Source organism: Erpetoichthys calabaricus, chromosome 3, assembly GCF_900747795.2.
Source record: "Erpetoichthys calabaricus chromosome 3, fErpCal1.3, whole genome shotgun sequence".
NCBI classification, from domain to species: domain Eukaryota; kingdom Metazoa; phylum Chordata; class Cladistia; order Polypteriformes; family Polypteridae; genus Erpetoichthys; species Erpetoichthys calabaricus.
In genome coordinates, this window is record NC_041396.2 from 223905163 (window position 1) to 224049341 (window position 144179).

At 37.2% G+C, this 144179-nt stretch overlaps 1 protein-coding gene across 2 annotated transcripts; it reads right to left on the minus strand.

The window, feature by feature from the left end:
* Positions 1-21834: 21834 nt before the first annotated feature.
* On the minus strand, positions 21835-117813 carry fbxl4 (F-box and leucine-rich repeat protein 4). 2 transcript variants are annotated; one of them, XM_028797843.2, is made up of 8 exons: positions 117632-117813; positions 82178-82771; positions 77323-77665; positions 69160-69404; positions 60211-60424; positions 36789-36860; positions 27255-27567; positions 21835-23309 (listed from the first exon to the last, which is right to left on the minus strand). In XM_028797843.2, exons 2-8 carry the CDS (start codon positions 82678-82680, stop codon positions 23146-23148), a joined length of 1854 nt encoding a protein of 617 aa, XP_028653676.1. In that variant the 5' UTR covers positions 82681-82771; positions 117632-117813; the 3' UTR covers positions 21835-23145. The 2 variants fall into 2 exon arrangements, with proteins under 2 accessions (XP_028653676.1, XP_028653679.1); XM_028797846.2 differs by lacking the exon at positions 117632-117813 and adding an exon at positions 93269-93500.
* Positions 117814-144179: the final 26366 nt, after the last annotated feature.

The following is a 144179-nucleotide window of genomic DNA, read 5'->3' on the forward strand; positions in this document are numbered from 1 at the left end:
AGTACCTAGAGGAAATCCATGCAGACATGGGGAGAACATGCAAACTCCACACAGGGAGAACCCGGGAAGCGAACTTGGGTCTTCTAACTGCGAGGCAGCAGCGCTACCCACCGTGCCACCCAAGTTTGCAAATGTATTTGAAAATTTATAATGCATTTTATTTATAGGGCACTTTACATTAGCAGTAAATGTCAAAGTACTACATAAAAAGTTTAAACAAAGGCAAAGCAAGATAAAAACAGAGATAAAACAACAATAATTATAGTATTCTTGTTAATAAGCTTTCCTAAATAGAAAAGTATTTAACTGTTTTTTAAAACAGCCCACAATCTGCTGTGTTCTTAGGCTCTCTGGTAGGGCATCCCAGAGCCGTGGAACAGCGGCTGCAAAAGCTCGGTCTCCCATTGTATGAAGTTTGGTCACAGGGGGGCGAAGGCGGTAGGTATTTGTAAAATGGAGGTTTCTTGTAGTGGATTGTAGTATAAGGAGTTCCTTGAGATATTCTGGAGCATTTCCATGGATACACTGGTGAGTAAACCAACAGAGTTTGTATTCGATACGGAGATGGATAGGGAGCCAATGAAGTGACCAAAGGATTAGTGAAATGTGTTCATATTTCCGCACCCTCATCAGGGTCCTTGCAGCACTATTTTGAATTTGTTGGAGCTTTTGAAGGCTCTTGTTGGGTTTTTCGATGAGGAGTGAATTACAATAATCCAGCCTGGGTGAGACAAAGGCATGAACCAGCTTTTTAGCATCACAGAGGGAGAGGTAGGGATGGAGTTTGGCTGTGTTTCGGAGATGAAGGAATGCAATTTTACAAAGGTGATGGACATGTGTATCAAATGACAGATGGGAGTCTAACTTGACACCCAGATTTGTAACAGAAGGGGAGAGGCTAATGGTACGGTCAGAAAAGGAAATACAATTTACAGAGGAACGAAGTTGATGGGGGGTGCCAATTAAAAGAGCTTCAGTTTTGGTGCTGTTCAGCTTGAGGAAGTTCTTGGACATTCAGGCCTCAATCTCATCCAAGCAAGAGGAAAGAGTTGATGGAGGTGTAAGAGAAGTCGAATCCAGTCTCACATAGAGCTGCGTATCATCGGCATAGCAATGGAATGAAACTCCATGCTTGCGGATGATGTGACCCAGGGGTAGCATATAGATATTAAAGAGGGTCAGCCCAAGGACTGATCCTTTTGGGACCCCACAGGTGACAGTGTGGGTATGAGATTTAGCATCCCCCAAGGCCACATACTCAGCTCTATCTGTAAGATAGGATTCGAACCACTCCAAAGCATTGCCAGAAAGCACAATTGTATAGTGAAGATGATGAAGGAGAATATTATGATCTACTGTATCAAATGCAGCTGTGAGGTCCAGGAGGATAAGGAGTGATGGAGAGCCCTGGTCAGCAGCCATCAGGAGGTCATTGGTGACTCTGACCAGGGCTGTCTCTGTGCTGTGAGAAGTTCAGAAACCAGATTGAAATTTTTCAGACAGATTGAATTTTTTGAGGTGATCCTGAAGCTGAACCAAAACAACCTTTTCCAAAATCTTAGACAAAAATGGAAGGTTGGAGATCGGATGATAGTTTGTTATCACTTCAGGATCCAAAGAGGATTTTTTTAAATGAGGTCTAATTTTTTGTGGTTTTCAAGGCCAGTGGGACTAAGCCGCTCTGCAGAGAGTGATTAATGATATCAGCAATAAGAGGGCTTTTACCAGACGAGTAGGAAAGGGTCCAATGAACACGTTGAAGGCAAACATACCAGGCACAGCCAGACCAAAATATTAAAGGAGAGGGGGGTGTATGAAATACTAAAGGGTGGCATGAAAAAGTCTTAAAAATCTAACAAATAACATTATACCTTATAGCATGGATGGCAAGGCTTACCCTGGCTAAATGAGCCCCACAGAGCCTAGGTCTTGGTACAGCAACTATCTTTCTTTGTATAGGATGTTGTTCTGTTTATCACTTTCTTAATTAATTCTGGATATGTGCATACATAAATATATCAAAAAAGTCTTGCCTCGGTATAATGTGTTTAGAGGTTCCAGGAGATTGCACCTTTCATGTAGTATGAGGCCTAATTAATGACTTGTTTATTATTGGTCTTTGTGTGTGTGCCTTCCATTTTAGGTATTATCAGTATAATCAATTAATCAATCATATCTATATAGTGTTTTTCTAATCTACTCAAAGGGCTTTACATAGACACGGGGGAACCATTTCAACCACCAACAATGTGTAGCATCAACATAGGTGATGTGATGGCTGCCATTGTTGCACCAGTGCACTCACAACATATAGTATTAGATATAAGGTGGTGAGGAAATGAGAGATAAAGTTTGTCCATAAGAGGCAGGGGATGATTAGGGGGCCCAGAATGACCAGGCTATAGTGGACAGTTTAGCTAGGACATTATGAAACACCCTATTCTTTTCGAAAAATGCCCATGATTCTTTTATAACACAGAGAGTGAGGACATCTCATCCAAAGGATGGCACTAATTTTTACAGCACTGCACTGGGGTATTGGGATCCACAGGAATACAGGTGGTATGGCTGCTGTAAAAACATATATGAGAGAGATAAAAGAATATAGCAACTTTATGGCTTTGTCTGTTATAACCATCTTCCAAAGGAAAATAATAGACTAGAATTTTTGTGTCCTAACTTTAACAGAAACATCTCATTTATAATTTAAATGAATTGTGTCCTGTCATGCATGATGTACATATGTGCCTAAGTTAATCACTGAAACTAGTCTGTTTTCTGTGTGCTTAATTTGTTTAGGTACAGAATGTTGTGTGGTTTGTAGTTTACTGTTAATATTGTAACCCTAAATATATTCAAGGAACTGTGCATTTACTCAGTGAAAGGCATTTTACAAAAATATACTGAACTGAAGTTAATTGGATCTGAGATCACAACTAGGCTTATTGTGTCCAAGTTAATCTTGAAGCAGCACATCAAAAAACCTTAAAGGGAATGCTTTCCATTTGTATGTAACATTCATAAAAAAGGTGCTAAGGAAAGCCATTTTTTAGTGCCTGCCAGTCCAAAAAATATGCTTTGTCATCCAGATACAATTAACGTTTGTGTAATAATCAACACCACTGTTTTAAATGAATGCTCCTCAGTACATTAAAGCATTCTGAAGATTTGTTCTACCAACATTTTACATGCTCACTTTAGTGTGAAATTATAACAGTGCTTTTTTCCCATTTTTTTTTCAGCAGAGAATGATATGGCTTAAAATGACACTTAAACTAATTCTTCTTTTACAGATTAGGTTACCATTTTCCTGGCAAAAGTGGTTTCTAATTAATTTACATAATAAAATTATACATAAAACACTTAATTAAAATACAATAAAATTCACATTGGAAAGCAATCATCCTTTCAAATATTAATAGACTATAAAATGGGCAGTTAAACCTATTAAGGGATTCTGCTTCACTGACTGACAGACCTAATGAGTTCTAAAGCTACGAGACAATAATATCTCCTACCATAGCAGTATGTAGTAGAAAATGTACAGTCCATAATGCCACAGCAATAACTGGTGGAAAGATGGCGTTCAAGCTAAACGCTTGCTGTTTCTTGGGATACCCCTAGCAAGAAAACATTCATATCATGGTTGTGTTACAGGTATTCAAGCATTTCTTAGAGAAATCAGTATATGGGAAGTACAAATTGCTGCCATGCAATCACATTCATATACTCGTAAAACATGCCTAATTCTCTGGAAAATGAAATGGTAACGGAGAAATAGGACTTTTGCTCTGAACCACTAGGAGGTATGCAGTCTGGGCCTTGTTAATGTATGAGCACTGGCCTGGGGCCCACAATGTTTCTGAAACCTATGTATATTTCTGTTTTTGCGACCAAAACAGGGACCACAGAGAGAGTCCATACTGTATTTCTCCTACCTGCTGTTGCACATTACCAAATTTAAGTTAAGAAGTTAAGAAGCATTAAACTTGAAGCAGCGGTATTTATAAGGTTGTAAGGAAGTGTGCTTACCATTTGTGTGTTGAGGGCGCTGCCACGGGAATGTAGGGCCATCTGGCGGGTAAGCGCTGTGAGGCTTGTTGTGTCTGAACACACATGGAGCTGGTATAATGACCAGTACACCCACTGCACGCCCAACCTACCTGGAAAGGGGTCTCTCTTTGAACTGCCTTTCCCAAGGTTTCTCCCATTTTCCCTACGTTTTTTTGGGAGTTTTTCCCTGTCTTCTTAGAGAGTCAAGGCTGAGGGGCTGTCAAGAGTCAGGGCCCATTAAAACCCATTGCAGCACTTCTTGTGTGATTTTGGGCTATACAAAAATATATTGTATTGTATTGTATTGTACAGGCTCCACTGCACGTGTTCATTTTTACACGCCGGTGTCCTTGCAGCCTGTCCAGTGCAGGCGGTTTAAGGTGCAGTGCGCCTAAAAGATAAAGCCGGCATTTGTTTGAGTAAACAGGGTTGAGTCAGAGATGGGGATCCTATATTGTAAATAAACAATTTTACTTATTGGTGAGTCGGCAGCTGTAGTGCTTGAGCTCATCATAACCGTTGGCTGTCCGGGGTGGGGTGGGGTTTGGGTTATGGGGGATGTGGCTTCACTCGCATGACCCGCAGGGTTCAATCTTAAATACATAGTTATTCGGGGCGTGTCGCATCGAATGAGATAGCGTCTACCTGGATAGGTGCGTGAGGTAGATGGGGTGGCAGATTGGCTGGACAATCTTTCCGGTTATATTTAAGGAGTTACTAGCCAATAGGGGTCGTCTTCTTCTTCTTCTTTCGGCTGCTCCCGTTAGGGGTTGCCACAGCAGATCATCTTTTTCCATATTTTTCTGTCCTCTGCATCTTGTTCTGTTACACCCATCACCTGCATGCCCTCTCTCCACATCCATAAACCTTCATTTAGGCCTTCCTCCTTTCCTCTTCCCTGGCAGCTCTATCCTTAGCATCCTTCTCCCAATATACTCAGCATCTCTCCTCTGCATATGTCCAAAAATAACGCAATCTTGCCTCTCTGACTTTGTGTCCCAACCATCCAACTTCAGCTGACCCTCTAATGTACTCATTTCTAATCCTATCCATCCTCGTCACACCCAGTGCAAATCTTAGCACCTTTAACTCTGCTACCTCCAGCTCTGTCTCCTGCTTTCTGGTCAGTGCCACCGTCTCCAACCCATATAACATAGCTGGTCTCACTACCATCCTGTAGACCTTCCCTTTCACTCTTGCTGATGCCCATCTGTCACAAATTACTCCTGACACTCTTCTCCACCCATTCCACCCTGCCTGCACTCTCTTTTTCACCTCTCTTCCACAATCCCCATTACTCTGTACTGTTGATCCCAAGTATTTAAACTCATCCACCTTTGCCAAATCTACTCCCTGCATCCTCACCATTCCAGTGACCTCCCTCTCATTTACACACATGTATTCTGTCTTATTCCTACTGACCTTCATTCCTCTCCTCTCTAGGGCATATCTCCACCTCTCCAGGGTCTCCTCAACCTGCTCCCTACTATCGCTACAGATCACAATGTCATCAGCAAACATCATAGTCCACGGTGATTCTTGTCTAATCTCGTCTGTCAACCTGTCCATCACCATTGCAAATAAGAAAGGGCTCAGAGTTGATCCCTGATGTAATCCTACCTCCACCTTGAATGCATCCATCACTCCTACCGCAGACCTCACCACTGTCACACTTCCCTCGTACATATCCTGTACAACTCTTACGTACTTCTCTGTCACTCCCGACTTCCTCATACAATACCACAGCTCCTCTCGAGGCACCCTGTCATATGCTTTCTCCAGTCCACAAAGACACAATGCAACTCCTTCTCGCCTTCTCTAAACTTCTCCATCAACATCCTCAGATCAAACATTGCATCTGTGGTGCTCTTTCTTGGCATGAAACCATACTGCTGCTCATTAATCATCACCTCACTTGTTAACCTAGCTTCCACTACTCTTTCCCATAACTTCATGCTGTTGCTCATCAATTTTATTCTCCTGTAGTTACTGCAGTCCTGCACATCCCCCTTATTCTTAAATATCGGCACCAGTACACTTCTTCTCCACTCCTCAGGCATTCTCTCACTTTCCATTAAACAATCTGGTTAAAAACTCCACTGCCATCTCTCCTAAACACCTCCATGCTTCCATAGGTATGTCATCTGGACCAACGACCTTTCCATTTTTCATCCTCTTTATAGCTGTCCTTACTTCCTCCTTGCTAATCCGTTGCATTTCCTGATTCACTATCTCCACATCATCCAACCTCTTCTCTCTCTCGTTCTCTTCATTCATCAGCCTCTCAAAGGACTCTTTCCTTCTGCTCAACACACTCTCCTCGTCAGTGGACCTAAAGGCGAGGTAGGAGTAAGCACTGCTGAGCTATTATTGTAGAAATAATTGTTATTGCAGTTATAAATGGTTTAATGGCTGGTCAATGGGGATTTTATTTCTAATGTGTGTGTGTGCCGTCAGTAACACTGATCATACTCAGAAAGGCACAGATTGCACTAAAGCTTTCATTAACTGTCAGCAGGCCTTGTTATATACAGTAGTATACATCAGTAACTACGTTTACCAAGAAGATATTCATTCTTTGTGTATCCCAAGGCATTCTAAAAAAGTAAAAACTTGTAAGGCATCGTTTAGAGTAACCAGAACTTTATCTGTCATCTTGCTTGCCTCTTTTAAACAGTATTTTGATCTCATAAATTCTATCAGTATATATTTTTAAAATATTTATTCAGCACTAATTCTTTTCTGTGGTAAATTGTTTCATCTGTTGAAGAATATTTGGGTGCCTTATAAAGTGTGTAGTAAATGACCATCTGTCAAGATGATGAGACCCATGTACATACAGTATAAGCTTCTCACCACCAAGACACACGGATTCTTACACACAACTGTGTGCTTCACTCTTTTATAGAAAGCCAGTGAGAGCCTCTCAAGCTCTCTCTTCTCATCACTGCATGTCCTTTCTCACTTCTGAAAGACTTTTGAGAAACCGGCCTTGTGACTTTTCTGTCAAAATCACAGCTGTGTATGCTATGATTGGTTTGTTTTAAAATTCTTCATGTTACTTTGGGTCCATAGTAGAATGGAGAGGAATTGCTAGATGCTCAGTAACGGGAAGAAGAAAATAGATAGAGTTTACACAGCTCAGGAAGCTGAATTAGAATCAACATACAGACGTCTATCAGTATGGGGCAGAATTAACTTTAAGAATATTCTTTTACAATATATTGCATAGTAAGTAAGTTTGATTCCTTGTTATCCCTTTGTCCATTCATTATCTCGTCACACTTTATCCCATTTTCTGGTCCTGAAGAAGCACCAGGTAGAAGACACCATGGATATCTCATGGCATGTTTAAAAAATTCATACATTCAAACCCTAAGTAACCCTAAGGGTTATTTTAAGGGTTGATTAGGCCCCCAATTTTTTTAAATTTAATTTGTACATCTTTGATTTGTGCAAATTGTTCATGCATCATATTAAACACTGTATATTGATATTTTGTGCTAAACTGCTACACAGAGACTTTACATTTATGATTTGCTTGTGACTTCCTACTAGATAGCACTTCCAGTCAGCTTTGTTGTGTCCGGCACCCGCTTCTGTTATTTAAGTGAGAATCCCACCCACACATGTTGTCATGAACAAAGAAAAAAACTAGAACCCTTAACTATGAGAAGATGCCAAAAACTCTAATAAAATTAAATATTTTCAGTTTCATGTTGTTGTTGTAATTAACATGCCTTTGAAATGCAGAAGAATATTTTTTGAAACTGGGAGCCTTTCCAGTTTGAATTGCACACACTGCATCCAGGGCTTTTTAAGGCTATTGCTTCAAGTCAGGACTCTTGCCCTATTGGCAAGACATCTATAAAACTACTAAACACAGTTTAGTATGTGCTTGAGCAGAAATCAATTGAGATAAAGCAACTTTACAAACACTAAGCTTATCTTTTAAGACTCAAATCTCCTTTGTCTGTGCTTACTGCAGAAAAGTTTCATTGTAAAGCACTTTTATTGCTTACCATATTTACATACATAATCACTTAATGTTTTTGTTTTACCGATACATTACTGTTTTCATTAATACAAAGAAAAAATAATGTAGTATTCACATAAATATTTAGCTGTTACCACTATTTACCTGGTGCTGATTGATCTCCAAAGCGTGAAGTCGACAAACCAAAATGGTAATTTTCATATTGCTTTTTTTCTATGAAATTTTTCACTTATTCAGGAATGCCTATTAAATGAATGTACAACTGTGAAAATGGTATGGTTAATGTTCATTTTTGGAGATTGAGCACACAGTAATGCTGAGAGCAGCACTGTCACCTCAGAGTGCTTATTTGTTACATTCATAGGGTGGCTCAACTACCCTTTGCATTTTCTTATTTGTTGTGGATTTTTGTCTGAGACCCCTCACAGAAATAAAACAGAAGTATGCCAAACAGAGGTGGAATGGAGTTACAAATGTATGTTTGTGGGTGGAGGAAATTGACATCAGCGAAAGGGTTGAGAATATATCAAGGAAGGAATAAATGCTTGGGCAAACAAGTACAGGGGTCTCTCATGAGTCACTATGTTTTATGGTCAAGTCAGTCAGTTGAAGTCCAGTGGCTGGTTGCACACCAAAGTCCACAGGACATTAGTAGCCCCCTCTCAGAGGAGGTATGACCAAGCATAGTTACAAGGAGCAATGATGATCATGGAGAGAATGCAGTGGAGTTAATACCTAGGCAGGTAAGAAAGAAAAGAGGCAGAGAGAAGAAATGCAACATAAGATGGTCAGATGATATGAATGCAAGGAATGGACCTCTATTAATAATTATTTTAAAAGGATTTTGGGTGGTTTAAAGAGGACAGCTGGAAGTAAGATCAATTGGTTAAGTGATTTATTTCAAAGTTATGGAATGGAGAGATTTGGGGTGTTTCAGGGGTGGAGTAAAGAAGTGCAGGAAACGACTAAATAAAGGCGACAGTAAGATATTGAGACTGGTTTGAGAAAGAAGACAGTTACAAAAACTCTGGAAACGTGCAGATGAGGTGAGGGAAGGCATTAATATACTGCCTGGTGAAGTGAAGTGAAATGAAGGTTATTGGTATTGGGTATTTGAATTTTGGAAGGCAGGAGTTGGATGACTACCAGCAGAAAATGCACACAGATGGAGAGAGAGAGAGAGAGAGAGAAACATTTTGAAGTGCCTACAGATATTGCTCCATTAGGGGAGATGGAATTTCAAATGGACACCACTTGATCTGTTAGTTTTTACAGAAGTAAATGGTGATAATATGGAAGAAGGGTATTATTCCAAAAGAGAGGCAGTGGATATGTGGATTTTTTATACCCAACAAGGAAAATGCTATATATATATATATATATATATATATATATAAATATATATATATATATGACAACTCAGAACCTATTTGTCTTTTAAACATGGAGGGGAAGATATTTTTAAGTGTGGTGGCACATAGATTGCATGTTTGTTAACAAAAAGATTACTTTTGCAGAAAAGAAGAATCTCAGAGTTCTCGGGATACAGCATTGTAGTACGATTTGCCATCAAATTAAAACAGCTAAGAAGGGGGGGGGGGGGGGGGGGGGGGGGGGGGGGGGGGTAAGGACCTGCATGCTGTGTTTTTGGATCTGGCAAATGCCTTTGGTTCAGTGCTGCGTTATCTTTTGTGGAGGGTATTCGGTTTCATTAAAATTCCCGAGAGTGTTACAAGATTGGTTAGAGCATATTAGTGATATTCAGTTTTATTTTTGCACAAAGGAACACACTACATCCTGGCAGCAAATAAGGATTGGAATAAGGGCTGGGTGTACAATCCTACCATTAGCTTTCACCATGGAGATGGAGGTGATAATAAAACAGCATCAAAATGGGTTCTGGAAAGCACAACACAGGAGGGTTGGCACCCACCTCCTGCCAATCAGAGGGTATATGAATGAAATGACAACGTTCACTACTACTACTGCTCTACGTACCCATTATCTGTTGGCCGAATTGAGTGATAATTGTAAATTGGTTAGGTTGAAAGTGAAGCCTAGCAAATGTCGGAGTCTGTCAATTGCAGGACCGCCATTAGCATGTGCAGGGCCCGGTGCAAGACCTAATATGGGGCCCCTAATTTAATTTAAAAAGAATTGACATCTGACATGAGGGAGATATTACAAAAAATATTAAAAATAAATATTTATTTTATATGCTATATTAACTAAGAATTAAGAAAATGATACTCTTAAAATATCATTAAAAACTTTATTTTAATTTATTATTACGAAAAAATGACAATAAGAGAAATACAATGCAAGAGATACTACAAAACTACAATAAAACAAATTGAGTTTTTAAACATTAATAGAATTTATTTTTCAAGCTCTCTTTTTTGATAAATCATTTATTATATCTTAATATCCAATGGATTCACATAATTCATTTTCTGTTCAGAGTAGTGCCAAATCTCTCTTGTCCCATGGTGGCTCGTAGATAATTCTTAATTATTATCAGCTTTGAAAAACTTCTCTCAGCTGTAGCTGTCGTTACAGGAATAGTTAATAATATTTGCAAGCAAGTAACTAAACTGGCATGACTCTCTTACATTTTGTAATATTTTTAGGCAATTTAGGGGTTTACAATTCATTGGTGTACAATTCATTGGTGTATTCATAATATGATAGAATAAGTTCATTTCTTCAAATAATTCTAATCCATTGATATCATGTCTATCTCCATCCGTTAATTGACTTTTCCTTTTCATTTGTATCAATTTTTAAATATTTTAATAAACCACCTTTCCGCACTTCAACCATATGTTTCCTTTTTTTTGTCTTTTTTTTCTGTGCTCCACTTTCATATTTCCTATTTCTGTCTCTATCTTGACTGGGACCGACATTCATTTTTTAACGTGTTTCTATGCGTATTTGTTAACCTGTGGATTCAAAAACCAAGAAAAAATTTGAGACCAGTGCTCCCAAAATTTATCATAATAAAAGACTTACCATTCATTTACTGCAGCTTTTTACCAGATTTAAGAATTTATGAAAATTCATTTGAGCGTTGGAAGAACATACATTAAAAATTCGATGTGACTTCTTGGTTACATTCTAAGGAAAGAGATCACTCACAACACTAGAAACTTTATCACTATTTATAAATGTTTAAAGATTTATCATGATAACTGATAAACTTATACTTACTATTCTATGGCTTTAAAAACATTTTAACACGAATATTCGTATTATCTGTACATCTCAGAGAACAAAATTTTTAAAACTATTAGATGTAAGTTCAAAAAAATGGCCAAAAACAAAACAGATTGCTTACATGACCGCAGCAAGAGACTTTACTTACTCGGAATCAACATGTGTATCAAATGTTAGGTAAAATTGTTGAAATTTTTATTAGGCCGCACATATAAAAATAAAAATAGTGATCCTATGCATCTCCCATGTAGTTCGCCAGCACACTAATGCACTTATGACAGTGACGACTAATAAGTTGGAGCAACTGCATTAAGGTATTTGTTTTAATTCACTAGTTTTACTTGTTTCTGTCCGGAGGAGGCAGCGGATTTAAATGAATAAATGTGATAAATAATAAAAAAAAAAGTTTCAATAATTCAATTTTAGTAATGATTTTAAAACACTATAGTACTATGAAGTACAAAGATTGATCATAAAATCAAATATAAATTTTGCAATTATTCAAAAAGAAAATATATGGTGCCGTCTATGGAAATAGGCAGTGTCGTTGTTGCTGACTCACACCACAATTTAGGTGAAATGTAAAAGATCTTATAAATAAGAACCTACTGGGCAATATAATGATAATTTAACCATCCTTATTTATGATCATTTTTATAAAGTTTTAAAAATGTATTTAGATAAAATATTTTTCCAATTACTACTTTCATCCAATAAGAAGAAATTTTTACCAATCAATGTTAGTAGACAGAGGTGGGGCCCTTTCATGCACAGGACCCTGTGCCTACACACAACTTGCCTGGAGCTTACAACGGCCCTGGTCAGTTGTCAGGGCAAATTTGGCACAGGAGAACTTTAGGGTGGATGGGAAGAGAATAACATTTGTGGTGGAAAAACTGCTTAAGAGCTTAGGTAGATGGTGCAATTCATCTTTAAATGATGGAAAGCAGAATAAAGAGCAAGGGAGGAAGTTGTGCAGGTGATTAAAACAACTGATAAGCCTTTTTTACCTGGAAAATTGAAGGTATGGCATTTACAGCTTGGCATCTTGTCTCATATTAAATGACCATTAACTGTGTATTGGGGTCTCAAAATAAGAAGTAGAAAGATTAGATAAAATTAATGATATGAAGCTATTAGGAAGTGATTGGGTGTTCCTTGTTAAAGTGGTGTGGCATTGCATGGGAAAGGGGCTTTCAGTTAGCAGTGACTAGTCTAGTACCTCTTGCTGGTACTTAGTGTTGTTGCTATCAATATTGCGACTTGAGCCTCTGAGGTGGTGCTGTGAGGATGGAGGGGAGTGGGTCTGGGACACTAGATCTCACTGTTAAGCCTTTTGGAGGGATTGATGGCTTAATTTAATGAAACAGCAACAAAGGGAGGTGCCCACTTGTCAATTGTTGGGTTTGCAGTAAAATCGGAGAAATTGTGCAGTGCTACTGTAAGACAGAGGTGTGGGTAGGGAGGGTGACTAGATAAGAGAGTTAGATTTAACATCTTACCCTGTGAATTGAATATCAGTTAATTTGATTGGTAAATCCAAACTGCTTTCTGTATATATGCACACACAAGTGCTACCCTTTATTTGCTTCTTAAGAAACTGGCTTCTCTGCATTAGTGAGAAATGAACAGTTTTGCCTAATTGCCACTGAACAGCTTCAATTTTATTGAGTCAGGTTAAATAACTAAAGCATCCTGTATTAAGATAAAAAGAACTTTCCAAATTAAAAGGTAAGAAGAGAGACTGAAATATGGGTCATATAATATAACAAGAGACTATCAAATGAAAGTAGGTGTGGTAATCGGCAAGATATGTCTAGAACTTATGCTTTAAAGAAGCTGTCATAAAGCTGGTTTTCCTTCAGATCATTATAAATGCTATTTTATACCTTTCCATTCAGCACTTGTGTATCTTCCACAGACGAGTGGAAGTAGTATAATGCTGTAATGGGATTCGTAAAAAACTTATTAAAAACACTGAGGAGAAATGAGATAAGAGCTGCACAAAATACTTGTTTTGTTTCTTATTATTCTTTTCCTGTTGTGTATTTGTAATATTCAGCATTTTTATACTTGTATGTATTATGTCTTTTAACAATAAGCTAAATTTGATCTGGACATTTTTAAAGAAGCAAACACATATTCTAAAAGAAAAGAATATCCATCCATTTTCCAATCCGCTGAATCCGAACACAGGGTCACGGGAGTCTGCTGGAGCCAATCCCAGCCAACACAGGGCACAAGGCAGGAACCAATCCTGGGCAGGGTGCCAACCCACCACAGAGAAAAGAATATAAAACAGCTATTTGTTTTCAGGGTTTACTAATAAGAACAGCTATGTTTTGGTGTACCCCTCAGCGACTTTAGTGGTCTTGTTAAGTGCTGACTCAGGATTTGAAATTTGTGGTCAAAGTGAGAAGGAACTTCTGACATAATTTTGAAGCACCGTTCAGGAACACAGAGTATGCTTCAATATCCTATAATGACATCAGAAGCTTGGTTTTAGCTGTATGAGATCCTTTTATGAAGACAGAGATTTTACGAACCCCTGGAAGCTGGGCAGGATTAGTTTAGCAGAATGGCTACAAGCTTCCCCCTTCGGGAAGAAACCTTGACTGATGAAAGGCATGTTTATGAACAGTCCCTGCGATAAGGGGACAATAAAAAAGTCAGCCAATTAGTTAGCTAGAGAGGCACACAGAGAGAAGATAGAGACACATACCAGCTTTACATGCACTTCAAAACCCGATTATTCACAGAAACCTGACTTCTAAAATGCCATGTAAACCCTTATTTCAATCCGAGAAATTGGGTTATTTGCCTTTGTGAAACCTGATTAACAGAGGCAGATTTCTCTGTGAAAAGCCAGTTTACTGGGTTACTGTCCATTGCACTCTGTTAGCCTACGTACATGTTTGATTATCACACACTTTCAGCAGCCACGGGTAGTTGCATCCATAAAATATAATACCTTTCCAGAGGCAAATGTTCAAGTAATCATATTATTTTTTCTCCTGGATGAAAAAAAATCTGTCTCAATATTTCAGAAGTGGCTAAATTTGTGTCGATAAGTTGAACATACAGTGCTAACTAACTCAGCAACATAATCTCAAGAGCAGCAGGGTGATACAATAATAGTAGCGTGTTATGTAGTTCGATTACTTTTTAAAGTAAAAAGTAACCTAATGAAATAATTATCTTACTGAAGTAAAAATATACCTACATTATCATTATTTCAGCAGCAATGCATGTAAAGCAAGAAACACATATACTGGGTCCTTTAAAGGGCTCAATCGCACAGCCAAGCAGAAAACAGTTTTCTGTGTGCAATCCGCTAACAAAACCTTATAAATAAAGTGTTAGTTTAACTAAACATAGTTTAAAACACAAGAAAATTATCATAGGCGTTATGCTTATTTTCTGATTAACAATGGGCAATGATGATGTTTAACTCTCCTTTTTTGTGCAGTTTAATGACGTTGAAGCATTCTGGCAAAGAAGAACTCCTTAAGATTACTTACGTTATGTAAACATGGATTATTAAGAAACCAGCTTTCTGTCCTAACCGGGTTATTCACCTTAAGCTAATTAAGTGTGTGCATGTAAATACACTAACACAGAAAGCTGACTAGAGACTGGCTACAGAGAGTAGTGACCAGAAAGAGATGACAATGGTTGATTACCTGATCAGAGATGGCATGATGAATATTTGTAACCTCCACATTTCAGTGGCATTCTCTGAGGTATGCAGAGCTGGGACTAGCCAGATCTCTGTAGGTGGGTACACCTTCAATTGGTGTGGTCACTCTGATGGCTGTCATATTCAAGGAGTAGCTGTTGTTGTGGCAGATCAACTTCTTTCAATGAGTGTATTATGAGACTCCAACCATGGTGAGTGATGTCTCGGATCAGATAGGTCTGGTGATCATGATGAAAGTGGTTCCATTTTCCTTTACTTTGCAAAAGGTCAGGGGCTGTGGATCACCGGATCTTGTTTCCAGCACCCTGAGCCGCATCATTGGACTTGGTATTCCAATACTGGTGGTGCAGTGAAGGAAATCAATCACATCCTCATGGGCAGATGCTGCAGGCTCCTACAGAACTGCAGTGTCTACAGGTGCTGGTCATAAAATTAGAATATCATGACAAAGTTGATTTATTTCAGTAATTCCATTCAAAAAGTGAAACTTGTATATTAGATTCATTCATTACACACAGACTGATGTATTTCAAATGTTTATTTCTTTTAATGTTGATGATTATAACTGACAACTAATGAAAGTCCCAAACTCAGTATCTCGGAAAATTAGAGTATCAATTAAGACCAATGCAAAAAAAGGATTTTTAGAAATGTTGGCCAACTGAAAGGTATGAACATGAAAAGTATGAGCATGTATAGCACTCAATATTTAGTTGGGGCTCCTTTGGCCTGGATTACTGCAACAATGCGGCGTGGCATGGAGTCGATCAGTCTGTGGCACTGCTCAGGTGTTATGAGAGCCCATGTTGCTCTGATAGTAGCCTTCAGCTCTTCTGAATTGTTGGGTCTGGCGTATTGCATCTTCCTCTTCACAATACCCCATAGATTTTCTATGGGGTTAAGGTCAGGCGAGTTTGCTGGCCAATCAAGAACAGGGATACCATGGTCCTTAAACCAGGTACTGGTAGCTTTGGCACTGTGTGCAGGTATCAGGTCCTGTTGGAAAATGAAATCTGCATCTCCATAAAGTTCGTCAGCAGCAGGAAGCATGAAGTGCTCTAAAACTTCCTGGTAGACGGCTGCGTTGACCTTGGACCTCAGAAAACACAATGGACCAACACCAGCAGATGACATGGCACCCCAAACCATCACTGACTGTGGAAACTTTACACTGGACCTCACGCAACGTGGATTCTGTGCCTCTCCTCTCTTCCTCCAGACTCTGGGACCTTGATTTCCAAAGGAAATGCAAAATTTACTTTCATCAGAGAACATAACTTTGGACCACTCAGCAGCAGTCCAGTCCTGTTTGTCTTTAGCCCAAGCGAGACGCTTCTGACGATGTCTCTTGTTCAAGAGTGGCTTGACACAAGGAATGCAACAGCTGAAACCCATGTCTTGCATACGTCTGTGCGTGGTGGTTCTTGAAACACCGACTCCAGCTGCTGTCCACTCTTTGTGAATCTCCCCCACATTTTTGAATGGGGTTTGTTTCACAATCCTCTCCAGGGTGCAGTTACCCCTATTGCTTGTACACTTTTTTCTACCACATCTTGTCCTTCCCTTCGCCTCTCTATTAATGTGCTTGGACACAGAGCTCTGTGAACAGCCAGCCTCTTTAGCAATGACCTTTTGTGTCTTGCTCTCCTTGTGCAAGGTGTCAATGGTCGTGTTTTGGACAACTGTCAAGTCAGCAGTCTTCCCCATGATTGTGTAGCCTACAGAACTAGACTGAGAGACCATTTAAAGGGTCTGTTTTGAGTTAATTAGCTGATTAGAGTGTGGCACCAGGTGTCTTCAATATTGAACCTTTTCACAATATTCTAATTTTACGAGATACTGAATTTGGGACTTTCATTAGTTGTCAGTTATAATCGTCAACATTAAAAGAAATAAACATTTGAAATACATCAGTCTGTGTGTAATGAATGAATCTAATATACAAGTTTCACTTTTTGAATGGAATTACTGAAATAAATCAACTTTGTCATGATATTCTAATTTTATGACCAGCACCTGTACAGAAGTGTCTGGTTTGTGAATTCTAACCATGTACTTGTTGTTCCTACTCTGAAGATCCATCTTAGGTCCAGTAGACTACCACCTACTAGGGAAATGAGGCTGGACCTGGTCAGACTCCAAGATCAGGCTGTTTCTAATGAGTCTGCACGCAGATTGTTTGAGGAACTTGCAGACTTAGTTGCGACTGCCAATCCTAATGTGATGTGGGAGAGCTTCCGTGACAAGACTGCTGAAGTACAGCGGAGTGAGTGACGCCCACTGATGGATCCTTAGCAACAGGCACAAGGTTAGCTCTGATATCAGTAGTTTTACTGATAAAGTATTGCAAAAAGTCATCACAAGAGAGTGATGACCCAGCATTTGCAGAACCCCCAGATGGATTAAGCACAGCATCAACAATACTAAATAACTCACAATAACATTTGAAAAAAACATTCTTGCAGCCTTCACATGTTCTTGATAATTAACAAGGGAGTCTTTAAAGATGTCATAGGAGACCTGGAGGCGATCCTTCTTCCACTTACTCTCAGCCTTCCTACATGTCCTTCTTAGAGAGTGTGTAGCATCATCTTTTGGGCTTACGATTCCTTTCTTTAAGTGGAGCTATAACATTCGAAATGTCCATACAAGTAGCTGTGAATTGATTCACAAGCTCATCAGTGCTAGAGAGGATGCTTCACCACTAGCTGATAAAGAATTTGTTTCATAAGAATTATAGAAAAGGCTAGCGGATGTGGAATTAAAGCTGCGCGACCAATAATTAGGAGGATCAGTCTCTGAAGGCAGATACTGCAAATTGGCATCAAAATTAATAAAGCTGTTGTCTGAAAGATATCCATCATCCATTAAGGTCCAAGTTATGACCATGTTTATGTGTGGGACCTGTGACAAACTGAACAAAATAAAAGACTCCATAAGATGTAAAAAATCCTTGGCCAGAGGTTTGGAAGGACAATAAATATGAATATTAGTCTCCAAGCACTAAAACACAATCATATTGTCATGATCGATGCCAAAAAATCAGAAAATTATTGGATGAAATCCTTAGAGATCTATAGACCAAGACACAGAGAGCTGAATGAGGCAGATACACCTTAATCAATTGAACCTCAAAGCTAAAAATAAAAAAAAGGTCTCAGTAGGTATTAACCAACATTTAAAGTGATTCTTAAAAGCTACAGCCAGACCTTCACCACGGCCTGTAGACCTGGGAGTGCAAAAAAAAACTACAATCTGGAGGAGAAAGTTTAGAAAAAAGGCATAGGTCACCCTCGGTCAATCAAGTCTCTGTCAGAAATAAAAAGTCCAAATCACAAGAGACACAAATTTCATTTAAAATAAAAGATTTTTTCAATAAAGATCTAGCATTGACCAATGTGATTTTAATACCGGAGCAATTGCTCACTAAGTGTTGTGGAGATCCCAGTAGGCAAACGTTATCATAGTTAACTCCACCACCAGGAAGCTACAGGAATCCAGGGAGACATCTGAGAGATCCAACTGGCTGACCTGTGGCCACAGGTTGAAGACCAGTTTATCTAAGCTCAAGGGACCGGTGGATAACAAAATGATTCCTCTTGTCACAGTCTTCCCAGATCTGTGGCATCGACTGATCAATTAAACAAAGCCAGTTTCAGCTTAATCCTTACCAAAACACCACTCAGTTTACCTCAACACTTCTTACGGCGCCCTCCTCCGGTGCTGCTGGATGCAAGACGAGTAGCATACACCTGATGACAAGATCGTGAGTAAAATGGGGCAACACAGAAAAAGACAATGAGAGTAATCACTGCCCTTAAATCCAGCACACCATCCAATGACAACGGAACATATACCCATAAGGGACTGATGGTCATAACATATTACAGACATAGAGAAACAAGTAGAGGTTATCGTAGATAGAACGAGTACAGCAAAATGAAACAACAGCAGATGGCAAGCCGACAGGTACACTGGCGCCACCTTGCTTTGGGTAGTTTGAGCAACTGCTTAAAGCTGATCCTTCGGCTAGGATGTTGGACATCTTTGGGTCCACTGTTCTTGAGGCTGATCCTCCAATTAGCTGTGAACAACCCAATCTCACCAAGATTGCACAGGTGGAGAACCAGGTAAGGGTAGGAAGAAGGCTGCAAAGATCTGTGTTACCTGTGGTGAATTTCTCCTGGCTGATAGTAAATTGTCCTGCTGGTATTGCAAGCCATCGTTGCTTCCATATGAGAGATAGGTGTCATCCCTACCTGGAAAGGGAAGGGTGATCCCCTGATTTGCGGCAACTACAGGGGGATAATTCTGCTCTCAGTGTCCTCTTCAAGCACAAAGATGAATAGTTTGTGAGTTTCTTTGCATCCTTTATCGATTTTCATGAGTTTGACTTGGTTGATCGAGCTGCCCTATGGGACATCTTGAGACTTTGCAGGATCCCCCCTGAACTTGCTGGATATCATGGCCGACGTGTACACTGGTACTGGGAGTGCTGTGCACAGAGGAGGCAGAACCTCTGTGTTTTCCCAGTTGATTCTGGGGTTCGTCAGGGGTGTGTTCTTGCTCCTACTCTGTTCAATGTTTGCATGGACTGGGTGTTGGGCAGGGTCGTGGAATCCAGTGGCCGTGGGGCATCTGTTCGTAAAGATTCACCAATCTTGACTTTGCCGACAATGCTGTGATCTTTGTGGAGTTAATCAAGGCTCTGATCAGGGCTCTCAAGAGACTGACTGAGGAGTCTCAGCATCTGGGCTTGCAAGTGTCCTGAATAATAACCAAGATCCATGCCATTAATGACCTCTTGGGCACAGCCATCAGCAGTGTGTCTGACTGTGGGAGAGTTTCGACTTTGTCAAGGTGTTTACGTTCATGTCTCTGGTGATTCTTCCTATGAAGTCAGCAGACAGATTGGGAGAGCGTGGGGGATCAATAAGGCCTCTGGAAAGGGTGTGTGTGGTGCTCTCTGCAAAAGGATGAAGGTCCAGGTCTTTAGAGTCCTGATGCTTCTTGTTTTTGCTATATAGTTGTGAGATGAAATACGGACTCCTTCGGTACTGTGCCTCTTTGAAAAATCCTTGGGTACCGCTGATTTGACTTGGTGTCAGACGACCGGTTGCTTGAGGAGTCCCAAATGAGGCACATTACCTGCATTGTGAGGGAGCATCAGTTACGGCCATGTGGCGTGATTCTCTGAGGGTGATCTGGCTTGCAGGATCCTAAGTGTTGAGGACCCAAGTGGCTGGACCAGGCCAAGGGGACATCCACGTAACACCAGGCTGTGGTAGATAGGTGGTCATTTTGGTCATTTCCGGGGGGTGACACTGGACCGCGTGTCTGCCTGGAGGTTGCGAACCATGACCCCAAGCTGTTTCATTTTGGGGTGGGTGTGGCAATGTGTTGTACCAGTGCATGCTCCCCAACCTGACTTGTCCTGAGTGTTTCTCGTTATTGTATTTCTGCTGTAAATATTATAAATTCTTCTTTTTATTAATTCACTCTTTCTCAACTTTTTACCAGATTGTTCTTTGTTTCCGTGTAGGCTGGTAATAATAAATCATAGGCCTATCCTGTGTGATTACAGGCAGATCCCTTTCAGTACTGCTAAACTGTGAAGCAGTTAACATACTAAAAAACTGTTTTTAAACAATTAACAATCCCTGTCATTAGGGATCATCCCTGCAGAATCAAACTTTAGTCAGGAACAAGCCCTGGGCTGGGTGCTGTAAGCTACAGTATTTATTTTGTAAAATTTAATTTGAGCATATAGTTGCACTAGTGTTATTAGTCTATTCACCGCTTTAGTATCAATTAGTGATTGTACACCTAAAAAGAAGTGGTTTTTAAGTACAGTACATTGTAATTTACTTCCATGATTAGTTTCCTGAAGCTGATAGGTTTAAGTGAATAAAACAACAAATCGGTTGTTTACAGCAGTGGATTCCATTCAATATTGGCTTAATTTTGAGAATATACTAGCCTTACCCAAAAGCTCTGCTGATTTAGTTCAAACATATATATTGCTTACTGTGCCTTTTGTTGTTTTCAAATTAAGTGTACATGTGCTTTGTGATGAACTATTGTTCTGCCCTGGTTTATATTTTAAATGGTACAACACACTTTCAGATTATCTGAAATGGATATAGCTTGTTTAGAAGTTAGAAAGACATGCATTGAGTATATTACAGAAGAGGTGATACATGTATTTGGGTTACTCGTATCACATCATGATGTATGCTAATACTTATGCTCTTTTTTCTGATGGGATTATGTTTGGATCAATATAGTACATGTGTAAGGCATTTGGTTGTTTATTATACTCTAAAAAATATTTGTTTTTATGCATCTCAAGCAAATCAACAGCAATCTCACTTTTCTCCCAAAAAGAAAAAATATTTAAATTCACTTCTACTAAACAATGTGAGAAAGTGAAAAGTGGTGTTAATTTTCCTTGCCAAACCTACAGACAAACTGCAGTACAGCCAGTTCTACCTGACTGCCACCATATGCTGAGAGAAATTTGTTTGGCAATTAAAAATCCAAGGAGGAGGCAAGCTTTTAGCAGCCAACTGCAATACTGTCTTGGGTGCTGCATGACACTTATACGGGCTGAACTGTAGATAACAAAGACTGCTTTTACTGTTTTATAATGTTACAATCTTATAATATCTATATAGTATAGTAAATGCTAAAATAATTCAAAGAGTTCAAATAAGCAACACACACACACACACAAATGGAATTATACAGCATTGCAGGCTGAATATAAATCATTTTTAACAATTGTCACTTTTCTGTGCTTTTGTTTGTGAGTAATAGCTGAAGACAAATATGAAATGGATGTAAATATTAAATAATTGAATTCCTATTGACTTAATATTTTGTTTATTCATTACAGACTGTATAACTAATAAGGCACATTATACTAAATACCAATCATTATATTTTACTGTCCAAAATTAATACTGCATTTACAATTCACAAACAAATGCATTGTTTACAATATGTTTCCATATCATTTATTTTGAAACAAAAGTGAATAGCCTGAATAAACTTAAAGAAACATTTTGGCATATTATCTGCAGCGTAATATAGAAAGATAAAACTTAACAGTGAAATATTTCCTTTCCATGTCAGTCTACCATTATTAACGCTGTCCACGATAAAAAGCATTGAATGACCGACTAAGGAGTCAACTAGATAAAAAGAGTCTATTAATCATTTAGAACAAAGAAGTCAAATGTTCCAAAAGGATCTTATTTTATATACAAGTTCTTTACATTTTTACTTTTTTAGCAAATTTCACTGAGGATAAATAGATAAAAAAACTGCATATAAATGCTTGGAGTAAAGGAGGTTAAATAAGTTTATACAGTTGAAATCATAAAATACATTCAATTTGTCTGCTCAACACAATAACCTTAAAAAATACCTTAATAAGGTCAAGAAACTAAAAAAAAAAATGTAACCAATACCCTTTTCATGATTGCCCAGTGGTTGTGCGTAATTGCTTGACAACAACAGTATTTTATGTTAGTTTAATACTTATGTCAGAGTCCAAAGTGAATAAATGCTCTATTTGAACATGGATAACAAACACTAAAAACAAAATTAATAATAAAAACTGTATGGCATTTTATAAAGCCATTATAAAAAATAATTCCATGTCTGGAAAATGTGTCGATACTTCAAACAAAACCAATAAAGTTAAAGTAATTAGCATAGTTATTTTATTCATAAGTTATCATCAATAAAAATAATTTATAAACTATTGTCTTTAATTAGTTCCCATTTATGCTGTTGTGATTTTGAGCATCCAGAAAAAAAAAAAATAAAAGCCCTGAGTTTTAACTCAAAAACATTTACATTGTAAGGCAGATACTTTTAAGCTTTCCTTACTGTCCACAAGTCAAGCTTTCAATTGTTCACCAATAAAGAAAATCTTTAATTATTACACTTGTAATATTTAACAGTATACTGTATGCAGCAACTTTAAATATAGTGTTAAAAACATTTAACCTTGTCTTCTTATTCTCATTGTTTGGTTCGATGAAATTGTTCATCCTATGTGCAAGCATTTACGCAAACACATTTCAGAAAATGCGAAAATTATGTGTATATTACAAGAAAATGAATGCCAACTTGAAATAAAAAGTAGTGTAATTTGGGATTAACGCAATCACTGGGTAAAACTCTTTTTGATGGAGACTCTTGGAAAGTGAGCTACCAATTCTTGAACCACTCTAGTATCAATCTGAGAGCAAAAAGATACATCAAGTAAAAGCAGCTCCTTGCATGAATCCAACAGCTTCCGCAAAGATGATGGGCTCACCATTCTAGTGCCTGTTAACATAAAAATAAACATGTTTTTGAAAAATGTTAGAAAGAGCAGAACTCAACACTAAGCACTTTTAAAAGCAGAATTTATCAATGTGAGAAAAATGGCTTATCAACACAGCAGTACAAATCACAAGGTTAAAGCTCAAAATTTCAAACTATAAATAAAAATATTTCTATTTCAATTTATTCATATCATACCATCAGTATTGTTAAGCACTGTTCAGCCTTTCTTTACTCTTTGGCTACTGCAAATTTACAATACTGAATGTTTGTAGGTGTTCAATCAAAATCTAGTCTTAGATCCAATATACTCTTTTCCAAATGAGAACCATGACCTTAGATGTGGAGGTGCTGATCTCATCCTAACCACGTCACACTCCGGTCACCTTTCTTAAATATGGGGACCACTACACTGTTAACTGTTGAAGTTTATAAATGTTTTATTCAAGAAATTGTATTTGTATAGTGGTCTGCACAGTGTCAGGTTAATGGTGGGTTAAAATTGTGTTGTCTTGAGTTGGTAATATCTTGTATCCCATGTTTTGTTGCACTTAACCAAAGTCAATTCTCGTATGTTTCACATGCTAGCCATAAAGTGATTCTGAACATATGCATTAAAAATGCTATCTCAGCAAAGTCAATCACTTTCAGTCTCTAACTGGATTACATCCATCCTAGCAGCTTTACAACAGTCCTTGAATCACCACAGGACTTCGGCAACAGTGTGATGGGACCAGACATGTCCAATGCTACTTTCTGGTAGTAGCGCATTTCCACCAGGTTAAGGAGTTCCTCAAAGTGTTCCTTCCACCACTCAACATTTTCTCCAGAAAAGGTCAGCACCTTATCATCGCTGCTTAACACAGTCTAGGCCAGGTCACACCTTTCCCTACTGAGGTGTTGAACAGTTTGCCAAAACAACTTTGAGGCCATCCAATAGTCTTTGTCTACAGCCTTCCAAACTCCTTCCACATCTGAGCTTTTGCTTCCATCACTTTTGCAGCAGTCTTATTAGCCTGTCAGTACCTCTCAACCTCTCAGAAGATCCCAAAGACAGCATTTCCCTGAAGTTAACCTTCTTTAATTTGATAGCTTCCCTTACCGCTGCTGTTCAGTATCGGGTCCTAGTGCTGCTGCCATGAGATGCCCTAACTGCCTTAAGGCCACAACTTTTGGCAGTTGCTTTAAAAAAGCCACAACTGCTGGCATTTTTTCTGTTTATTTGTAGTTAGCTGGGTATTTTTAGTCTAGGAAACTGCATTTGGACTGTACTGTACCTAACAGTTTTTTTTAATGTCTTTTTTCCTGCTGCTTATTTATTTAATAATTCTGCACAAAAATGTACAATGAACATGGAACAATTTTTTACATTATTAAGGCAGCAGGTCCCCAATTTCAGCACAGCCAGTATAACTTCTGTATCAGTTTCATCAATGTTTATTTTTATATCTAACTTTTTGCCTAATTTGGGTAGTTTCATTATCACCTGGACTTTACTTTTCAGCATGATGCCACTTGCCATTATTTGCCTCTGTAGGACAAACTACATGCTCATTTAAAAAGTGGCAATTATTTTACTGATCCTTTCTCTCAGTTAAAAGTGAAAGAAACTAAATGTATTTTTCAAGGAATTATCACTGCTGCAGTGCTTTCTCACCCACATCTTTTGACTGGTGAATTGTGGAATATTCCTGCCACTGAACTAATTTTTTGGAAGACTATAAAAATACAACATTAAATATTAAAATACACATATATTAAAGTCTATCTTTTGTTCAGACATATATTATATTGTAATAATTGCAATATACATAATCCCTAGGGCGGCACGGTGGCACAGTGGGTAGCGCTGCTGCCTCGCAGTTGGGAGATCTGGGGACCTGGGTTCAATTCCCGGGTCCTCCCTGCGTGGAGTTTGCATGTTCTCCCCGTGTCTGCGTGGGTTTCCTCCGGGGGCTCCGGTTTCCTCCCACAGTCCAAAGACATGCAGGTTAGGTGGATTGGCGATTCTAAATTGGCCCTAGTGTGTGCTTGGTGTGTGGGTGTGTTTGTGTGTGTCCTGCGGTGGGTTGGCACCCTGTCCGGGATTGGTTCCTGCCTTGTGCCCTGTGTTGGCTGGGATTGGCTCCAGCAGACCCCCGTGACCCTGTGTTCGGATTCAGCGGGTTGGAAAATGGATGGATGGATGGATGGATAATCCCTAAAAATTACAATGAAGAGTTAATTTCCTTAAATAAACCTAACTCAAATTAACAGAAGATTGCCTAAAGTAGTTTTAATTTTCCATATCTTGCTAGTTGTATTTTTTGTTGTACAGTGGAAACTCGGTTCACGACTATAATTCATTCCAAAACTCTGGTCGTAACCCGATTTGGTCGTGAACCGAAGTAATTTCCCCCATAGGATTGTATGTAAATACAATTAATCCGTTCCAGACCATACAAACTGTATGTAAATATATATTTTTTTTAAGTTTTTAAGCACAAATATAGTTAATTAAACCATAGAATGCACAGTGTAATAGTAAACTAAATGTAAAAACATTGAATAACACTGAGAAAACCTTGAACAACAGAGAAAACTAACACTGCAATAGTTCGCGCTATAGCGCTACCAACTGTTTTTTTGTGTGTCGTGCTCTCTCGCTCTCTCTCTCTCTTTCTCGCTACACAGGAAATACACAGGGAGAGACTGAACACATACAAACCGAATGGGAAACTGGCTTGTTCGTATACCGAGTGTGTGGTCGTGAACCGAGGCAAAAGTTTGGCGAACTTTTTGGTCGTAAACCGATTTGTACGTGTACCGAGACGTTCGTGAACCGAGGTTCCACTGTAATACAGTTATAAAGTAAAAGTTATATGGGAAACTGGTGTCTTTAGTGAAAACGTAATATTTTAAAAGCTACAAAGTTTCTGGAAAGTTATATGCAACATACTAGTATAAATAAAGTGAAAAATTCCAGTGACTGGCTCAGCTGTGATCATGAGAAGCAGCAACTTCTTTTAAATTCAGACTTGACCATGATCTACTTGCATGTCTTACATTACCTCTACATAGAATTAGGGTTCTGATATAGACCGAATATAATAATAATAATAATAATTCATTACATTTATATAGCGCTTTTCTCAGTACTCAAAGCGCTATCCACACAGGGAGGAACCGGGAAGCGAACCCACAATCTTCCACAGTCTCCTTACTGCAAAGCAGCAGCACTACCACTGCGCCACCTGTGAGGACATATAAATGCACTCCTCAACCAGCTCACCTAAACTGTTGTCTTATGCTATCATATTAGTTTCAATGTCAGTTTCAACTCCCTGCATTACCTTTAACATCCTGCCAGAGCTAGATATCCTCTAATGTAAATTGTTCCATAGGCTCATTATGTAATGATTGGGTTGGAAATTCTGTTTTCTCTTCATAGGGTTTTCTGTAAAGTTTCAACAGTTGTCATATTCCAGCCCACTGAACCTTCCATTCATTCATTTTAACTGGCTGCAACTATATAATCTAAATGAATTTCCTGGAACAACTGTGCTAGTTTTGACTGTACTGTTTTGTCAGCTTATACTGTCAACCTACCTCCCAGGATTTATCAGTTCTACCAGTTAAACTGAATTAAATCAGTCCCCTAATTTACTTTGTTACTTTAAACAGTGCTTTATAGCTGTATGTACTCTGTGAAGACAGATTAACTGGATATCCCATTTAGAAAGAAAGAAAAAAACTAAATGTTCAAAGCTGAAACATATCTGTGCTTAATTTCATACTACAGGTCTCTCATAAAAGCTAATTAGGGAAGTACTTCAACGAAAATGAATTCATGCATTTGGTGGAGCACTGCATGATTGATTAGAGTTGTTGTTCATGGTTAAAACAGGTCACTCTACATTCCATAAAACATTAACTGCATATTCATAATGGAAAAAATATACTGCTTACCAAGAATATCCAGATGCTGTAGTCTTGGACAATTAGCAGCTAGTTCCTCTATATCTGTATCACAGATAGTCCTATTTGCTGTTATAAACAGCTTTCTTAGTTTTGGAAGATGGCGAGCTAAATATACAAAGCAGCCAGTGCTACTCTGTAATGTGGAACACCAACCAAGGTCAAGTTCTTCAAGAAACTGACATCCTGACACTAATTCCATAATTCCATTCTCTGTGATGTTTTTACACCTCCAAAGATCCAGAGATTTTAGTTTTCGGCATTTTGCACTTATCATACTGGCAATCATATCATAGTCTTCAATCTGTAAAAAATAAGAGGCATCATACTTAGGTCTCTTAAAAATTATACCACTATTCTAAAAGCATCATACTTTGGACTCTTAAAAAAATTATACAACTATTCTAAAATTACTCAAATTTGTAAGTTTAACAATGTGAGAACAAGAAACTGAACTGAACTGAATTCTCCTGAAATACATGTATTCAGAGTACATAAACATTTTAAAGTCAACTGTATACAGTTTCCATTCCCTTATGGTAACCACAATCTCTAGGTCATTGACTTCTGGAAGGCAGAAGGCAGACCACACTCCTATTCATACTGGATGGGATGCTGTGAAGAGGGTCAGCAGCTTCATCATTGTTGGTGACACTAACAAATTTAATCTAAAGTGGGCAAAACACATTCTGGCAATCATCAAGGTGTCTTGCCAATACCTTTACATACAACTAAGGAAAACCCAGAAATCTCCATCTGTGCTCATCAATGTTTATAGGTTCATAGTGGACTCAACCTTACTGGCATAATATCCTAACAGCCTTATTAAAGACCTCATCCATCCTACATCACTTTTCTCCCTTCTCCATACTGATTGTACTCCATTCGCACCACAAGATTCGGGGACAGTATTTATATTTAGGCCAAACAGTTATTCAATAGCCACTCATACTGACAAGTGCATGAAAGTTTCTAATATATTTCATTTGATGTTGAACTAAATGTGTGATGTTATATTAATTGTCTGTTTTTGAAGTATAATACTGCCTCTAGTCTGAGACACATGGGAATTAAAAATTTCATTGCACTATGTACAGATGAAAGTAAATTTAAACTTGAATGTGAAACAAATATTAGTTTTTATTGGTTTATATAGAGAACATCCAATTTAACAATTTTGATTGAAATAAAAAAGTAATAGTGATCCCTATATCTACAGAACATTTAATAATATGTACTTAAACATTAATAACATCTAACTGCAAATTATGGAATAAGCAGGAAATAGCTTAAACAATGATAAAAAGACTTAACAGTATCTGTGAAAATGGAGACCCTAGCAAATTAATGCTGCAGAATCCTCCCTTGTGTTATACAAACTCTAATCAGAAAAATGCCTCAAATTTGTTAAATAGGTACCTATTGGAAAAGTATGATGTGGCACTGTTTCGGATATAAAATGTCTCATACAGGTGTTGCTGTGTTCTAATGCTGTTGCACAAAAGGCAGAATTTGATACCTTACTGTACGAATTACAAGGAGAAAACCAAATCATTGTTTGGTGGTCACAGTGGATACAGTTAAATGTACCAATCACAATTCATAAAAGGAACAATAACTTAAGTACTTGTAAACTGGCATAGGCTAACACTGTCTGAAGAGTTATAATTTCTGAAACACAGAAAGGAAGCTTGTAAGCTTACTCATAAAAACACTATGGAGTATGCTGAACATCAGTGTGAATGAAGTTTTTTTTATTTATGAAGAAGTAAACCCAGGGCACTACTGATTTTGATGTCCTAAAATAATAGTACTAATTATTATTATAATATTACATAGTAATACCTAGCTATCAATGTAAACAGACAGAATAAAAAATATCCTTGAATTTCTTAGTGTGTAGATCACAATGCAGTAGCTAGCTATAGATGTTTAATCATGCCACTAGAAGAAAAAAAAATTACTGCCTTATTTTTTCATGATATTGGTTCCTTAGTGGCGGTATCAGTAGGCATGTAGCATTCAATCATTATTATCAATCAAATCGATGTTACATGTACACATTTTGTTTTAATAAGATTATTAGTACTAATATTTTAACATGGGCGGTGCTGTGTTGCAGAGCAAGTTACTGTGACACAACACCATGAGTTAAGATTTAATTGCAAGTGTGGTCATTGTCAATATAGAGTTTGTATGTTCTTCCCATGTGTACATAGAATGCATGTGCATAACTGTAGATATTGTTTTATAGTTGAATAATAGAAGTGTATCATTATGGATTCTCATTGCCGAAGTTATTCTTACATACACCCAGTTTAGGCTTACAAGCAGTCATACATGTCTTGCATGTTGTTTATTAAGTGAATGATCTGAGATCTTGCTATAACAGATGATATGCAAGATGTTATGTATTTAAGTATTTTATTTCTAAACCCAACTCAATCAGCAGATGGCTTAATTTTTACTTCAAGCAAAACATGTGAAGCTTTTGCAGCATTCTTTAACACTATAATTAGCAAAGCCCACGAAAAATTGTTCCAGCCCACCTTAAATCCCTTCGCACCTCTCTGTCAGCGTTTCTTGTCTTGTCGATCAACACAAGCAGCCTACTATCCCAACCCCCCCCCCATACCCCCCCCCCCCCCCCGCACCACCGCAGAAAGGGCAAAAAGTTCTCCCAGCTCAAGCCTTGATTATCTGGGAGAGAGATACCTAGAGTTGAATAGGGAAATAATATATCATTATTTGTAACACATGCATTTCATGTGTGTTCGGTTTCTATAAAAATCTATGTAAACACATTGTTAAAACAGAAACATTTTTCATGTTTTAGTAAGAAAAGACAAAATGTAGACACGAACTCTGTAATGTGTGAAGCCTGAAGTCCAAATATCAAATAAACACTTTCACAAAAGGTGCAAGGACAGCTTCCATGGTGCAGTGGTAAGGACTTTTGATTTGTAATCATGAGGCCGCCGGTTCGATACTGGTAGCCTCGTAAATTTACTGTTTTGAGTAGTGAGCTGCTCTTATTGTTAATATTATACAATAAGAACATACTTTTGATTTGCATCTGTAACAGCCGGTGAAAATTTTTAGTAATTGTAAAAGTTAGTGTTTTTGTTTTTCACTTTTATTCTCTCAGTCACAATCACAATACAACCCCCACCACCACCCCAAATCTGACGCTGTTAAGTTTTTATTTGAAACTGGAAATAACTGTAGATGTGAGTTATGTTTTGAGACAATGGAACTGGAAATTCTCTGATCTGGGGGGATAAAAGCTGACACACACAAATGTTGATGACTCATGCCTTCTTGGTATCTTATTGTCAATTGATTTTTTTAGTCAGTTTTATTGAGTGTTCCTACTAACGCTGAATTAGTATGCACCGTATGGTCCATGATGTCAAAGCCGCACTGACAAAAAAACAGACATAGGTATATATGATATTTAGAATTATTCATTTTATGACCTGTATAATACATTTCTGAAAACACTGTGGCACTGATGCAACATTATTCATATTCATTTGCGTACCCCTTCTTGCACCTTTTGTGAAACTGTTTATTTGATATTTGGACTTCAGGCTTCATTATAGAGTTATGACTATATTTTGTCATTTATTACTAAAACATGAAAAAAGTTTCTGTTTTAACGATGTATTTACAGAGATTGTTGCAGAAACGGAACACACATGAAATGCATGTGTTACAAATAATGATATATTATTTCCCTATACAACTCTATGTACCTCTCTCCCAGATAATCAAGGCTTTAGCTGGGTGGACTTTTTGCCCTTTCTGCGGTGGTGGTGGTGGTGGGGTGGGATAGTAGGCTGCTTGCTGCTTGTATTGATCGACACATTTTCAAGACAAAAGATGCTGACAGAGAGGTGCGATGGGATTTAAGGTGGGCTGGAATTATGAGTTTTTTTGTAGGCTTTGGTAATTCTAGTGTTAATCACAAAGCAAACAATGTTAGATGTAATATAATACATCCTTCAAAGGCATATACCATTCACCCTTATCGAGCTCACTGTAGTGAACTAAATTCCCTCACTAAAACAGGTTTACCTGAACTTCATAGAATAATTACTCAATTAAAACCTTCCACTTTTACTCTTGACCCAGCCCCAAGATGCTTTTTTGAATAAATTTGTGATGTGCTCATTAGTACTCATTGATATTGTTCTTGATATAGTAAACTCCTCATTAGATGCTGGATCTTCCCAGATTCTCTAAAGACAGCAGTAGTTAAACCTATGCTCAATAAAAATAATCTTTAACAATTTTAGAACTATTTCTAACCTGCCTTTTTAAAGTAAAGTTCTAGAAAAAGCTGTTTTTATCCAGTTAAATAATTACTTGAATAAATACTCCATTCTTGATAAGTGTCAGTCAGATTTTAGACCAAATCACAGCACAGAAACAGTATTAAAGTAGTTAATTCTGAAGCAGGCAATATATTTCTTCTCATTCTTTTAGACTTGAGCCCAGCATTCAACAACATAAACCACAGCATTCTTATTAATCATTTTAGCCAATGGGTGGGTCTCCCCAGTAATGTCCTAAATTGGTTTCAGTCTTATTTAACACACAGAAAATTGTTTGTTAGTTATGGTGGTTGTAGCTCAAGGATATTTTATAGGGGGTACAACAAGGATCTATTCTGGGTCCAATATTATTTTTAATTTATACGCTCCTGTTATGCCAATTTATCTCAAAACACAAGGTGAGCTACCACAGTTATGCAGACGACACACTGATTTACTTATCTATAACACCTAATGACCCTGACTCTCTGTGCTCTTTGATCCAATGTCTGTCTTGTATTACTGAGTGGATGAATAGTAAGTAATTTTCTCGAGCTAAATAAGAAAAAAAAAATAGAAATTTTAGTTGTTGGAAAAAAGGAAAAAGTGAAAATCTTATAAATAAACTTTACCCCTTTGCACTCAAATTCAAGGCGGAGGTTAAGAACTTATGTGTGATCATGAACTCTGAACTATACTTTAAATCAGGGGTTCTCAAAGTCAGTCCTGGGGGCCCACTGTGGCTTCAGGTTTTTGCTTCAACCAGATTCACAATCAGTGACAACTGATAACACTGATCTCACTTAATTAGCTGGTATTATTTTCTCTTCTCTTGTTCTACATTAAGAAAGCACGATTTTTACATTTATAATACATTTAAAAATATTTCTGCTTTTGCTATAGATTTAAATGTTTAACTCACTTTTGTTGCTTTCATTATATTTTACCCTTTCTCTGTGCAGTTTGCTCCCTTCATTGTATCATAATAATGACAATTAAAAATGAGCAGAGCAGACACCCAGGCAAACAACACTGAATCATGAAAGACTGCAACTACTTTAGCGTTAGGCCCACTAATTAGAAAACAATGGATTAATTAAACAATTAGAACACCCGGAAAAACAGAATAAACATCAAGATGAAAATATTGTTAAAAAGAAAAAAAAATACATTATTTCCATATAACTGCCTAGTACGTTTTAATTTTTTTTTTTACCAAACCTAGTTTTCTAATTTCTATATTGTTCCCAAAACAAAGAATCTGGGAAATGACAGTTCACTTAATTAGCCCAGGATTCCAATTAAAAACAGAAGCTGGTTGGAACAAAAACCCACAGCCACAGGGGGTACCCAGGACCAACGTTGAGAACCCCAGCTTTAAAATCACATATTAACTCTACAACCCCAATTCCAAAAACATTGGGATGCTGCTAAAATGTAAATAAAAACAGAATGCAATGATTCGTAAATCTCATAAATCCATATTTTATTCACAATAGAACATAGAAAACACAGCAAATGTGTTTTCAAATTAGGCTGAGAAAATGTACCATTATAAGAAAAGAAGGTCATTTTGAATTTGATAGCAGCAACATGTCTGAAAAAATTTGGGATAGGGCCATGTTTACCACTGCGTAGCATCCCCTCTTTATTTACCAACAGTCCGTAAATATCTGGGAACTGATATTCTTGTTTGATATAGGGTTCTAGCTAATCAACAGTTCTGGGTCTTCTTTGCATTTTTTTATTTCATGATGTGGCAAATGTTTTTGATTTCAACTACAGGCAGGGCAGTTCAGTGGCCAGACTCTTCTACTATGAAGCCATGATGTTGTAATAGATGCAGAATGCGGTTTAGCATTGTCTTGCTGAAATATGCAAGGTCTTCTCTGAAAAAGATGTCATCTGGATGGGAGCATATATTGCTCTAAAACCTTTATATACATTTCAGCATTGATGGTGTCTTTCCAAATGTGCAAGCTGCCAATTCCATAGCCACTAGTGCACCCCATACCATCAGAGATACAGGCTTTTGAACTGAGTGCTAACAGCAAGCCAGAAGGTCTTTCTCCTCTTTAGTCATCCATGGTTTCCAAAAAAGAATTTCAAATTTCTATTTGTCTGACCACAGAACAGTTTTACACTTTGTCTCGGTCCATTTTAAATGAGCTTTGGCCTAGAGAACATGGTGGCATTTCTGGATCATGTTCACATATGGCTTCTTCTTTGCATGATAGAGCTTTAACCTGCATTTGTGGATGCCACAGCAAACTGTGTTCACAAAAAATGATTTCAACAAGTGTCCCTGAGCACAGGCAGTGATTTCCATGACAGAATCAGCCCTGTTTTTTAATGCAGTGCCACCTTTACATCACAGGCATCCAATATTGATTTTAGGTTTTGTCCCTTACATACAGAGATTTCTCCAGATTCTCTGAATCTTTTGATGATATTACTTTTTTTATTACTAAATTTCTATTTTTATTATTACTAAAAAATAATCTGAAAATAAAAAAGAGCAGAATGTATAATTGAGCCCAGCCAGGATGAAACAGACTGAATTGCCACAACCCAATCATTAAATTTTTTAAACACATGATGAGTCACTCTTACTGAAGATATGGTAATAAAAGAATGAGAACAACATTTTTTAAACTCACTGATATCAATCAATCCTTAAACACACAGGAAGAATGTGCAAACTTCATACAGACCTTGGCACTGTGAGGTAGAAATGATAGCTCTGTGCTACTACTTGGCCAATGCTAAAATATCTGTATTAAATTTACTAAACTTCAAACTGATTAAAACTAAATGTATGCCTTTAATGTCTGTTCAGTTCTTGTCACCTGATTGCAATATTCTTCCTTGGTAGACCACTGAAGCACATGTGTGCATAATCATACAGGCATCAGCAGGCAATATCTTTGTTAAATAACAAAGTAAGCTTCCATATAGTGAAACAATATGAGTAATTGTAAGCGTGACTTTTTCAGTTATTATTATCTAGTTGTCTAGAAAACAGAGACAGAAAAATCACATGTGGGTATCAACATTGAATAATGTCAACAATGGTGCTTGGCAATGAATTTCTGAGGTGATTCCATGTCTCTGGAGCTGAAAGGGTGCCACAGAGAAAGACAATCTGTGAAATGAGGCACATAGCCAATCTCCTGTTAAAATGACTAAATCTCACAAACACGTTTTGCTTTTTTCCCTTCTTAAATTAATATTGACTCCCTGTTTTGCAATATGCATGTAATCTCAATGTGTGGATCAATACTGAATAAAATTGGTTTGGAAAATGGATGTATTCAGTAAGTTTTAATGCTTTTTTATTCACATTGGGACCTTAGTACCCATCAGCTCCATTATCAAATGCAAAAAATGCCAGTTATTTTATATAATTTTTAAAATATACTTTGCTTTAGAACACAGTTTCATATGGAAAACTAATACATATTTGATGACTTTGAAGAAATACCTTTGACATGAAAATACAAAACTTATCCTTTAAGCATCTATAAGGCCATGTATAGTTATAAAATTAACCTGTCCAAATATAAAATTGAGCTCTTAAAAAGCGTGTGTCAGCAGTCCCCTCTTCTACCATTCATTTACAATTCCTTGGCATAGACATTTCTAAATTAGTGCTTGATATTGTTCTCTAAAACTACCACCGTGTTTCAAAGAATGTAAAAAAAACCCTTCCCTTTGTCTCGTCCCCCTCTACCTTTACATTATCATTTGGCTATGACACTTTTACCTGGTTTCATTTTTTCATTACCATGCCTTCCCTTCCCCTTTGATCCCTCCTCTACTGTTTTCTGTGAATTTCCAAAAGCCCATCCATTAAACACTCCACTCTGAGGCCAAGGCTATTTCAAATTACACCAGCCAAACAGACCATCCCTCCACACAATCCTTCTTCACACATGTAGAAAAATTCATATATATATGTTTTAAAATGTATTTTTATTTAGAATTAAATGTACCATATAGACATAGTGGGACAGCATTATTAAAAACTATAGGTATGACAACCTGCAGATACTACATTAGAAGAAAGAAGATGCAAATATTGTGAGTGAAAAAGAAAATCACAAATTTATGTACTGGCATTCTAATACTCCAGTCTTCTACAACAAAGCCTTTTAAACTGGTGGATGCTCTACCTCCTTTCTACCTTGGACACTCATATGGGTATTCCCACCATTACACAGACATTTTAAAGCTACCCACTCTGAACATTCCAGTCTCATTGCAATAAAGTTACCACTAGCTTCTAACCAGAGGGTTCCTAAGTTTCTTTCAGCTAATTTCTAGAAGTCATATATAATATATACTATGATAGAGAAGAAATAACTTCAACTTGAAAAATAATTAACTATTCCTTTAAGTTGAATGGTATGGCATGATTGATGGACAGTTTGACAACTACAAAAAAAACTGTTTTTAGACAAAATTAATAAAATGTGATAAAAACTGAAAGTTAATTGTTGAAAAACTGAAACAAAAAATGACAAATAATGAATAAAAACTGAAACTAGAAATTGGTGAAAAAATAAAAATAAAAGTAAAAACTAAAAAATATCTTTGAACTAAAAAAAAACTTTTCAGAATACCTATTGAATCACATATCTCAAAGCTGTGTACACTTTTCAATGTTCAAATTTGATGTTTCACTCTAGTATATGTCAACATTTACTTAACAGTGCTTATTGTATTTTAGAACATTTAAAATTTCAACAGCTTAATTATACAGTTTGCATGATTTTATATACAGTATATTTGTCTCATTTGTATAGATGTATTATCCATCCATCCATTTTCCAACCCGCTGAATCCGAACACAGGGTCACGGGGGTCTGCTGGAGCCAATCCCAGCCAACACAGGGCACAAGGCAGGAAACAATCCTGGGCAGGGTGCCAACCCACCGCAGGACACACACAAACACACCCACACACCAAGCACACACTAGGGCCAATTTAGAATCGCCAATCCACCTAACCTGCATGTCTTTGGAATGTGGGAGGAAACATAGATGTATTATAAAATATAAAAATACAAAATATCTACCAAATTTTAAAAATTATAATAATTAAATAACAGCTTCAAAATATTAAACTTAAACAAATCTTTAAACAAAAAAACAAACCCATACATAGCTAAAATATAATCAAAAATAAATTTGATGCAGCATACCATGACACAACTTCCAAGGTTAAGGTGGCGTATTTCTGTGCAAAATGTGATAATGCTGAGTAGAGCTGTTTGCTGACATCAGGGACCACAACAGAAGAAGGCATGTAAAGTGAAACAAAGAGAAAAGAGGTCAATTAGGCATTAAAGGCTGTCAGTATGTTCTATGAAATGCAGCTTGAAGCTTAGGTTACAGAAACCACAAATGCTGTTTAATGAGTCCCTTGGCACTAACCCCATTGATTGCCTTGCAGTCAAGGAAATCATTGCCAGCCCCAGAGTAGCTGCTCTAGATATGAAAATGCATGAACTGCAACCATCAGTGTCCCTTGGCTGCTAAGGACTCTTCCCATTTGGATGTCTCATGGAAAATAAGGATCCTTAACTAACAGTCAACATTTATGCAATATACCTCAAAAAGGACCCACAGTATCCCAGAAGAGTGGTAGAAAGCTTGACACACAATGATCAACAAATATGACAAGGCTGTCAATAACTCAGCTACAAAGAGGTCAGATAGAAAAATGGTTGACCTTAGCTTTCCAAATCACATTGTTGGCTACTCAAAAAAAAAACAACAAAAAAAAAAACATCAGTGTGTGGTAGCACATTTAAATGGAAAACAGTGAAAACTACAAATGTTCTGAAGTGGGCAATATAAATTATTATTACTTGGGATATATTTAAAAATTATGCACTAAATGGAAAAAGCACAAGATACATTTAATATGGGTGATGTTTGACTTGCTTACACGAAGAATCTCTACCAATTGTCATCAAGGAAATTTTACAAACAGATGGTTTGTAAAGAAAAGGGTGCCAGATAATTTAGTGGTAGGTGTATTATTTGAGTGTGATTTTAAAATCTTATTATTAACAAGCATCGTATACTGAAATTTGTCATTCCTGTCTATACCCTCAAACATTATATTCTATTTAATAATCACCTTCAACTTTATTATCATATGTCACAAGTCAAAAAATGAAGGTGTATTTATATATATATATATATATATATATATATATATATATATATACACACAATTTTTTTATTTATATTAATTTATCAATTAATAAAGTAATGAACAAAAAAAATCCAAAATGAACAGAATAGCATAAAATGCACAAACAAACACATAGACACTGCTTTTGAAAAAAATGTAACTATAAACACAGTATCAAACTTTAGTTACTTGTTCACTCATTTGGAATTTTATTGATAGAGTTTAACTACTATGGTGCACCAACACTTCAAAGCCCAGCTCTATAGTAACTCTTTCCAATGTTTAAGCTACAAGTAATATCTGTTTTACTGTAACCGTGAATTTGATGCCTCCACCTGATTATCTTATTGAGGGTTATGTGTGCCCACAGCAATTTCTGATTCCTCCCCTAATGGGACCCTAGTCTATTGTAAAGTACAAAAACACAATCACACATAAATTCACACCCGGTAATTACACATCTTCAACCAAGCTGAAAGAATATCTTTACACTATGACAGGAAATTGAAGTTACATTAGAATAAACTGCATACAGAAGGCACCCAAATCTGGAAAACAAATCAGTATTCAAGTGCTGTGTATAGGCATTGGTGCCTGTTGCAAAACCCTTCTGCAAAAACAAATGTGTTACTGTATTCCTTTTCTTCTCTATCTGTACTCTCAGATATTACAGAGACAAAAAGAACTATGGACAACTTCCATCCATTTTCCAACCCGCTGAATCCGAACACAGGGTCACGGGGGTCTGCTGGAGCCAATCCCAGCCAACACAGGGCACAAGAATCCCAGGCAGGGTGCCAACCCACCGCAGACTATGGACAACTTATACAGTATAAATTCAAGTTCTTTACACTCATTTCAATAAAATGTAAATGTTTCCACTTCAACTACATGATCTGGTAATTTCGCACAAATCAGTGTAAAGAAGTGCTTCATGACATCTGTCTTAAAGCACTTCACTTTAACTTACACTTGTTTCCTCAGATACAGTATGTGATTAATATTTAATCAAACGTATTCCGTTATATTAACTTTATTGATTATTGATTTAGCTGTGAGGCAGTAGATATTGATTCTCTGTATTTTTGCAATTTGATTAAATATTATAATGGGTCGTGGCAAAATACAGAAAAGAGTCTGAGTGAAAAAAGACAACAGGGTTTGTGCTTCTTTCATTGTTTGGCATTCAACAGAGTGAAAATGCAAAATTGACATGTACCAGAGAAGTAAGTGACTATGTCAGAATACACCTTTTTTTTTTAGTCATAATCTTCATGATCAAAACAAATTCCTGATGGGGAAGTTATTGATGTTGGAACAAAAACCTGTATCCACAGGGGTCCACCCATTACTGAAATTAAAACCACTGAGTGAAAACATACTATTAATTTTAATTCAGTGTATGGGGTTAAATGCTAAAGAGACAGAAAACATATGCAACCATCAATACACTTGACCTTATTTTGAATTCCTATCATAATCTATGATTTTTATTTTATATATTTTCTTAGATCCCACCTTCAACAATCTACTTCTTCTCTCATGCTCAAAACAACAGATAAAACAATGTTTTCATGTTCAACTCAATTTCTTAGCATGAATGAAGCTGTCCAAACTTCTAAACCAAATTAAATCAGCAAAGTTAACTTTATAAATTCTCGTGCTACGTGGAGCTATGTTGTCTAAAGGGCTATAGGCCTGTAAATGACTAAAGTTTAAGGAGGGTGGCACATTTTGCATGGTTGTATTGGTTAAGTATAGTTCTATTTCTTGGTTCACTATGAGAAAAAAATAAGATAATAAAATAACTAAGGAACAAACAGAGCATATTACAGATATTACCAGCTTGAACATTATGTGTAAAAAATTATAATGTACTCAGAGAAGCCTTTATGTGTGAAATATAGCACATTGCAGTTCTCCTTCTCACAATACTCATTTGTTGCATGCCTAGTAAATAAAATACTCTATTGTTCATTGTTTTTCAAATGTAAGTCAGCCAAATATTTCATAAATATATCCTACAGAAAATATTTTAATAATTACTGTAGCGAGACAAGAAAAATTGCACCTCAAAATCAGATATTTTACTTCAGTGGTGGTCTTAAAATATAAATACTGTTAATTTAGTTAGAGTAAGTTTATTTTCTGTATAAAACCTAATCATTAATTTCACTTATAGAATAAAAGACTTTCACTTGTAAATCTAACAGTTTAAACACTGTACTGGAGGAGACAAAAACTTTTGTCTTTGGTAAGTTCCAAAATATGTATCGTCTGTGAATTCAGTGCACTATGGAAAAAATTAAAACAATTTAAAGCTGCAAATAATCCAATCCTATACCTTCTTTAAAAACAGAAAGGAAACTGGGGTACCCAGAGAAAAACCCATGAGAACAAGGTGAGAGCATACAAACTCCCAAGCAGCGTTTTGCCTTAGACCTTTACCCAGGTTTCTGAAGCTGTGTGGGAGCAGCAGTAACCACTATGCCACAGTTGTACCGAATTCAGGTGTGTATTTTTTAAAATTTGGATGGGACAAATCTTTGAACTATTTCTACCAAACATTAATTTAGACTCAATCTGGACTTAAGATCCAGATATATATTATATAATAGTGGTTCCAGATCTGCGGTGGGTTGGCGCCCTTCCCAGCGCCCTATGTTGGCTGGGATTGGCTCCAGCAGACCCCCGTGACCCTGTGTTCGGATTCAGTGGGTTGGAAAATGCATGGATGGTTCCAGATGATTAATAATGGATTAAGTGACAGGTAAAAAGTGTGAATTATTAAACCTAACATTAAATCAACTAATAAAATGCCACTGAAACATTACGTTCACTCATGTTCCTTTGTACTACCTGGTGCTAGACAGAATTGAAATATGGCTTCTCTTTATAAAAGAATTTCCGATGAAAGCTGAAGTTGGCCAGTGGGGTGTTATGAACAACAAGAAATGACTAGATCACATTTGAGCAACTTAAAGGAAAATTTTGATCTGTGCAACTTAATTTCACCAGACTTCTTGTTTTGAGGTAAATGTTTAAAACTGACATCCCATGTAACAATGCAATTTGCTTGACGTGAAAGACACACTGTATATAAAAGAATTATCTACAAACACTAGATTTTTCTTAATTATTCTAAATTTTATGTAGCACCTTTCACATACAGTCTGTATCTGATACTCTAATCAGTATGAAAACAGGACTAATTGATATTTTTCCAATCCTCCAGTAATTTGCTTAGTATACTACTATTGTACTTTCTTACTTTTAGATAACTGGAGTGGAATTCTGTTGGGCTGTTAGCTATCATTCATTACAAGGTATATATACTGTATATATATGATTTGTGTATTTTTCTCATGTGCCGGTTTTGGCATCAACAATATAGTTGCCTGTTCACTGACTGACTGTAGACCATATGCTAGTCTACACAAAACATACTGCATAGGCTTCCCCCAACCTCTTTCACTAATGGTCTGTTTTTTTCCCCATTACCATAGCCACAGAGTAGTATGTAATACCCTCTACAGAACCACAGTTTTTAAACACATATTCTGTTGCATCTCCCACATATCTGAACACTAAACTGAAAGCCACTTAAATCCTCACAGTTGCCCTTTCTCCTAGCAGAAATTAACACACAAATATATTGGTTTCTAAAAGCATTTTCAGCACAAATGACTGCCTCATCGAATGAACAGACAGCCATATTAGAAAGAAAAAGTATGCTTAATAAATACTGTAAGCGTAGGTTGTTAACCTAGTGAAGAAACAGAAAAAACACAGAGACACAATATTTTGATTATATCAGGTATTATCCCAGTAAAATACGACAAAGGGATTTAAAGAGCAATGCCAAGGATGGGTCAGAGGTTTGTTGTCAAAGATGATAAGACATTATGTTTGAATCGGTCTGAAGGAGAGTAGGAGAAGAAACTGTTAGAATCAGTTACAAAACTGAATAGAGTATAATACTTGTTGTTTTAGAGGTGTTTGTGATGACCTTACTAGTGAAAAGGTTCATATAGGAGTTCAATGGCTGGTTAGAACTTTGATTTTAGTTTTTAAAAATATAAATAAATAAAATTCCAAAGTAGAGCTCAACTCTCAATTCTGTATGATGTCCCTTCATTTTACAATATATATAACATTAATAACTCATACTATTACTTGGAAGTCCATATCAATGACAGTTTGGACTGGTCTTGGAATACAGAGGATCTATATAACAAAAGGCAGAGCAGGCTCTTTTTCCTTAGGAGACTGCATTCCTTCAATGTGGGTAATGACACCGTTCACATCTTACAACTCTGATGGCCAGTGCAATTTTCTACACTGGGGTGTGCTGGGCTGGTAACATCACTTCAAGAGATGCACACTGTATCAAAAAGATATTTAAAATGGCAAGCTCAATTATGGGACACTCTCTGGAACCCCTAGAGGAAGTAGCAGAGGAGAAAATTAAAACTAAAGTAAGTGCCATTATGAGCCATGCTGCACATCCTTCTCCATGACAAACTGTGTACTTTCAGCCAATAAATTAATTCAATAGAAGGGCTCCTTTATACCAAAACCAATACATCTATATAATGCATCACTGCATCTGTGACTGCCAAGCCAGAAATTTTCTTTCTTTTTAAATTTTCTTCTTTTTTAGTCATTATAGTGTGTGTTCATACCAGAGTGTGTGTTTATAAATATACCTATTTATGTATGTATTTATTTAAAAAAACAAATTTTCCCTGGGGACAAATAAAGTTCTATATAATACTATACACCAAAATAAGGTAAGAAGAAATTGTGAAGCCACTGAAAGTGTGACAAATAAGATGGTTTAATGATATGAGGCTCACTCTGTAACACAAAATGGTAAGCAAGGCTGGTGCTGCAGTTACCTGTAAGGTCAATTACTATAAGTCTCTTGCCTGCCACAAAAATGTACTGAGGCACTAGTAAGCACAATTTTTGTGTTTTCCACTCCTTTTGTATTCTTTCTCATTTTCTCATTCTAAAATTTTGGCCAATTTGTTATAGTTTAGTTTAGTGTATTTCAGAGGAGTCTTAATGCAGTCTCACCTTTCACTGGTTGTCTGTCTTTCTGACTTACAGTCATATGAAAAAGTAGCAACTCCCTTTTAATATATGACATGCCTTATGGAAACAATAGTATTTCAGCAGTGACATTAAGTTTAGTTTATTGGATTAACAGAAAATATGCAATATGCATCATAACAAAATTAGACAGGTGCATAAATTTGGGCACCCCAACAGAGATATTACATCAGTACTTAGTTGAGCCTCCTTTTGCAAATATAACAGCCTCTAGACGCCTCCTGTTGCCTTTGATGGGTGTCTGGATTCTGGATGGAGGTATTTTTGACCCTTCTTCCATACAAAATCTCTCCAGTTCAGTTAGATTTGATGGCTGCCGAGCATGGACAGCCTGCTTCAAATCATCCCATAGATTTTCAATGATATTCAAGTCAGGGGACTGTGACAGCCATTCCAGAACATTGTACTTCTCCCTCTGCATGAATGCCTTTGTAGATTTTGAACTGTGTTTTGGGTCATTGTCTTGTTGGAATATCCAATCCCTGCGTAACTTCAACTTTGTGACTCAAGCTTGAACATTATCCTGAAGAATTTGTTGATATTGGGTTGAATTCATCCGACCCTCGACTTTAGCATGATGGAACCTCCACCAAATTTGACAGTAGGTAGCAGGTGTTTTTCTTGGAATACGGAGTTTTTTTCTGCCAAGCAAAGTGCTTTTTGTTATGACCAAATAACTCAATTTTTGTCTCATCAGTCCAAAGCACTTTGTTCCAAAATGAATCTAGCTTGTCTAAATGAGCATTTGCATGCAACAAGTGACTCTGTTTGTGGCGTGAGTGCAGAAAGGGCTTCTTTCTCATCACCCTGCCATACAGATATTCTTTGTGCAAATTGCGCTGAATTTTAGAACGATGTACAGATACATCATCTGCAGCAAGACGTTCTTGCAGATTTTTGGAGGTGATCTGTGGGTTGTTTGTAACCATTCTCACAATCCTGCGCATATGCCGCTCCTCTATTTTTCTTGGTCTGCCAGACCTAGGTTTAACAGCAACTGTGCCTGTGGGCTTCCATTTCCTGATTACATTCCTTACAGTTGAAACTGACAGTTTAAACCTCTGTGATAGCTTTTTGTAGCCTTCCCCTAAACCATGATACTGAACAATCTTTGTTTTCAGATCTTTTGAGAGTTGCTTTGAGGATCCCATGCTGTCACTCTTCAGAGGAGAGTCAAAGGGAAGCACAACTTGCAATTGACCACCTTAAATACCTTTTCTCATGACTGGACACACCTGTCTATGAAGTTCAAGACTTAACCAACTAATCCAACCAATTTGGTGTTGCAAGTAATCAGTATTGAGCTGTTACATGCATTCAAATCAGCAAAATTACAAGGGGACCCAAATTTTTGCACAGCCAGTTTTTCACATTTGATTTAATTTCATACAACTAAATACTGCTTCACTAAAAATCTTTGTTTGGAAAACACCCCAGTACTCAGATGTTCCTTGGAAATGAAAGACATACCACTGTTATCTTTTTTTGTTGAAAGTAGAGTAAATTATTATGCAGGCTGAGAGATGTTCCCAAACTTTTTCATATGACTGTATATCTTTTAGACTGCTTTGCTGGTTTTGGTAACAGCTCTTTTATTTGTACTTGCTCCAATTTATTCCTTAGTGAATTAATTATTCTTATTTTTTTTTTTTTTTTTTATATTTTTATTTTATTAATTTTCATTGTAATCATTCCATACAAACAGATCAATTTATAACCCAACAAATTTAAAAACAAATCAAACCCCATCCCTGAGAAGGAGAGCTTAGCTAAAGGAAAATTTCTTTAAGCTTTTTAATAAGGCAACATTAGACAAAAGAAGGGGAGAAGTAAATATCTATATAAATAAGAGATGGAGAAGGGAGTTAAATGCAATAATAGTTAATTCTCTTATTCTAAAATAATATTGATTAAATCCTGCCAAGTTTTGAAAAAATTTTGTACAGATCCTCTAACTGAAAATTAGATTTTTTCCAATTTCAAATAATATAAAACATCAGTTTCCCACTGACTTATAAGAGGAGAATTAGGATTCTTCCAATTTAACAAAATAAGTCTGCGTGCCAAGAGTGTAGTGAATGCAATCACCGTTTGTTTGTCCTTCTCCAATTCAAGTCCATCTGGAAGGACACCAAACACAGCTGTTAGTGGGTTAGGAGGGATTGTGATACTAAGGCTGTCTGAGAGGCACTTAAAAATTTTTGTCCAAAATGATGTTAGTTTGGTGCAGGCCCAGAACATGTGACCCTGTGAGGCAGGAGCTTGGTTGCAGCGCTCGCAGGTTGGATCCTGGCCTGGAAACATTTTGGACAGTTTTAAGCGAGACAGATGAGCTCGATATATAATTTTTAGTTGAATAATTCTATGCTTTGCGCATATAGAACTCGAGTGAATTCTCTGCTTTGCTACCTTCCACTCCTTTTCTGATATATTGATTAAGAGATCTTCTTCCCAATGTCCTCTTGGATCTTTGAAAGGTAGGGACTCTAATAAGATTTTATATATTGCGGAAATAGTGTTTGTTTCCTCGGAATTGAGCAGTATTTTTTCCAGCATTGTGGAGGGTGCAAGGTGGGGGAAATCGGGCAATTTCTATTTAACAAAATTTCTAATTTGAAGATAGTAAAAGAAATGTGTAGCTGGGAGGTTAAATTTTGAACGTAATTGTTCAAAAGATGTAAATATGTTGTCTATATAAAGATCTCTGAGCATTTTAATCCCAAAACTTTTCCAGGTATTAAAAACTGGATATACTTGCGAAGGTTGAAAGAGGTGGTTCCCTTGCAGAGGTGCCACTGATAAAAGATTTTCCATCTTAAAATGCTTCCTAATTTGGTTCCATATTCTGAGTGAGTAAAGCACAATTGGGTTATAAATATATTTGCGATAACTTTCATTTATTGGAGAGCAGAGCAGGGAATATAAAGAAGTACTACAGGATTTTACTTCTATTGCAGACCAAGCCTGTGTATGTGCATTTATTTGTGTCCAGGTTTTTATGGCTTGTATGTTTGCTGCCCAGTAATAAAACTGAAAATTAGGTAAAGCCATGCCACCGTCTGCCTGAGGTCTTTGTAGGGTCGCTCTTCGGATACGTGGGTGTTTTGAGTTCCAAATGAATGAGGTTATTATTGAATCTAACTGTTTAAAAAACGATTTATTGATATATATTGAAATGTTTTGAAATAAAAAGAGAAGTTTAGGAAGGATATTCATCTTAACAATGTTAATTCTTCCGGCTAGAGTGAGATGAAGGGTTGACCATCTATGCAAGTCTTGCTTAATTTTTTCCATACAGACGCCAAAATTTTGTTGATAAAGAGCTTTATGTTTACTTGTGATATTTACCCCTAGGTATTTAAACTGATCTGCTATGGTAAAAGGTAGGGTGTCTAATTTAATATTATATGCTTGTGAGTTCACTGGAAAGAGTATACTTTTATTCAGATTAATTCTAAGACCAGATATCTTTTGAAATTCTGTTAGTGCTGTTAAAACAGCAGGGACAGTGTTTTCTGGGTCCGATATATATAAGACCATATCATCTGCATATAGAGAAATTTTCTGTTCCAGTCCTTCTCTGACAATCCCCTTTATCTGATGAGAATTTCGGCAGTGAACCGCCAGTGGTTCAATAGCGATTGCAAACAACAGTGGCGACAAGGGACATCCTTGTCTGGTACCACGTTCTAGTTTAAAGTAGTCTGAGCAAATTTTATTAATACAAACTGAAGCTTCTGGACTGGTATACAGTAGTTTAATCCAAGCACAAATATTCGGGCCAAACCCAAATTTCTCCAATGCAGTGAAAAGGTAATTCCATTCGATCATGTCAAATGCCTTTTCTGCGTCTAATGATAGTAATATCTCTGGGGTGTTTGATTTTGCTGGTGAATATATAACATTAAACAAGCGTCGGAGATTTGAAGATAGATGTCGGCCTTTAATAAATCCAGTTTGATCTTGTGATATTACCGAGGGCAGCACTTTCTCCATCCTTCTAGCTAGGATTTTTGAGAGTATCTTAACATCATTATTCAGGAGTGAAATTGGTCTATATGATGCACATTGTAACAAGTCCTTATTTTGTTTAGGAAAGACGGTGATTAATGCTTGTCGAAATGTTTGAGGTAGTATTTGGTGGTCTTTAGCTTCTGTAAATGTTACCAATAAGAGTGGAGCTAGCTGAGTGGAGAATTTCTTATAAAACTCTACGGGGTAACCATCAGGGCCTGATGATTTCCCGCTTTGTAGTGACTTTATAGCGTCTAGTAATTCTGTTAGCGTTAGAGGTTTATCTAGTTCCTCAGCACTTAAAGCATCTATTTGTGGTATTTGTGAATTATCCAGAAATGCATTAGATTGCGTGTTGTCTTCTTTGGGCTCAGTGGAATATAAAGACTTATAGTAATCTCTAAATGTGTGCATTATTTTATTATGGTCGATGATTTCTTCTCCATTCTTGTTGGTGATTACTGGTATTGCATTGTGAACTTCTTGTTTATGAATTTGTTGAGCTAAAAGCTTATTAGCTTTTTCTCCGTGTTCATAGTAATGCTGTCTAGACTTATAAATAAGTTGTTCAGTTTCTTTAGTTGTTAAGATGTTAAGTTCTGTATGCAGGGCCTGCCTTTTCCTGTGAAGAGCTTCACTTGGACGCCTGGCTTGTTCTTCATCTATTCTAGTAATTTCATTTCTTAGCTCTGACACTTTCTTGGTTTCTAATTTATTTCTATGGGAAAGATATGAAATAATCTGGCCTCTTAGGAAGGCCTTTAGAGTTTCCCAGAGTGTTCCTGCAGAAACCTCTGTAGACGTGTTTGTCTCTAGGAAGAAGCTGATTTGTTTGGATATAAATTCTGTGCAGTTCTCGTCTGCCAATAAAAGAGGGTTAAGACGCCATCTGCGAGGTGAGTACGAGGGGCTTATTGATTTTAGCTCCAAGACTAGAGGGGCATGGTCAGAGATAACAATTGTGTCATATTTGCATGATTTAATTGTAGGCAGGAAATTATTATCTATAAAAAAATAATCAATTCTTGAGTAGCTATAATGCACTGGTGAGTAGAACGAATATGTTCTTGAGTTTGGGTTAAGAAACCTCCAGGGGTCTGATAAGTTGTGATCATTTAAAAACTGTGTAATTATCTTTGCAGTATTAGATGTCGTCCCCCCTGTCACGGGAGTCCTATCTAAGAGTGGATTTAAAACACAATTAAAGTCCCCAGCCATTATAATTTTATGAGTGTTCACATTGGGAATGGATGCAAATAGATTTTGCATGAATTCCTTATCATCAACATTGGGTGCATAAACATTTATCAAAATCATTTTACTGTTATATAAGTTGCCCATGACCATCACATATCTCCCTTCAGGGTCCGACACTACCTCTGATGCTACAAATGGAACTGTTCTATGTATGAGAATTCCCACCCCTCTAGTTTTCTTTATAAAGCTAGAATGGAACATTTGGCCAGTCCAGTCTTTTTGTAATCTGAACTGATCCTTGGTTAGTAAGTGGGTCTCCTGTAAAAATACTATTTTAGCGTTTAAGCCTGTTAGGTGAGAGCTTACTTTCTTTCTCTTTAATTCGTGATTCAGGCCTTTAACATTCCAGCTCACAAAGTTAACTGTCCCATCATGGAGACATTGATTCTGAGTTTTTAATGTCATTTTATAGTTTTAATTGGTAATATGGCAGTTTTAATCTTAGTTTCAAGATTCCCCAGGAGTTGTTGCATGTTAGCCTGTTGCTGCATTGATATTTATAATTATAAGGATTATAAGAATAGATTAAATATAACCTGCTCTCCTTCTCTCCCCCCTTTATCCCCCCATCCCCCCATTTTGCCTCCCCATATGAGGCTAGACCCCACTTCGCGATGTTCCAGTCCTCTGACATACGAAGAGACAGAGCACGTCCAAAACAAAAACAAACCCTACCCTGCAGCGGCGTTACAGAATTAAAACAGAGATATCTTTTACAGTTAAATCCTTAATACTATCTGCCGAAAATGTTCTCATTAACAATATTTAAGCTTGAAATAATCTTCAGCGCTTTTAAGTTAAGATATTAAGATTAAAAAAAAAAAAAAAAAAAAAAAAAAAACAACCCTGTAAGTGATTTTAAAAACTAGTCTAGGATAAACCTGGTAATTCATACTGTAATAGTATAATGGTAATTGTATAAATAGTAGAACAAGCATTAAACCAAGGGTATGAAGTTAAACAGTCTACTTTAAGGTATAGTAAAATAAAAGAAAATAAATAAATAAATAAATAAATAAATAAAAAAAGGAATAAAAAAATAAATAAATAAAACGAATCCTACTTTAATCACTTCCACATTTTCACACTCACGTCTATAACTCTATAACTCTGATTAAAACATAAACATATAACATATAAAGTCCAGATAAAAACAAAAAAGAAAAAAGAAAAAAAAAAAAAAAAAAAAGAAAATAAGATGTATAATTATAATACCAGTCTCTTTAAACATGGATCCAGCGATCAGATCATAGGTCTTTCCCGTGCCTTGATAGAATACGGCTCTTTAATTTTAATTAACTTTCAAAAAAGTAATTATTCTTATTTTTTACTGTAAGATTGTTATTACTTACTTTTTCTTTTCTTGTGAATTGAAAAAGTTCTTTTTGGTTTCTTTATTTGATCTTTAAATAAAAACACTGGCCAATTAAAAGTCTGGTGACTATTATGATGTGGGAAGTTTTTTTTTCCTTTAATTTTAGCCTCTCTTTTTTGGGGAGTCAATACCACATTTTTTAAATGCTTCAATCATGCCTCCCCTTAAACTTTGATAGAATAATTTCCCTTGATTTGTACCTAACACAGTGTGTCATGCAATCTAACATTCTACAGGTCAAATCCTGTAACAAAATTTTAAGAATAACGAATACTTTTTGTTAGCTCACACAAATGTTCATACAACATCTTGTTTAATGGGTTTCATTTTAACAAAATGTAGATTTCAGAATAACAAACGTTTTTTCAACCAAAAATGGCCAACGAAGATAATAATGTGATGCAAAAAAAACTTAATGCTGCTTCTTTTACTTTTGCCAAGTCTCGGGAACCCAGTAACAGGCTCTTTCTTGTTAGACCAAAATAAAGTGACAGCCTGTTGCAAAATTTCTGATCTCGGGCAGTCTCAGCGAGAGTGTAGACGTGACATTATATAGGCATAGCTGAATTCTGAGTCAGTGCTCCCTCAAGTGTCCACGTGGGTAGCTGTATCATGTGCAGATACTGTACTGTTCCGAGTTTCATAGCACTTCTCAAAATTTTCTTTGCAATGAACAAAAAAGTGAGAAACGTTAGTTTACGCTGTAAAAAAATTACATCTAATGTCTCATTTTCAAATAAAATTTTTTTGCAGTTTTTATACAGGTATTATCAAGTTTGGGTCACAGATTGTATGAGAGACAGGAAGGTAAGTCCAAGTTTCAAAGGAAAATACAGGTACTTTTTAGTACTGTAAAGAAATGGCAAGTACAGACTTCATTCAAAATAGGAGCTGTTAATTCAGTACTCAAGCACATGAGATAGGAGCCACAACACAGGAGCAATCATCCTGCTTTATCTCCCGTCTTCAGATTAGAAGAACACCAGAAGTTTGGAATCATCACTGTGGCAGACATGGTCTGGAGAAGAGAGATCAGGAGAGTGCGAGGAAGAGCAGGTCAAAGCCCAGTGTTAAATGTTCTAAACATTGTGTGACAATCACATTACACAGTAAGCCTGATCCTGCAGAGAACAACCAATTGAACCAATTGCTTTGCCCTTGGTTAAATGTTTATAGAAATGCAGTAAAGCAGCCTCAGAGTTGCCTTTGTGCTGCTGCCTTTAGAGATGGCAAATTGCCATTGAGCCCGGTCACAACAGTGAATGTATTTTCTTCATATTCATTATAATGAAATTTCCATAACGACAAAATATTTTTATGGTCTTTTGAGTTTCATTACAATGAGATTCCACCTGGATTAGACTTCTTAAATCATTTCTATACAGCAGCCACATGACTCCTCAATCATTTTCATAAGGTGGACCTCAGCATTAACATTTGCAGTGCACCACCTATTGGAATGTATGTTGTTATGCAGGTATTCATAAAATAAACTGCATCTGTCATTCCAAGAGATGGCACATCATAACTATTTGTAGTAATAAAATGCATTACAGCAAACGGTTGTGATGAGACATCTGTTGCAATGACAAATGCAATACATATGTCTTTGTTACATGCTATTTGGTATGGGATTTGTACAAGCAGTGTTAATGTTTGTGATGCACCATATGTTGGAATGACAACCCCAATGCATTTTATTACCACAAATGTTTGTGACACACCATCAGTTGGATACACAGAGACATAGCAACTGGACAAACACACAGATACACAGACATTTATCCTTTCATTAAGGTGGTTTACTGAAACAACTCCCCAGTCTAAACCTAAGCAGCAATTAACAAAGAAGTCATTTACTCATGATGTACAATACATTTAATGGCCTACAGTTACCAGGATCACCCCAAATACGTTCTAACATAGTTGCTTTGCTTTGTTGTTGCTTTGAGTTCATGTGGATGATTCTTCTTGCATTGGAGTGCACTCATTCTCTTTGATTGTGATGTGCAGTGCATTGTTTCTTTTAGCTTTTTGCTGTGTTATCTGCAACTTCAAAAAGAGAAAAGAATTACTCTTTCTGACACGAGAGCTTAAATGCAGAAGTTCTCTTCTTGAACTAATGGCTGCATCTGAGCCATCAGACTGGCTCAGTGTTTAGCTTGACAAACTGGATCTCAGCTCTCAAGTTCACAAACAGAAGAGTTTGTCGGCTTCAGCTCCCCAAGGAAAAGAAGCTTAAAACTTTTGTTTTCTCTCGGAGTATCCTTGACAGACCCAGAGAGTGTCTGTAAAGAAACTTCAGGATGATGCAGAACATTTTAAGGGAATGTTTAACTTCTGTTTGACTAAAGTCACTTTTGTCCATCAGAGTAGTCATTCTTTGAATTACAGGTCTTGATTCTTGCTAGAGACCATTTCCCATCGTCTGGTTCAAGAAGCCTGCTGAGGGGCCCCTTAGAAAGATACAAGTTAAAATCTGATTTACACTTTGTTATCAGATGAAGTACAGGCAGATCCTGGTGAAAGCTGGAGTTCATTCACTTAGTTTGGAATGTAAGTGGGGATTTTCACAGATGGACGTATGACAAATCTGCCTGGTGTGCCACTAAAGAGTAGCAGAATGGGCAATACCTACTTTGTCCTACAGCTTCAAGGTTCTGGACATGTTGCAAAGGGGAAAAAAATCAACTGCTCCCAACTACATACAGTATTCAATGTGGAAGAAAATCCTGCAAATCCAATTAAATCTGCACACCAACGAAAACAAGCTTAAGTTGCCTTCAATCGTCAAAAAAAGACAATTTCAGCCAATCCAATAGTCTTACAGAATATTTCCTTACCAATAAAACACAAGCAACCCTTTTTTTTTGTATGCAGCATTCAATTGTGTGTCTTCTGTATGCAGCTTGAAGGTTCAGTACACACCCACTGGTCTGTTCCTAATCAATTTATCCCACTTGAATCAATGTATTATGGAGTTTTATTTTCTGTTCTCCATTACCATGTTCCTTTTGCTTAAAATATCCATACTTTACCAAATGCTTAAAAAGACACATTAAGAACTTCAATTTATTTTTCTACACCCCTCTTCAATGACAACAACCTCAGAGTGTGTACACAAGTTTACAGATACAATGCAATTGAGAATTGTTAAACTATACATTATTTACATGCATAAACACACACATTAAGTTACACATACAGTAAAACAGAGCAATTTCAGTTTAATCAAAACAAACAAATTATGAAAATATAAGTCCATTAATATGTCCAACTGAAAACAGAACAAACAACAAAACTCAAAAATTAACCATCATGACATCATGATTGTGAATTTATCAGTTTTAACCAATTAGGCACATGATCTAGACTAACTGGCCACCCACGGCTAAGCATTCTACATTATTCATACAGTATGTGCTGAAAAACCTAATAAGAAGATTAAATCATTTAATTCTTGAATTCAGAAGATCCCAGCCTCTCTGGTGCCACTTCCCATACGCAGAAGTAGCATTTTGGCAGCCACAGAAGAATACCCAAAAAAAACTGAATAGAAGACTTTTGGCAACAGCTGATTATGTGTGTCATGCTTGGATTTTTTAGAAAATGATTAACAAACTGAGTTTCACTATGAACAGCTTATCAATGTACACTAGACAAAAGTAAAGTTTCTTTAGTATGGATTTAAACATTGAGACTGATGGAGCATCTCCTATAAAAGCAGGGAGAAGCACTACACTTTTATTTACCCTCTTACTTTTCTGATATTTTAATCTGAAAAAGCAGGCTAAAATACACCTTTGTCTGAACACTGCACCATGCTTTTATTAACTGGTGTTTTGTTTACGTATGTTGCTCATCATGCCATTTTTCTAAGTCTCAGGCAAAAAATGTTAAACACAAGCTATGCTACAGACCTGGTTGTCACAATGTATGATCCTTATGGGATTAATAAAGTTTTGACTAATCTAATTTAATTATCAGGGCAGGAAGTACAGTACATTGTTTGATAGATCTTTTTTTATATGGATTTTAACAACTATTTCTTTCAATTAGCATATTTCTGATATTTTCTTTTAAATCATTTAAAAGAAATGCAGCCATTTAATTAAAACATGCTTCTTGATTTGAGATAATTTTCAAAAGAAGTTCCAATAATTAAGTCACTTGCTTGTGCATTATTCTTCTGCTCTTATCTTACTCTGTAGGTGCCAGAAAGTAAGGCAGTATAGTTACAGCTGGGTTTGTGTCTCACCTGCTGAATTACTAGATTTGTGAATAGCTGAGGAATCACAGCATACTGCAGAGCATCATTTTTCCATTTCTTTTTGTAATTTTAACAATTTACATTCAAAATTCATTTTATTTTCGGTAGGTACCTTTGTGTTAAATATCTAGTAATATACAGTATTTAATTAGCATATCCTCTCCAGCCACTATTCTGACAATGCAGTGACCCTCATCTCAATTCATTCACCTCCTACTTCATGCATTTCAAACAAAATCCATTCCACACATACACGTGAGGAGTTATCTGACCCAGCTTACTCAGAATAACTCAATTAAGATTACAAATACAACAAATCAACTGCAATGCACCTAGTCATCACTGCCAAAACTTTTCCAAGACAGTAGCTGACCCAAATTAGTAATTCAATTCATATGTACTCTTCAACAACAAAAAATAAACAAACAGCACTGGAAATATCCAAACATAAAACTGCACACATAAATACATTTTGTTGATATTTTACAATAGACGTCAGTCATAAAGTTGTACGCTACAATGCCAACCTGAAAAACCCAAAGCAAGCTGAAAAGTCAATGTGTATGGTGCATTAGCTATACATTTCTGCTTTATGCTCAATTTTTTGTTTTTAAGATCATTTACTTGTTGAATTTTTTTTAGTTTTTCCAAGTTTTCTCTTGACATTTTTATAACAGTAGTGTAAAATGGAATATCATTTAATGTACTCATCATTTCTATATGGACCCCATAACCATTTATTGACTTCTTCAATATACAATAACTTGCTTATGTCACTCTCAACGTTGCCAATATTGGGATACCTTTTCTTTACCAGATGGCTTGCAATCTTTACATATATAAGTGGGTCTGATTAATTGCTTGTTTCATTTGTGGGTCATTTGTGTTCAGTAGTATGCTACCATTTTTGTCTTGTTTATAGTTAGTGCTAACTTAGTATTAGATAGCAGAAAATAACTACTATTCCTTAAAAAATACACTGCTCTAAATATTTTAACCATAACTAAAAATATAAATACAGTGGAACCTCGGTTCACGACCATAATTCGTTCCAATACTCTGGTCGTAAACCTAGTTGGTCGTGAACCGAAGCAATTTCTCCCACAGGATTGTATGTAAATACAATTAATCCGTTCCAGACCGTACGAACTGTATGTATATATATATTTTTTTTTAGTTTTTAAGCACAAATATAGTTAATTATACCATAGAATGCACAGCGTACTGGTAAAGTAAATGTAAAAACATTGAATAACACTGAGAAAACCTTGAACAACAGAGAAAACTAACACTGCAATAGTTAGCGCTATAGTGCTAGGAACCGCTCGCTAAAAACACTTTTTTTAATGAGTTTTAAGCACAGGGGAAAAAATGAACATTTGAAAAATCCGTAATTTAATAAACCACCAAGAAAAGTAACATTGCAACAATGCACACTACGAACCGATCGCTGTAAATAGAACTGAAAACAAAAACAAGCCTTCTCTACCTTATGTGTCCCTCGCGACTGTGTGTGTATGCGTGCGTCTCTCTTTTGCGAGCCTGGAGCGCCTGTGTGTGTGTCTCTCTAGCGCGCTCCTGTGTGTGTGCGTGCCTCTCTCTCCCGCGCCTGTGTGTGTGTGCGTGCGTCTCTCTTTTGCTAGCCTGGAGCGCCTGTGTGTGTGTCTCTCTAGCACGCTCCTGTGTGTGTGCGAGCCTCTCTCTCCTGTGCCTGTGTGTGTGTCTCTCTTTTGCGAGCCTGGAGCACCTGTGTGTGTGTCTCTCTAGAGCGCTCCTGTGTGTGTGTGCGCGCCTCTCTCGCACGTGCTCCTGTGTGTGTGCGCGCCTTTCTCTGTTTCTCGCGCCTCTCTCTCGCGCTGCCTTTGTGTGTGTGTGTGTGTGTGTGTGTGTCGTGCTCTCTCGCTCTCACTCTTGCTCGCTGCACAGGAAATGCACAGGGAGAGACTGAACATGTACAAACCGAAAGGGAACCTGGCTTGTTCGTATACCGAGTGTGTGGTCGTGAACTGAGGCAAAAGTTTGGCGAACTTTTTGGTCATAAACCGAGTTGTATGTGTACCGAGACGTTCGTGAACCGAGGTTCCACTGTATATATAAAATAAAATTGGATGCAATAACTGAAAAATATGCAGAACTGCATTTTACTTATGTATGTGTATGACTGCACAATCAAGTGTGGCTCAGAATGTGCTTTGACAATCAACCATGATGCTGTATAGCACATGACAAATACAGTTCATAAGAAATGGGAGGAGATCTAGAGGAGTCATGTTTGCAGGTTTTTCCATGTCTGTGTAGTCCGATTTCCAATTCAAAATTAGCCAGGTGTGGGTAAACATGAGAGAGAGAGTGTGTGTGTATTTTGTGTGGTTGGTTGGTGCATGAGTGTTTCCAGAGATAGGTTGGAACCTTTCCCAGGGATGATTCCTACATTGCACTTGATGCACTTATGAGAAAGTCTCTTTAAGGCTCGACTTTGGATTAACTGGGTCAGGAAATAATAAATGATTGTTTATTTTTTATCTTCTCAGAATTTGTGTTTATATTTTGCTTCTTTTGGTGGCTGAAAGATGACATTACTACAAAACACTACATAGTGCTGCCTGGCATGTTGAAGACAGGTACATGGTTGTTGTCCATGGTGACTTCACGATGGGGTCGGCAGCCAGTTAGGAGTTATGTATATAAATCGGCAACTGTTTCCAAATACAACTTCCCTTCAAAAATAATTGCAAAATCTTTATAAAGACTAGTACTCTCTTTCAAGTTAGAGTTTGTTTAGAAGAGAATGGCTATGAATTAGGAAAATCTGAGAATAGTTTTTATCTCTACCTCTGGTACTTGCAATATTAATTTTAAAAAAAAATTTGCCTTAACATAGATTTAGAGGCACGTTTAAGAAATCCTCTTACATGGGTCAAAACATGTATGAATGTTCTTAGTGAGAAAGATGCAAGATAATTTAAACTGGCAAGTACTGAACAATTTTTTCAAATTCAGAACTGTTTAAGCATTTAATGTGTCATTCAAAAGGTCAGTGCACATGTGCAGTAAAGGGAAAAAACATGTATTAAGTTGTTTTAAGTCTTTGCTATTAAAGATTTGTTTTTATTAGTTGCAGCCTTAATATAAATGTCAAATAATTGTTGAACATTAACAACAGCAATCTCTGCTGTGAGAAAATTCTACCATATGTTAGTTGTTAAACCAAGTATTAAGGGTCCCAAAAGAGGGACATCAATCTCTGTATAGGGAAAACAGCATCAAAACTACTTGTAAGCACTTCATCTTGCTCTGAGTAGCTATACACAGAACATACAGTATAAATGAACAGATTGCCAGGGAGACACTGATAGCATATTATCATCATAATTTTGTGACAAGACAATAACACTAAAAATATTTTCTTGTTTTATATTAAATACTGCAATTTATCATTTTCTTTTTGTCCTTTTTTTATTTGATCATAAAGCTAAAATCACTCAAGAAGAGGAGGCATTGGCTCAATTTATAAGACAGATTTTATTTTATTATGTATTTCAGCAGTCTCCACAGTAAAACTGGGAATATTCAGTTGTGGTACATACAGTAACACACACACACTCATCTGTACATCATGTAATTTTTTCTCTGTATGATACTGTATGAGGTTTTCACATATATTTATAACAGGGTTTAATGAGGCTGTCAGCTAATAATTACGATTAGAATGTTTCATATTTAAAAGATTTACCTTATGAAACCTTATTTTGTGTTAAGCAGATGAGTAAAAACAGTAGAAATCTAGACTTGTAGAAGGTAAGAGAAAAAAAAAACAAATATACTGAAATTTGGGCAGTCTAATATTTCCAAATTCACCAGAGGTGGACAGATGATTTACTGAAAAGGCACTCATTACATATGAGAGTTGCTTCTAATTATTTTGTCACTCCACTGGACACTCCGAAGACAGTATCCTTACCATGGTAAATTATGCTAAACCTCGCAAAAATTGAATGGAATGGATTTTATATTTCTGACTCAGTAAAATAAAGGTCAGGTGTTGTGGAAATGATAAGTTATTCCTGTAGAGTTGGCCAAGGTACTGACATTCCTGAAGTGGATGAATTGAACGATGACAGAAAAAAAGGGTTGAGCCAATGCACAACTCAATAAGAGGAGTAAGTGCATCACAATCTGTAGTTTGAGAAACAAAAACCTTATTCGTCATCAGTTGAATTCTACTTTACATACATAGCAAATACCAGTGTCATCTGCAACAGGGAAAACACTTCTCTCAAGACAATAATGGACACCTTTGTAATCTTCAGTTTCTTGGCAATCTCTCACACAAAATAACCTTCACTCTGCAAAAAACAATAGACTGGCATGTTTCTTAAGATTAAGGTTTCATTTTGGACATTTTTAAAGTCAGAACTGAACTTTAGGAATGCCACTGCTTTGCCACACAAGTGAACAGAATAACAGGTTTGAGTGGTGCTAATGCAATTAGAAAGGTTTACCTAATAATCAATTTGCATGTAAACATGAGTAGTTAAGGACAGGCTAAGGGAGTGTACGATTATGACACTGAAGGAATTACTACTGAAAATGGGTCTCTGCAACCATATGTGAATAAAAAATTAAAAATCATCCATTTCAAGCAATAATAACCACCATAAACACTATTAATGCCTTGGCTATATTTTAAAATCAATTTAAAGGTATCTTGATAAAAAAAGGTATCAATTTCTATCACAAATGTGAACATTTCTGAGTGATCCCAAACTTCTGACTGGTATTGTATTTATGTTCAGGGTTTAAATATAATAGTGATGAATGAAAAGAATGAATTGGCCTGCTTAACTAACCTTAAATGGCCAAACCATACCCTATATAAACCAGTAACTAAAGGCTCAAATATACCTGGATCACTTCACTCTTGCTTGACAGCTAACTGTTCACACATATGTCCATCACGTGTCGCTTTCTCGCTTTCTGAGTGATAAGCTCACATTTTGACACCATACACTTTTTTGGGGTAGACCTAAGCCAGGATGCATGATTTATCTGGCCCCAGGTGCTTGCCAGCAAACATCACTCCCATGCCTGGCTCCAGGAATGGATCTCAGTATCCCTGTCATAGGTTAGGTTCTTGCAGATTTAACTATTCACTTTGAGAACGTAATGTTTGCATCTCTGCTGTTTGCCACCAAATGTTGTCTTCTTGCCTTGATCAGAAGGTGCAATGCATTTGGAATGAAAATGAACATGTTCAAATCTAAGGTCATGGTCTTTTCCCTGGAAAGAGTGGGATGGGGTATGTTCAAAAGTGAGAGTAAAGGTGATAGTGAAATCAAGCAAATAAGTGATGCAGTGGAAGACATTTTACCAGACTGCATTAGCAGTCCATGTTAAAGAAGAGGGTGCTAATTCCATGGACAAAGTTATTAATTTACCTGTCAGTCTACATTCCAATACTCGGCTCTGGGTAGTAATTGAAATAATCAGATTGTGAATGATAGCTGCTACAGTGAGATTCCTGTGTAGTGCTTCTGGGTGTGACAAGGTGAGGAGCTCATTAATGATAATTAAATTAGGAAGTCCCATTGGGCCCTTCCATTGGAGGTGGACAAAGAATGGTCTACTGGGAGAAGACAGAGGAGCAGAATGAAGGCACAATGTAAGGATTATATCTCTTCATTGTTCAGAGAATGCACTGGTATTCCACAGGAGATTCTGGGGAAACCTGCTGGAAATAGGGCAGCCTAGTCTGCCCAGCTTAGTGTGCTGCTACCATGATCATCACCAGGAAAACAGACAAACAATCTTCCACAGATGCGGCAATCGCACTGTGGGACGCACTTCGGCATGTTGTCCCGTTGGGTGGGGGGTTCCAAAAGAGTTCAGAAACTTCACAATATGAAGAAGAAAAGGATGATTCGGCTTCTGATTGATAACTGTGCTGCCCACAATATGCTTCCACATTTAGATAATGTTCACGTTGAATTCTTCCCACCTAATTGCACAGCAGTGCTTCAACCATTGGATTTGGGCATCATTCGCACCCTGAAAGTGTACTATCGCAAGGAAATCCTGAGAAAAATCCTCATCAGCATAACTTTTAGACAGGTGGAGATTAAAATTAATGTGAAAAAAGCTATTGATATGATTATAAATGCCTGGATGCAAGAAAGAAAGCACTATAGTGAAAAATTCGGAATCTCATTACTACGAAATTATCATTGCAAAAAAGTATTTTTTAGGTTCCTGGCATTTCGTTGTAACAGAATTTTACCTGTACATAAAAATTAAAAAAAAAACTATTTATTTGAAGATAAAGCAAAAATTTTGTTTAAGGAACAATTTGGCTAAAAGGTATAAACAACAATTCATATTTTGTCTTACCTCAATTTTTGTGCGATATAATACTAGTCGCCTTAAGTCCAATATTTTGGAAATATGATTAAAGGCCTGAGGATGAAGTCTGTCACATGAAGACAGGTTTAATTCTTGAAGTTTTGGACACATCTGAGAAATAGCTTCAAGGCAGGCCTCATTCAAAAAATGGCAACATGCCAACTCTAGACAGACCAGTTCTGCACCACACACTTTCATAAATCTGTTTTATAAAGACAGAGAGAGGAGCTGAGTAAAAGGAATACAAAGGTTTTATTAATGTACAATCAAAAGCAAAAAATATACAGTATATTTTTTATGAAGCAGAAAATACAATGTCACTTCGCAAGGTCATAAACAAAAGAACTACACTGTAAAGACAAGTACAAATTAAATGTTATTTAATTAATGTAAAGCAATATTTGATTGCTTTTGGATTTATGTTAATAAACAGTACCAAATTTTTTGTTTTAATTAATAATTGATAAAAGCAATATCAAACTATTTATTCAGCACAACATTCTCAAATCTATTCCCTGGTTGCTGTCCCCTTGTGGACTTTGCACACTCTCCCCCAAGCTTGTGTGAGGTTTTTTATCTGGGTTCTCTGGTTTTCGACATGATTTCCAATCCAAAATTAGCCCTGTGTGATTGATAGCCTGGGTGTGTGTGCAAGTAGATTCTGTGATGGACTGGTACCCTTGTACAGGGCTGTTCCCACCCTGATGCCAGCCCCCTGTGACCATGAACTGTAATAAATGGGTTTGAAAATGCCATCTGTCATATAACAAATTGTCCATCAATCTTGTATATACAATAACCTCCCTAATACAGTTTAGGGTCACAGGGGCTGGGGGCTATCCCAGTAACAGTACGCATAATGCAGAAAAGTAAAACCCTAGAAGGAATTCATATTTATCCCACAAACCCACACTCAGACTTATTTTCTTAGAGGGATAGTCTAGAAACACCAATTAATATTAAATACAAGGTTTTGGGAAGTCTAGTGCAACTAGCTGCTTTTAGAAGTTACATTTTTAACGGTATGTAATCAACATGTGTATGATTAAAATGTTTAGATATAATACACTTATCTCTAGGAGCTCCTATACCTGCTCGTGTAAAGCTTGCAACACTAACATGAAGTGACATTCAGAGCAAACACAGGATAAAAAAAGCATCAACTGGACAAAGTATAATAGTATGTTTTTGGCATTACACTTCTCTTAAAGCAATAGGAATGTAACATTCCAAATTTGGTTTGCATCTTACATTTTGGTTCACAAATTTTAAACTGTTAATATATCTCGATTTACAGTCTTCCGATAATTTTTTCAAACAATCAAAAAGTACAATTTTTCTCATACAAAACAGCCCCATAATTCAAGCTTTTCTAGTAAAAACCCAAAAGTGAAGGTAATTGGAACTGAGTACAGTAGTTGCAAGTAATCAAAATGACTTTTTTGACCAATGACATCACAGATTTGTGAATTATTGAGATGTATTAAGCTTTTTTCAGTCTTGTTTTCAGTGTAGCACTGGAATGCAGTTAAAAACCTCTCCTTATCTGTCTCACTGTCCTGAGCATAGTGTATTTGAGGTGTCCGAAAATGAAAATATTAACTTGCTGTGGGGAAATAAAACAACTAATGAAGATGTTTATTTTTTTAAATAAGATAATAAATAACAAAATAACACAGGCATGCAAAGGTAAAGTAAATGGTACAGTAGTTTAATAGATTATAATATATTTGTTGTACAACATACATTACTCCTGCCATAGTTAGCCCTGCTCTTAACCTTGTCAAGTATTGTGAGTTTTATAGGGTCAGAAAAACAGGAGATATCAGGGAAGTGTGCTGGGGAAAGCTCCAGTACTAACTGTATTTTCCTTAACAGACATGATAACCTGGAACACCTAACCCACTGAGGACAAACCATTAGCCCTGCCTCTAAACTCCAGAGCTCTAAATTAGCTGAAGACTAACTGAGATCATAGATCTGCTTAGACCTTCAAGTGAAAGATGCACCCTAGGGTGACCAAAACACATGAATATTTTGCTATATATCTTTTTCCCCAGTGCATTAAAAGGGGGTCACCAATTGGAGTTCAAACTATTTTTAATGTTACTCTGTATCTTTAGTCACAAAATAGTCAAGTGAACAGAAACCCGTATTTCATAAAGCATTCCAATAAAAATATGATATTATATATATATATATATATATATATATATATATATATATATATATATATATATATATATATATACACACACACACACACACACACATATACACATTTAGGTCCATAAATATTTGGACAGAGACAACTTTTTTCTAATTTTGGTTCTGTACATTACCACAATGAATTTTAAATGAAAGTCTTTTAAGTGCAGACTTTCAGCTTTAATTCAGTAGGGTGAACAAAACGATTGCATAAAAATGTGAGGCAACTAAAGCATTTTTATAACACAATCCCTTCATTTCAGGGGCTCAAAAGTAATTGGACAATTGACTCAAAGGCTATTTCATGGGCAGGTGTGGGCAAGCCTGTCATTATGTCATTATCAATTAAGCAGATAAAAGGCCTGGAGTTGATCTGAGGTGTGGTGCTTGCATGTGGAAGATTTTGCTGTGAACAGACAACATGCGGTCAAAGGAGCTCTCCATGAAGGTGAAAGAAGCCATCCATAAGCTGCGAAAACAGAAAAAACCCATCCGAGAAATTGCTACAATATTATGAGTGTCAAAATCTACAGTTTGGTACATTCTGAGAAAGAAAGCATGCACTGGTGAACTCAGCAACGCTAAAAGACCTGAACGTCCATGGAAGACAACAGTGGTGGATGATTGCAGAATCATTTCCATGATGAAGAGAAACCCCTTCACAACAGCCAACCAAGTGAACAACACTCTCCAGGGGGTACGTATCGATATCCAAGTCTACCATAAAGAGAAGACTGCATGAAAGTAAATACAGAGGGTGCACTGCAAGGTGCAAGCCACTCATAAGCCTCAAGAATAGAAAGACTAGATTGGACTTTGCTAAAGAACTTCTAAAAAAGCCAGCACAGTTCTGGAAAAACATTCTTTGGACAGATAAAACCAAGATCAACCTCTACCAGAATGATGGCAAGAAAAAAACTATGGAGAAGGCGTGGAACAGCTCATTATCCAAAGCATACCACATCATCTGTAAAACACGGTGGAGGCAGTGTGATGGCTTGGGCGTGCATGGCTGCCAGTAGCACTGGGACACTAGTGTTTATTGATGATGTGACACAGGACAGAAGCAGCCGAATGAATTCTGAGGTGTTCAGAGACATACTGTCTGCTCAAATCCAGCTAAATGCAGTCAAATTGATTGGGTGGCGTTTCATGATACAGATGGACAATGACCCAAAACATACAGCCAAAGCAACCCAGGAGTTTATTAAAGCAAAGAAGTGGAAAATTCTTGAATGGCCAAGTCAGTCATCTGATCTTAACCCAATTGAGCATGCATTTCACTTGTTGAAGACTAAACTTCAGACAGAAAGGCCCACAAACAAACAGCAACTGAAAGCCACTGCAGTAAAGGCCTGGCAGAGCATTAAAAAGGAGGAAACCCAGCATCTGATGATGTCCATGAGTTCAAGACTTCAGGCTGTCATTGCCAGCAAAGGGTTTTCAACCAAGTATTAGAAATGAACATTTTATTTCCAGTTATTTAATTTTTCCAATTACTTTTGAGACCATGAAATGAAGGGATTGTGTTAAAAAAATGCTTTAGTTGCCTCACATTTTTATGCAATCGTTTTGTTCACCCCACTGAATTAAAGCTGAAAGTCTGCACTTCAACTGCATCTGAGTTGTTTCATTTAAAATTCATTGTGGTAATGTACAGAACCAAAATTAGAAAAAAGTTGTCTCTGTCCAAATATTTATGGACCTAACTGTATATAGGTTAATCATTTTTTATATAATGAGTTGTAAAAGTGTATCACTGAAACATTACTGTCCCTGCCTAAAGCCTGCAGCTCAGGCTCTGTCCCAATGCAACACAGCACTGGCATTCATGGATTTGGGAAATTAATCAATACATAAAGCTCAACGCTTCATTTATTGGTCATGAACAATATTTTTGACAGATTTGAGACAGAGATAGACCTTTATTTGTCCCCGGGGAGAAATTTGGATTTTTACTGACGCTCTTTAAATAAATAAATAAATACAGTGTAGGGCCATTAAGCCGCGGGCCAGTAATCTGCGAATTCGCTTAAGCCACGCAAAAAGCTTGGATCCCAATTTTTTGACACTATGGATTGTACGGACCTAAACATGGCCTCTCAAACACTCGAGACAGGTGTTGAGAGCTGTCATTTTGGCATTTCGAATGTTCGTGATTGACATGCTATGCACTATCGCGGACTAAATATGTAAATGCTAGTTTATAACTTCGAAGAGGTATTTATAGAAGATTAGTCTTTTATTTATCAATAAACAATAAAACAACTTACAATGAAATTCAAATATTAATCTGTTTTATCCACGCTGAGTGTCAGCGTTATGGAGGGCGCCATTGTAACCGATTCACACCTTACAATGCTACAAAGTTAATCCGCAGTAAATCCGCAAAAAATCGACTCGTATTTAAAGTATTATTTTTAATTCGATAATCTGATAAAACTTGAAATTGTATAAATATGAGTCACAAACCCAACGTAAATCACTTCAGTTTCTGAATCTATAGCGAGCACATCATATTTGCTTTAAAAAGTTTTACGCCATGAGTAATAAACGTAAACACTCTTCATATGATGTTCAGCAAAAGCTGGATGTCATTGAAAGAATACGAAACGGCGAAACTCGCATTAAAGTAAGCAGAGAGTTAGGGGTACCTGAGTTAACACTACGCGGATGGATCAAAGATGAAAACAAATTAAGAACATTTCTTGATGAGCTTGATGAAGGTGGTTTAAGACGCAAGAGAGCCAGAACAGCAAAAGATCCAGAATTAGACAAAGCAACTTTTAATGCATTTTGTGAGGCTAGAAACAATGGTATCCCTATTTCTAGTCCAGTCAGCCAAGCGCAGGCAGAAAAATTATACAAGCAAATTCATGGTCCCGATGCAGATCCCGAGTTTACAGTTTCAACTGGCTGGTTGAAAAGGTGGAAACAGCGACACGGCATTTCACAAGTAAAGATCAATGGCGAGATTAAGTCAGCAGACACTGTAGCAGCAGAAGAGTTCATTCCCAAATTTCAACAATTCATAGAAGAACAGCAGCTAACAGAAGAGATGATTTACAACGCTGATGAAACGGGCCTTTACTACAAAATACTGCCTGATAGGACTTTAGCCATGAAGAAAGACAAGACCAGCAAAGAAGGTTATAAACAGATCAAAGACAGGGTGACAATGTTATTTTGCTGTAACTGGACGGGTCATCACAAGCTAACACCTCTTTGTATTGGCAAGTTTGGATCCCCAAGATGTTTCCACAACATCAACATGTCATCATTACCACTGGACTACGATCACAGCAAGAATGCCTGGATGACAGCACCAATTTTTGAGAAGTGGTTTCACCAGACGTTCATCCCTGATGTCCGTAGGCACCTTAGAAGCAAGGGAATGGAACCACGATCATGCCTACTTCTAGACAACTGTCCAGCCCACCCCCCTGCAGAGACGTTGATGTCCAGAGATGGCAAGATTTTCGTTTATTACCTTCCAAAGAATACAACGTCCAAGATTCAGCCCCTAGACCAAGGCATCATTTCTGTGTTCAAGGCCAATTATAGACAGGAGATGATAAAGTCCATGGTTGAAGAAGATAAAGAGTGTCCCTATGTTCCTGAAGACTGTAAGAGTTAAAGAAGCACTGTATTTGTCTGAGTCAGCCTGGGGAGCAATCAAGCCTGAAACAATTCAAAATTGTTGGACTAAAGCCCTTGGAGGTCCCATCACAGAGAACCCCACTACTGTTGAAGAAGATGAAGATGAAGACTTCCTAGGTTTCAGTCCAGAAGAAGTACGGGAGGCAGAACAGAAGTTGATGTCGGCTGTCCACTCAAGTGTACCAGTACAAGAAATCCTTGTAGCATGGTCCACCATAGATGATGACTTCCCAATAGCATCCTCCATTTTAGCTGAAGAAAACCACAATGAAGATGAAGAAGATCCTGTCCCAGTACCTCCAACTAGAACCGCTGATGATGCAGTTAAAGGACTTGAAGTGGCCTTATAGTACTACGAGCGTGTGGGGGATAAAGTAAAGACACTACAGCTTAAGTCTCTCATAAGAGATGCCAAGATGAGAGCTTCTAGGAACAAGAAGCAAGCTGACATCACCTCGTATTTTACTAAAAAATAAAGACTGTTTGTAACTTGTTATTGTGTAATAACAACTATTGTATTACTGTATGTTTAATTTTATATTGGAAATAAAAAAAAAATTAAAATTTTATTAAAATGTTTATAACATTGTTAATGTATTAATGTATGATGGTAATAAAAGTGCTTGCGGGTAATTTCATTTATATATCAAATAATTACTATTTTAATACTGTATTGTGCCATGCAATGTTACGAATAAATATTTAGTAATTTTTATGAAAAGATGTGAAATAAAATGTTTTAAATGTATTTGATATGTTTTGTTATTCTTAAATAATAATTTATTATTAATTTCAAGACCGTTAATCACGATTTAATATGCAGCACGCAATATCGCGATCGTGAGACTACGGCGCTACTTTCAAAATGGCGACTCGCGGGTCAACACGTGAGAAAGGATTGTGATCAAAAAACATTTATTTTTTCATTATTTATTGTAATTTATGCATTATCAAAAAATATTTAAGCCACGGACCACCTAAGCTGCGGTTAAGCAGTTTGGACCCCAATCACCGCGGCTTAATGGCCCTACACTGTATACATAAATAGGTAGGTAAATAAACACACACTTTGGTCTGAACACACACCAGAATGACTATTAAGCAAGAAAATTAAAAAGAAAGAAAAGTTCTGACTTGGGTGTCACAGTCACAGTAAGGCATTATGCAGTTGTATTGCTGTTGGTATAAAGGTGCCACAGTAGTGTTTCTTGACACACTTCTGCTAAATGATTTGTTGGCTGAATATTAACTTGCATTTGCATCCAGTTAATTTGAAGAGTTATCTCACACTAGAGATAGATAGATAGATAGATAGATAGATAGATAGATAGATAGATAGATAGATAGATAGATAGATAGATAGATAGATAGATAGATAGATAGATAGATAGATAGATAGATAGATAGATAGATAGATAGATAGATAGATAGATAGATAGATAGATAGATAGATAGATAGATAGATAGATAGATAGATAGATACTTTATTAATCCCAATGGGAAATTCACATTCTTCAGCAGCAGCATACTGATACAATAAATAATGTTAAATTAAAGAATGATAATAATGCAGGTGAAAAACAGATATTGTGAAATCTTTCAGATAAAAGGAACCACAAGCCTGATGTATGACAGGTGTACATGAAAACAGAATTTACCCAGTCTGTTTTTACAGTGATCAAAACAGAGCAAGTACAGGGGTACGTAGTAGAAGGCATTGCTAAGAAACATATACTGTATGTATAGTAAAGTAATTACTACTCAGTATGAAAAACATTAACAGTAAATTAACATCTGTTGGTATGAAATATATGGAAAGGATTGTGTGGGATGAACAAGCAGGTTTAGATACATACCAGTTTGCCAATAAATATCAAAGGGGCCCTGAGGATGCTATTAAATTTGGTATAAGCTTTATTTTAAAACATTTTAAGAACATCAAGGCTTATGCCCGGTTACTCTTTGTTCTAGTTTAGCTCGGCTCGTACAGATGGACAGCCACAGGTTCTCCTTACCACATTGCAGCTGCTGAACATCAGTTTTTCACTATAAAATACAGAAATAGTATTATTCACTTTGGTTTTGCCTGAATTATACCCCAAGGATTGTCAAAGCTCACAAGCCTTATTTACACTACAGAAAAAGAATGTATTAGGAAGACTTTATAAACACTTGCACTGGGAAGTTCTCTAATAGCACAATGATCAGAGCACTGGGAAGTTCTCTAATAGCACAACCATCAGAAATTGATCATTTGTTGAGTATAGACTGACATGAACACATGAGTACTCAGTAATTTTCAACTTCTGCACTCAAGCTGTTTAACACAGCATTTGCACATATACATGATGCTGGTAATGGTGAAATCCTGACATTTGTGTATGGAACTACCACAGAACAGAAGCTGTAATGTTATAGGACACCATTCCCTAGGACAGTCAATTGTTAGGGGTATTTTATCAAGTAATAGGGTAATACATCTAGACAGATCTCTTCCATACACTACAGGTAGTTCTCAAAAATGACTATGTGATATCAGCACTATTCCAAATCTCTGGCACATACTTTTGAGATTTTACAATTTGTCCCATATCTTATGTAGCCCATTAGTTGCCTGGAAAATCAGCTGCACAATGCTTGATTTGGTTTGCCATGAGACTCCATTCAGGACTTGTACAATAACCTGCCGCAATGCATACCTAATTGAATCACCAATCATGGGGTCTTTATCCTTATGTTAAAGACTTCGAAGGTATAGCTATGTTATGGACCAATAAATCATTCCTTGGAAATACTTTTGGAATCATTTCTTACACGTTACCTGTTTTATATTCATGTTTTTACACAATTTCGATAATTTCTTAAGCATGCTGCTTTTTTGGGGGTTGAGTGATTATAAGTAGAAAAAAATACTTCACAAAGATGATTATTATTGTCATGATTTTTAATAATTATGAAAGCAAAATAAATGCAAAAAATATCAGAAACCTTAAATGCAGACAATTGTTAAAAGGTATAAATTAACAGAATATAAAAATTAAATATATATAATATTCTATAGGCACTAACCTGGAAAACCCAGAAAAGGTGATGGCTCCTCTGTTCCCAGTCCATGACAAATTAAGTCTCTGAGTCAAGGTACAGCAAGTCTGAAGGTGATCAAGGGAGCTGTCATTTACTGTGGCCCAATATGGCTGCAAGCTTAATTGGATGTACTGAAGAGGATCACAGCAGTGCTGATAGAGCAATTTACAAGTCTGTGCCAACCTGCACAAATCAGGTAGAGTGAGGTGATTCAAAATCAGCTGAATCAGCTAGAAAGGAAATGCTTGATATTAGCTGTATGCCATTAGATGTATATAGAAAAATGTACAGCATGTTTATTCAAGTTTTAAGCCACTGTTAAGCATATCTTAAAATTGCCATGTCACTAGTATATACTGGAAGTTATGAAAAAAAAATTAAATTATTCATTAACGAAACAATATTTGATATGACTACAAAAGAGCTTAATTATCTCAGCAAGTATAATATGATTCTCATTTTATAACATATTCAATTCAATTCATGTTTATGTACCTGTCTTCACTGACTACAAGTACAGAGTGCTTAGATAAGTTTACAGCTATAAAGCAATAACAGAAACACATACATCATTTACTTAAACAAATAATTTGGACAAAGCAGCATTTTCGAGATTTACATGACAAATTTTTCAATTACAAATAAAGTAACAGTTTTCTTCATTTAATTTACTTATATTCAAAGCTACAATAATTAAATTAAGGTCCTTAAAATGAGTGAAAACTTATTAAAATCAGATGTACTTTCAAAGAAATTTTATAAAGTTAAATTTACAATTTGCATCTCCCTCCTGTAAACAATTAATACCACCATATTTATTTTCTCACACATCCTTTTTTTCTGTAAAACTAGACAATACAGTGGCACATGTCAGAATCTTGCTTATAGGAGCATTTATATATTAACACTCAAGAAGATGTACTAAAGGTAAACAAAAGGATGCCAAAGGAGATGGAATAATGACTAAAGTGAAAGAGGTCGGAAATATGCAAAATTGAAGATTTTTTTGAGACATGAGTTAGCAAAGTTTTAATATGTTTATTTCTTTTCATTCTGGTGTGTGAGGAGTTTAAAAAGAGTAAGAGAAGCTGCCAAAAGATCTGTTAAACACATTTACAATCTTAAGTACCAAACAAAAATGCAGTGTTTGGCATTGCCCAAAAAAAAAAAAAAACACACTACTAAAGAAAGCATCAAGCAGCACTCATGGAAGCTGCAACTGAAGCTGTGGCACAATACAAGGAAAAGCTAACAGTGAACATTCAATTCATCTACTCATAGATTTTAACCAGACAGATTTTGGTGCTACCAAAAGAGTTGAAAGTCACATCAGAAGCAATTATGGTTTAAAATACTCCAAATTCGTAATTGTTTGTCAATGCACAGGCAACACTGAAATAGTCAACAGAATCCCAAGTTTGATATATTGTTAAGAACAAAAAAATGTTTCTGTGGATGTTCCAGAAACTGGAGCCATACTGTCAAAGAAAGTGGGATAGTTTCATTATCTGTGGTGGCTCCGATACAAAGTCCATCCACAGATTTTTTGGGCCTATTCAGTCTGAAAAACATCTGATGGATGGATGGATAGATAAATATTTAGTCAATTATGTTACCAGCCCAGCACACCACAGTGTATAAAGTCACACTGGCCATCACAGAGCTGTAAAATATGGAAGGGACTGAATAAAGTCTGCACAGTTTTATTCAGGTACAGCTCTGCTAGAGCTATAGGGTGTGTCAGGAAAGGTATTTTTTCATTAGTCCAATGCGTGCAGCATTTTTATTCAGGTTTATTATGTAATTTCTATTGCACTGTGTTCATAAGAATTACTTACAAACGCTTTGAAATTATTTTTTTTTTTGGTCCAGCATCTTCTGACTCACCGGTACAAGAAAATCCCTTCATATGATATATATATAAGCATGTAATAGCTTATTATCTTTAACAAAAACTGTAACTAAAACGACTAAGAAGGCATTTAATCAAATAAAGTAAAAAAAAAAGCTAAATGAAAAATGAAAAGTAAATTGAAATTAAAATTGCAAATTAAAAAAACTAAGTGAAATTAATTAAAAATAGGTGGAAACTGAAAATCTGTTGTTTCTTTTTAATTTAAGAAACGCATTGCAGTTAACCTACTATTATTCAGTGTTCTGTGTGGGCTACATTTTCTTATAGTGCACAAAGTAGCAAGTCAGTGAACCCCCAATGAAAGTTTCTAAATTGCAGTGGCACAAAGACCTCATCTCAGTAATCAATTATTAAAACTTGGCACGGAAAGCCCACAGGCAAATCTTTTTGACTGTCGAAATTACGGTGACAGTATTAGTCTGCCACATAACCACTCATTGTAAACGTTTGTGAAGCACAGAAAAGCAAAGCTTGATCACCAAACATTTTACCAAATAACCCAGATTTGGAGAAGACATTAACATCTGATACGAGTTCAAGCCACTGAATCAGAGAAAAGACACAGATACAGTACTGCAATTTCGGATGTACTAGGCCTAACAACAAGTGGATAAAACTTGTAACAAGCGGTTTCATTCTCAATGATATGCTACTGTAAGTGTAAATAGTTTAAAGGCAACACAGCAGGTACTTTCTGTAAAATATGTAAACACAAATACACAGTGGCATTCAAAGTATAAACCTAACTGTGGCGTTCACTGGATTATGATATGGGAATTTATTGTCAATATTGTCAAGCCCCATGCCTCAGAAATGTTTGTGGTAAGCCTACACATTTTCTTACATTTGCTTCTTGTTCATCAGATTTTTTGAGAGTGGAGAAATGCTTCTGATGGATGTAGCAACAATTTGTTTTAGGACCAAATTTCTCATATTAATTTTATCTGTATGGAGAACATACTTTTTTCTGTCTGATTTTAAAATCTGCCTTGCACCTGACCTTGATGGGTTAGGTTCAAGTAAATTAGACTGATTTGATCATTAATGGATGGATGGATGGATGGATTGAAAATATTTTTTAAAACGATAAAACATGTAGTCATTTCTGCAAGTCTAGAATAGGAATCTACTTTTAGCCTCTGATGCAAAAACAGAGCTGTGATTTATAGATTATTCAAATCAAGCAAGAATCATTTTTAATAATTTAGTTACGCGTTTTTTAAAAAGTTTCAAGATTATCACACATTACTAATATGTAGAATTATTTTCTATTAAGTAGAACTCACAGGGTAATGAAACTGAATTTTTTGTTCATGCTAAACCAGCCCTTAGACAGAACAATGCTATTGGACTGACCCTTGCTAAATGGTTGCGCAATAAATGGCTGTGGAGCCTAATGAGCATGATTGTGGTTAGCTGCCCAGACAGAATTTGTTTATGTATATGAACACACAGAAAACAATTGGTTGTAAATGAGAAGTTCCTATTTTGGGTTACTTTGAGTAGGACACTGACAGTAACAAGAGTGTGAAATTTACATTGTGGCTGTCTGGTTTATTGAATTAAATTAAAGTGAACTAAACTAGCAAATTTAAAAATACTGTTAAACTGCTTTTATAAAGATATCTATAAAAAGGTTGAGGACTGTGACGTGCTAAAAACAGAAACCCACTTAAAAAGGTAAGATGACAGGTTACACTGGCCAACAATCTATAACGGTGCCTTTACAGAAAGCTGCTGTGTGTTCACCTTAGTTGATTGAACACAAAAACATAGAAAGTGCATGGCTTCAGTTATTTAACAACCTAGAAATTTTTAGCTGGTTGTTTGAATAACCTGCCTTCAAGTATGTCTGCCTGAGACATACTTGTTTCGAAGTTTAAAATGCTGATGCTGCAAAAGTAAATGGTGTGCTCTTTGAACAAATGTATACTGTTAATTTTATAAAGCATTCCCAAGAGGAGGTAGATGGTTTAAAAAGAGCCCAGTCAAGTATTTTACAGGCATAACTGCAGATTTCTACAATCTGTATGGTAAGCAAGCATACCATGCATTTCTAAATCTTCATCAAATAGACATTTTTAAACTAAAATGTAAATTAACAAATGATTCTATTAAAATAAAAAACTGAAATAAATCAACAAAATTTAAAACTACAACAGAAATAGTCAGAAGTTCATAAAATGAAACTAAACTGAAAATGAAACGGCATATGAAAAACAAATAAAAACTAAATTAAAAACTAAAATAGTCTTACCTAAAGCTAGTTCTCAAGCAATAATAACTTCTGATTGCTGTATGAACAAGATGCACATATTTTTTGGATCCTTATTACCATTAATTTGCAAAGCTTTAAATGAAGTAACATAGAGAAAAGCCAAGCAAAATGACACCTTTTATTGGCTAACTAAAAAGATTACAATATGCAAGCTTTCGAGGCAACTCAGACCCCTTCTTCAGGCGAGATGTAATTACATCTTGCCTGAAGAAGGGGCCTGAGTTGCCTCGAAAGCTTGCATATTGTAATCTTTTTAGTTAGCCAATAAAAGGTGCCATTTTGCTTGGCTTTTCTCTACATTCATAATGGCTAACACGGTACAACACCCTAGTACTAATGAAGTAACATACAAATACAATGCATAAACTAAAGAAATATAACGTATGTTCAGAAGTATAAAACTGGTTCATGAACTGTAAACTGAAGTATTATAAATTATATGTAGCATTTCCGAAGGAAGCTGTTATCCTCCAAATAGTTTTATGGTTATTAAATTCGACAGAAGGTAAAATCTGTTTCTTTTGTGTTCCAGTGTCACTAGCTGGGTCTAACATGATGCAATTAGCAATCCAGTGCCACAGATGACACACAACTGTAAAGAGTGGTAATTTCCCAATCAGAAATAATATCCTTACATATATCCATTTTCAAATCTGCTTAATTCAATTCAAGGTTGTAGGTGACTGGAGCCTAAACAAAAAAAAAGGTTTCCATGTATATGAATGCAAAGAAAACAAAGATACCCTAAAAGATGCTTAATATTAAGTCTGTAGTCATCCACTATAATATACCATAGGCTTTACATCAAATACTAAATAACAACATGTATTTTTTCAGTATTCACATATTACCTAGATAAAGATTCTACAATAATTATTGCTGCCCACTGCTAATTCTAAACTGCCTCAAAAGTTTTCTTAATCTACTTGTCATAATTTCTTGGATAGAAATGAAGTAAAAATGGAACAAATACAGTGAGAATAATTTGATGGATCATTTAATTTAAGTGCAAAGCTAAGAAAAAAGTGATATGGAGGCAGTAAGTCATGTGTTTAAAAACAAAAAATAAATTTTTGCATGTAAATCTGACTCATCTACAATGCAACATAAATAAGAGACCGTTATTAGATGAATGGTATGAATGCACCTTAACATATTTATGTTACTTTGGGTAAAGGTATTACTGCTCCTAGGTTTTGCTCTTAATACTGCTTTCAGTTTTGTGTCTAGTCCAACTTCAAAGTGAGGTACAATTGATGACCTGCTCATTACGATCAAGGTGCTTAGTTTTCTCTATTTGCTGCCCAGTTATGATGATTAGCTGTTAAATGGGGCTAGTTGGCAGTAGAGTAATTAAGCTATGTAAACAGATGTTGAATACAGCAGAATCTGTGTTACTCAAAGTGTTTTCTTAATCCTTCTTTATAATATTGTCAACAACTTCTTGATGCAAGTGGTTTTCAGTTGCCTATTGATCATTCAAGTGAAAGGGTTATTGTCATAAATATCCACCTTATCTGCAATTCTTGCACATCACTGACATTTGTTTTTCCAGCATGTCTTCCTCCCTTACATTCTCTATTCCCGCTACCGTGTCCCGCTCCCACACCAACAGATGCCCATTCCTTCTACCCTAATAAAAATGGCGCCATCCTTTTGATGAGATGTAAAACCAAGGTCCTGTCTCTCTATAGTCACAAAAGATCCCTGGGCATCCTTTGTAAAAAGCAGGGTTTATCCTGATGTCCTCTATGGCCTACTCATTCTGGCTCACAATCATCCGTCAACCTCGACTCTTCTGGTTTCCTTACCCTGCTACCTTTTCATGTTCTCTGCCTCCATGCTCTCCTACTCATTCAGTGAGTCATCAACTTGATCTCTACTGTTCTTCAGTCAGTTGCCCTGCGTTTAACACTCGTCCCCAAACCAGGCTACCTTCCACTCTCTGCGCTGCTCACAGTGAACTGGGCTTGGCTGAAAGTGTTTTATATAAGAAGAAAGTTCCGTTCCTCCTGGATAAATACAGATCCCTCCTATGTTACTTCTCTGCATATCTGCTAAATGCAAAGACATCATTCTGTCAAAATTTAACCACATTCTCAGAAAGAAATGCCTGCCAACTTGTCTCTACCATCAAGTCTCTCTTAAGTCCTCTTGCTGCTTCAAAACCATAGTCCTTCTTTCCTAATGATTTTGCTTCCTTCATCTCTTCCGAAGTCACCAACATCGAAAACCAGTTCGAAACTCTCAAAACATCCTCTGACCCTCCTCTGGGTCATTCTCATATTTCTTCCTTCTCTTATGTAAATCACTCTGACACTTCAGACCTGCTCTGTAACAATAGACATTGCATTCATTCACACATCATATTCAATCCGACTCTCCTTCCTTAATCCCCTCTTATTTTCAATGCCTCACTGACCTCTAGTATCTGATTTTAAGAAGTCGCATGTAATCTCTACTCTCAAGAAACCCCCTCTCAACCCATCTTTCACTAAGAATTACAGTTTTATCACTATTCTGCCATTCTTGTTCAAGATTCTTGAAGACACAGTCCAAAAACAACTCCCTTCATTTCTTTCTAACAACAATGCAATAGGTTCACTTCAATCTGCATTCCGCAAGGGCCTATTTTACTGCTTTCTGTGACTAACGCTCTTAGATCAGCTCAAGCTGCTTGTTTTTCCTCTATTCTTATTTCCCTTTTCATTAACTAGGTTTCGATGTTGTTAACCACTCCCTCCTTATCTCTTCCCTTGAGAAACTTGGAATTAGTGGTTCTGCTTTAGACTGGTTCAAGTTCTACCTCTCAAACCAATCCTTTTGTTTCTCCTGGTCTAATTCCTTGTCTTCTCCACAATACCTTTCCATGGGTGTGCCTTAAGGATCATTTGTTCTTTATGCAATGTCATTCTTCTCATGGCTTTTCCTACCACCTCTATGCTGATGACACACAGATATTCCTCACATTCCCCTTAATACCCATTGGTTTCAGCCAAGATCTCCACTTGTCTCTCTGCCATCTCATCACGGATGAAAGATCATCACCTTAAACTTAACCTTTCAAAGTCAGAAAACTTGCCCTCCAATTATTCCTCCTCAGATTTGTTTCTAAGCATTGCCCTTTCACTATCAGGAATTTTGGCGTGACTCTGAACTCATAGCTTTCATTCAACAAACACACATCTTCAATGACACAGTCCTGTTGTTTCTTTCTTCATAATATCCAGAAGATTTGACCGTTTCTCACTATGTAACATAACTCTTTGGCACTGGTTCTCTCTCGGCTGCACTACTGCAACTCTTTCCTGGTGGGACTTCTTTCAGCTGCCTTTAGAGCTATCCAATTCCTCCAGAATGCAGGTGCTGAACTGGTGTTCTCCGTTCCTTGTTTCAATTCAACTACTCCTCTGATTCAGACATGGAATAATGTAAAAGGAGCACCAGCAGGGAAAGTGTGGATTCCACGATGAGTTTAACAGCATTTTGATTTCAGCTTGTGCAAGGAACAAGGGGCTCGTTTATTATAAAGAGGGATTCCTTAGTCTGTTAAACAGGGCAGCAGTTACCAGCCCCAAATAACTGAACAATTACAAAGAGATCCCCTTGATAATGGTGAAAAGCTGAATAGTACTGATATTGTTAAAAAAAAAAAAAAAAAAAAAAAAAAACTTGTAAAAAGGGAGATCTAATGTATCAATGAGAGAGGTCAAAAACTGGATGCAGTGTAAGGAATTTTAAGGTATCACTCTACACTGTATGTAATACTGTATTGCTAATGTGTACATATTTTATATATAAATATTATATATATATATATATATATATACACACACACACACACACACACACACATACACACACACACACAAATACACATACAAACACGTACACATGTATTTTATATTACATAGACAGATAAATACTTTTTTCATATCTACTTTAAAGATCATACCTCATAAGGAAGAGTATCAAAATATCCATTATTTGAATGTTCTTTAAAGACTGAGTCTACACGCCAATTAATGTGATCTGTTTCTGAAAAATCCTTTTCTTCATCACTTTCACTTAAATCATTAATATCTATCATGGGTATGTTATACATAGAGAGAACAGACCTCTCTTTTACACCACAGAGAATAACTGCATCCAGTTCAGTGTAATATTCAAGCAGGGAACTGTTAACTTCTAGACGTATTAAATTTGTTGGAAAATTTATCTGTTTAATGCCTGGAGAAAACTGTCGAGCCTGAGTACCACCAATACTTGCAGGTTCCCCAGACCAAAGCACCTCCCACCTAAAAGAAGTAAATGGAAAAGCAATTAAATAATATTCAGCAGTAACTAAACAACTTCATAAATATTTTCCTAGATTTAAATTTTAAGGGTAAGCCAAAAGACATAATTTGTAGTTTTCAAAGTTAACATTTTTATATTTGTTAGAATATTTTAAATTTGAAAAGCATGTCAGAATAAATATACATTGAGACATTAAAAACTACACAATCAAAATATTAAAACAATAAAATTGAAAAGACCACATACTCAAAAACAATAAAATCCAAACTACAAGATACTGAACTACATTACATTCAGTTACATGTAGAACTGTTACAGCATAAACTGTAGAAAAATATGAAATGTTTCTAACACATATTACAAGGTGAGCAAATCATAAAATCTGTTTCCTAAATTGTATCTAAAATTTCAGAACAAATTTTTAACAACCTAACTGCACACCATCTGTCATGAAGGTTAGGGCATGATTAGTACAATATAGTTGTGGAGGACAACGCAATTCAACTTTTCTTTTAAAAGACTACATACAAATACTGTTACGTTGATAGTCCAATTCCATAATTTTTTTTTTTCTGGGAATGGCCGTATGTTTCCCTTAATATTTTCTGATTAAGTGAACATTTTACAATTCATTCCTTTGACTTTATTGTTGTCCGCATATTGATTTGGCAAAATTTTACACTGGATTCCCTTCCTGACATAATCCTCCCCATTTATCTGGGCTTGGGACCGGCACGAAGAAACACACTGGTTTGTGCATCCCCTGTGGTTGGGTTGAGTTGTATGAGAGGTTGGACACTAAGGAGGGAGAAAAGGACCTGTACCGATTGGCTAGACAGAAGGACCGAGCTGGGAAAGATGTGCAGCAGGTTAGGGCGATAAAGGATAAAGATGGAAACGTACTCACAAGTGAGGAGAGTGTGTTGAGCAGATTGAAAGAGTACTTTGAGAGGCTGATGAATGAAGAGAATGAGAGAGACAAGAGGTTGGATGATGTGGAGATAGTGAATCAGGAAATACAACGGATTAGCAAGGAGGAAGTAAGGACAGCTATGAAGAGGATGAAAAATGGAAAGGCCGTTGGTCCAGATGACATACCTATGGAAGCATGGAGGTGTTTAGGAGAGATGGCAGTGGAGTTTTTAACCAGATTGTTTAATGGAATCTTGGAAAGTGAGAGGATGCCTAAGGAGTTGAGAAGAAGTGTACTGGTGCCGATATTTAAGAATAAGGGGGATGTGCAGGACTGCAGTAACTACAGGGGAATAAAATTAATGAGTCACAGCATGAAGTTAAGGGAAAGAGTAGTAGAAGCTAGGTTAACAAGTGAGGTAATGATTAGTGAGCAGCAGTATGGTTTCATGCCAAGAAAAAGCACCACAGATGCAATGTTTGCTCTGAGGATGTTGATGGAAAAGTATAGAGAAGGCCAGAAGGAGTTGCATTGCATCTTTGTGGACCTGGAGAAAGCATATGACAGGGTGCCTCAAGAGGAGCTGTGGTATTGTATGAGGAAGTCGGGAGTGGCAAAGAAGTACGTAAGAGTTGTATGGGATATGTAAGAGGGAAGTGTGACAGTGGTGAGGTCTGCGGTATGAGAGACGGATGCATTCAACATGGAGGTGGGATTACATCAGGGATCAGCTCTGAGCCCTTTCTTATTTGCAATGGTGATGGATAGGTTGACAGACGAGATTAGACAGGAGTCCCTGTGGACTATGATGTTTGCTGATGACATTGTGATCTGTAGCGATAGTAGGGAGCAGGTTGAGGAGACCCTGGAGAGGTGGGATATATGCTCTAGAGAGGAGAGGAATGAAGGTCAGTAGGAACAAGACAGAATACATGTGTGTAAATGAGAGGGAGGTCAGTGGAATGGTGAGGATGCAGGGAGTTAGCGAAGGTGGATGAGTTTAAATACTTGGGATCAACAGTACAGAGTAATGGGAATTGTGGAAAAGAGGTGAAAAAGAGAGAGCAGGCAGGGTGGAATGGGTGGAGAAGAGTGTCAGGAATAATTTGTGACAGACGGGTATCAGCAAGAGTGATAGGAAAAGGTATACAGGACGGTAGTGAGACCAGCTATGTTATATGGGTTGGAGATGGTGGCACTGACCAGAAAGCAGGAGACATAGCTGGAGATAGCATAGTTAAAGATGCTAAGATTTGCACTGGGTGTGACGAGGATGGATAGGATTAGAAAAGAGGACATTAGAGGGTCAGCTCAAGTTGGATGGTTGGAAGACAAAGTCAGAGAGGTGAGATTGAGTTGGTTTGCACATGTGCAGAGAAGAGATGCTGGGTATATTGGGAGAAGGATGCTAAGGATAGAGCTGCCAGGGAAGAGGAAAAGAGGAAGGCCTAAGAGAAGGTTTATGGATGTGGTGAGAGAGGACATGCAGGTGATGGGTATAACAGAACAAGATGCAGAGGACAGAAAGATATGGCAACCCCTAATGGGAGCAGCCGAAAGAAGAAGAAGAAGATTCCTTTGACTTTAAATTCACATTGTGTAGATGATATTCAACCTGAAATGTAATGCTGGTGTAACAGGAAAGCCATTTTTACCAGTAGCGTTTGATTTTCAATCACATATCTAATGCTTATTTGTTAGAGTTGTACATGTTATCAAAACATCCGGCGCCGCCGAGAGTGGCAGCCTTTTCAGCAGCTCCGTGTATGACTGTATATGTATGTGCATTTTTCTACTTTTATTTTTCTATTTTTATTTGTTGATCACTCCTATTACTTTGTTTTATGTGGATTTGTTCCCTGGACACACTTACTTTTACAACATGGGCATGGATTGTTACACGCCGAGACTCGCCTATTCAAGTACTCAACTTCGAGCGCTGAGAACAAATGCCAGTGCCGGTGTGGTTCCCTATTTACCTGACGAGGTAAGAAGGCGGTATTGTGGCAGCAGAGCCGGCACTAAGCTAAAAATGAAGCGGCTTGCGAGAAAGTGGCGTTTTAAGCCTTCGGTGCCTTCTGTTATTCTGGGGAATGTGAACTCAATCTCAAATAAGATCGACGAACTGGCTGCGCTGGTGAAAAATGTCAGAACCTACAGAGAATGCAGTTTGTTGTGTTTCTGCGAAACGTGGCTAACTAACACCATCCCAGATGCTAATGTGGAGCTACCCGGGTTTAGCACAGTTAGAGCGGACAGAGACGCAAGTACCTGTGGGAAGCACAAAGGAGGAGGACTCGCTCTCTATGTTAATACACGGTGGTGTAACTCTGGACATGTTTTTTGTGAATTTCCCCCTGGGATTAATAAAGTATCTATCTATCTATCTATGTTCATTACTTGGAAGCACTGTATCTAAGCATTTTGTGGTTTGCGGACTGTCATGGTGCAAGTCAGTGGTTGAACAGTCACAATGTAGGATTGCCTGCTTTTTGTGGATCTTCAATATAAAAATACAAACAACTAATAAAATCATTTTACAAAACAAATAATTCCTTTCACTGTCTAACCATCTTATCCATTTCATAGTAATGTAGGGGTTAGTGCCTGCACTAAGACAATTGAGCACAAGGTAGAACATAACCCTAGTCTCAGGCACACACCCACACTAACTCATTTTGGATTAATTTAGGAGTTGGCAAACCAGAATGTAAGTGTTTGGGATGTGGAAGAAAATTTTGAATCCAACCCTACGGTGTAAAGACAGTCTCAAAGGCTAAGAAATTTTGGGACGCCAACCAGTTAGTCCTTTTATTCACCACCAGATGAACTTAAAGCTTCGAGAAAATGAAAAGAAAATGCATGGCGTTACACTGTTACCCACACCAGGATTTCTCAATAATCAAAACAAAATATTTTATTTATGCGTCTATAAGACAGCGCTTTGTCCTGCGATGGGCTCTGGTCTTCATCAGACCCCTTCTCCTGGGATTTCCAGGTCTTTATGGCAGCTGGACCGGAAGGGAGAGGAACTAGGTGCCCTTATTGGGCAGTACATGTGCATTGTGAGTGAAGAAAAACAAGAAAATAAGGTTAGCAGCAGCCCCCCTCTTGTCTTGGCAGGGAATGACACACTGGAACTAAGCCCATGGAGGAGACCTCCAACCAATGTGTGTGACAATGTATACTAACATCCATGTTAATTGATTTGCTCTGTTTTTTTTCTTCACTGCCTGTGCCACACTCATGAATATCCTGTTTTGAAAAGTTCAATGTAAAAACCCAAATCAGGATTATGATCAGTTAAGCAAAACCATCCTTTAAGGGCACCAATATCCACACAATACACCCACACACATACACACGTACATGCACATGCACAAACTGATAGCACTAACCACAATACACTATCTTTTTGTGGTTAATGTAATCATCAAATTAGCAAGGCAGATAATGCTATTGCTGAAAATAAAATACAACCTACTATTCTATATTCCATCACTATTTAATGCTACCCATTGACTTTTTGTTAAACATTTCATAAACCACAACAGATCACTGAAAGATACAGAACTGAATCAGGAAATTTGTTTTTTACCTTATGTCTGCTGGTAGAGTTTGAGAAAAAGGATTCAAGGAACATGCAAGGATCTTAACAATAGCTCCTGGGTGGTAAGTTTCAAGGACATCAACAGAAGTGGGATATACAGGCTCTTCAAAAGCAAGCTCTACGTAGTCCTGGCTGTGAAATTTCAAAGGTGTTCTAGGAAAGCTTTGAGGTGCACTGGGGCATTGTTGCCACCATTTACCATATGTTCTGAATACAGCAGTTTGAGTAAAATCTCCAGAACTAGGGTAGACGTTAGGCATCCCTACCAAATTCCACATTGTATAAGACATGCTGTTCTCACTTCCATAATGAGAGCTAAAATCAATCACTTCTTTGGCATGCTGCTGTACTTCAATTGTAAGAGGTACCGTGCGATGATTTGACTCAATGGCTCGACGACTGTTCATGATATCTCCTCTTGTTCCTGTTCTGGCTCTGCGCCGAAGGCAGATATAGTAAAACATAGTCAAAATTGTTAACAAGGGAAACATTTGGGTTGAGTTTCAGTATGTTACAGGCAGTAAATCCAGTCATGATTTATTATCCATTCATTAATAGTGCAGCTTTGCCCATATACAAGACCTAAAATTTTAAAAGAAAATCAGTTAAAGAATCCATACTGAGGTACAGAAGAATGACATTCTCTAAGTTAAAGCATTTCTCAAAATAATTTCGAAACAATGATTTATATAAAGCCTAGTAAATAATTTTGTACTATTATAATTAATTAAAATAAATTAACACATTAATGTGACGCAGTGGTACAGTGGTCTGCACTGCGGTCTGGTGGATCTAGCTTTCTGCATTTGATTCCTGTACCTGGTCATGGTCTGTGTGTAGTTTAAATACTTTTTGCCAGGTACTCATGAACACTGTACAAATTGAATCAAGAATAAAATAATGCATATTAAAATACAAACCAAAATACATGTACAGTAAAAACAAACATGTAACTTTAACATAAAAACTGTAACAGTTAAGACAAGAATGCTTGCTTAAAAAGTTTTCAGTTGTTCTTTAAAGGGGGTTAAAGCCACATTGACAAGCATAGTAATATGCTTTGGGCCAACCAGCATTTAGCATAAAGGGACAGAGAGAAAGAAGATATAATCTAAGGAACAAAGCAAACATGTTTAAATGAACCTTATGTCATTTTCTAACCCGCTTAACCAAAACCAGGATCGTGGTGGGGCTGGAGCCTCTCCCAGCAAGCACAGGGCACAAGGCAGGAACAAACCCTAGACAGGGCAAGTGTCCATCACAGGGAAAACACACACACACACACACACACACACACACACACACACACACACACACACACACACACAAAATACACAAATAAGTAGGGCTAGGCTGAAAAGGAATTTAAAAATGACTTCTCATACTGCATAGGAAATTTAACTGGAGGTTAATGGAGATGTTGACGTGTAGGAGCATTAAATTCAAGGGTTTTCAATGGTTGAGAATTCTGGCTAATGAAATTTGTGCATACTGCAGTCTTCCAATTTCCTGGGATGAAATATCAAACATTATTACAGCAGTCCAAGCAGGATGGAATACAAGCAATTGCCTACTGCCTGGGAGGTAAGAACTTTTTTTTCTCTTTTAAATTAAAGAAAAGGATTCAAATCAGCCTACAACAACATCAGTTATCTTCTCTATTCAACCAATGTAGACATCTCACCAGTTGCACTTCTTTCATTAAATGCTAAGAAGGTGTTCAACATCAGGAACGTGGCTTTTCTCTGGCAGATCTTGGATTTGCTGCCAAGATAAAATCCATTATTCATCCCCTTAAGTAGTTTATTTATTTATTTATTTTTTTTTAATTCAGACATATCACAATCCATTCAAATTTACAAAGATGGCAGACAAGGGTGTTCTTCATTCCCTCTCAATTTCAAACTCTCTGTTGAACCACTTGCCACTCTGCAAAGAATATTTAATTGCATGTAGCATTCCACAAAAAACTTCTAATCAGCACTCTCAAAGCTTTGCCTCAGCATGGCACCCAAACCTGTGCCTGAAGCATCTGCCTTGAGGATGAAAGGCAAAGAGAAATCATAGGATATCAAAACAGGAGCTGATATAAGGAATTGGTTCACTTGCGGCATTGGATAGGCATAAAAAAAAATAAGACTTGATTAAGCTGACGAAAGTCATTACAAACTGCAAACTACCAACTGGCTTTGGCATTGACATGATAGGACTAGACCAGGAAGTACAACTTTCCGCAATAAACACCAAGGTATAGCAGGTGTTTGACTGTAAGCTCCACTTCTACCCTTGTTGCCTCCAGAGTCAATATTGACATTCTCTGAAAATTGCCTCTGGTTCTGTAACAATGTCATGTGCAATCAGGGAGGTCCATCTATCAACTAAAATCCAGACACACAGGATAGCCATTTTCAGCTCATGTCACTGGATGACCACCAAATAAGGACTAAAACTGAGTTTCCAATTATGAGCAAAACAGAAGTGTGGCTAGCGAGAGGGGGAGTCAAGCTTCTGTTCCTTCCACAGCTTCAACAGTTTGATGTGATAAATTCTCTCGGCTGGTCGAGGATTTAGTTGTTTTATCAAATAGTCAACCAAGCCTTTTCACACTTTAATTTCATAAGACCTTTGCCACTGGGTCAATAATTTAGAACGAAAAGTGGAAATCAATGCCACAATCTGTTATAAGGAATTGAACTTTCTTAGAGTCGTACCACATTTATACAAATGAGCCTGGGTTGTTTGCGCCTTCTCAATGTTTAAGATGGGGCTAATTTTTTCAAATGCATTGCCTAACGGCATGATATAATCCAGAATATTAGTGGAAGGGAGTACTTCATTCTCCCATCCTTCTTTAACAATGTCCAATATACCACAATGTTGTCTTCTGTACAGGAACTCAAAAGGTGAGTGGGACTTCCTGGCATGCAAACAGGATGTAACTGATCCCAGTTACTCCCATCCTCACTGACCACCTTATGTAACATCTTGTTTAAGCATCTGATTGAGCCACTCGTCCAAATCATCAGTTTGAGGATGCATAAACACCTTAAACCTCAATGTAATTCTGAGTAACTTGACAACCTCCCTGAAAATATCCATGGTAAAAGGCATTCCCTGATCTTTGAGGACTTCCTTAGGGATGCCGACACAAGGAAAGACCCTGACTATTTCCAATGTGACATTTTTTGAACTGGCTTGTCACAAAGAGATAGCCTCCAGGTATTGAGCAGTATAATGTACAATGAATAGAATGTATTTATGTCCCTGATCCGAGGGTCAGAGCGGCCCCACTATATCAACCCCAGTCCACTCGAATGGAATTACATTTAAAGGCAAGGAAACAAGAGGAACGCAGCCCCCAAGAGGAATATAACACAGGTGACATTCCGAGCAGGAACTACAAAAACTGCAGCCTTCCTCATTGATTCTTGGCCAATAAAATCGGAGTTTAATTCTCTCAAGGATTTGTCGAAGCCCAGATAGGCCCCTCGGAGGTGGACGTGAGCTAACTCTCAGACCTGTTGCCAGATAGCTTTCAGCACTAGCAACAATGTCCACACCTCTCTCTCATGTTCAGCTACTCAACATAACAGACTGTTACTTGGTACAAAAAGTGGCCCCTGTGGCCTGGGATGAGCATTTCTTTGACCATCAACAAGGATAAATGCATTATTTGCAAATCACCATTCCACTGTTTCCTTTTAAATTATGCCAGTAAATGCCATGATTAAAAATGAAGGTCGACAAGAGGATATATCATGACTTTCCTGTGCTGAGCTTCCAACCATAATGACTCCTCCAATGCCTCTACGTAAGCATCGAGGTAAGATGGCAGGATGTCACAAACCTCATACTGAGTGGCCACATCATCTCACTCTCGAGCAGGAAGTAAACATGACATGGAGGCAACTTAAGATAGGGCTTCCCCCCCCATCTACTGCCATGCCCACTGATTTAACAAGTTGTTACTTGTCCGCTTCTCCTTTAAGACCAATCCCCTCAGAGTATGACTGGGCATGACACGTTGTGGATAACAGCCACTGTCTAGATTAGAATTTCCCTTTAAAAAGAAATGGCACACATGGCGGACCTATGCCAATTGGTTTCCCCACTGATACAGTAAGGCTGGTCTTACTGGAGCCCCCATGATGTAAAAGTGCATAGCAGCAAGCAACAACGGAAATGTTGCTCAGAGTCTATTAATGTTGTCACCTCAAACCCATTTATTGTAACTATACATGTATACAGGAGGGAGAGAGGGTTTTAGCAAATGCCAAACCACAAACCTTCCTCGCTGTGCCCATTCACTGTCTATAGTGTTGTCAATTTGTGGACAAATGGGAATAATGTGCCTGATCTCTCTGTATTTAAAACAACCCAGAAGAGAGTTTCTTTCAAACAAACTCCATGTTCAAACTCACAACGAGTTGGTTCTGTGGGCATATCCTGTCCGAGGTTAACAGCGGTCTTCAGGATTCTCCAACCTCTCTGCACTGTACTGTCCTGGGTCTCAATTAGAGTGTCCATGTTCTTCCAGAATTACTGCAAGTCCTATTGGGCAAGAATCTCAGGGAGAGAGTTGACTAAATAACAGTAAGCAGCTATCTCCACTGCCTTTTCCATGCTATTTGCCTCTGGTTTTAACCTTGGGACTGTGTTAACCACTCTGAGTCAAACTGCAACTCCCAGAATTGTCTCTCCTGTTGGTAGATGGCAATGCCATACCTGGAAAGGATCTCTGCCTTCAGACAAGAACAGTCCCAGGCAGCTTGCTCGTCAAGGTCATATCAGGCCCTCTGTGCCTCCTCCATCAGGAATAGGGGGGATTATATGTGTTCCTAATGATTTTCGGTAGCAGTCCTTTCAAAGATTAAGGAGATTGCTTTGCTATCCTCCTTTGGATGAAATGGTACAAGTACCCTGGATGGCCCAAATACCATTTTTTCCCTGTAGAGCCCCCATGGCCATTTGTTGGAGTTCCGATTCCACAAAATTTGCAACCTTATCCCTTAGAGCTTGTAGTTGTTCATATAGGGCTGACACTACTGCCAATGCAAGACAAGAGGCAGAGAACGATAAAGTGTTGAGGCACCAAATGGTGAACCCTGTGTAACTGAATGACTGAAGAAGCAAAAATTCCAAGAAAAAATAACATCTAGCAACGTGATATAACATCTTCGTAAACGCGAGGCGACAGGATGATCTGTTAGGTGGTGGCGTCCTATTTAAGGTGGCCCCAAAGGACAGGGTGGGCTTAAGTAGTCAGAACTTGAAGTGATGTCACTGTTCCTCACGCCATCAATCTACTGGTCTGAGGGCAAATGGAAAGCACAGGTGAGAGACTGTGCCAACCCTCAACTCAAAGTGGAATTACCAGCTGATAGACCATTATCTCCCCAACTGCATATGTGTGACACAGGATACAAAAATATACTGAGATAAACCTGCTTTTCTCCCTTTAAACCATCATTGTCACTGCATCCCTCTTCCTTCCTCCATCTCCATGAAAAATGTATTCAAGAAGCTTGGCACTGACATCTGTAATTGTTGCCGTTTACAGTTACCTCCAATTAACTACACTACCGGTTAAAAGTCTTTGAACACCTCACTGTTTCCAGTTTCTCTTCAAATTTAATTGGTTGAAACGCAATGAATGACCTAAAATGGCAAAAAGGTAAACAGTAAACTGCTAGAGGTTTAAATGTTAAGTTAGCAAAAACTGAAAAAAGGAGATTTCAGAATATTACAAATGGACCTTATTCATGGAACAACTAATTGGTTACAACCTACAGGTGTTCTGTAGCAATTAAAGTGAATTAAGCCTTGCAAGTTGAAGTACATAATCTGCACAGGTGTCCCAGCTTCTGTTGATTACTTAAAGCAGAGTTGGAAAAGACTATGCTACTACTTGGACAATATTCCAGTGATAATGGCAAGAAAACGATAATTAACAATTTAAATGAGACACAGCATTATTACCCTTAGACGTGTAAGAGAAAATACAAAAAAAAAATAAATAAATAAAAATCAAATTGCAGACTGGACAAAGACTCCACTTCACAGTAGAAACTGGATTGCAATGGATTTATATACTGATGACCTCTTTCATCTCTGCAGCCTAAACATTCTCAGAACCTCCTTCACATATTTTGGGACTATCCCTCTGTCACTTCTTGTTCAGTTATTTATTTTTCTTATTGATACTCTGTCCAGATTCTACTCTCTCCCGACCTCTTTCTTCCCCTGGACATTTCCATGTTCTCTCTTACTGTAATCCAGCAGAGACTACTCTCCTTGGTTCCACTGCCACAAAGATAGAGCTGGCTTCTGTCTGGAAAGCCACTCTTTATTCTTCCATTGATTTTTGGAAATCCTTTCTCTATAACCCGATCCTTCTTGAGCTTTTTACACTGAGGATCAATTTAGTGTCCTGTTCCAACATTGTGTAATGGCTTTTAATTGCCAATATCGTTGGTGACTGGATGTCTGGTGGTCAGTAACATCAGGATCTCATCCTTCTTGCTGATTTTTCTTTCTGAGTCTGGTTGTAAATGCTGTCCTCCTTGATTTGTCATGCAGGCCACTTTCTTTCATTAGCATATTACTGTTCCTCACAGGTAGACTGGGGAGGATAGTGTTTTAATCTTTTAGTTGAATACACTTTCTTTTTGCAATTCATTTATCTTTTCCAATAAAAATTTGACCAAAAAAAAAAAAGTTATGCATGATATTCAAAAATACAATGTGAAATCTACGATAACATCAAGACTACTCACTACTATAAAGGCAAATGTAATAAAACCTGGAACACGTAGTCCTATATTCCTGCCTTATAACTGATATTCATGATTAGGTTAACTGGCCCTGTGCAGGTGTGAATATGGGTGGGTGTGACCATGAGTGAAACCTGTTATCACCTCACACCCCTTCCAGGGCTGGTTACTGCCTTGTGCCTAATCTGCTTAGATAGGTTATGGTCCCCGGTCCCATGTTGAATTGGATTAAACAGGTTTGAGAATATTATAGTAAATTGACTTAAATCCAGTGGTACTTGTTAATAATTTATTAACATGGTTAAAAATATAACTAATTACCTGTATAATACTCTGAAATTTAAGGTTATTTAACAGCATAGAAACTGCTAGATAACAGCCAAATAAATGTTAAGGAAACTACAGAAGGAAATTTTACAAGGCTACTAGAATGAGAAATATAGTAAAAGGGTCTAAGGATATTTAACCTGTTTGCCCATATCAAATTACTGCTGATCCTAATGTGATGTGGGAGACCTTCCATGACAAGACCCTGAAGACTACTGTGGGTTATGTTGATGTTACCAGTGTTCCATCTCACAGGGCATCTTGGAAATCATGGAGAGCAACTCCGGTAGGTACCGGGAACTGAGAAGGATAGTTGTGAAGATTCCGAGGGCAGATAAGGAGGTATTTGTTAGAGAAATCTGTGCACAAGTGACACACCATCTATGGTCTAGTGACCCAAGTCCTGCTCACAGTGGAATCAAAGGATTATGCACATCCAAATCTGTTCCTCAGAGAGTCACAGTCTGGGTGGCTACTGGAACGGTCCTTACAGATTAAACTGCAGTTGTGACCAGCTGGGCTAGCTACTTTAAGCAGCTCTTTAAAGCTAATCCTCCAGCTAGGACATTGGATATCTCTGGGTCCATGGTTCTTGAGGCTGATCCTCCAATTAGCTGTGAACCACCCAATCTCACTGATATTACTCAGTTTCAGGCACTATGGCAATGTGGTGCAATTCCCCGAGGGTGATCCGGCTCACAGGATCCTCCTTGTTGAGCACCTGAACAACTGGAGCAGGGCAACGGGATGCCAACATAACACCTAGCTGCGGCAGATAGATGGTCATTTCCAGAGGGTGGGACTAGACCGCATGTCTGCCTGGTGGGTTGCCAACCAGGATCCTGAACTATTTCGTCATGTGGTTGGTGTGTCAACACACTGTACCAGTGCAAGCTCCCCAACCTGACCTGACTCATACCAAATGATTGCCAAGGTAGAAAGAATGAAGTTTCCCTTTTAGTTATAGGTACCCTCTATAATAATCCCTCACTTTAGCTCTTGCCAGACTGTGGATACTGAGAGATTTAGTGAGAGTTATAGATAGTTATAAACTATCATATGTCTAGTGATGGATAAAATACAAACCAAGATCAAGACTGAGATACCTTTATTGTCACTGTACAATTTAATGAAATATCGTTTGGAGAAAGCGTATAAATATCTTAGATAAAAATAAGAAAATATATAAAAAATATGTAAAGTATGTAAAGGTATATAAGAGTAGACATTTAACTACAAAATGCACAATTTTAAAAGTAAACATTAAACTATGAGATGCATAGTTACTATTGGCAATTCCAAATGTACACAGAATAAAAGTAAGGTGCTGGTACGCAGTGCAAATATTTACTTATAATAAATGCATAAGTAAATATATATGCATAAATAAATAATAAATGAAGTCCTAGTAAGGATTACAGTCAATGTAATGGTCATGAGTTCCACATGGGTCATGTATAAGTGTGTAACTAAGTGTGGATTAATGTAGAAGTTCAGTTCAATCAGAGAATCTTTTGTTATAGGAAGACACAGTGATCGCTGAGCATTTAATAGGCAGAATGCTTTGGGGTAAAAGCTTTTCTTCAGCCTGGTAGTGCAGGCATGCAGGGCAGAGGGGTGAAAATGCTATGGCCAGGGTGGGTTGGACCTCTACAGATGTTCTTTGCTTTTCTGCTGCAGCAGGTAATGAAGATATCTTCCAGTGATGGTAACTGAGTGCCAGTAATTCTCTGAGCTAAATATATATAAATCTAAGCTTTAAAATGTTATATATAATTATAAAAAGGTAAGGTAGAATGTACCGTGGAAAGTCGAAAAATTTATGCCTTAAAATTCATTCAAAAAAACAGGGTCGACTTATCCATGGGGCAACACAATTGTCCATACAATTTCAGTAATGACATTGTACACTCAACGCTTCACTGTGTTAAGTCACCGGTCATCTGCCATTTCCCATGGTCTCCCGTGCCATCTAGAGGCTGCCATCGCGTGTGCCTGTCGGCTGGTAAATAGTGTTAAAGGTCGTGGGAGCAAGCCGGCATATAGCGGATACGATCGCGCGTGCCTGTTGGCTGGTACATAGTGCTAAAGGTCGCCGGAGCAAGCCAGCATCTAGCAGCTGCAATCGCACGTGCCTGTCGGCCGGTACATAGTGTTAATTGTCGCAAGCTGTCAAGTTTTACCCTCGACTTATACGCGGGTCATAACAAATTCTGTAATTTTCAGCCTAAAAATACACTCGACTTATCTGCGAGATCGACTAATACGGGAGTATCTACGGTAAGTTTAAAATACAGAATATAAAAATATATATTTTGAATACACATACTCAGTACTAAATGTAAACATAAGCATTACATCCATTCATTTTTTTAACTTGTTTTTTTACATTACATGGTTATTGTTTACCACTGACTGTTCCAGCAGTATTGTGGGCAGTTTAGGAGTGAGTTCTTTGAGATGTATGAGGAAAGTGAAACATCTGCAGGAAGTCCACTCAACATGGGTGAGTTGTCAGGCTGAGACTTAAACAAATATCAAGCAAATCTGAAAAAATCTCTAGCTCTAAACATACATTACACAAAGTAAATCTAATGAATCAATAGTTACTACTATTGTCAGCATAAATACTCTAGAAGACTACAGAACAACATTTAAAAACTCTCCTAGGTATTTAGGAGGGAAAAAAATCACCAACTATGTATGTAGTACTACAGTGATCCCTCGCTATATCGCGCTTCGCCTTTCGCGGCTTCACTCCATTGCGGATTTTATATGTAAGCATATTTAAATATATATCGCGGATTTTTTGCTGGTTCGCGGATTTCTGCGGACAATGGGTCTTTTAATTTCTGGTACATGCTTCCTCAGTTGGTTTGCCCAGTTGATTTCATACAAGGGACGCTATTGGCAGATGGCTGAGAAGCTATCCAGCTTACTTTTCTCTCTCTCTTGCGCTGACTTTCTCTGATCCTGACGTAGGGGGATTGAGCAGGGGGGCTGTTCGCACACCTAGACGATACGGACGCTCGTCTAAAAATGCTGAAAGATTATCTTCACGTTGCTATCTTTTGTGCAGCTGCTTCCTGAAACGACATGCTGCACGGTGCTTCGCATACTTAAAAGCTTGAAGGGCACGTATTGATTTTTGATTGAAAAACAAACTCTGTCTCTCTCTCTCTCTCTGCTCCTGACGGAGGGGGTGTGAGCTGCCGCCTTCAACAGCTTTGTGCCGCGGTGCTTCGCATACTTAAAAGCCAAACAGCCCTATTGATTTGTTTGCTCTTCTCTATCTCTCTGACATCTGCTCCTGCACTCCTTTGAAGAGGAAGATATGTTTGCATTCTTTTAATTGTGAGACAGAACTGTCATCTCTGTCTTGTCATGGAGCAGAGTTTAAACTTTTGAAAAAGAGACAAATGTTTGTTTGCAGTGTTTGAATAACGTTCCTGTCTCTCTACAACCTCCTGTGTTTCTGCGCAAATCTGTGACCCAAGCATGACAATATAAAAATAACCATATAAACATATGGTTTCTACTTCGCGGATTTTCTTATTTCGCGGGTGGCTCTGGAACGCAACCCCCGCGATGGAGGAGGGATTACTGTACTTTAATAATTTATTCATCTACCCATTTACTGAATTTACTTAAATGGTCTAGAGCTAAATGGTGACTCTATTTAGCAGTAAGAGAAAGGCTTAAAACAATACAATATAAATACTTGTTTTTCCAGTTTAAATATAGGGTAATTAAGACATTTTTTCAGTATGAAGGAAACAAGTATTCATTACATGTTTATAATTTTTAGTAGAATCTACCACTGCATTGATTCTTCAGCTGTTGAAATAGATCTGTTTGTCGCTGTCTATTTATAATATAGTTACACAAAGTCAGTTAAAGGCCCCAAAAATATGAGAATGTGTTAGAATCATTTTTCATTTTTTTTATAATTATCACACCTCAAATATACAGTACATACCTTGAACTAAACACCCCCATAGCAAGATTTGTATTTTATTCTCACCCAAATATGCATTTCTTCTTTTATCTCCTTTGCGCCCTTCCTTGTTTGCCCCTCCATACTGTTTTTCATACAATGACATTAAAAATATAATGTTAAATCATAGGTAAATACATTTGCAACCTTGTAAAAACATTTATTTGACACACTTACAGAAGCTTTCAACTTACATTGTAGTCCAATAAATTTTTACAATGAACCAGAGTTTGAAAAACCTTTTAATAATAGTATAAGACACAATCATAAGATTCATATTTACCATCTTTTAATGTTCTCTGCTGTATAAACGTTCTGTAAATCACAGTATGAGACAATCACATATACAACATTAAAATCTGATTTATGAATTGAGCAGATGCAAATTTGTGTGATCACATACCTCTTAATGGAATAATAAAAGCTTTGTATATACTGTACACATAACATAATATACATACTGTATGCACACATAACTTATTACATGGCCCTCAAGATGTGATGCTCTAATTGATTCACTACCAATATAAATCAGCTTATTTTCACTACAAAAGACTTAATCTACAAAATAACCATCTAAGATAAATATTTCTGTGAAGTATCTAAATTGACTAAGACTTTTGCATAGTATTGTATCAGGACTTCATGTGTAACAGGCAGTAGGATTTCCCTCCAATGTAAGAAATAATAGGGGGATTTTATTTGGTTGCGGAAATTTCAGTATAGGGTGAATAAAAAATTATATGATCATCATGGACTATCTGATTTATCTTAACACGTGCACAAATCAAAATAATTTACGGACATTTTCACTCCAGTAACTAAACAATAAATACCGCTTATAATTAACACAAAAAAGTAAAACTTCAAACATTATATCATTGTCTATGAATTACTGAACACCAAGAAAATTCTGGACGTTTTCATTTACAAACTCTTTTTCTAACAATACACTTTTCATATCGGGTTTGCGACATTTGGTGTTGTGAGATTTATACGTATATTACCACATGGAGTAGATATTAGCTGATAAACAATTATGACTCATAATATTTTATGAAAAAGTCTAATTAATTCAAATGAAAAATATCACACCTGATGCTTACAGTTTCCAAATTTTTGATACTTTTTAGATTTACCCAAAATTTAAGACTTCCTTTGTGAGATCAAACTTATTAATTAAAGATTATTCATTTGGAATTCCTATACAATTCTTTTTGTTCTTGTGTTTTCCAGCTACCTCACATAAGTGACCAGACTTTGCTGTTATTGATATGGGTGTGTTGCAGAATTAGTCATTAACTAGGGCCGACCGTAAATGCCGAAATTAGCTAGTAATTGAAGGCAGAATCACATTTGCTCCGGTACCATGCAGATAATGTGTCTCATGTGCTTTATGCACCCTTCATTTGTTATACTAATAATCACTACCTTGGTTTAACGAAAAAAAAAAAAGCGACAATATATACTAACTTCACAGTTTCCGGAAATACGTAAGTATGTCCTTTCAGGATCACAATTATGTGTTTCTGTTGACATACTAAATGTCCTATAATCAGAGAGATTTGCACTGTGCTTCAAAGCAAATGTCTGGCCAAAGTTATAGTTTAGAAACACTAACTATATAAATTTTATTTAGGAATGGAGTGTGGATGTGTGTGAGGTTGGCGCCCCATCCAAAGTTGAATCTAGTTTTGCTCCCGATGCTGGATACTGAATACACCAGTTAAAAAAAAAAAATCATAGTTGGACAGACAACTATTTAACTATATACCTAACAATATGTAGATAAATATAAAGCTTCCATTTCTTTATCATGGTTGTGCTTGGCATTGTATTAATAAGTGAATAATCTCTCCACTAATGATGGGCAAAACTGGTTATTTTCTTTTTGATCTGATGGGTGATACTGAGGGCAGTACTGCAGATACCGATACTGATACCAATACTGATGCAGACAGAGTGTCATCTTGCAAGAATGGTTAGTCTTCTGTAAAAACTTACAGTATGTTTGAAAATCAAAAAGTCAGATTGTAAAGACTTTGCATTAGTAGACTATTACATATAGTGCCAAAGATCAGACTTCTTTGCTTGTTTATTAACAGAAATTAGACATGGTCAGTTCCTGCAAATGATCTGTGGAACAACAACAAATTAAATTAATGGGAAGTAAAGCTATCGAGTAATCATTTATTTATATTTATTTTTTCTAAATTAGCCATAATAAATAAAGAAAATTTAAACCTTTGCTAGCTTATTAACAGAAATTATTAAAAAGATGGTCAGTACTTGCAAATGATTTGAGGAACATCAAGCCTTAACGTTATATTTTTTCTTGGAAAACAAGAACATGTAAAAAGCATTACAATTTTGTATCAAAAAATTACATTTTTTTTCTGTAAAATGTGTAAAACACAAAGTACACAGTCAAAAGTGTAAAAAGTATAATAATGAGGAAAATGCTGTGCAAGCGTTAGTTTCAGATTCAGCAGACTCACTTTCAGTTTCACTATTCATTTTAATTTCACTGCATGAAGACAGATTTACATCGTCATCACTTCTGATGACAGGTTCCTCAACATCACTGCTCGTATCACTGTCAAGAGCATGTAAAACCTGGACTGCTGAAAATCATGTTTTACGAGACTCCATTGTTACCAGACACGCCTACAGATGCAAGGAGAAGACACACTTGTAACATTAATGTTCCTTATTACCGCTTCTAACACAGTTCTTACAGACCGAGTAATGCTCAGATCTAACACAAGGGATTGGGAAGTAATGCTAATACCTGTAATATTTTTGTTTTAAATTGACATAATATATAAAGTCTGAAAATGTGTTCTAAGTACACCTGCTGTATTCATCAAGCTATAAATGCAATATACACTTCCCTAAAAACATCAGTTTACTATATATTACCTGGGTACTGCCTGCCTGTCAGAAAGACATCTTTAAGAGTAGTCTGCAGCCCTCTGGCAACTATGCTAGGCTTTTAAGCCCGAGTGTCTATGTACTCATCTGATCATCTCTGTTGTAACTCCTTATGTTCAGCAACGTGACAGACTTTCACGTGTTTTACCAGGTGGTGGTGGTGCCGCAATAACGTACAGTATCACATTTTGCTTCATTATTGTTTAGTGGAGTAAAATAACTACAAACAACATTTCTCTTTCTTACGGCCACTGCCTCACATACACAGTCCCACTTCTTTTCTTACCAGTGTGAATGAAGGAAGATGAAAAGCGCAGAAGGAAAAGCAGCTCCCGTTTTACACAATATGACACATTTAATTTAAGCATATTCTCACCATCAAATGATTTTTTAAAATAATTTCTAATAAACTTGCATGTTATTGAAAATATGTAATATAGTACTTTTACTATGAACATCGATGTTTAAATTAAAAGGCCAGGATCTGAAGCATCAATACTTTAGTATCGATCCACCCATCACTACTCTCCATCAATTAACTGACAGCTAATTAATTACATTATTGCATAAATCATGTTTTTTTATTTATCAGCTAATTCTATATGGCATAAAAGTGGCAATAATGAAAACCTTTCATTAGTTTTAAAAGTAAAGCAAGATTTTCCCACATTATTAAACTGTGCGGTTAAAAAAAGGCAGTATACCGACAATCTTGTGAAATTCATGCCCTGTATAAAAGTATCCATAAACACATACATACACACACACTTTATTCACCTGTTCAACTGCTTGTTAACGCAAATATCTAATCAGACAATCACATGGTAGCAATGCAATGCATTTAGGCATGTAGACATTGTCAAGACAACTTGCTAAAGCTCAAACTGAGCATCAGAATGGGAAAGAAAGGTGACTGATGTGACTTTGAACATGGCAAGGTTGTTGGTGCCAGACGAGGTATGCAGAGGAGCATCTCTAAATGCACACCAGATCGAACCTGGAAACAGATGGGCTACAGCAGCAGGAGATCATACTGGTTGCCACTCCTGTCAGCTAAAAACAGGCAACTGAGGCTACAATTCACATGAGCTCACCAAAATTGGAGAACAGAAGACAGGAAAAATATTGCCTGGTCTGATGAGTCCAAATTTAACAGAAATTACCATGCCTTATATATACAAAATCCTTAAACAGGGTCAGAAAACAACTCCCTGCGGATCTCCTATAAAGAAATGAGTTGTTGTAAAAGCATGTCATGCTTGTTCCCAGAGAAAAAAAAAATTGGTTTTAAAATAAATGCAACTTTCCTAATTCACAAGTGTTTGATTAATCTGCATTTGATCTTTACCCATCATAATATTAATATCTCATATGTACTAGGACTGCTCACTAGTATGACCCCTTTTAAAGACTGTTACTTCAAACTTTCTTTCTTTTGTCCCCTCGATTACCATTTTCTTTTTATCACAAACATTTCTTCTTCTCTCTTCCTCTCTACTGCTAAGCAGAGGTTGTTCTCTCTGGACAAGATGGCCACAAAAATTATATTAGTTTTTCCACAAGAAATCTCCAGATTCTCTTTCTCTGTGGTCTCTCATCCAATTCTACTTGAGCTATTAGCATCAAGGATCAATGATCCATCAAGCACTGCAATCAAGAGATGATACCTTTAATCCAGCTGGTTAAGAGCAGGGTGGCCCGTGGTCCTCATCACAATTCCGATTTCCCCCCAATCTCATCACCCACTTTCTACTACATTTTCTGCTTATTGGGTATGTCATATGTGCTGGTTCTCTCTCCTTGGTTTGCTCAAGCTTGTAAACATTTTTTTTATTTCACCTTTATTAGGGCTTGGTTTTGGGTAAGTTGGGGAAACATCATATTTTCTCTTGGTAGCTGAATGATTAAAAAAAATATATACTGTAATGTAAACATCTCTACTCTTCCAAAATATTGACATTCATTTAGCCAGGCTAGTTACTTAGACTTTATTTAGAATTTCTAGTAGAGAAACAGTAAACTATTTTTAGGTTATGCAGTCTTACATATCTGTAGTAATGTATTTGGTCACAATAATAAGATTTTTAGACAATCAATATGGATTCTTTTAGTGGGGAAAAGATACTCATGATTAAAACTTAAATAATAAAAGTCATGACTCAAACATATCATACAAAGAAATCATGCAAAGAAAGATTGGAGCAAGTAATATTTTTTTCCACTAATATGTTTAGTAGTTCTATGCAAGAAACACCTGGTATAGTCATCAGTGAAGATTCAACTCTGGGTACTATTTTTAGGAGAATATTATATCTAATATAACAGTACAGACATTTGTCACTTGTTACACTGTAGTATCTGTGATTTAAATCACATTTTCCATCGAGAGAGAGCAAGCCAAATGAACAACTTCTTTAACAGGTTTGACCACCCTAACCCACTCTCACTCTCACCTTGGAGTACTACACCCTCCACACATCCTTCTGCTGATACCAGCATAGGAGAGACATCCATCCATCCATCCATCCATTTTCCAACCCGCTGAATCCGAACACAGGGTCACGGGGGTCTGCTGGAGCCAATCCTAGCCAACACAGGGCACAAGGCAGGAACCAATCCCGGGCAGGGTGCCAACCCACCGCAGGACACACACAAACACACCCACACACCAAGCACACACAATTTAGAATCACCAATCCACCTAACCTGCATGTCTTTGGACTGTGGGAGGAAACCGGAGCGCCCGGAGGAAACCCACGCAGACACGGGGAGAACATGCAAACTCCACGCAGGGAGGACCCGGGAAGCAAACCCAGGTCCTCAGGTCTCCCAACTGCGAGGCAGCAGCACTACCCACTGCGCCACCGTGCCGCCCAGGAGAGACATCCCCACCCACAATTACAACAGCGCAAGTGAGAAGAGCTGAGGAGACTTCGTGCCAGCAAAGCAGCGGGTCCAGATGGAGTATTGCCACGACTGCTGAAGGTCTGTGCATCGGAGCTGGAGGGTCCTCTACAGTGCATCTTCAACCTGAGCCTGGAACAGGGAAGAGTCCTGAGGCTTTGGAAAACATCTTGTATCACCCCATTCCCAAAGGTATCACGTCCTAGTGAGCTGAATGACTTCTTGCCTGTTGCTCTGACGTCACATGTGATGAAGACCATGGAGAGGCTGCTGCTTCACCACCTGAGGCCACAGGTTCAACATGCCCTCGACCCTCTGCAGTTCGCATATCAGGAGAAGGTGGGAGCGGAGGATGCCATCATCTATATGCTACACCGATCCCTTTCCCACTTGGACAGATGCAGTGGTGCTGTAAGAATTATGTTTCTAGACTTCTCTACCGCCTTCAACACAATCCAACCTCTGCTCCTTAGGGACAAGCTGACAGAGATGGGAGTAGATTCATACCTGGTGGCATGGATCGTGGACTATCTTAAAGACAGACCTCAGTATGTGCGTCTCGGGAACTGCATGTCTGACATTGTGGTCAGCAACACAGGAGCGCCACAGGGGACTGTACTTTCTCCGGTCCTGTTCAGCCGATATACATCGGACTTCCAATACAACTCACAGAGTCCTGCCACGTGCAAAAGTTCGCTGACGACACTGCTATCGTGGGTTGCATCAGGAGTGGGCAGGAGGAGGAGTATAGGGACCTAATCAAGGGCTTTGTTAAATGGTGCGACTAAAACCACCTACACCTGAACACCAGCAAAACCAAGGAGCTGGTGGTGGATTTTAGGAGGCCCAGACCCCTCATGGAACCCATGATCATCAGAGGTGACTGTGTGCAGAGGGTGCAGACCTATAAATACCTGGGAGTGCAGCTGGATGATAAATTAGACTGGTCTGCCAATACTGATGCTCTGTGTAAGAAATGACAGAGCCAGTTATACTGCCTTAGAAGGCTGGTGTCCTTCAACATCTGCAATAAGATGCTGCAGATGTTCTATCAGACGGTTGTGGCAAGCGCCCTCTTCTACGCGGTGGTGTGCTGGGGAGGCAGCATTAAGAAGAAGGACACCTCACGCCTGGACAAACTGGTGAGGAAGGCAGGCTCTATTGTTGGCATGGAGCTGGACAGCTTGATATCTGTGGCAGAGCGACGGGCGCTCAGCAGGCTCCTATCAATTATGGAAAATCCACTGCATTCACTAAACAGTGTCACCTCCAGACAGAAGAGCAGCTTCAGCGACAGACTGCTGTCACTGTCCTGCTCCACTGACAGACTGAGGAGATCGTTCCTCCCTCAAACTATGCAACTCTTCAATTCCACCCGGGGGCAGTAAACGTTAACATTATTCAAAGTTATTGTCTGTTTTTACCTGCATTTTTATTACTCTTTAATTTAATATTGTTTTTTTGTATCAGTATGCTGCTGCTGGAGTATGTGAATTTCCCCTTGGGATTAATAAAGTATCTATCTATCTATCTATCTATCTATCTATCTATCTATCTATCTATCTATCTAAATAAAGACAGGAGACTGTATTTCAATGATCCAGAATTCTAAAAGAAGACAGATTAACTATTTTAAATGTTGGAAAAGTTCAATAAAAAAAAAATTCATTTTGTTGGTTAAGTGACAAACATACAAAAAATCGTCACATCAAGGGACATAAAGAATTTAAACTTCAATGTTAAGCAAAAATGCAATTTTAAGACATGAATACAAATGTACTAATACATGGTTTTATAATTTACATGACTTTGAATTTAGTACACATGTAAACATTACATTTTTGTTAACTGTTATATCTTTCATTCTATATACTCTATTATCAGTACAGTATATGAAGACATATTAAGCAAAATATCTGCTGTGGTAATTTGTTTGCTTTATTTATTTTAATTCACTCATTCATTTTTCAGACACACTTCTTAATAGAATTACAGAAGGATTGAGACTATAAGGGCCGGTTTATACTTCATGCTCAGAACGCGTACGCATCATGGATGCCACACATTCCCAGCGTTCATTTGACACGTCCTCTGAGCACATCCTTAGAAATTAACGTGATACATGCGCAATTTGCAATACCAGCAAAAAAATCAGGGAGTACAGTGTAATTAAGTTGGAATATGACATCAGAGTCTCGGTTTACTATCAACATGTGACAGACAGCTTGTCACTTTGCAGATCCTACAGGATCAATGTGCGTGCTTTGATGAATTGTTCAATGTCAAGTCAAGTCAAGTTGGGGAGCATGCACTGGTACAGTACGTTGCTGCACCCACTACACGACGAAACATCTTGGGATCCTGGTTGGCAACCCCCAAGGTTGAAACTAAAGCAGTATGAGATGGAAATATAGTCTTCTTATCAAAAGATTTATCTTATGACAAGAAAAAAAATACATTTTTATCATAAAGACTAACAGTTGGTGTTTGATAAACATTTCAACAAATAAATCAACCTAAACTGTAAGATTTTACCCATTCACCCACCCATTTTCCAATCCATTTACCTTGTTTAGGACTGTGGGGGAACTGATGCCATCACATGGCACATACACACTCAATTATACAGCATAAATTAAAAATTGCCAATTAATTTAGTGGGAAACCGATGTTTTATATTATTTGAAATTGGAAAAAATCAAATTCTCAGTTAGAGGATCTGTACAGAAATTTTTCAAAACCTGGCAGGATCTAATCAATAATATTTTAGAATAAGAAGAAACAATTATTTTCGCATTTCATTTCCTTCTCCATTTATCTTTTTTGCCCTATTAAACTCAATAATTTAGGCATGTTTACAAGCCTTAAGTATTACTCCTTTGGCCATGCTCTCCTTCTCAGGGGTGGGGTTTGATTTGTTTTTCAATCCTATTTTTTGTAAAAATTGATCTATTTGTACGGAATGATTACAATAAAATTAATTTAAAAAAAAATGCCAATTAACATAACCCATGACCATTTACCTCAAACCTTGACCTTGACACAGCTATGTCAGTTTTGTACAAAACTTTTAAACTCTTCCTGAATATTGTTAGAAAATGTTGAAAGATATATTACGTGTATTTGAAGTTGAACTTGCTTTTGTACAAACATGGTGTGCTTTCATTTATCACAGACATTTCTGTTTAAAGTTAAACTGTATTTCATAATTTTATTTAAAAAAATACTCTGAGTGATGTACAACTGCAGCGAGAAGGGCACTATGCAGGATTTGAGAAGTTAATGCAAGTTAATCAAACAATAGTTAATTGTTAGTTTAAACAGGAAATTAATGTACCATTTTCTAAGCCTACGTAATCCTGAGCAAGGTCATGGGGGGCGGGAGCTTATCCCAGCAAGCATAAAGCACAAGACAGGAACAATCTCCTGGACAGGGTGCAAGTCCATCAAAGGAATAAACTCATTGATTATACAAATACAGTAAAACTTTGGTTATCCGTCAGGGGTCAGGACCGAGGCTATGACAGATAAAAGACATATAACAGAACAGCTACTTCAAAAATGATATACAGTAGATTAGCGAATAACCATATTTACAGTGGAACCTCAGGTCACGACTGTAATTCGTTCCAAAACTCTGGTCGTAACCTGATTTGGTCATGACCCGAAGTAATTTCCCCCATAGGATTGTATGTAAATACAATTAATCCAATCCAGACTGTACGAACTGTATGAAAATATATTTTTTTAAAGATTTTTAAGCACAAAAATAGTTAATTATACCATAGAATGCACAGCATAATAGTAAACTAAATGTAAAAAACATTTAATAACACTGAGAAAACCTTGAACAGAGAAAAGTAACATTGCAAGAATTCACGCTATAGCCTCATGATCCGCTCGCTGTAAACACTTTTTTTTTTTTTTTAATGAGTTTTGAGCACAGGGAAAACATGAACATTTGAAAAATCCGCAATTTAATAAACAACCAAGAAAAGTAACATTGCAACAATGCATGCTACGAACCGATCGCTGTAAACAGAAGTGAAGTGGAGGTTAAAATCCAATGGAAAAAAGTCTTCATTAAATACAACGAGGTTAAAACAATGCTCGAATCAGTCTCTTTAAAAACAAGCCCGGTGCATTCTTTAACTGCCTTCTCGGCCTTACGTGGCCAGCCCTTTCTCTCTCTCCCTCTCTCGCCACACAGGGAATGCACAGGGAGAGACTGAACACATGAGGAAATCATCAGTGCGTACGAACCGGATGGGAAACTGGCTTGTTTGTCACCCGAGTGTGTGGTCGTGAACAGATGCAAAAGTTTGGCGAACTTTTTGGTCGTAACCCGATTTGTACGTGGTCCGAGACGTTCGTGACCTGAGGTTCCACTGCACTTACAAAACACAACTATATTAACAAAACATAATATAGTATTAACAAAATTAATTCATATAATATTGTAAAGACCAGTGTAATAAGTAAATACAACTCTGAAGTACTGGAGTTTTTTACGTTTTACTTAAGTCTTTGTTCCATATAAAAAAGATGACCTGTCTTATACTCTGTTATTTGTGTCAAAGAGCACAACTCCAAAACAATAAAAGAAAGCCTTCCCTACCAATCAATTTATCTCCTTCCACTTATGCTCTTTTCTTCTCTATACCACAAACACTACTGCTTATTGTCTCCCGACTCCCTACTCAAAACCTCCTTCCACTGTGCCTTCCTTTTTCTCCCAACCTCTCCTATTATTCATCTCCTAAGCAGTGTGTCCACACCTTACAGAAAAGAAGCCTTTCACCCAGTCCCACCACTTACAGCATTCATTCCACACTTTTCTACTCCTGTGCAGAGCATTACAAACTGTCTGCACATCACAATATATTAATATAACAGAATTAATAAAGAAAATTACAATACAGAACATTAATATTAATACAGATGTATAAAAGGCGCTATATAGCGCCCGACCCGGCACAGACTTACGCAGAGGCATGTGTAAAATAAAAAGTCTTTTTATTTTTCTTCAGCTGAAGGGCACGTCTTCCCCATAATCCCTCCAGCCTCAACACAGTCCCACAAGCACTAATACAACACAAAACAACACTTCTTCTCTCCACCTTGGCACCACCACTCCTCCCAGGCAACCTCATCCTCTTCCTCCCGATTCTGGCTTCTGAGTGGTGGAGGCTGGCCCTTTTCATAGCCCACCCGGAAGTGCTCCAGGTGCTTGATCACCTGTGGCTAATTGCACTTCCGGGTGGGGCTGCAGAAATGTCCAGGTGGGTTCCTGGCTCCATGCAGCACCCCCTGGCGGCCACCCCAGCTACCCACAGGGTTGTGGAGAACTCCATCTCCCCTGAAACCCTGCGGGAAACTGAGGCACCATCGTCAGCCAGGGAGGCTGCCATGAAGCGTCCTGGGGGAGGTAGTGAGAGGTCCATAGCTGCTCCCCCAGAACATATACAGAAGGGCGTCCCAGCCAGGCATGGGACCCGGCTGCCTGTCACAACAGAATAATAGTACTGTCAGTGGCATCCATTTTTGACGTTTTTCAATTTTGTCTACATCATGCTTTATATCTTTCACTGTTGTTCTTCCTAAAGCGCAAATTTCGTAAATGTTTAATATTTTCAATTTTTTGTGACATTTCCAACACCACACACATATTTATCAGCCATAACAATGTATAGTAGATTAATTATAACAAAAGAGAAAATCTACAAAACACAATTAAAACTGAAGGTATGTAAATGACACTGAGATTTCAAAATACAGCATGAGACATGGTGCTGGGGAAGAACAATACACACTACGCAAGGGAGAGTTGTTCCAATGTGTACAGCTTGCAGCATACAGCACAGTACTAGTACAGTAATAGGTAGGCGCTGGCAAGCGCAGTTTGTTTTTTTTTTTGCTCTGACGGTTAACGGAGACTGATGGTTAATCGAGTGATGGATAATCAAGGTTTTACTGTAATTTATATTTCTACCATTAAACCCGCGGCCACATAATTATTTATTGATGGGTGAACACTTCCTGAAAGACAGTGTTGTCCAAATGGGGTGGGTTTGAGGATACGACTGTAAGTGAATGAAAAGATGGAACTCTGGAGAGAGTAACATACAATTGTCCGTGACTGAAAATTGGTTTTGGCAGATACAGGCATATCTTTTTGAAAGTTTGTCTCTGTGCCTTATTAATTGTCATTGCAAAGGCCAATCTAACAGGAAATTGCCTGCGTGTAAAAGTAAAAGGCAAATTTGAATCTGATGGGGTCAGGGATATCCGGGGAATAAGGACAGTTTGTGAGGTAGCAGCTGCGATAGTCTTACACTCCAGTACATTGCGGTGAATGTGGCAACAGAAAGTGTAGTGCCATTACAGAGACCTTTTGCTGGCAGGAGGTTTCTGAGAAGCATGATGACAGAACCAATTTTAATTTTGAGTTTATGCGGAGGCATGCCAGTGGGAGTAAGACTATTAAGAAATTCTTCGGGGAATGAAAGTTGATCTGCAGGATCGTCTGTGACGATGAAGTCAACGATGGTGAAAGTCACTTCGTCGGCAGGGATAAGTTTCAGCACTTGTTCATTAAGGTGTAGCGAGTCTTCGTTGGTGACGCTTAATATAACTCACGTGCTGAGTTGTTCCAGAGTGACAGTTGAGAAGTTGATGTCGCCATATAGTTGTTGAACGGGATCAGAAATAAAAGGAAAACAATGTGAAGGCAATGTCACAGGTGTTCTGTTTGTCCCGTCTCCAACATCAAGGAGCCATTTTGCGAAATGTTGTTCTTCAGGAAGAGCTCTCATATTTGTCGTCAGTGTAAGAACATGTATGTGACGCCACAAAGGTTGCTTGTTAATGCAACTGGCAACAGTAAGTTCTCGGGAGCCACGCATAATGACGGGGAGAATTTGTCGGAAATCCCCACCCAATAGTACTGTTTTGCCTCCAAATAGCTGCGTGTCACCCATGAGGTCACGTAATAACCTGTCAACTGCCTGGAATGCGTATGCATGTGTCATTGGTGCCTCGTCCCATATTATCAATTTGGATTGCAGAAGATGTTGAGCGTGTGGCGAGGTAGGTTTGATGTTGCATGTGGAAGTAGTATTCAAGCCTCAACGGTATTTTAAAAACGGAATGTGCAGTTTGTCCACCCGGTAACAATGTTGGAGCTATTCCTGTAGATGCTACGGTTGTAGGAATGTCTCCCCTAGCTCTGATGGTATGAATCAGGGTTTTGTAGACAAAGGTCTTCCCTGGTCCTGCAGGACCATCTAAGAAGAAGCATGTTTGTCGGGGATGGTAATCGCTGTATGCAGCATGTAAAACAGTGTCAACAGCTTGTTTCTGTTCTGTGTTAAGTTTGTCGTAGTATTCTGGGAGGAGGGTTAGAGTTGGCAGGCGGGGCTCTGTTGTGCATATCCCATGATGCCGGAGGAGGGTCAGAGTTGGTGGGCGGGGTTCTGTCATGCGTATCCCATGGTTTCTGTCTGGCGTGCCACGGTCGGCTGCTTAGTGAATTGTTGGTGGGCGTGGCTCTGTCTTGCGTGCCATAGTCGGCTGCTTAGTGAATTGTTGGTGGGCGTGGCTCTGTCTTGTGTCTTGCGTGCCATGGTCGGCTGCTTAGTGAATTATATATATATATATATATATATATAGATGGAGAATTAACTTTCCCATTCTACACTGCAACATTTGATAGACGTATTACAAGAGATGTTCTTTCATTTCAGGATTCTGTACGGCAAGTTGAGCAAAGAAAGCTCTTGCAAGCCCATCTACATTGGATCTGAAAGGGTTTATGCCTTAAAAAAATGTTTTCTGGCTTTATCTATGTGTTGTTGTGACAAGGTCCTAGGGTGACCCTATTCTCCCATTTATACTCTTTATTACATAGACCAGAATAAAAGGCCCCAAATTCCTGCTAGAGTCTTAAAACTATTTGTTACACTACCTTTTATATCTATGACCTCAGGCAACAAGACACAGCATTAAACAAGCAGGAGAGCACGTTATACTTTTATTCATATATAAATTAGTTTAAGGTTCCTAATTATAACCAATACATAAATAGCAGAGTAAATTAATGTGACAAAAACACCAATATAACCTTAGTAATGGTTCATCTTGTGTCCATATGCTTAATACCAGGTGGCTCTCTGTCTTAGTATGCTGGTCTCTGATCCGGCTTGTCCTTTCCTACCACATGGGCTTTGAATATAAATTGAGTTGACTTGGCCTCATCCACGAACAGAGCAGTAGAAGAGACTCAGAGGGAGATGGTCGCTCCTCAGGGTGAAAAAATGGCTGGCAGAGTGAGAGAGAGAGAGAATAACACATATGCCTTCACTTATTGTAAGTCTATAGCCACTGACAGATCTCCTGGACCAGTGTGCGGGGGCAGCATTCAGCAATGAAACAATTTAGGCATGACCCTTCCCCCGGTTCAGCTGCATGTAAGCATTGTCTCCAATTACTGACAAACAAGAAAGAAAGGATACACTGGTAATTAGGTTGTAAACTGCCTTCTCAAAATGTCTCCACTGTAGGCTTTCATCCTCAAGTAATGACCACAAAGGATAGAATTTAACCCTATCCTTAATATTTAGTTTAATATTTAGCTTATACAACTAAATTCATGCTTCTGACATCACATATGGATTATCAAAGAGGCAGAAAGTTGCTAGGAAACTGCATCAGAGACAATGTGTGTAATAACAAACCATTCTTGGGCAAGCAGTTACTTTGCACATCCTAAATCGGCACTTAACACTCTGCTGGAAGATTTAAGTTAAACTTTGTAACATCATAAAACTTGCAAGTTCTTGTCAGTAAAACATGCCTTCCTGAAACATATGCCAATTGAGTGAACATCTTCCTTCTCTCTTCTCTCTCCATCTTGAGTAGCTGCATGTCCTTTTAAAAGTTATCCAAAATCTATTACGGCAGCTCTGAAGGGTCATTAAAGATGTAGTTCTATCTTGCACCTCAGGTACACAAAAATCTTTAGGGCGCTAGTAATCCTGAACATGTACTAAAAAAAAACAAAAAAAAACTACATAGATCTGTTACATCTTTTTCAGAATGAGGGTCTTTAATAATTTCTACATTATTGCTACCAACGCAAAAGACATTCTCCATTGTTTATAGGGTACTGCATTTCCAACGATGTTTAGTGTGTAGACTTTTAGAGAGTGATTAAAGTTTTTGCCATACATCAAGTATTATTTTCATGAAAAAAACAGCAGAAAACTGTATCTCAATGTCCCAAGAACATGTTTTGAATATTCTTGCAAATATGTTTATCCATGTGTGTAAGCCAAAAATTTACTGGACAGTAAGAATGAATGGGCTGATCTTATGAAATTTTGGGGACAGTTTGTTCTAGACTTAAGAGTGGACTATGTTTTGGTAATTTCAAACTATTCAGCTTCAAGCTTTTCTTAGTTAAAATGCTGATCCCCAAAAAATAATGCACAAAAGTTTACAAACTTCTGCATAGCATTTAAGACTTCTTAAGAAAACTTCTTTGAATTATAAGTCAAATCTGAAGGTCACGCTATGGGCTTTTTGAAATTTCCAAAATGCAATAGTAACAGCAACTAAAATGTTATTACAAAGAAACACTCATTACATTGATTAAAGAGCTTGGCTCCGTCACTTTATAAGTTAGTGGTGTTATCCCAAGGACCATGTGAGCTGCGCAGAATGTACAGGTTTCTACTTTTCCCCTCTAATTTTTAACATCCTAAAGGAAATAAACTATGAGTAAGGTGGTTAATACAAAATTCATGTGGTTACTAGTGAACTGATTAATTAATGTATGAATTTAGGCAAAATAATTAAATCCAAAAAATTAACATTTTTTTTTAGTTACAGTATATATAGTTAGGTCCGTAAGTATTTAGACAGTGACACAATTTTTATCATTTTGGCTCTACATCACCATAATAGATTTGATTATATGGAAACAACAGTTAAAGAAAACAGGTCTTATTTATTCACTTAAAACTGAAGTAATATAAAAACAAAAAAATTAAAATCACCAGTTACACTATTACTGAGATCAAAAAGTGCAAGTATGAACAAACCATTTCAAAGTAGCCAGGATTTACACAAAAAATTGCACTAAGACCAACAAAAATATTAAAATGAGAGCATTTTAATCAGACACTTACAGTTAATATAAATATGAATCCAAAGGGAATAAAATAGTAATCATAACTGAACTGCACAACATGAATTTACAATCTGGATAAACTGATCTGCTGTAAGGTGAATTGCACAGACTACAAGCAGGAACAAAAATCTAACATATTGTACTACAGTGTAAAAATCCAAAGTTCTGTCACATACTGCACGGGAGAAAAAAACTATAGCAACTGTAAATATGTTCTGTGATATATTGCACAAAGATACAAAAAAAAAAAAAAAAAAAAAAAACTCATCAATCCCATAACATTTTAAACAAATTACTAACTTCAAGTTCTGTCAAATATTGCACAAAGATATCAGAAAAAATAAAACAATTGTAAAATTCTACTGAGGTCTTATGTTGAATGTTATGTTCTACCTTATTTCTTCTTATCCTTTTGTAATTATATATATTTTGAAACCACAGGGACTGCACCTAATTTCGTTGTATTTGTTACAATGACCATAAAGATATTCTGATTCTGAGAAACACCGGTCTGTCCATAGCATCTGGCATCACAGTTGCACAGTTACATGTTACAACATTTCCTTGGGTGCTAAAAGCCTTATCTGATGGGCTGTTTGAGGCAGGGGTGTACAGGTACTTTTTTGCAAGTTTCCCCAATTTGGGGAAATGTACTTCTTGTGTTTTCCACCACTTAAGTGGATTTACATCACTGTCCACTTCAAGCATCATTAAGTAGCTCTTGATCTCTTTTTCAAGGGCAGTGTGCAGACTTGCCTTCTCTGAATTCCTGTGTTTTTTTTAAATAGCTGCTAAAAGACCTCCAACTTCTGCAGCCATAGGGGTGGGATGGAGTAGAGCAAGCAGGCAGGGATCTGTGCAAGTGTTTTAAATAATAAAAGAAAAAAATGTGCTTTGGAATTGAGGATCCCAAACCAAGATGGCTTGCGAAATACAATGTGCCCGACAGGCATATGCTTCTTACGGGGAAAAAAAATAATTACAAATGAATTACATAATTTATTTAAATGGATTAATAATTAATCCAAACAGATAATTAATTCGTTCCGATTCCTTTTTTTTTTTCTAGATCAGGTCAGGTTGGGTCGGGGAGCATACACTGGTACAGCAGGTTGCCACACCCACCACACGAAAATCATCAAAAGCCTTAGACTATAATAGAATCAATAATTACGCTGTACTGACCACTTAACAGAAAACTTAATCACTAGATTCTTTACAAAGGTTTAACAAATCCTTCACAGAACTAAGAAAGGTACATGTACTCCTGAAACAAAGACCTATAAATTTTAATTTAGAATATGTTCAATATTTGAACAAAGTCTCATGCAGACAAATACAACAAACAAAATATACTGTAACTATACAAAATAAATCTGCTAAATTAAATAGCTGAATGAAAATTTATACTAGTAAAGGGTTAAACATTTTAATTTAGAAGAAAAACTTGCCTAATTGTCAAGACTCAGTTTCTGTTAGCAAGTTGTTCTAATGCCAGTATCTGTTTTGGCTTCCCGTTAGTAAAATCTTTGGTACAGTGCACTGTGACCAGTTGTAATTTTGCATTAACTGCCATTTAAGTTTTTAAAAATATTTTTAGGCAAATACAACTGATGTGGCTCCAACAGTTTTAAATGTGATTTTCAACTAAAATACCTGTTCCTAATACTGAACTCTTTTTTTCTGTTTACTGCTTAAAACTGATCAAACCCCTACCACACATAAAACGTGCTGGTTCTAGAGTCATACACTGTAAGGCATCAGCTAATTCCAATTAATTATAGAGGGCAGAGTATGTGGACCCGAAGCAGTGGAAGGGCTTTTTTGGACTATTTCATTTAATTGTTGTGGTAAGAGTTCTACTGACTACTGCTTACTGACTGTCTATTGTGAGCTGTACTCATTGCCAGCAGCGGCCAGGTTGACTTAATGCAGATGAATTTTCCAACACTGGCATTTGCTTCAGTGCAAGTGCACGCATAATGCATTTACTCATGCAAAGCTCACTCTACATGAATACATATGTTGAGGCATAATATAAGATCTGAATAATACACACCAAGCAAGTAAGATAACACAGAATGCATAGAGTATAACAAATGCCTAAAGGAGAACATTTTTCTTTTTGCTTCACAAACAACTTTTGAGTTTGGCTCAATAGCACCTTCAACATCATACGTTCCCAATAATATGAATCATGATTCACAATAGTACACAATGGGAAAAGGTCGTGAATGATTTGTGGAGTGTCTTGCGATGGGACACTGTGATTCTCCAAGTGGGACCCCAACCCTCTTTAACTGCTGGCAATGATTCTGGGCCTCGAAGACAGAAAAAAAGCAAAATTCGGTCATGAGAAAAAAGGAGACTACAGCTGATGTATGTTGTGCCCAACACACTTTACCTATCCAGTGCAACTGTTGAGTAAAGGAATAGATAATGAGAGGATAAGGAAATTAATTAAATTTAAATTGTGACAAACCAAATTTTTAATCTGTTACTCAGCCATTGACACACACACTAAAATCAGCACAAATTAAAGTCACAAAGCCACATAAAAAGAAAGTGTTATAAATATAGTCAGGAAATTGAAGAACCCAAAGAAAATCCAAGCAACAACGGAGGGAATCACGTAGACTTCATAAAAACAGTGACTGAACCACAATGTGAAAAGATGTTTTACAAAGTGTTTTAAATAACTTTTTTTAGGAGAAAATATAGAGGGTAAACCAAATTTTTACATCGGCCATCATCAAAGTTTAAAAACAAGTTTGGCTTCTTGTTGCTAAGTAATGTCAATGTAATTACCATATTCTCCCAAATAAGCCACACATCCCTGTATAACTTTGCTCTTCATTTTACAATGAAGAAAATGCGCAAAAGTTGTAGAGCACAGTAGGATAGGGCACACGTAATTCACTCAAACCCTACAGTACATGTGGTTATGGCAATCTGAACTCTGACCTAGGCTGAACAATTTGGGGAAAATATGTAAATACAATTTTTCTGACATATACTGCATTTGATTTCCAATACAATTTTTTAAAGTCAAGCTTCAGTTCAATATTCAATGTGTAGTAGAGTTAATACATGACGGAGCATTACCACATGAGACCATCAAAATATTAACTGCTTTATATTCTAATGCAAGGAACGACATACTTATTAATTTTTAATTGGCACAGAACAATCAAACAAAGAATAATTATCAAAAAAGCTGTGGCTTGTGGCTCAGCGGAACATTATTTACTCATGATATCCACCATTTTGCTTATAAATTGACAAAGCATGGAATAATTATCAAAAAAGTGATCACTAAATATAATAACAGAAACAGAATATAAATGTTACACAAAATATCTAAATAGCATACATTCAAATAAAACATTTATTTGCAGATAACCAACATTTAACTTTAAACCTTTTATCTTTTTTCCCCACAAAGGCTGCCACTGTAATATATCGTGCAGATAAAATAAAATCTTAAAATTACTCCAGACAACAGAAGCCTTACATAATACTTGCTTCAATGACATTTGTACTTCTCAATACTCTTGGTTGTCTTTACAGATTTTCTGTCAAGAACACCAGCATGTCAACTGTTGCTGCTTTCAGATATGGAGGCTGACATGGTGAATGCAAGCATGTGGCTGGTTAACAAAAGAATTTGTAAGCCAGTTTGCTCAGCACCAGAAAGTGAATATTGCGTACTAGGGGTGGTCAAATTAGCCCAAAAATTAGGTTTGAATTTTCAAATAAAAAAAATATGTAAATATTCAAATATATTCGAACTTAAGTTAATGATGCTGGCCGTTACATGAACATTTGCACTTGCTTTTTTATATACAGTACTTTACTATTATAGTAATGGATGCAGCAGAGGCCAGTGCAAGAGCAAACACCAACATCAAAATCAAAAAAAAAAAAAAAATCCTAGTGGTACTCAGGCAACTGCTGTTTAAAAATAAGAGTTGTCCAAATCTCAAACAACTGCATCCTTTAAAAAGGGGAAGCATCAGCACACCCCCGTCTTGTTTTCAATCTATTACTGATGGCTGCTTAGGTTTAAAACACACAGCCTGTTTGGCATGAAAGCACAATCTTATCCTTCACCCCAATCGCTCGAGTCTTCCTACAGACGTGTCCTGTACAGTCACAAAAAGTTTTCACTGGGCTCCACAACAGCTCTGCTTCTCATTCATCACAGCTGTTCATGCAGAAGCAAGGCACATCACAAAAGGTTTTTAATCACACAACTACATTTTTTGCGCAGGACATTAGCAACGTTGTCACAAGACCTAAATACTTTGCAGACTTTCCAGCAAGTAAAAGAACTAAAAAAATATTAATAATGATGTAGTGAGGCTTTGTGCCTACACATGTGCCTTGCAAGGATTTAGATCCTTTTTCGTGTCTGCTTTTGACAAGGATCAAGACAAACAAAGACCAGTCAGTTAGTAAGACTGTGACAGTGCGAGAGTAGTGAACAAAGTTAAAGAGCAGGAAGATCAAAGGTGAAGTTGTTTTATAATTTTAGAGATGTCCACCTGCACCAAGGGCAGAGGCTGCTACATTTAATATCATTGCATTCAGAAATGCAGTAATGCTGATTCAGTGTCCATGCCAATTAAACAATTTGGATATAATATGTGCTCATACTCACTAGAAAGGCACCTATCAATCAAAAAATCACTTATTATATGTACTTGTAGATTTGTAAAGAACGAAATATGTACATTTTATACAAGAGAGAAGTTTTTCCTCAATTAAAAATTTTAAGAGGGGTCTAAGCGTAAGTTTTACTAATGAGGAAAACAAGCTAACCATTAAAAATTTTATAAAAGGCAGGTCGTAGAAATTAAGTGCAAAAATAGATCTGCAAAATACTGCAGCTTTGCACAATTAGTCTGGAGTAACTCAATGTCAAAATTAGTGCAGGTAAAATAAACAACCATTCTTTGACAATCAAATGTCAGATTTTTCCTTTGAAAAAGTCCTTTTTTAAATAAATCTGAATTACATTCGAATAGTGAGGTTCAATCTGACAGCCCTACTTCTCAGACATGCCGCATAACATATATCCTAAATCACAGCCTTTGCAATTTGCTAATCACATTGTTTTATATTGCCAACTTGATTTGAAATCAATCGTTCAAACCTATTTCGAGCTTTACCGCAATGTGTGCAAGTGATTAACAAATGCTTTTGCAATGTAAAGAAACTCTAACCAACAAAAGTAAACTTGCAGTATACAGGAAATGTGAGTGAAAAATGCTTTTTTATTATTTTGTTACATGAATCAGAAGTGTTAACAAATATATTGTGTAAATTTAACATTGGTGGTTTTGCTATGCACAAAAAAACAAAGCATTCTTTAACTTGATGCACACGGGGAGGAGCTCCATATTGGTATGCATGCATTCATTTCACAGTGATTACTTTTGCACCCTAAACCCACTAGGGGTTCACTTTTATAGGTGATGTGGAATGACTTCTTGGACTGGGATATACATCAACATGTTGTTAGGCTACCATGCTTCAGTGACCCCTGGAAGTCCTTGGTTCCACAGCAGGCATTTTATTACAGATGCTGATAATAAAAAAAATTACATTTTCAGTCAGGTTATCAGTGAGGTTTCTATGAAAAAAATCTAGTGTAAACTTTTACTTTTGCCTGAAACTGGTTTGAATTTCATTTAGCGTATCAGAAGTTGAAGGTCACGGCTCGTGTCTACAACAGTTACCAATCGCTGTGTACAATAATGAAAGTACAGTGCATACAATGCCCACCAACAGTAATGGGAGATGCAAGTGTTTGACTATGGAGAAGACAGAGTGACTCATAAAATTTTTTTAATTCGGCACAGATGTCTGTCTGATCATTTATATTTATGTTGTTTAGTGTTATACTTTTCGTTATTGTGTGCTTCATGTTGATTGGTTGCTAAAATAAGACAACCTCACAGTACATGGTTTGGGATGATACTGTGATTTGTGCAAGAAAATCATGGAATTGTGTAAGCAGTTGCCCAATACCTAATGGTAAAACCATCAAAAGCAATAAGACATTCTCTCTAAAGTGAAGTAGTGTTGAGCCCTGTAGTGCAATGCTGAGTGGAGTTGAAGGTTCAAGTCCCAACTTCTCCTCATTGTTTTACTGTTTAAATAACCAATGACAAGTTTTTTTGTTGTTTTGTGTTTTTATTTTCTATATATTTTGTTAACCCTTTCTCTGACAAAAGACATGAAAAAGGGGGTGAGAAACAGTTGATTTTAAGATATAAAAACACAGAAGTGCTATTAATTTCCAAAATTCAGCAAATATCTCCTCACTGCTATAAGCATACATCTAACCCTCAATTTAAAGTGTTCTTTTGAAATTCTACAAGTTAACTCTCACAGTTTCTCATTTTTAAGGTTTGTTAGTTATTCTCATTTAGACAAATAACCTTTATGTTCCTGATCCTAGTATCATACAAACAAATTATTCATAAGACATATTAAATTACAATTGCCCATAAAGCTATTAGTCAACTCATCTTTTGTTAAACATTAATTACAACATTCATACATTAAAATAAGAACATGGCACCCTCAATGCTTTTGGGAAGGTAAAAATATATTATTTTTTAGCTTTACACTAGTAATAACTAACTAGAAATTCTCCCGAAACAGTTGGAAGGTGAAACTTTATTGGAGAATAGGTTTTAAGTAAAAATTACACTATGTGTTTTTTTTTTTTAATATTACGTTGGAAGTCCTACTATTTTTACAATTACTCTACTGTGTGGGGCAGGATGCAATGAGATCTAATCTGCTTTGGGGTTCCAGTAATTACAGCAAAGCGCATTTACAGTATGGGAGACAGCTCATTTTCCCAAGACTCAGTAAAGGGATCGATAGATGGATCAATTTTCACCGTTCAGTTTACAGTGCGAGATTAAATAAGCGGACTCAAAAACTGTTTAAAATATTATCAGAACTTTTAAAAATCAGTCAAATACATATATAGTAATAAGTAAGACACACACACACACACACACACACACACACATATATATATATATATATTAGGTTTGCCAGATTAGAAAATTAGAAATATGGGACACTCTTAAAATCTATCTCTATATTACTATGTATACATGCCCCCTACAAACCCACACCAATATATTATATGAAAGTAGAGACATAAGTTGAAAACATAAAGCAAGGATTTTAATTGGTTATGAGGAAAACAAAAGTAAAATCATTTGAAAATTATTTAATAAAGCTAAAAAAAATTCTGTAAAAGTGAAATCATTTGAAAATATTTTTTTAATACAGACAACAGAGAAATATTATTATTTAATACAGGCAGTTTGAAAAAAAAGTAGACCAAAGCAAGTAGTAATAACACACTTTCTTGACACTGTATGTTGCAATGCTGATACAGAACTGCACAGCACCGCGGCTGGAGAGCAAAACGGTAACAGTGTCGCTGTCCTCAGCCAACCATAGCAACTGAACAAGTTGCAAACAGGTAGCAAACACTAGTTTCCTCGTTACATTTGGGTTATTTTCATCAAGAGAATCTGAGAAAAGAAAGTATAATTACTTATAAAGTTACAACTAAGTACCGTAAGATGGTAGTAAAAATATATTTTTATTACGAAATTTGAAAATGAACTAAATGCGGGACATTTGGGTGTCCCTGAAAGGTCAGTACGGGACAGGGGACAAAATGATCAACTATGGGACATGTCCCGTATATAAGGGACGTCTGGCAGCTCATATATACTGTATATATATTAATATATTACATAAATGCAAAATAAAGCATAACACTCAAGTGCAAACTTTTATAAACTCAATTTCGGCCATACTCGCGTAAACAAGGCTGACAATTATATCAATGGCCACACTAAAATTTACACTGAATCCTAAATGCAATCTTCTACTTAAATTCATACTAAATCTTAAATACATTTTGAAATCAATACATGTCTTTATTTATTGCGTTTTTTATAATGACCAAAGGTACCCATAAAACACTTACTAAGTTTGATACGAATACATTAATACATGTTGAATATGACTAACCATACTTCCTTTTACAGTGAAATATGAGGGGCCAGAAAACTGAAACAGCATTTTTCACAATGATCCGTTAATTTTGTTCAGGTCAAATATGCGATGAATACAAATTAAATCAAAAACTGCACCTATATCAGCCTCCATTATGCTGCTGGTCGTAAGAAACAATGGCTCTTCGTCTTTTTACTTTAAAAAAAAAAATCACATTATTTGAACATACCTAACAAAAGGTTGTCACTCACCATTTCTCGCTTTTTTCGCTTCTTCAGCGTAAAAGCTGCCATTTATTGCCTTATCTGTTTACCAACCGTCAGCAAAAGCTTCGCATACCCGGAAGTGGAGACGACTAGCATCCACTTGTCCACTTGCAGTGCCACAGCAACATACGTCACCGCAGATTTGCAGATCTAGGGCAACAGTGGCAGGACGGACGTGACGTCACCACAGTTTCATGACAGACTCGGAAGAGTACTTTCGGAAGGTTTCGGCAGAGCCCGGAAAGTAACGTCATGTCATGGACCCTTTCAAAAATTAAGCGATAAAAATAAAAAGGGAAAACCGTACATCAAACCAATCAATACGCATCATTGTGAAGTTCGAAGTGTCTCTGCATTTACATCGTGTTATAGATCGAACTAAACAATACATATCATTTCTGTGAAATACACTATTAACATTTACCTTGTGTACGGGTCTGTGGCAACCATTTAACATGCCGACAAAATCAAATCATTAAGAATTGTTTAATTGAAAAAGTTTTTCGTTTACATTCATGAACACAATAAACAAATATAGCCTAATTACAATGTTTACACCACGTTAGAGTTAAGTAAAATGTTAATAAGAAATTTGATTAAAATTTTTAAACAGTACAATTCATGTGCTCAATATCGTTCTAAATCAGTTTAAAATTAAAATTTTACCCAGTCTAATATTTTTAAACATAATATGTGAAGAAAACGGCAATACATATGCTTCACTGCACTATGCTACACATTAATTGTTTTATACAGAACTTCTCTAATTTTTGTCACTTATTATTATAAAATACGGGACGCCAAAAGAAAAATAATATAATTCTGTATTTAATCCTGTAAGACACCTGGAGGAGTGAAGGTGCAGTAGGATGGCAGTGATGTGCTCACTGTTGCCAGTCTGTGTCAGGACTCTTGCAGTAGAGTTTTGAATCAGCTGGAGCTGTGATATAAGATTAGAATGGGCACCTGCCAGTAGTGAGTCAAAGCAATCAAAGCAGGATGTGATAGAAAGCAGGGACAAGATTCTCAGAATTAGAAAAGGAGAGGAATCAGCAAAACATAGGAAATGTTACACAGGTGGAAGTACAAAAGTTTCTTAATATAGTTTACATGGGTGAAAAAAGAAAAGGAGGAATCAAAGTGACACCAAGATTCTTTGCAGTAAAAGAAGGTCTGACGAGATCATCACCAATAATGATTGGAGAGAAGTTTGTTTTCTTAAGTTGCACTTTAGTGCCACATTGCAGGAGTTCAGTTTTGTTGCAAGTTAATTTTAAAGGGTTTTGCTCCATTCAGGTTTTAATTTAATTTTAATTTAATTTCACTGAGGCAAGTTGTGAGTTGAGAAAGCTGTGTTGAACTGTCATTTTTAACACTGAAGTAGATCTGAGCATCCTCTGCATAAAAATGATAACCCAGTCCAAAGCTATGAATAACATGGTCAATGGGAAGTATATAGATACAGATGAGCAGAGGATGCGATTTAATTAAGGTTAAGTCAGATGGAGGAACTCCTGCAAGTAGTTAAGTAATGATAAGCTGCATGGCCACAATGCCATGTGCGATAAGTTTTACTTTAACACAAACTGTACAGTAGTTCCTCAAGAGGAAGATAACAATGCTCAGAACTATAAAGAAAAATAGGCCAGAGCTCCCATCTACACTGTAGGATACACAGAGTTGGCCAGTGAAGACATTAAGTTTTGTCTAAACAAATAACACATCCTTGGTGCACAATGTGATCTTAAGGAGTACGCTAATGGACTTCAATGCTACAAAAGGAGGAGTGGAGAAGTTAGACAAGCTGATGGCTTGCTACAGCTACAGCTCCAAAAGAAAAACATTATGCTGGATGCTGGCCACAGGCAATTTTTTCAATATATTGAATATCTCAGAAAATTATACTTTTGTCGTCTGTAAAACCTTGATCCGAGACTGGAGCAGGGAGAAGTGTCATAGGAGACAGATCTTTCTTGAGGAGCATGGTAAACCATTGGTGACACCTAGCATGCCACTGGGACAACTGTGCCAAAGACCCCAGCATTTGCAGCCATTGTGAAGATTCAGCAGGAAGATGCTAGTGCCCCACCAGTCCAATCCACAGAGGAACCAATGACAGCACCAGGTGGTAAGTATGCATGACGAATGTGTTTGTACTGTATGTGTCTCATGGTCTTATTTTAGCCTGCTGAACTGTACAGTTGAAGGTATGTACAACTGTTGTTACAGTGTTGTGTATAAAATGAAAATATTCTGTTCTGCTTGATGAACAAATAGAATGAGCCTTCAGTTATATAGTGCCCAGACTCTGGAATGACCTCCCGAAATTAATGAGATCAGCTGACTCCATTCATTTTTTTTATCTCATTCGTTTAGGAAGACATTAAACAGACCTGACATTCTGCCCTTTCTTTCAGTTTACATCTCTGTCTGTCCAGGTGCTCACAGTTTGTGTTTGTATCACAAATTGTTGTTTGTTCAAGATTTGTTTGTAGTATTATATGTTGTATTTTAGTCTGGATTGTTGTCTTCATTCTATTTGAATGCTTTGTATATCCTGTATTTATCTTTATTTAGTGGGGATATTATTTGTAGCCAATGTTATATATGTCCTTTTTTTCTTTCTGAATTTTGTAACGTGCTTTGAGCATAAGATATGTGCTATATAAATAAATTGTGTTATTATTAGTACTTTTTTTTTGGTGGCCCGTATTTTATTAAAATGACAAAAACTACAGAAGTTCTGTATAAGGCAATTGACACAGATGGGCTTGTGGGGATTGTGCTTTAGTCACAAAAAACCTTTCTGGCCACCAGAAAGTGGCCACCAGGTTTCCACTACCTATTTTTTTATTTCTTGAATATATGAGGATTACTTTTTCTTATCTAAGTGCTTCAGCATCTTTTCTTCTTATTCTTTCTTTTTCTTTGTCACATAATTGCCTTTTGCGATTTGCTTAAATCTCAGCAGATGTCACTGCTTTTCTTTTTCTTTCTTCCATTATGGTGGTCATCACGTAGTTTTTCTATCACTATTCTGTAAATACACAACCACAAGTCACAGGTTGCCACTACCAAAAACTTTTTGAATTTGCATAAAAGAATAGATCACGGTTGTGGTGGGCTGGTGCCCTACCCAGGGTTTGTTTCCTGCCTTGCACCATGTGTTGGCTGGGATTGGCTCCAGCAGACCCCCGTGACCCTGTAGTTAGGATATAGCAGGTTGGATATTGGATGGAATATATCAAAGTTGCAGCTTGATTAGAGTTTTAATTGCAAGCAATTGTTGATTATTTTGAAAAAGACTTTCCATTTTCTGTTGTACTTTTCAAACTGGAAAATGCTGTAAATACTAATTTTTTTAACTATACCCCCATGTTTTTAATGGAGTATAAGATATCCCACAGGTATTGGGTAAAGTGGTGAAGATGCCTTCTTTTTTGTCTTTTCAGTTTGCAATTTTGTGACTCATTGCATTTTGAGTACAACTAAAGTTCTCTATCTATCTATCTATCTATCTATCTATCTATCTATCTATCTATCTATCTATCTATCTATCTATCTATCTATCTATCAGTTTTGTTGACATCAAATTATTTCATTATACTGGATGCATTGCTTAGTAATAATAATTATGTATATTACACAGTAAATATACATTGAAATTATACTAACTTGCATAAATAGTTAAAACGATACTGAGAAGTGATCTAAAGTGGATTTTAAAATCCATTTGCTGGGTGCTGTTGAATTAGGAAAATAAAACTGTACATTGTGACACAACATAAACAAATGAATCAAAAATGAACAATAAAGACCTTAAAACAAGATTTGAACCACAACCATGGGAGTTCTCCTGAATAAAATCCAACACAAAGAAATCATGAGAAAATCTTTCGGAAAATTATGTGCAAACTTGGATAGAAAGTGGCCAGCAAAGGTGACATTTTAACTCCTTCCTATAATTTATGCTAATTTTGTAACCCCTGCATACATACCCTAGTAGCCAGGCCCTATGACATTATAATGGGAACACATAATGGCAGCTTCCATAACCAAAACAAAATGGAATCAGAAACACTGTAAAATAAATTGTTTCTAAGATTTGTCTGGCTGTGGTGCTACAATGGCATCTCATTCCAAGTTGAATTTTCACTTTGTCCAGTGTTCTCTGAATATGCCCCAGTTCATAGCAACCCTGTAATGTAAAAAGTGTCATAAGAAAATGCTTGAATATTTTGATGTAGAGGTGGTTCTTAAATAATAAAATCAAATAGTACAGGTCTGTGTATTTAATTAAAATCATTTAGGCTTTTCACCCAGAGTTTATGTGATTTCTTATGCAGACAATTTACATCTTTCTATGCGAGCATGGCCCCTTTGTATGTGTTTCCTTCTATATGATTTGAAAACCTTCAGTTTAGGTCAGTCTAATTATATTTTTACTGTTGTAATAAGTAACAGTTCATAATTTTATTACAAGATCTTGAAGTGGCTGCCTGCTGGTGAGTGGTTGACTGCTGGAAGTACAGTTGATGCCCTCTCATTGTTAAAGTGTCTATGAAAGAAATCACAGCTGTCAAAAGGGGAGCAGATCAAGACAAGATGAAAAGAGAGCTTTCTTAGTTGCTCCACTGGAGCAGGACAGTGAATGAAGAATAAAGGTTGCAAAACAAAGGGAAAAAAAGGAAAATAGAATTTCGAAAATGTTACATTTCTTTATTGCTTAAGGTACTTTGCAAAACGTATTGATTAAAGAATTTTGATTAAAGTGTTTTTTTATACATTCCTCTGAAAACTTCATATCACAGCACAACATTAGTCTATTAATTATTTATACAAATCTCGTGTCTTGTCAGTTGTTGAGTCTTGGGTTCTTTTCTTGCATCTGTGTAACAATATCTTTTAATTTTTTGTACTATTCTGCCACCAAATTTTCCTCTGGAATAATAAATTCTACCTAAGCTATCATGTTGTAAACATGAAAAAATTGACTCCTTCCTTCCATTTATGTTCTGTCAGTACACTGTATTAATAAGATAGATCACTATTTAATTATGTTTTAAAAGAAAACTTAAGTTTTAACGATGCTTTAGAAAACTGTGAAATGTACTTGCGATGCTCAGTCTCTTTATTGTTACTACCCCTCCAATTAATTTTCAAAAAAACTGCTTTTTCCTTACAAGGTTCTGAGAAAGCGGTCTATTCTGGTTGCAACTCACACAGATTCCAATACTCGACATCTCACCACATGACAGAAACAGTTATACACAGTTATTCAAGTACCTTAACAAATTTGTATTATGAATGTTAAAAAAGAGACTGAATGCTTAGAAACATATTAACAAAAGCACAATACATTTTGAATGGATTTGGACAAAAATTTTAGGCAGCTGGAGAAAAAAGGGTTATGAAAAACAGTTGTTAAAGAGACACCTGAATCTTGGGAAACTGGGAGCATTTTGGATGGTCAGGAAGGCTTGTACCACAGGTTGTGAGTTAGATGTGAGTAACAATATTTATTTTTATTGTGTGTGGAGAGAGGAGAGACATTAAGCAGAAAAAGGACAGATATGTTAGGAATTTGTTGGGGAGCAGCAGACATAAAAGAAAGTTTATAGGGATTTTCAAAGAAGTGTCAAACAAGTGAGGGTCGGTAGCCAGAGTGAAAATAACTAAAGCAAAGCAAATACCCATAATAGTCATAAACAAATAGCAAGTTATTTGTCCCTGTATACTGTTAATAAGAAGTTGTGTTCATTTTTTTGCTGGGAAAGATAAATATTTCTTTCAGAAGTTTAAACCTAGGACACCTGCACCATCCTATATATCATGGTTGCCATGATGTCATGGGTCACATGGATCCATGCATCATGTATGTAGCAACAATGTAACACCACAGTTGTAGTAATTGACACGTTTTATAGGTACGTCTATTTGAGGATTTTATACCCAAGTAATTAATTGTTGAGGGTTTTTTCTTCTTTTGTAATCAAAAAGCTGGTTTTTGTTTCCATTTTCTTTGTTAACACCATCTTGATCATAGTCATGTGACCATGATCATTGCCAAGATGTGACAAAATAAATATTGTGGCAATGATGCACTGCTTCTTCCCTCAGTGGATATTTCTCAAAAGAATCAGCAGTAGTCAGCTGAATTTAAAAGATAGGTCCTAGCATTAGAATTCTATATTTTGTTTTTAACTTAACTTTCTGGCTTTGTCATTCATGTTCATCTCATCCTTTTGGCTCTGGTTTCTCAGTTCAGTTTTCTGGTGGTTTATGACTACTTCTCTTTCTTAGAAATCTTCAACTCCCTTTTCAGCTCCTGGTCATCCCTCTGCTCACAATAATCCAAAGCATATTAACATGTCCTTGACAACAGTGATCACAAATACAAAGGCACAAAATTGTGGCACAATGACGTCAGTGAAATATCGCTGAAAATAAGTAATAATAATATAGAACTGAACAAAGCAAACCACTACCTTAACAGGTTTATTCATAATTACATTTATCTGGACTAGTAGCTGGGTGGCATAATTCTTAGTACTGATGATTCACAGCTCTAACAATATTGGCTTAAATTCTGGCCCTATTATATTGTTTGTATGGAATTTTGAAGTTGTGCCTGTGTTTATATAGGTTTTCTGTGAATATTCTGGTTTCCATGTACATTCCAAAGACAAACTTGTTATATTGATTGGAAGCTCTATATAGACCCTGCATGAGTGGGTGTGTGAGCATGTGTTGACCTTATGATTATATTTTTATATAGTTTTTAGTAAATAGATAGTGCATGTCATAAATTGCACAAAATATTGTTATTTTTAAATATATCATTGCATTTTGAAGACACAATACTGAAATTTGCAAGTTTCTCATGTTAAGAAACTGCTTAAAATTTTGGGATTTGAGGAATCTCTGTGAACAAATACACTGACCTTTTTCTATGGCAGACAATCAACCTCTGTTGTTGGTGCAATATATTTTTAGTAATATGTTTAGAATTATCTCCTAAAGTTATACAAAAGTTAATGTAACTTAAAATGTAAAAAATAAGGTCAGGACCATTGAACACATTCACACAATGGCACGGTGGTACAGAGATTTGTGCTGCTCCTTCATGGACCCATTATCCTGGGTATTATTGCAGTGTCCTATTTTTGTCTAAGTGAAGTTTGTACATTGTCCCCATGTTTGTGAGATTTTAAATTGGCCTATGTATTTGCATGACTGTGAGCTTTGCATTGTTTTGGCTCCCTATTCAGGACTGAATCCAGTTCCCAGTAACCCTAAATTAGATTAGAAAAGTCTAACAATGTTATATTATGGATGTTGGTTAATAAAGAGACACCTGTTAAACTTGAAATAAGATTTGATATTGTCGTGCTTCATGCTAAATACATTTATACATTAATTCAAAGCTGTACTTCAAATGCTATATGAAGGGAGTAGTGTAAGTACACTTGTATTATATTATAGTACATTTTATAATTATATATAATATTTAGTGCAGCATGTATTAGTTTTAGTTGTATTGTCAAATTATGAACATTGAGTGGTTATTGGAGGCTCTTGCATTGTTTTTTATTTTTTATTAAAGTAAGGTGTTTTATCAACAAATCGTTTGCCATATCACAAGCACAATGAACATGCATGTCATCCACCTAAAAATTTCTGCCAGCAGCACATTGTACCTTCACTCAGGTGGAAAGACTTAAGGCATGTATATATCAAGTGAACTGGAAATAGATCAGTCAATCAGACTGATATAACAGCCAGAATACACTTTCACAAATAGGCTATTTATACTGTAGAAAGTCGAACTATTACAAAGAAGAAAAAAGCAACAAACCAATAGACAAGAGTCACCAAATTCAGGTCATTCATGAGAAATGGAAATTCATTGCTCAACTGATCTGTAATACCAGATGATTAAGTATACACCTCCGTTACTTACCTCAGGAATTCACATTTATTGTTATCACTGCTGTGTATGTACCACTGGATGAAAATGATAAATTAACAATAAAAGAACTGCATGCTGCTGTTAGCAAACAACAAACAGCCATTCCGGATGGGGCTTTCATTACTGCTAGTGATTTCAATCATTCCAACTTTAGAACCATATTCCCCAAGTTTCATCAAAAAGTCTCCTGCCCCAGCAGAGGAGATAGAATCTTGGACCGCAAGTATACACACATTGCTAAGGTGTATAAGGCCTTACCTTGGACAATCTGATCACCTCTCCCTGCTCCTGCTTCCCAAATACACACCACTCATCAGATGTGTGAGACCTTCAATGAGGATGGTGAAAGTCTGGCCTGAAGAGGAAGACTCTGCTTTACAGCAGAAGTCTCAGTATATAGACTGGAGCTTGCTTGCCACCAGTGCCACTCTAGACTCGGAAGTGGACGCTGAAAGGTACACCTCTTCTATTCTAGATTACATCAATACAATAATCAACGACGTTACAAAACACAAACAGATTAAGACCTTCCCTAACCAGAAGCCTTGGATGAAATGCGAGGTCAGACTCCAGCTGAAAGCATGCAGCACTGCTTTCAGATCTGCTGACGCTGAGAGCTACAGCACATCCATGGCCAACCTGACAAAGGCCATCAGGAGATAAACAGAAATACAAGCAACAAATTGAGGATCATTTGAAGAACTTTTTCCCAGACGTATGTGGCAAGGAATCCAGACCATAACAGATTACAGGAAGGTGAATATAATTTCAACAACAAGTAATATCTCCCTTCCTGATGAGCTAAACAACTTATAACCAACCAAAACTGTTGCTCCTCCAGACGACTAGCCCCTCATAATTACCACCTCCGCTGTACAATATGCACTGAGCAAAGTGAATATATGCAAGGCTGCTGGTCCTGATGACAGGAACAGTTTCAGGGTGTGTGCTTAAAGCCTGAGCTGGGCAACTGTCTGAGTTCTTCAGTAACATCTTCAGCCTGTCTCTGGCCCAGGCTATTATCCCCACATGCCTTAAGTCAACAACAATCATACCGGTGCCTATCCTGTCTAGGATGCTGGAAAGACTACCGCCCTGCTGCTCTCACCCCCATCATCACCAAGTGCTTTGACAGATTGGTTGTGACCCTCCTCAGATCCAGCCTACCTCCCACACTAGATCCCTACAAGTTTGCCTGTCATCCCAATAGGTCAACAGAGGATGTCATATCCTTGGCTCTTCACTCTGTTCTGACACACCAGGACAACAATAACTCTTACGTTAGGATGTTATTTGTTAATTTTAGCACCACATTTAACACTGTCATCCCTTTCAGTCCGGCAACTAAACTCACCACCTTTGGTATCAGAACCTCTCTTTGTAATAAGACTTTGAACTTTCTAACCAACAGACCTCAGTCTGTCAGGTTAAACAACCACACATCCTCTCCAGATTCTGAATACTGGAATTCCACAGGGCTGTGTACTCAACCTACTCCTCTACTTGCTCTTCACTCATGACTGTGTCCCTTAATATGGCTCGAACTCTATTGTGAAGTTTGTAGACGACACCACCATAATAGGACTGATCAATGATAACGATGAGTCAGCCTACAGAGGGAAAGACCAGCAACTGGCAACATGGTGTGCTGACAACAACCTCACCCTGAACACCAAGAAGACCAAAGAGCTCATTGTGAAATACCAGAATAGTAAAGACAGCAGACAAGCTCCCATCTATATAAATGGAGCTGAGTTGGAGTGTGTTTCCAGCTTTAAATTCCTGTGAGGACCTTTCTTGGACAATAAACGCTTCCAGTCTGGTTAAAAAAGAGCAGCAGTGACCTTACTTTCTCCAGAGGCTAGAGAAAGCTTGGCTGTCTCTTCAGAATTTGTTAATCTTAAGCCATTGCACTGTTGAGAGCATATTGACTAACTGTATTACGGTGTGGTATGACAACTACTCCATATATGACAGGAAAGCCTTGCAACGGGTGGTGAAATATACCCAGCACATCATTGAATTCCCACTTGCGGACCTGCAGCACACATGATGTCTGTGACAGGCTCACAGCATCATCAAGGATGCCTCTCACCCTAACCGTGGACCATTTACTCTCCTTCCATCAGGGAGGCACTACAGGAGCCTTTGATCCCACAGTAGCAGGCTCAGAAGCAGTTTCTTTCATAACACCATCACCATTCTGAACTCTCCACCATTACCACTAAACAGCTGACTGACCTTTCTAGATATCAATAGTTTCTGTCTGCACTGTATGCATATTTAGACCTGTTTATATACGTCTATTCTGTACAGAAATATTTTATACAGTATATCTATAATTATTCATACCATATATCTGTACAAACTGATCAGTATTCATATCTACAGTATATTCTCTACCTTAGGTTTAGGTTTGGTTTAGGTTTATTTATTTAGGTTTAGGTTTCTTTATTTAGTCATGTTTACACAAGAAAACATGAAATTTGCCTTCTCAGTTGCATCTAATAACAGGTAACAGACAGAATGAAATAAAACAGACTAATAGAAATAAGAAAGGTTAAGGTAAGGCAGTTAGATAAAACATATTTACACCAAAAAAAAAAGGTTACAGGATATATATCAAAACCTTTAACATTATCTCCGATATTTCTTATTGAAAAGTCGTATGGCACTAGGAAGAAAGGAGTTTCTGGAGCGATTTGTGTGGGTTTTCAAAGCAACTATCCTTCCTGATTTACTGAAGTTTAGTTCTACATGTAATGGATGTCTGTCATCAGTTGAGATGATTTCCAGTTTCTTTAGCATTGCCCTCTGACACACACTAGTCAAATCATCTACATCAGCCCCAATAACTTTAGCTGCATACTTCGTAATCTGCTGGAGCTTTTTTGAGTTTTGGTTTGTCAGACTATTTAACCAGGCAATGAAACTGAAAGTGATCACAGACTGGATCATACTGCGATAGAAGGACAACATGAGGTCCTTGTCTACTTTAAATAGTTTGAGTTTATGGAGGAGAAATAAGCGCTGGTTGCATTTAGAAAATAATTTTTTTTGTATTTGTATTCCTGTTAAGATTGTTATCTAGGTAAGTTCCTAAGTATTTATATTCATTCACTATTTCTACCTCCTCTCCCAGAACTACAATAGGTGAACATACAGATTTCTGTCTCTTAAAATCAAATATCATTTCTTTGGTCTTTTTTACATTCAGAGTGAGAGAGTTTTTATTGCACCAGTTTACCATACACTCCACTTGATTTAGATAGTGGCTTTCATCTTCCCCAGATATGCATCCTATGATCATGGTGTCATCCGCATACTTAATAATGGAGCAGTGGTCATTGTTCTGTCTCAGGTCACTTGTGTACAGAGTAAACAGTAATGGTGATAAGACACACCCCTGTGGACTTCCTGTGTTTGAATGAATGGCTATTGAAAAAGTGTCCTGAACTTTAACTGTCTGTGAACGATTTAAAAGAAAGTTCTGAATCCATAGTGTGATAAATGGGTTTACATTCATACTGTTTAATTTCCCAATCAGTATATGAGGCTGTATAGTATTGAACGCTGAAGAAAAATCCAAAAATCGTGCTCTGACATATGAACCAGGCTGATCAAGAAAGGTATAGATTTGATGTAAGATAACAAGCAGAGCATCTTCCACACTTCTGTTTGCACAATAAGCAAATTGATTGTTGTCTTGAAAAGACTTTGTCTCTGTCATTAAAATGTTTTTCACCAAATGTTCAAAGCATTTCATTGGAATAGATGTAAGTGCCACTGGTCTATAGTCATTTAAACAGCTTGGCCTAGAAACCTTAGATACAGGGGTAATGATTGATTGTTTCCACAGATTAGGTACAATACCACAGGTCAGAGATCAGTTAAAAAGCAAATGAAAAACTGGGGAGAGCTGCTTAGAGCAAGACTTTAAGAGCCGACCTGATATACCGTCTGGTCCCACTGCACTGTTTGTTTTGGCATGCCGCAAGCCTTTTTCCACTTCAGTTAAACTGAACCCAATCACAGCAGAATACCTGGTGTTTTTATAAATCATCTCCTTTATTTTTGTATTTTGGGTGCTGAAATCACTTGTTTCAAATCTGGCATAAAAGTTATTCAGTTCATCTGCTAAAAGCTTGTGGTCTTTGTCAGCTGGAAAATCCACATTCTTTTTAGGGCCCAGTCCTGTAATTGTTTTAGTCTCATCCAGACTCATATCATTGAACCACCTCTTGATTTTTTCCCCATACATCTTTTTATTTTGTTTAATTAATCTGTTAATCCTTTGCTGTAAAATTCGCTTATCTTCTAACTTATTTTCTTGTTGTGCATGTTGCTTTTGCAATAGTAATGCTTTAACCTCTTTAGTGACTGTTTGGGTACACCTTGACAGTTTTTTCCTTAATGATCATAGACTCACAGTATTGAATATATTCGCTAACAGTATAGGTGGCCTCATTCAGTGACTGTGAGGATGTCAGCACATCCCGATTTGTACTGGAGAAGCATTCCTGCAGTTCCTCTACACTTTCCTTGCACCAGTTTTGTGTTGTTACTACTACCTATAAATTCAAATATCATACAGATATATATTCTCATTTGTATGCTGCCTTATTGCACCTTACTGTCTATTGCTCTTTTATGTACTAACTACACCCATCTACTGCACCTTATTCTACTATTTCCACTTTCTGGTTAAATGTTAAACTGTATTTTGTTGTACCTGTGCAATGATAATAAAGCTGAATCTAATCTAAACAGTTTCCCAAACTCTTTCTTGTAATACATCAAATTAGGCTTATCACATCTACTCCATATTTCTTGGTAAAACAATTTTTTAGGCCTCTAAAAGTCTATTAAAATTCTTGGAGTAGATTCCCCAGTTTGCAGAGTTTGGGTTCCTTTGTAAAGCACCTAGCTGATTAAGAGTTTTTTCTTTTTTTCTTTGTGAAGTAAACTGACAGTTCTCCATCCAGCTCCTTGTTTTACCTGTATTTCTGGTGACACATGACCAGAAGTGGTAGGGTTCCTGTTGTTCTCAACTGACATTTCTCTGCTGTCTTTGGCTTCCAGGTAATGGCAGTTCCACTACTGGACATGTCCTTCATAAGCCCGTCAGTTTAGATTTTGATTTGAAGCTACCATACTGCTACTGTACAGAGCAAAGACTACAATGCAAAGCAATATAAAATAACAAGGTAGAATACAGTTAGTGCAAATACCAGACAAATCACACTGAAATACTGAAATGCTAGGAACAGACTGCAGAGATCCTGGAATCAGTCCAAAATAATATAATATCAAAAATCAATTAGCATCAAAAACCCCAGCAAAAGAAGTGACATTTGGTTTGGTAGTGTACAGTAATTTTTAAAAGTATTAATATGAGAATGTCCATATTTTTTTTTTTTTCAGGTCTATAACCACTGAGGCCACACCAAGTACTGTCTGAATTCTTTAGCTGTTGGTTCTCTTTCTCTCTCTCTCTCTCTCTCTCTCTCTCTCTCTCTCTCTCTCTCTCTCTCTCTCTCTATTTAAATGTTAGCAATTTTTTTCAATTAAAAGAAAAAAATTCCAGAGTCTGATCACTGGTCAGCAGAAAACTACTTCAGTATTACTAGTGAAAAACAAAACAAGTTTATAATTTGAGTGCACATCTGCCGTCAATTATGTGTGTATGTGATTCAATACGCGTGCCAGCATTTCAATATACAGTAACTGTACAAAATCATGTTTTTTTTTTCCTAAACAGTGCCTCACTTACAGTGAAGTCTCATTTTCCAATGGTCTTTCGAACTTCAGAATAGTACCATCTTGGATGTGTGTGTCAGCTCTCAATGTAGTATTGTGATGCCATTTCAAGTAAGTCTATAGTGTTTCAGATTTTTCGATTATTTTCTATATCACACATAGTTAAACCAGTCCAGTCTGAATTTGCCAGTCAACCTGGCTATGGATTTGGATAGACAAAGAAAACTTATCAGAAGACCAAAAGAAAATGGAAACACTATGCTTCCAGTACACACTAAATGGTCATATAGCACCTGCAAAGAGAATTTTGATCTTTTAAATTATTTGTTCTTTTAACTAATGAGTAACTTTAAAAAAACAACTATAAGCATTATAAAAACAGCATTATAATATTATTTCAACATTCTAAAAATTTGTGCGTTATAAACAGTACTGAATAAACTGCTAAACAGTGAATCTTTACCATGTCAGAGCATATGCATGTTCAGAAAATGCTGACACCAAGAGAAAGAGTTTAATTACAATGTCTCATCAAAATTAATAGCGACCAAATCAGAAATTTGTTATTTATCTCTATTGAGTAGTTGATACAGTAAGTGACAGCAATAAGAAATTATATAGTATATGAGGCAACCGATTTTAATTTTGTGAGTGGTTCACAGTATACACATTTTATCAGTATGACTGACTCTTCTCAAAGTTTAAAAAATGTCTATTGGGACCACATGTTCCTACACTTTAAATGTTAATCTTTTTCCTTTATTTCATTTGTGAATCATCGTATGTAGCCCATTAAAAATTGAGATACAAGTTAATGATTGTGAATTTCCCATTGGGATTAATAAAGTATCTATCTATCTATCTATCTATCTATCTATCTATCTATCTATCTATCTATCTATCTATCTATCTATCTATCTATCTATCTATCTATCTATCTATCTATCTATCTATCTATCTATCTATCTATCTAATGATAGCAATGTACTAGTTATAAAAGTAAAAGTATTTTATTATGAATGTTGTTAAAATGTAATTTTACTTACCTGGATGGTAGCTAATGATAGGGAAGGTCAAACATTGTGGAGAAAAGGTATATGGGAAAGAGAAAGAAAGGTGGAGACAAGAAAAGAGAGATGGAGAAAAAGAAGTTTCTAAATGGGTAGCACACACATTTAGAAAATTATAATAGGAATGGTTATGTTGTCGACCAGATAACCAAGGCAAAGTTACAGAGAAGTTAATTTGATTATTTTAGTTATCAACTTCAACCAAAAGTTGATTTAATAACTGTTCCAGTGTAAAGCTAACTGGTTTAATACACTTCAGTGTGTCGTGGCTGTTTCCAAGGGCTCTGCTGAATGAGACAACCCTGCAAACTGTACAAGCGCTGTCTCTTAGAACCTGGGCAAACTGGGACTTTAGTTAAAGTTGAAGTTCAGAGGTGCATCAGACCTACCCTCAGTGGACAGTCAACCTGAGCTGACCATATTGTTAATACTTTGACCATATGCATCATCTTGTCTCCGCTGGTGACAGTGAAGTACTTTCCTGTATGTTCTACAAAGGTGAAGGAGCCGCTTGTTCACAAGTACTGTTTGCATGAGTCATCCAGGCCTTCAACATTTTACAGTATCTATGGTACCATTTTTGCTTCAGTTTTCTTTTTGCCAGCATTATTGAAAAATTGGGATTTATTTACTTGTTTAATTGTGTTTTATAACAAGGACATTTTGTTAATGTAATATATGTGAAGAGCTTTTGAGTTATGTTTAATTTCCCTCAGGGACTTTAATATTTCCAAATTATATTTGTATGTGTCATTGATATATATAATTGTGAATGTGTTATTGATAAATTGTTGTGAAGAATAGTTCATAAATTTAAACTGATCAATTGACCAATCATTTGTTCTTGTATAGATACAAGAGATGAATAGAGAATTAGTGTTTTGCTAAGGTGTCAGTAAATGTATTTAGATTGTAATTCATTGTACTTTCAAGTCTAGAGAAAAGAAAAAGGAAAAGAAGGATTAAAATAATGTGCTGAGAAATAGCTGGATTAAATATATTTAATGGAGCTGAGGTCAGTACCTTCAGTAAAAGCCAAGGGATGCAAGGTGGCGCTACACCATATTCCCATTCTTTTCTTAGCTAATTCAGTTTTATGCTAAATCTCCTTTATATCTTGACATTCTTCCACTGGCACACTTGAACTGTCATTCAGATTTGTTGGTTCTGTTTCCATCTGCACTTTGCTTTGTATCACTCAATGTTGTTTATAACTCTTTTCGACTTTTTTGTGCACAAGTGCTTCTGCCTTCAGTATTTTTTTTCTCCTGTAAATTTAAAAAACATTTCATAGCAACAATCATATTTATTCTACTAAACTCCGTTCAAGAATTGTCTTCCATTTGCCATTCAAATTTCAGAATCTCAGTTATTTTCATTCTTTTCCCATTCCATGTTTTCTTTGCAAATCTTTTTATTAGTTGCAGTTTGCCTTTTGTTCTCCAGTATTTTTTTTCTTTTTTTGTTTTGGAAAAGAGCCAAGGTGCACTTGTGCTGAACCTTACTTTTGTGCATATTGCATTTACTCTAAAAGGGTGACACTGATCTCCTTACGTGTTTAGCACTGAGAAGTACAGGGTTAGGATGTACAAATGGTAAGCTGTTGAGGGGCAGGGAAACAATATACTGTAAAATATAATTATATATTTTTATTAAGTTGAGAAGAATCCAGGAGTGACATGAAGTCTTTTCTTGCTCACACAACTACAGTGATTAACCATTAATTTGTTAGAATGATGAAAAAATGAAGGAGACTTGCTGCAAAGCAAGATAAGCAACTTTAAAATATTACTCTGAGGAGCAAAATGCAGACAAAACAAAATGGATAGCTGCAAATTAATAAACTAAATGTTTTGGTTAGTAACTTGAAAAAATGTAAATATAACACACAGTTTTTGATATGTATTTATTTATGATAGTACTGCTAACTGATATTTAAAACAAATACAGTTTTCATCATAATCAGTCTTTCTTTCTAGAACAACATATATTCTTGATAATTAATTGACACATTTTACAATTATAAGATGTAAATGAAGTAAGCTAATTTTAGTTTTTTTTTTTTTCTTAATATTCTTGCATATATTTTTCATTATGTTATGGCAATAAAGTAGGTTAAAATTGGTCAAACATGCCCCTCGATTATTTTTATTTCCAATTGATTAACAGTTTCCACCATTACTAAATTTACTGACCAGAGTTCTGAATACCATGTAGAGTTTTTCATTTTCTAAGTGACAAGTAGTCAGCCTTTAATTGTATAAACTGAATGCATTAGGGCAAATCAAGTACAGAGATAAACATATTAATTTGTGATCACTGAAAGGTGAAGGAAAATGTGAGATGATAGATACACATTCAATTACAGCAGGAGAAATCATCCAAATGCCAGTTTCAGATTTTTATCTCCACTTTAGAATTCAGTTTGAAACCCGTGACTCCAATTTTTAAAAATCTTTGAACCTCAGCTATGTTAGTTTAACTAGAGAGCATTTTAGTTGGAAAATAAATAGATTATAATTTAAAGCCTACTGGAATATCTGTGGGCGGCATGGTGGCGAAGTGGGTAGCGCTACTGCCTCACAGTTAGGAGACCCGGGTTCTGCGTGGGTTTCCTCCAGGTACTCCGGTTTCCTCCCACAGTCCAAAGACATGTAGGTTAGGTGCATTGGTGCGATTCTAAATTGTCCCTAGTTTGTGCTTGGTGTGTGGGTGTGTGTGGGCTGGCGCCCTACCCGGGGTTTGTTTCCTGCCTTGCGTCCTGTGTTGGCTGGGATTGGTTCCAGCAGACCCCCGTGATATAGCGGGTTGGATAATGGATGGATGGATGGAATATCTGTGTCTATCTTAATATTTGTCTGACAAAATAAAACTAGGACATGGGGACAGTTTATCATGTTGCACTCATGTACACAACCATTGTAACACAGGGTCAGTTTGAGATCACCAATTAAAGTATTATATGTGTCTTTGGGGTAGGAGGAAAACTCACCTAGACATGGAAAGAATTTACAAACTCCACAGAACAACGACTGAGCACAGAATTCCCACACAGCATGCTGGGTCCATGAGAAAGCAGTACTAACCACTTTACTACTGTGGTACCAAATCTACTCTATAATAAAGCACTAAGGTCTGTGTGTCCATTCACTCTGAGCAATGTGATTGGTCAGTTTGGCTTTGGTGTGATTGGTCAATTTGGCTTTGAGGACGTGACAAAAGAGGAAGTGTGAGTGTGAGATGCACAAAGAGCAGTAAAGGTGTATAAGCCACACTGAGAGAATCGTCTTCAAAATATAAAACCAGGCGGGGGAGTAGAAGTATCATATTCAGCTGCCCTGGTTTTTTGACCAACTAATGGGTTGGAGAGCCAAAATCTTAAATTTTAAGATCTCACCAAATTCATTAGTTTGAGCCAGCCACACATTAGTGTAATGACGTTAGGAAACAAACCCTCTTGTCAACAACAACAATGTGTCTGCTATGGCTACTTAATGTTCTGTGGATTCCAAAATGAAAGAAGTAAGCCTTTTGTTTGTGCTTTTGCATTGTATTTGTATGCTTTGTAAAGACAAACTGTGCACACATTCTAAGCTTTCAGTTAAGGTGAAGCCCATTTGCAAATCAATCTAGGTATAAATAGGGCTACTGGTGCTCAGTATGGGAAGAGGAATGCATCAAAAGCTCATTATTAAGGTAATACAGTGCATCCGAAAAGTTTTCACAGCGCATCACTTTTTCCACATTTTGTTTTGTTACAGCCTTATTCCAAAATGGATTAAATTCATTTTTTTCCTCAGAATTCTACACACAACACCCCATAATGACAACGTGAAAAAAGTTTACTTGAGATTTTTGCAAATTTATTAAAAATAAAAAAATTGAGAAAGGACATGTACATAAGTATTCACAGCCTTTGCCATGAAGCTCAAAATTGAGCTCAGGTGCATCACGTTTCCCCTGATCATCCTTGAGATGTTTCTGCAGCTTAAATTGGAGTCCACCTGTGGTAAATTCAGTTGATTGGACATGATTTGGAAAGGCACACACCTGTCTATATAAAGGTCCAACAGTTGACAGTTCATGTCAGAGCACAAACCAAGCATTGTCTGTAGATCTCCGAGACAGGATTGTCTCGAGGCACAAATCTGGGGAAGGTTACAGAAAAATTTCTGCTGCTTTGAAGGTCCCAATGAACACAGTGGCCTTCATCATCCGTAAGTGGAAGAAGTTCGAAACCACCAGGACTCTTCCTAGAGCTGGCCGGCCATCTAAACTGAGCGATCGGGGGAGAAGGGCCTTAGTCAGGGAGGTGACCAAGAACCCGATGGTCACTCTGTCAGAGCTCCAGAGGTCCTCTGTGGAGAGAGGAGAACCTTCCAGAAGGACAACCATCTCTGCAGCAATCCACCAATCAGGCCTGTATGGTAGAGTGGCCAGACGGAAGCCACTCCTTAGTAAAAGGCACATGGCAGCCCGCCTGGAGTTTGCCAAAAGGCACCTGAAGGACTCTCAGACCATGAGAAAGAAAATTCTCTAGTCTGATGAGACAAAGATTGAACTCTTTGGTGTGAATGCCAGGCGTCACATTTGGAGGAAACCAGGAACCGCTCATCACCAGGCCAATACCATCCCTACAGTGAAGCATGGTGGGGGCAGCATCATGCTGTGGGGATGTTTTTCAGCGGTAGGGACTGGGAGACTAGTCAGGATAAAAGGAAAGATGACTGCAGCAATGTACAGAGACATCCTGGATGAAAACCTGCTCCAGAGTGCTCTTGGCCTCCGACTGGGGCGACGGTTCATCTTTCAGCAGGACAACGACCCTAAGCACACAGCCAAGATATCAAAGGAGTGGCTTCAGGACAACTCTGTGAATGTCCTTGAGTGGCCCAGCCAGAGCCCAGACTTGAATCCGATTGAACATCTCTGGAGAGATCTTAAAATGGCTGTGCACCAACGCTTCCCATCCAACCTGATGGAGCTTGAGAGGTGCTGCAAAGTGGAATGGGCGAAACTGGCCAAGGATAGGTGTGCCAAGCTTGTGGCATCATATTCAAAAAGACTTGAGGCTGTAATTGCTGCTAAAGGTGCATCGACAAAGTATTGAGCAAAGGCTGTGAATACTTGTGTACATGTGATTTCTCAGTTTTTTTATTTTTAATAAATTTGCAAAAACCTCAAGTAAACTTTTTTCACGTTGTCATTATGGGGTGTTGTGTGTAGAATTCTGAGGAAAAAAATGAATTTAATCCATTTTGGAATAAGGCTGTAACATAACAAAATGTGGAAAAAGTGATGCGCTGTGAATACTTTCCGGATGCACTGTATTAATAAGAAATAAATATCATACTCTATATGGTGTGTACTGGATCACATTCAATTTATGGCCTGCTCAATCACACTATGTAACACTAGGGCTCAGGGTGAGGGGAAGACACACCGATGGTATGAAGTGGCACTGTTGAATTTTTTTTTAATTTGTTTCACAGATAATCATTAATAATCAGTTATAGCAAACACAATTCTGGGAACAGCATCATAAAACAATGCTATCAGGTTGTTGTTGTTATCAGGCTGGGGGGCTGTCAAGAGGCAGGGCCTGTTAAAGCCCATTGCGGCACTCCCTGTGTGATTTTGGGCTATACAAAAATAAACTGTATTGTATTGTATTGTATTGTCTATCAGTTTTTGTGACGGGCCTGAAAAGAAAAGGCTAATACTGACAACTGCAGTAAACTGAAATTTTATGACTCAGAGAACAAATGACCAGTTGTTTTGAATAAAGCAAATCCACTTAAGTTAGCATAGCCAGCTAGTAATGTTACATCACCACCCCGTAACATGGGCTGGATTGTTGTTCTATTCACAGTCCAAGATCCCTCTATATCTGCTTGAGTTTCCTCCCACATCCGGAGATGTACAAGTTATGTTTGTTGGCCCACTAAAAGAGAGTGAGGAGGTGTGTGAATCTGATGGGATGTATCCCTGCCTTTTTGTCCTGAAAAATAAGCTCCAACCCACCATGTGTCTGAAATGTGCAAAATGGGTTCAGAAAATGGATGCATGAATGGACCTTTACACATAACTGTAACATGTTTTATTCTGTAGAGCAAACTGTATCACAACTTTTTAAAATATATTCTGTAGTATTGCTGTGTTTTCTGCTGACACCCTAGCACCCAGGTCTAGGAAACTGTAGAAGACTGGGAAAAATGGTTAATTGCTATTTACACTGGAAGAACAAAAGGAGATTAGAGACTGTTTCTGGTTGTATAGTTTTCATTAGATGTGTGCTGAAAAGGACTAAACAGGTTGCATTAAATATAGGATGGAACAGGGCCAGAGGTGGCTAAAGGAGTGAAAGATCACAGAGGGTGTAAAAAAATAAGTTACCGCAGAAGACAAAGGATTGGGTTAAGCTTTTGTCAGTTATTTAGTGCTGGAGAACCTAGGGCTAACTATATGTGTGAATGGATTTGGAAACAGCATCTGTCATAAAAAATGGCAAATGTATTTTTTTTTCTTGTACTGTTTACACAGCCAGTGTCCAAAATTCAAATAACAGCTTGGTCACTGTTTATGTGGATTTTGTATGATCTTCCCATGTCTGCTATAGTTTTTCACATGGTGCTCTGGTTTTCCTCCAATATGTAAATTTAGTTAAAGACCCTGGACAATGGAGACCACACTAGTGCATCACAGAACATATTTAACCTACATTAGTGATTGTGAATGTATTCTGTGATGGACTTGTTTTTTCCATTGTTGTATCCTGCTTTGTACCCAGTGCTGGCAAGACAGACTGTGGTCCCTGTGACCGTGAACTTTATCTGAAAGTGGGGGAGCAAATTTCTGTCATGTACCTAGTCGTACATCATCTACTCAGACAGAAGACTATATATTGTGGTGGTAAATAAACATTTACACCCAAACATCTGATGCTGTTTGTAGTCATTTTTTATATTTTGGCTTCTTTGATCTGTTGTAATTCCCAACCTATGAAGTGTTAAAAAGACAGGATGGAGTAAAATTGAGTTGAAAATGGCACAATGTAGTCTTTGGATGTTTTATATTTATTTTTGCCAAGTATTTTATGAATACTTTGTTCATAAACTACATAATGCAAAGTAAAGCTGGTTTCAGCAGCTGATTCTTTTGAACCCAACAAAAAAGTGTGTATCTACAGCCATCCATTTGAAATGTTTTTCTTTATAGAGTAATCTATATCCAGTATTAATCCTGACATTAAAAAAATGCCCTGGCACATACACCCCAGAATAAGACACAAGTCCATCACCCAGGCAAAGTTCACCCACATAAGGCAATTTCAGAGCAACCAATTAACCCAATATGTACAGTATGTCTTTGAGATGGCAGTGGAAACTGAAGTCTCCAGAAAACTCACACACAGGGAAGGCATGTGGATTCCTCAAATACCAGGTCAGCCAGGACTGGAATTCAGACAAGTGGAGTACTAACCATAATGCTATCTTGCTGGCCATTTAGTTCTTTTTTTATTTATTATTGGAAAAAAGATCTCATTTAATTTTTAAATTTTGATTTTAAGTTTTTTTTTTCTCATCATTTTATAAATGTTACCTGTATCCAAACCTTTTATGTGACCGCTTTGCAGCTTATCAGTTAATCAGAGCTAATGCTTGCTGCTGAAACTTTGTCAGTTGTGCTTTTCACTGTAAGGACTGAATTAGAATAGGTGATGACATATTGTATTTTAATCAGTGGGGAAATATATGGCGTGTCTGTTCATGAAGGTAAACATAATCATGGTAAAACTTCAGAACTTTAATGAATGTGTATTTTTTGCACATGTACTGTAAGTATTAAAGGAATATAAATTCTAAATCATTATTATAAATAACAAATTCTGAAAAATTAGTCACATTATTTTTCAGTATTTAGTTAAAAAATGCTTTAGTAAAAAATGTTCATTATATTGATGAAACATTTTGTAATCAGAAGTATCATGGATAGATTTACACAAGGTCCATTTTTAGTCATCACCTCCTTCTTCATTGACTCTTTTAATCAGTGACAATAATTTATTTTCAGACAGTACAAAGTATGCGTGCAATTCAGGAGGAGGATTTGCATGAAAACCTTACATTTAATTTCCTTAGTGTGTTGTATAATAGTGGACACTAAATTAACCTACATGAGTACATAACAAACAATGCAATTCAGGATTTCAAGCACTATAGTTGCACAAGTAGTCAATGTCCAGAAAAGGCCACCACTCCAAAAACAACAACTAAAGGCAGTCATGTGATCAAAAAATGGAATTTTGAAAAAAGGAGACAGCAGAAGCTGACACAACTTGTTCAGAGGAACAGACTAACTACATATAATAAGATAACAGCTGAGTACAACAGTGCTGCCATAAAAAGCCTATCAGAATTCAACATATACTATGGCAGATGACATCTTTCAGCCCAACCAGTGGGAAGGAATTAAGAGGCACAGTTGTGTGGGGCAAAAGGCACAAACACTGTACTGGAGATTTAAAAAACACTTCTTGGTTTGATTATTCCTTGTTACTAGTGATTCACACTGACATGAAGGACAAAACAAAGTGAAAAGCCAATGAGTCCATGGATCCTTCAGACAGAATGTCAAAAATAAATATGTTGGTGTTAGTGTCAAATGTGGTGTGAGTTCATTTTATGTTGCAATGTTAAAAGAAGAAAAAGTTTGACTGCCACAGGATACTAGAAAATTGTTGCAGCCAGGCTGTATTTTTGCTATGATCATTTTCAACAGGATAATGTGGCATGTTATACAACTAGGAAAGTACTAGGATTGTTCCAGAAGTACAGTAGCACAATGGAGTGTGCCTACTCAGTCTTCGTATCTCAGTGTACAGCAGTCTGGACCAGATCCATCAACAACTTTGGGATACATGGACCAACAGCTCTGTGCCTCACTATGGATATCTTATTCTATATATATAATTCACCAAGCAGCCGACAGGGTACGCAAGACAACCATGGGATACGCACGACATAGCCACGCCCGCCAACTCACAGAGACCCGCCCACCAACTCTAACACCATGGGATACGACGACAACTGACAGAGCCACGCCCACCAACTCTAAGAGCACATGGGACGAGAACGCCTGCCCGCACGCCAGCCTGACTGTTACCAGCACCTCACCCACCAACTCTAAGACCATGGGATACAACGACAACTCACAGAGCCACGCCCACCAACTCTAAGAATTCACTAAGTCCATGGCAAGCACGATGCACACACGACAGAGCCACGCCCACCAACAATTCAAGCGAGAGCGAAAGCATTTGCCAAGAATGTTTTCATTAATCAAGAACGAAAGTCAGAGGTTCGAAGACGATCACATACCGTCGTAGTTCAGACCATAAACAATGCCGACTGGCGATCCGGCGGCATTATTCCCATGACCCGCCGGGCAGCCAACCGGGTAACCAAAGTCTTTGGGTTCCGGGGGGAGTATGGTTGCAAACCTGAAACTTAAAGGAATTGATGGATGGGCACCACCAGGTGTGGAGCCTTTCGCTTAATTTGACTCAACACAGGAAACCTCACCCGGCCCGGACACGGAGAGGATTGACAGATTGATAGCTCTTTCTCGATTCTGTGGGTGGTGGTGCATGGCCATTCTTAGTTGGTGGAGCGATTTGTCTGGTTAATTCCAATAATGAACGAGACTCCCTCCTGCTAAATAGTTATGTGACAAAAGAGTGGTCGGTGTCCAATTTCTTAGAGGGACAAGTGGCTTTCAGCCACGTGAGATTGAGCAATAACAGGTCTGTGATGGCCTTAGATGTCCGGTGCTGCACACGCGCTACACTGAATGGATCAACGTTTGTCTACCTGGTGCCGAGAGGCATGGCTAAGCTTGTTGAACCCCATTCGTCATGGAGACCGGGGCTTGCAATTGTTCCCCACGAACGAGGAATTCCCAGTAAGTGCAGGTCATAAGCTCGCACTGATTAAGTCCCTGCCCTTTGTGCACACCACCCCTCGCTACTACCATGGTCGGGTGACTTGGTGGATTATATATAGAAAAGCAGCCGGAACCGCAAAGAACAATGTTAAGTCAACGTGGCTCAGAGGTGCATGTGGACTGTAGCAGAGACAAAAGCGACTGAGGCGGTGTTTGGAAAATGAACAGTCAACTTGACTTACAGGTGCATGTGGACTGTACACAGATGACAGCAACTCAGGTGAGGAGTTGGGGGCAGGCACATAAGCAGGCAGTGCGTACTGAACAATGACTAAGAGATGTCTAAGAAATCAGCAGACTAGAATGGCAGGGGGGCCGGGGCGGAGGGGGCGGAATGGGCGTCCTTCCCCTCTCCCCCCATTCCACCCTCCGGGCCCGAGCACTGTCCAGCCCCGTCCCTCACTCTGGGAGGTGGAGGCGCGACGGCGGTCCTCCAGTTTTGAGTCACAGACAATTGTATGTTGCCCTCTCCAGAGTTCCATCTTTTCATTCACCTACAGTCGTATCCTTAAGCCCACCCCTTTTGGACAACTGTGTCTTTCAGGAAGTGTTCACCCATCAATACATAATTATGCGGCATATGCTACGCCGCGGGTTGGCTAGTTGAGTTTATTCTTGACAAATTTAGGCTATTATAATTGGAAATAGAGAATGAATTTGATATTGGATATTTGTATATGATAACTTGACCGCTCAGTGCAGATCATCTATAATCATCCATGTTGAAATGGAGAAGTCAAAAACAAAACAAAAGAAGAAGAAATGGAGAAGTCAAAAACAAAAGTTCTTATTTATACATATACATGAATAGTTATGTGTACACATAATATGTAATTAGGAGTCAGGGACAGTCTTGTACATAGCTTCCACTGCAAACATTTAAAGAACTTCAAATAAAAAAATATAAAAACATAAATTAAAAAAATCAATGAACATAGAAAGCCAGTAAAAAAAGTGATTTAAGAGTGTAAGTTGAAACAGAAGAAAATGTAGTACAAGATTGGGAGCCAATCCTTAAAATTTCTTTGCTTATTGTGGAATGTTCAAAGATCATCTTTTATTCCAGTTGAGAACTTCACTTTACCTGGAGTCAATTTTACTGAAAGTTCTACATTAAAAAAGAAAGATCAAGGCTGCTAGCCTACTTCTTAATCACCTCTACCAATCTATATGAATGATGCCCCATTTAAAACTATCTCACACATACAATACAACTTTTTATTTTTGAATTTCATATGCAACAGAGAAGGCAGTCTCCTCAAATAAAACTAATCAATCTGGTGCTTATTTATTAATTTGAAACTTTAAATGAATTGCAGTCTTAGCGTAATCCTTGTGCATTCAGTCACTCAAAGGAGTTCTATTTTTCAGTGAGAGCTGGGCTGTTTGTCAGGTTCTTGTTCATCCTTATTATTGGCACCATCATTTTCCCTATTTGGTTGTTCTTGTCTTTGTTTTTTGACATTAATTGTCTCCAATTTATTGAGAAACCATAAAGGGTGGCTTTGCATTACATTAGAATCCTCATATTCTGCAGAAATTGTTTTATTGCTTTTAACTAAAAGCAAACAAGAATCAATACAATCAAATCAAACTTAATAAAACCAAAATTCAACCCCCACCGAAAAGAAAGAAAGAGAGGACAGATAGCCAACAAAGAAAATCTTTGAAGCAGCAAGGAAGGAAGAGTGTCCTTCACCCTGATAGAGAAGATTATTCTATCATG

Bases quoted from the DNA above. Each gene is read 5' to 3' on its own strand.
- fbxl4 (XM_028797843.2), bottom strand. From the start codon at position 82,680: ATGTTTCCCTTGTTAACAATTTTGACTATGTTTTACTATATCTGCCTT. The intron at 77,666-82,177 runs GTAAAAAACAAA...TACTTCTTTTAG, and splicing joins ACTCTACCAGCAGACATAAG to GTGGGAGGTGCTTTGGTCTG. The intron at 27,568-36,788 runs GTATGCTGCATC...TATTTTTTACAG, and splicing joins ACCTTGGAAGTTGTGTCATG to ATTGAAGACTATGATATGAT.